Here is a 136500-nt window from a genome sequence, read left to right on the forward strand (position 1 = left end):
CTTAAGCCTTCATACAAAGTCAGGAATCGAAATGTTGAGCATAGCAGGACTGATGTTCTGAGTTGTGTATATTTCAGTGCAAGAGTATTGTAGGAAAGGTGGATCAGTTTAGGGCATGGATCAGCTCGTGGAATTATGACATTGTAGCCTTTAGTGACACTTGGTTACAGGAGGGAAAGTCCATTGCTTTAGATGTGATAGAGCAGGAGGGATTAAAGGGGAGGGGAACTAGTTAGGGAAAATGCCACGGCAAAGCTCAGACCGCACAGGCTGGAGAGTTCGTCACCTGAGGTTATATGGATGGAACTGTGGAATAAGAAATGGGATTATATTATAGATCATCCTATCGTCAGCGAGATTTAGAGGAGCAAATTTAGGGAGAGATCGCAGACTGCTGCAAGCAACGTAAGGTTGTAATAGTAGGTGATTTGACCTTTCCGCATATTGGCTGGGACTCCCATACTGTAAAAGGCCTGGATGGGAAAGAGTTTCTCAAAAGTGTTCAGGAAAGTTCCCTAAATTAATAGCTTCTGAAATCAATACACAGAGGTCACAATTAGAAAGGGTGTGATACTAGATCTCCTATTGGGGAATGAGTCAAGGCATGTAACAGAAGTTTGTGCAGGGGGATTCTTTGCATCTAGTGATCATTATGCATTACTTTCAAGGTATTTATGGAGCAGAATAGGTCTGGTCCTCAGGTTGAGGTTCTAAATTGTAGAGAGGCCAAATTTGATTACATTAGAAAGGATCTGGCAAGTGCAGATTGGGGACTGGTTGTTTTCTGGCAAAGGTGTGCTTGGTAAGCAGGAGGCCTTCAAAGGTGAAATTTTGAGATAGAGTTTGACAGAATAAAAGGCAAGGATAACAGATTTATGGAACCTTGGTTTTTGAGAGATATTGAAATGAAGTATTTGAGGAATATAGGAAATGCAAGACGGAACTCAGGAGGGCTAAAAGGAGACATGAGGTTGCTCTGGCAGACAAGGTGAAGGAGAATCCCAGGCACTTCTACATATATATTAAGAGGAAAAGAATAGCAAGGGACAAAATTGGTCCTCTTGAAAATCAGAGTGGTCGTCTATGCACAGAGCAGAAAGAGTTAGTGGGGGGGGGGGATCTTAAATGGATATTTTGCATTTGTATTTACTCAGGAGGTGAACATAGCATCTACAGAAGGGGGACAAAATAGCAGGGAGTTCATGGACCATATATAGATTCCAGAGGAGGAGATGTTTACTTGAAGAGAATTAGGGAGGGTAAATCCTCAGAGCCTGACAAGGTGTTCCCTTGGACCTTGTGGGAGGCTAGGGTAGAAATTGCAGTGGCCCTAGCAGAGTTATTTAAAATGTCCTTGTTAATAATATTGTTCTGTTATTTAAAAAGAAAGACTCTAAGAATAAGTCTGGAAATTATAGGCGGGTAAGATTTTGGAAAGTATTCTAAGAGTCTAGATAAGTACGGTAAGTATTTGGATAGACAGGGACTAATTAGGGACAATTAACATGGTTTTATGCATTGTATGTCATGTCTAAACAATCTTAGACCATAAGACCACAGGATATAGGAGCAGAATTAGGCCATTTGGCTCATTCAGTATGCTTCACCATTCCAATATGGCTGATTTATTATCCTTCTCAACTACATTCTCCTGACTTCTCCCCATAACCTTTGGTACCCTGACTAATCAAGAACCTATCAACATCTGATTTAAATATACTCCACTTCAACAATGACACGCCAGCACAGATTTACTACCCTCTGGCTAAAGGAATTCCAGCTCATGTCTGTTCTAAATGGATGACCCTCTACTCTGAGGCTGTGCTCTCTGATCTTAAACTCACCCACTGTAGGAAACATCCTCTCCACATCCACTTTAACTAGACCTTTCAATATTCGATGGGTTTCAATGAAATCCCCCCCTCATTCTTCTAAACTCCACCAAGTACAGGTGCAGAGCCATCAAATGTTCCTCATATGTTAATCCTTTTATTCCCAGACTTATTCCTATGAACCTCCTCTGGACCATCTCCAATGCCAGCACATCTTTTCTTAGATAAAAGGCCCAAAACTGCTCACAATACTCCAAGCGTGTTCTGACTAATACCTTATAAACCTTCAGCATTACATCCTTGCTCTAATATTCTAATCTTCTCAAAATGAATGCGAACATTGCATTTGCCTTCCTGATCACTGACTCAACCTGCAAGTTAATCTTTAGGGAACCCTGCACAAGGACTCCTAAGTCCCTTTGCATGTTTGATTTTTGAATTTTCTCCCTGTTTAGAAAACAGTCTGCAACTTTATTCCTTCTACCAAGATGCATGACCATACATTTCCCAACACTATATTCCATCTGCCACTTCTCCCAATCTGTCCAAATCCTTCTGCAGGCTCCCTGCTTCCTCAGCACTGCCTGCCCCTCCACTTGTCTTTGTATTGTCTGCAAACTTGGCCACAAAGCTATCAATTCCATCATCCAAATCATTGACATATAATATGAAAAGAAGTGGTCCCAACCCAGTCCCTGCAGAACACCACTAGCCAACCATAAAGGCCCTTTTATTCCCACTCTTTGCCTCCCACCATTCAACCAATCTTCTATCCATACTTTTACTGGCCCTATAATGCCATAGGCTCTTAACTTGTTAAACAGCGTCATCTGCAGCACCTTGCCAAAGACCTTCTGAAAACCCAAGTAAACATCTCTTTTGTCTGCCCTTCCCATTATTTCCTTAGAGAATTCCAGCAGATTTGTTAGGCAAGATTTCCCCTTAAGGAAACCATGTTGTCTTTGGTTTATTTTATCATCTGCCTCCAAGCATCCTGAAACCTCGTCCGTAATAATGGACTCCAATACCTTCCCAAGCACTGAAGTCAGGTGATCTAGTCTACAGTTTTCTTTCTGCCTCCTTCCCTTCTTAAAGTGTGGAGTGACACTTGCAATTTTCCAGTCCTCCAGAACCGTTCTAGAAACCAATGATTCTTGAAAGATCATTACTAATGGCCTCCACAATCTCTTCAGATACCTCTTTCAGAACTCTGGGGTGTAGTCCACCAGATCTAGGTGATTTATCTACCTTCAGACCTTTCAGCTTCCCAAACATCTTCTCCTTAATAATAGCAACTACACTAACTTCTGTCCTGACACTCTTGAATTTCTGGCATACTGTTAGTGTCTTCTACAGTGAGGGATGATGCAAAATCTTTTATATGATATGAGAAGTTTATTTTATATAAATGGCTAGCTTCTTTTCATATTTTATCTTTTCTCTCCTTATCGCTTTTTAGTTATCTTCTGTTAGTTTTTAAAAGCTTCCCAATCTACTACCCTCCCAATAATTTTCTCTTTTTTGTATGTACTGTCATTGACTTCCTGCACCTATCCAGCACTTTCTGAATTGCCCCCAGAAACTCCAGCCCCTGCTGTTCCGCTGTCATCCCTGCTTGTATCCCTTTCCAATCAACTTTGGCCAGCTCCTCTCTCAGCCCCCTGTCATTCCCTTTACTCCGCTTTAATACTGATACATCTGACTTTATCTTCTCCCTCTCAAACTGCAGAGTGAATTTTATCATATTATGATCACTGTCTCCTAAGGGTTCCCTTACCTTAAGCTCCCTAATCAAATCTGTTTCATTATGCAATGCCCAAGCCATAACTGCCTTTCCCCTAATGGGCTCAACTACATGCTGCTCTAAAAATCCGCCTAGTAGGTATTGTACAAATTCCTTCTCTTGGGAATCAGAACCAACCTCTACTGCCCTTAAGTGACTTCAATCCTGAAAAATAGTTCTTTAACCACAATTTTAGCTGTGGCTTCTAATATCTTATTCATTGACATTTTTTTTTAGTTGTTATTCAGCAGTAGATCACAGTGATTTATCATGGCCAATTGGATTTCTACTTCCTAACGGTAGAGCAAACTGAGACACATTAATGCAAAACATTTCAGTCATTAGATGTTCTGTTAATAGTATTCCTGATTAAAGTTATTACGCATAGTCATGTACCAAATCGAATTGCATCTGCCATGAGACCATAAGACCATCAGACATAGGAGCAGAATTAGGCTATTCAGCCCATCGAATCTGCCCTTCAAAGTGAGTTGGGCCCTTTGACCAGATTGATAATATCTTTCTGAAGTCTGTTACTATTCTCCATTTTTGAATATTGCTTCAACTGTATGTTTTAAAGAAAATCCCTAATACCCAAGACAAATTCATGATTATCGATTAAGGAAAGAAGTGGTCCCTATTTTTGAGTATTGGCGAATACTTCAAGAAAGTTCCATTTAATCTAGACATAATTCATCAATTTTCTCTGCTCTCAGATGCATCATGTTCACATCGTCATCATTGCTTTAGTCTTATAGATTTATTTGAGATAAATATTTTACTTTCAAATATCGAAGCACTAAATTTGAAACCAGATTTAAAATATTTTTGACCACCTTCCCAAGTTTTCTGTCATATTGTCATATCACCTGTTTATTCTTCCCTCTTGTTCATTTTGTCCACACCATTCCTGCTCCTTTGACATTGTTTATAAAGCTTGTTCATAAACAGTGTGCTTGCATGTATGACCTTCTTGTAGAGAAATGGACTGATGTCAAAGTCTAGACAGAAATATAGGTCATGGTGACATTTTGTCCTTTAACGTAACCTTCCCCAGCCATCTATATTTTACATAAAACTAATTTATTGTTAAATCAAACCTTCATTTTGTTCCTTGCTTCTCTAACACTTTTCTTGCTTCAGTATATGACATGCCTCCATTTCTTTCACCTTCTCTACAAAATCCTTGTTCTTGATTGCTCCTCTCATTGAGATATCCTTTTTATAAATCAGTCTCTGTACAGAATTACTCCTCATCTTCAGTAGTTTCAATTTCTGTGTTTGTTTACTTCATTTTCAGTGTCTCATACCCATTCCTTTGTAGCAGCCAATGCTCCTCTGACTACAACATGGTTACATTGCTTTTTGGATCAAACCATACTCTGAAAATTTGCATTAACGAAACAGTTCATCCAAACCAATGAAATCTGCAGTGTGAAGTGCCCAGCCTTCTAAGAAACAATGAACTTCAGATCTGTGAAGATAAAAAACACACAGCTCTAATTAGCAGAATTTCTAGGCAACTGAACTTGATTTTATCCTGACTTAACTAATTATAAACAACAATAAATTCCTCAACTTTAGAAAGGGTAAAATGAAACCAATATCCTTTCACTTCATTTTGCACCATAACAAATGTACCTAGTCACTGTACTACTTAGTTGTCACACACAGAGCAAACCTGCCTGTGTAACAGTAGTTAGCTAAATTCGATTTCTTGATGGTAAATAGATTTCGTCTGCAACTAAGCCCCTCAGCTCACACATATCAAGATTTCAAATAAAATGTTAATAAGTATAAAATCATAAAACAAAATTGAGAAGAAGGCCAATAATTTTGTTTAGCTGACTTATGCAATGCAACTGCTTAAGAATAACCTATGAGTTTCAATTTGTGATACGCGGCCAAGCCTAAGGCTGATATTTCTCTAACATTCACTGGTGTTTGTTGAAATTGGCAAGGCAACGAAGACTTAAGTGGATTTATTTGTTCAATATGAGATAGCTATAACCTTGAAATACTGGGAATTTTCAAATTCCATGGGACTTTGCTGCAATCCCAGTAGATTTGAAAGTGAAAGGCCTTTGGTTTATATCTCACAGCACCCTGAAATACTATGGGCTGCAGTTGAAAACATTTCTTATCAACAACAAACAGACACAGTAGTGCATAAAACTGAGATGTTCTTTCTAGATCTGAGAGTTGGTTTATGGTGTTTCCCAGTGATTGTGCATTTTGATAACAGTAGCCATTCTGATTAAATTCTTTAAATACACAATGGTTGAAATGGTTGATTGAATAAATGATAAGCAAATCAAATTAATTCATGCCAAGATTCCGATACAATTAGGTGTTGTTGGCTTATCTGGTACAAAATATGTTTTCTTTTTGGAGAGTTTTAGGAAGGGTGACAACGATTGAAATTCCAAGTTTTTTTTAATGCCACTAAAACACGGAACTGTTCTTGGAATAAATTTGCATAGTATAATTCAAAGATCTCTGTGCAGGAGAAATGGTCTAAAGACAGCAGTTATCTGTAAATGGTCTCCTTGAACTTAAAGATTAGCTTTATTGGTCACGTTGAAACATATACTGAAGTGCGTCATTTTGCATCAACGACCAACACAGTGTGTGGCTGCACTGGGCACAGCTTACAAGTGTTGCCAAGCATCCGTCCTGATGAAGTGCATTGAGAGGTTGCTCATGAAACATATCGACTCCAGCCAGAGGAGTGACTTGGATCCGCCCTAATTTACATGTTGTCACAACAGGTCGAAGGCAGATACCATTTCACTCAGCCCTGGAACATCTGGAGAATGAAGAAGAATACATCAGGATGCTCCTCATTGACTACAGCTCTGAATTCAACACGATCATCCCATCAAAACTCATTAATAGCTCCAAGGCCTTGATAGCTCCCTGTGCAATTGGATCCTCGGTTTCCTAACTTGCAGACCCCAGTCAGTTCAGATTGGCAACAACATCTCTCCGCCACCACCATCCAGGTCATGCTTTCTTCTCACTGTTGCCGTCGGGAAGGAACTGCAGGAGCCTTTGGTCTCATACTGCCAGGTTCAGAGCCCTCAGTCACCTCCACACTGAACTAATCCACAATCTATGGACTCATTTTCAGGGACTCTACAACTTCATATTCTTAAGTAAAGTAAAGGCATCCGTTAGTCTTGCGAGACCATGGATCTGCGCCTGGAAAGTCTTCACTCTCCAGGGCGCAGGCCTGGGCAAGGTTGTATGGAAGACCAGCAGCTGCCCATGCTGCAAGTCTCCCCTCTCCACCACACCGATGTTGTCCAAGGGAAGGGCATTAGGACCCATACAGCTTGGCACCGGTGTCGTTGCAGAGCAATGTGTGATTAAGTGCCTTGCTCAAGGACACAACACGTTCCCTCGGCTGGGGCTCGAACTCATGACCTTCAGGTCACTAGTCCAATGCCTTAACCACTTGGCCACATGACCACATATTCTTAATATCTCAATAAATCTATCCATTTATTTATTTATGTATGTTCTTTTTTGTAATTGCACAGCTTGTCTTACACACTTTGGCTGCTTTGCCTGTTTTTTTGTTTGTAGATTTTCATTGATTCTATTATGTTTCTTTGAATGCCTGCGAGGAAATGAATCTCAGGGTAGCATATGGTGACATATACATACCTTGATAATAAATTTACTTTGAACTTTGACTGCTTCCAGTGCCAACATAGCATGTTCACAACTTACTGACCCCATCCCATACCTCGTTTGGAATGTGCGAGGAAAACTGAGCATCCAAAGGAAAAGCACACAGTTGAGGGGAGAAAGTACAAACTCCTTACAGACAGCAATTGAACCCTGATCTTCCATTAACTGGCACTGTGAATATTGTGATAACTGCTATGCTACTGAGCACTTCACAAGGAAAACAAGGAGAGCACAAAATGATAAAATATAACGCTTTGCAACCAAGCAAATATGGGCATTACTTGTAGACTTACTTCTCACCTTTTTACCTCCATTCAATTTATAGTTATGATGAAACAGATTGGTTTAATCATGGGGATGGAAGAGATTAGGCAGATGCTAGAAGTCTTATGGAACATCCACAAAATGCTGAAGGAAATCAGCAGGCCATTTATAAGTCCATAAGACCAGAAGGTTTAGGAACAGAATTAGGCCATCTGGCCCATTGCGCTGGCTTTACATTTCATCGTGGCTGATCCAATTTTCCTCTCAGCCCCAATATCCTGCCTTCTCCCCATATCTCTTCATGCCCTGACCAAGCAAGAATTGATTAACCTTTGCCTTACATATACATAAAGATTTGGCCTCCACAGCTGACTGTGGCAAAGAATTCCACAGATTCATCACACTTTGGCTAAAGAAATTCCTCCTCCTCTTCATTCTAAAAGGTCTCCTCTCTAGTCTGAAGTGTGGCCTTTGATCTTAGACTCTCCCACCACGGGAAACATCCTCTCCAGATCCACTCTATCAAGGCCTTTCGCCAATCGATAGGTTTCATTGAGGTCAACCCTTATTCTTTTGAATTCTAGTGAATACAGGCCCAGAGCCATCAAGCAGTCTTCACACGACAAGCCATTTAATCCTGGAATCACTTTTGTGAACCTCCATTGAACCTTCTCCAGTTTCAGCAATCCTTTCTAAGAGTGTGATCTGAAATCTGCTCACAATACTCCACATGGGGCTTCATCGGTGCTTTATCAAGTCTCAACACTACATCCTTGCTTTTATATTCTAGTCCTCTTGAAATGAATGCTAACATTGCATTTGCTTTCCTTACCACAGACTCAACCTGCAAATTAACTTTTAGGGGATCTCAGATTTTTGTATTTTCTCTCCGTTTAGAGAATAGCCTATCCTTTCATTTCTTCTACCAAAGTGCATGACTATACGCTTCCCAACACTGCCATCTGCCATTTCTTTGCCCATTCCTCTAATCTGTCTACACCTTTCTGAAGCCTCTCTACTTCCTCACACCTATCTGCCCCTCCACCTATCTTTGTATCGTCTGCAAACTTTGCAACAAAGCCATCAATTCCATCATCCAAATCATTGACATATAACGTAAAAAGAATCAGTCCCAACACAGACCCCTGTGGAAAATCACTAGTTGCTGGCAGCCAACCAGAAAAGGCTCGCTTTCTTCCTAATCTTTGCCTCCTGTGAATCAGCCACTGCTTTATCCAAGCTAGAATCTTTTCTGTAATTCCATGGGTGTGTAGCTTGTTAAGCAGCCTCATGTGTGACACCTTGTCAAAGGCCTTCTGAAAATCCAAGTACACAACATCAACCAATTTTCCTCTGTCTATCTTGCTTGTTATTTCTTCAAAGAATTCCCACAGATTTGTCAGGCAAGATTTTCCCTTGAGGAAACTATGCTTATTCTATCATGTGCCTCCAAATACCCTGAGACCTCATCCTTAATAATTGACTCCAACATATTCCCAACCACTGAGGTCAGACTAAATGGCCAATAGTTTCCTTTCTTCTGCCTCTCTCCCTTCTTGCAATTTTCCATTCTTCCAAAACCGTTCCAGAATCTAGTGATTCTTGAAAGATCATTACTAATTCCTCTACAATCTCTTCAGCCACCTCTTTCAGAACCCGGGAGTGTACACCATCTGGCCCAGGTGACTTATCTACCTTCAGACCTTTCAGTTTCCCAAGAACCTTCTCTATAGTAATGGTAACTTCACACACTTCATGCCTCTGACACTTAGAGCTTCCAACATATTGCTAATGTCTTCCACTGTGAAGGCTGATGCAAAATACTTATTCAGTTTGTCTACTATTTCTTGCCTCCCATTACTACCTCTCCAGCATTGTTTTCCAGCAGTACAGTATCCACTGTCACCTCTCTTTTACACTTTATGTGTCTGAAGAAACTTTTGGTATCTTCTTTAATGTTGTTATCTAGGTTACTTTTGTATTCCATCTTTACCTTCTTAATGACTTTTTTAGCTCCCTTCTGTTTGTTTTTAAAAGTTTTCCAATCCTGTAACTTCCCAATCATTTTTGCTCTACTATATGCCCTCCCTTTGGCTTTTATGTGGGCATTGACTTCTCTTGTTAGCCACGGTTGTGTTGTCTTTCCTTGAGAATACTTCCTCTTTGGGATGTATGTATCCTGCATCTTCCATATTGCTTCCAGAAACTCCATCCATTGCTGTTTTGCCATAATCACTGCCAGTGTTCTTTTCCAATCAATTCTGGCCAAATCTTCTCTCATGCCTCTGTAATTCCCCTTACTTCACTTAATATGAATACATCTGACTTTAGCATCTCCTTCTCATATTTCAGAGTGAATTCGATCATATTATGATGACTTTCCCCAAAGGGTTCTGTTTCCTTAAGGTCTCTAATCAATTCTGGTTCATTGTACAACACCCAATCCAGAATAGCTGATCCCCTTGTGGGCTCAAGCATGAGCTGCTCTAAAAAGCCATCACATAGGCACTCTAGAAACTCCCCCTCCTGGTATCCAGCACCAGCCTGATTTTCCCAATCCACCTGCATATAGAAATCCCCCATGACTATTGTAACATTGCCCTTTAAGCATACATTTTCAATCTCCCATTGTAATTTGTAGATCACGCCCTTACTACTGTTTGGGAGTCTGTATACAACTTCCAATAGGATCTGTTTACTGTTGCAGTTCCTTAGCTCTATCCACAGTGGTTCAACACCTTCCGACTCTATGTCACCTCTTTCTAATGATTTGATTTCATTTTTTTACCAACAGAGCAACACCACACCCTCTGCCTTCCTGCCTGTCCTTTCAATACAATGTGTATCCTTGGACATTAAGCTCCCAGCTATAAATCTCCTTTCAGCCATGATTCAGCGATGCCTACAAAATCATACATGCCAATCTGTAACTATGCTGCAGGTTCATTGACCTTATTCCATATACTGCGTGCATTGTCATCTATGGAGGGAATTAACTGGTCGATATTCCAGGCCAAAACCTTGACTGGAAAGGAAGGTAACAGAAGTAGGAAAGTGAAGGTAGAAGGAAGGGAATGAGTGCAAGCTAGAAAGTGGTAGGTAAGACCCTCTACCAGTTTGTCCTTCTCCCAGCCTCTCACCTTCTTATTTTAGCTTCTCCTGCCTTCAAGGGGTCTTGGTCTGAAATCTCGATGGTATACTTTCCTCCATGAATGCTGCCAGACCTGATGAGCTCCTGCAGCATTTTGATTGGTTTAATAAGTTGTGTTTCACACCAAAATTCCACATTAGAAGAATATTATTGAAACTGTTGCCTAGGCACGTTCTGCTCCATCCTGTCTTTCTGAGATTAGTGTATATCACAGACTAATTGGCTCTTCTCGCGGCCTTGGATCACCTGGGCAATACTAATACTTATGCCAGGCTGCTGTTTATTGACTATAGCTCAACATTTAACACAATCATTCCTACCCGTTTTATCACAAAGCTCCAAAACACAGGCCTCTGTACCTCCCTCTGCAACTGGATCCTTGACTTCTTCACCGGAAGACCACAGACTGTGCGGATCCGAAGCAACATCTCCACCCCACTGACAATCAACACTGGAGCACCTCAAGGATGCGTGCTTAGCCCACTGCTCTACTCTCTCACACCCACGACTGTGTGGCTAGGCCCAGTTCAAATGCCATCTATAAATTTGCTGACAACATAACTATGGTTGGCGGAAATTCAGATGGTGACGAGAAGGCATACAGGAACGAGATATATCAGCTAGTTGAGTGGTGTCACACCGGCAACCTTGCACTCAACGTCTGTAAGATCAAAGAATTGATCTGAACTTCAGAAAGGGTAAGACAAGGGAACACACCCCAGTCCTCATAGAGGGATCAGAAGTGGAAAAGCAAGCAATTTCAAGCTCCATTTTGTCAATATCCCTTAGGATGCTGGGCTCAACATTTCAATGCAGCTACAAAGAAGGCACGACAGTGGCTATATTTCATTAGGAGTTTGAGAAGACTTGGTATGTCACCAAGGACACCTGCAAATTTCTACAGATGTACCGTGGAGAGCATTCTAACTGGCTGCACCATTGTCTGGTACGGGAGGGGGCTACTGCACAGGATTGAAGCGAGTCGTGGAAAATTGTAAACTCTTAGCTGCATCATGGGCACAAGCTGCATCAGCGCTGGACTTTGGGGCAGATGATCCTGAGTTCGAATCCAGCTGGGTCCCAACCTGGGTAGCAGCAGTATCTGTGTGGAAGAAAGGCCTGGCAATCTACTTCCGTATTGTGTCACGAAAACCCTATGGACAACGACACTACGCATAGGGTCGACATGAGTCGACAACAACTTCTCAGCACTCAGAAACAACTACAACATACATCTCTGCTTACTGTAATTCACATTTTATTTTTATGTGTTGCAATGTACTGCTGCACGTAACAAATAATATATCATATGCCGGTGATAGCTTATCTGATTCGGATTCTGACTAATATGTGGATTGCACCACGTGGCTGCTCTAGTTCAAAGAATCAACTGAATCAGAAGAAAAACAAGTCACTATAAGAAATGGATCAGTATATGAATGAGCACTTAGCATCACCATACTTAAATAAATCTGTACAGTAACTCCAAGGAAGGGAGGAATTTGCATTTCCAAAGGGCCAGTTGTATGGACAGGACATTATTAAATGCTTCATGGTCAGTAAAGTGACCTTGAAGTGTTGACATTGATACAATGCTTTCAAAAGCAGCAGCTGATTTCCTCGCAGCGTGGTCTACAGATACCGACTGAATAATGAGGTGCCTAGCTGGTAGTGTGCTCACGTGTACACATATCTGGATTCAGCATTATAGCCAGCGTATTCTAAGAATAACAGAGTACATGGCCAGTTTTATCTTGAAGCCCGAAAGCCCAATTCACTTTGACACTATAAGTGTCAATTTACCAGTGGTAACAGGTTCAATTGCTCTTTAGTTTATGTATCTAAGTGGAATTGACAAGGCTGCTGTCAGAGAACAATAAACCACTGACAGACATCACTATTATAGATCACTCTGCATGGCTGGAGTTACTCTGATACCAAATTCACATAAGGACACATATCCAAATATCTTACACATTCATTCACAAGTCAATTTCAGATTAAATTTGGCCGCTTCGTTCCCGTGTGTGATTTGCATCTAAAATTCATTACAAGAAGGTTTCTGTGTGGTTGTGGGGTGGAAAGTGAGCGTCTTATAGACAAAAATTCCTTAAAATCTGCCATGAAAATTAAGAGTTCCTGGAAGGTTTTCTATTAATTGCCTCTTATTACTCAATCCAATTCATACAGCCTTTCCAAAAAATGAAATCAACCATATCAAAAAATAGTTTTATCTATTGTACCTTCGCCCCATAACACAACTGATCATATTGGAGAGAACTGAGCGAATGTCATGACAAGTTCACATCCTGCTGAACTCCTATTGTAGCTAATTCTTTTCATATGTTAAAACATTGGGTTTCAATTTATGCAGGAAAACAAACTGAACTGAAGAATGTGATCCCAAAACTCTTATAAAATCCAATGTAATCTGAAGGAATTAAATGTATTCAGTTGTTTTGGAACAAAGCATTGGTAACAGCCATGTACTCTAATTTATTTGTGAGTTTTGAGTTGGCATCTTTTCAAGATTGTTTATTGTCATTCTTCAGTACATGAGTGCACTGAAGAATGACTGAAGTGAAGTCTCCCATCCACTACATAATGTACTGGGTGGGCACAGGAGTACATTCAGCCAGAGACTCATTCCACCGAGATGCAACACTGAGCGTCATAGGAAGTCATTCCTGCCTGTGGCCATCAAACTTTACAACTCCTCCCTTGGAGGGTCAGACACCCTGAGCCAATAGGCCGGTCCTGGACTTATTTCCATCTGGCATAATTACATATTATTATTTAATTATTTATGGTTTTCTATTGCTATATTTATACTCTATTCTTGGTTGGTGCAACTGTAACGAAACCCAGTTTCCCTCGGGATCAATAAAGTATGTCTGTCTATCTATCTATCTATCTAAATGATTGTTATTCTGGATCCGATGCAGCTTAAAAAATAACAATAAGCATAAAGTACACAACAAAAAAGCACAATAAATATAGATATGAAAGCGATTCTATAAAACACAATGTACAAGTAACTTAAATTCATAGTCTGATTGTATGTACATAAAGTGACACTAGGTGATGTGTATTTTGTAGTGTGGTGTGGTTAATGAGTGGATGTGTTGGTCAGCCCATCGGCTTGAGCAAAGTATTCTGGTTGGGTGAAGTATCGGCTTGGGGGAAGTATTGGGGGGAATTTTCTGGGTTTAAAGAGCAGACATGTACAAATTAGCAGAATTCGAAGATTTAAAAATAGGAACAGAACCACTTATCAGTTAGCATCTGAATTAAAGAGTATTTTGTCCCATTTATCAGATTGTGCTAACTACTCACAAACCAAAACACCTTTATTGTTCGTTCAGTTTCAAAATCGACTGAAGGACTGGGTTGCTTAGATTGTGGGGATGTCTATATTCAGAAATAATTATGTGTTACTGCCACAGTATTCATTGTACATGACTTTGAAACAGGAGAATGTTAAATGAAATATTGTTTCCTGAGATAACAGTTATGATTTGGTTTATTTATTCTCGAATCCAGGCAGAGCCTGGAAGACTGATATTTACTGGCTGAGTGGAAGAGGTGGTGGTGCATCTTATCCATGGTCTACTGATATATCTCCTATTACAACCTGTTGTATCAGTTTGTAAAGCAGTCTTAAGTGCAAGTGGAAGAATGTGAATGTAGGGAAGTCAGAAAACCTGAAATATTTTGGAAATTTGCCCAGTTCACTTCTAGACATGTTGGAAACTCTAAAATGGCTCTTTGAACTTAGAATGGAATTTCATATTCCTACTTTCAAAGAGGCTATTGCAAATCAAACAATTTTGTAACATCGGTTCTCATTTCTGGCCTCCTTCTTTCCAGAGAAAAAATGTTCAGTCTGCCTAATCTTTCCTGATGCACATGTCCCCTCAATTCTGGTAACAGCCTTGTAAAGTTCCATAGAATTGTCATATTTAAACATTTTCTTTCTTTCTTTATTTTTGAGATCAAGGCTTTGCTGGCAGGGCCAGAATTTATTATTAATCTCTAACTGCCCTTGAAAAGTCTCCTTTAACCACTACAGTCCTCCTGGTCTAGGTAATCCCATGGTGTTTTTGGGTAAGGAGTTCTCAGATTTGAACCCAGTGAGGATGAAGGACTGGTAAAGTATTTACAAATTAGGATAGTGCATACCTTAGTTAGACTGCACATGGAGTACTGTGTTCAGTTCTGGTCACCTCACTACAGGAAGGAAGTGGATACAATAGAGAGAGTGCAGAGGGGATTTACGAGGATGCTGCCTGGATTGGAGAGCAGGTTTTATGACAATAGGTTGAGTGAACTTGGCCTTTTCTCCTTGGATCGACAGAGGATGAGAGGTGACCTGATAGTGGTGTATAGATGATGAGAGGCATTGATCATGTAGATTGCCAGAGGCTTTTTCCCAGGGCTGAAATGGCTAACATGAGTGGGAATAGTTCTAAGGTGCTTGGAAGTAGGTGCAAAGGGGATATCAGGAGGAAGCTTTTACACAGAGAGTGGTGGGTGTGTGGAATGCACTGCCAGCAACAATGGTAGATGTAGGTGCAATAGGGTCTTTTAAGAGGCTCTTAGACGGGCACATGGAGCTTAGAAAAACAGAGGGCTCTGCGGTAGGGTAATTCTAGGCATGGTTGGAGGTTGCATGATCGGCACAACATTGTGGGCCGAAGGGCCTGTAATGTGCTGTAGATTACTATGATTCTATGATTCTATGATTTACAGGGGAAATTGGTGGTAATGTTCCCATTGGCCTGTAATCTTTGTCCTCCTTTGTGGTAAAATTTGCATGCTTGTAAGACAGTGTTGGAGTAGCCTAGGCAAGGAACCTCCATGCATTTTATAAGTGCTATACACTATAACCCCTGAAAATTTGGAAAGGTCAGGTTTGGGCTGATGGTGGGGTCCGGGGCCCGAGTGTATTGAAGCGACAGGGCCCGGTTCCAAGAACGAGGAACAACCTGATGTTTGGACGATTTAAGCACCAGGCCAGATTGATAAGGTCAGGGTGTTGGGACCGGAGGCAAGGGACAGATCGATTCAGCTTACTGTTCCGTGGAGTTTACTCGAATTTGCGCTAAATTTAGACTGTGGCCTGCTTTGGCTTCAGTGATGCCTGGCTTTGTGTCTGTGGAATCACCTTCATCAAACTTCAGTTCTAAATGCTATTTGCTTACTTTTATTGCTTGCATGATTTTTTTTCCTCTCTGCATATTTAATGTTTGATGGCCTTCTTTTTTTAGGGGGTTCTTTTGGGTTTCTTTGTTTTGTGTCTGCCTATAAGCAGACGAATCTCAAGGTTGTATAATGTATACATACATTGATAATAAATGTGCTTTGAACTTTGACCTTTACTCCAACTTCTCAATGTTTTTCTTAATGGGGAGTATTCAATGCTGGCAATAAATGCAAAAAGTGAGAAAATATTCAAGGGCCTACCATCCTTCAATGTGAATGGCAACTAAATTTGAAAAAAAGACATAATATCAGTATGAAACTTAAATATTTATGTTCTTTAAATAGAAAGAGTATTGACTTTGATGTTTTGTATTCTGTGACTTTGTTCCTTCTGACTTTGAAACCAGTTGCAAGAGATAATGGCAAAAATGTTGTTTCTGAATTATAATGAATCCTCTTCTTATCGGTTTTTTTTGTCTTGAATAAGTTTTTTGAGGCTTTGTTTACACAATTTTATATCTTCAAAGTTGCTGGGATTTGAACAGGTGCCATTAGAGCCTTAATTTTCAGAAGTTCAGTCTGATTTGACTAAGCATAAGCCCTTTGAACTGAAAGCCAGTACATTCTGTTTTTTACACTGCAAGATAATATAAGATTTGCTTTTTCACCTGTTAAGTATGAATGAACAAAACAACACACACAAAATGCTGGAGGAACTCAGCAGACCAGGCATCATCAATGGAAAAAAGTACAGTCGACGTTTCGGGCTGAAACCTTTTAGCAGGACTGGAGAAAAAGGCTGAGGAGTAGATTTGAGAGGTGGGGGGAGGGGAGAGAGAAACACCAGACAATAGGCGAAACTTGGAGGAGAAGGAGGAGGAGGAGGAGCAGTAGTAGTAATAGTAGTAGAGGGGGAGGGATGAAGCAAAGTGCTGGGAAGTTGATTGGTGAAAGAGGCAGAAGGCCTTGGAAGAAAGAAGAAAGGTGGGGGGTGGGGTGGAGAACCAGAGGAGGCGATGGGGCCTTTTCGGCCTGAAACGTCGACTGTACTTTTTTCCATAGGTGCTGCCTGGCCTGCTGAGTTCCTCCAGCATTTTGTGTGTGTTGCTCGGATTTCCAGCATCTGCAGGTTTTCTCTTGCTTATGAAAGAACAGAAAATGGTTTTGACACCTATTCAGTTATCAAATGCAAACAACAGTGTTGGTCTTAAATCCCCCCTATTTGGTCCTAATCACTATTGTCTCGCTTCCCTTTCAGTTGAGGGGTTAAAAGTCCTAATCAAGTTAGAAAGCTTCTTCTTGCTGGATGAAGAGCAAGCTCACAGGGCCACGGTAAAAATACAATTCATCTGTGTCACTGACCGTTTACGTCCAAGCTGCTTAATGACAGCCTATCAGTCAGTAGTTGGAACTAGTTACCGTGACTCACTCCTATTCAGAGGTGCCCACTCTTCCTTTTGGCAAGCTGAAATGTCTGGCAATGCATTGACATGATGGATCAGACAAATTATTGCACAGGACTAGTGGAACTGTGCTTATGGTTAAACCATTAGCTGCTTGTGGATGATTACGGAACAAACTGAAAAATGAATTGGAATATGAGGTATGACACATATGGCACAGCATGAAATAAGATAGCTTGGCACAAAGAGAAAGGATACAAATTTGAAAAGAATGGATGGAATTCACTAGGTAAATAAAACACTATCCAAAATGAAGCCTGTATTTTTACTCCCTGTGGCTGAAAGAATTCTGGCAAATCATGGCATAAGCTTCTTCTAGACCTAGAAAAAGGTTCTGAGATGATGATTTGTATATGATATTATGGCAATGGAATGCAGACAAATAAAGTTCAGCAGAAAATGACCTATAACGAGTACGCTTGCTCAAAGTAGTACCTAAGAATACTTAAACGCAGCATCTCAGCCCTGATAAAGGGTCTCAGTCCGAACCATCAACTCTTTTCCACAGATGCTGCCTGCCCTGCTGAGTTCCTCCAGTATTTTGTATCTGCTGCATCTATATATTAAACAGGAATATGTTGAAAGCATCTTCGAGTGGCTGGTCTGAATTTAATGGGGTAGGAAACAATGTTCTCAATGTTTCTAGTTCAGGAGTCATGTTGTGAACGATTGCTAATTAACCTTCCTTCTGCTGAGGTTTCCTGAATTTGGTTTCAGCTGTGCAGTGCGGAGACAGTAAACTGGCATCTCATTCTCAGAATGCAGGAAAATGTTTCTGAAGATTATAATAATTCAGCAGGGAGTGTTCAATTGTTAACTGCAATCCATAGTAAACATTGCAATAAATATCACCACAGAAGCCAATCATTTGGCCTATGAAGATTTGGCAGCATTATTCTCCACTTGAGCTACATAGTCAAACCCGGTTCCTGAACTTTGGGACAGCATGGTAGTGTAGTGGTTAGCACAATGATTTACAGTACAGGCGACCCAGGTTCAATTCCCACTCCTATCTGTAAGGAGTTTGTATTGTTCTCCCTGTGACAGTATGGGTTTCCTCCCACAGTCCAAAGATGTTAATTGGTCGTTGTAAATTTTCCCATGATTAGTCATAGTCATAATCATAGTCATACTTTATTGATCCCGAGGGAAATTGGTTTTTGTTACAGTTGCACCATAAATAATTAAATACTAATAAAACCATAAATAATTAAATAGTAAAATGTAAATTATGCCAGGAAATAGGTCCAGGACGAGCCTATTGGCTCAGGGTGTCTGACCCTCCAAGGGAGGAGTTGTGAAGTTTGATGGCCACAGGCAGGAATGACTTCCTATGACGCTCTGTGTTGCATCTCGGTGGAATGAGTCTCTGGCTGAATGTACTCCTGTGCCCACCCAGTACATTATGTAGTGGATGGGAGACATTGACCAAGATAGCATGCAACTTGGACAGCATCCTCTTTTCAGACGTCACTGTCAGAGAGTTCAGTTCCATCCCCACAATATCACTGGCCTTGCGAATGAGTTTGTTGATTCTGTTGGTGTCTGCTACCCTCAGCCTGCTGCCCCAGCACACAACAGCAAACATGATCGCACTGACCACCACAGACTCATAGAACATCCTCAGCATCATCCGACAGATGTTAAAGGACCTCAGTCTCCTCGGGAAATAGAGATGGCTCTGACCCTTCTTGTAGACAGCCTCAGTGTTCTTTGACCAGTTCAGTTTATTGTCAATTCGTATCCCCAGGTATTTGTAATCCTTCACCATGTCCACACTGACCCCCTGGATGGAAACAGGGGTCACCGGTACCTTAGCTCTCCTCAGGTCTACCACCAGCTCCTTAGTCTTTTTCACATTAAGCTGCAGATAATTCTGCTCACACCATGTGGCAAAGTTTCCTACCGTAGCCCTGTACTCAGCCTAGGCCAGGATTAAATTGGGGAATTGCTGGGTGGTGTGGCTCAAAGGGCCGGAAGGACCATCTCCACATTGTGCCTCAATAAATAAACATTTAAATAAATAAATAAACAACTTTTCATTGTTTACTTGAGCAGCATCTCATACAGGTGATGAATTTACCAACACCAACTTCACGCATTTGATTGCAGAGCATGCTGAGAGAGGCCTAACTCGGAATTAATTGCTTGCTTGGCTGGAGAATATTGAATGTTGCGTAGGTGACATAAAGAGGAGAACTGAAGAAGGAATAATATACACAGATATGAACACAAAACATGTAAAATCAGAATAGCAACAAAAAACTTCATGCTTTGTGCTCTTTTCTCTGTTTCTTGGACATCATTGGTTGTTTTAGCTTAAGCTTTTACCTTGCACACTGTTTATGTCCTAAAGAGCAGAGCACTTCTGTGCGAGATTCATATTAGTGTGCCTGACCTTTTCCTAGCAGTAAGTGTGCTCCTAATGACGCTATTTAGATCCCAATCAAAATGACAAATATAGATCCCATTGTTCCTCTTTGCAGACTATTTAAGTCTCATTATAATTGTAAAAGCTGTTTTACTTTTTTTGCAATAAATTACTTTAGGAATATTCCACTCTACTTTTCACATCAGAGAATTCAATGTTTGATTAAAAATGGTTGCTTAACAACCAGAGGCATTGAACATATCTCCGTCAAAAAAAAATTCCAGTCTGCTATATCCTGTCAATGAAGTTTCTTATTGAAAACTCTGCGAAGCACCTTCCTTCAGCATGTTTCATCGCACAATGGCATTTCCTTCCCAGCTGAAGCATTAATGATGTGGGTTGAAAGTGTCAATGAAGTCCTGAAATGTTAACTGCATGTACATGGATGGATAGACTCCCAAGACAAAAAGGTATGCAGAAAGTTAGCAAGTACTAATGAATGTCAGATCTCTGCCTCCACTAGCAGAGCTGCGAACTGCAACATCCCATTGCGCACAGGCCTTCAGTTTGAGAAGCCACATGTGGCATGAAATTAAAATGTTTCTTTGAGAAACTTTAAAAGACTCAACATGCCTACAACACATTGCCAAACAATTACATAAAGAATAATATTTCTGTATTGCTTTTTTAGATTAAAAATCATACAGTTTGAATGGGAAGATACATTTCAAGGTTATTAAGTCTGCAGATGGCACAAAAATAGGTGATGCAGCAGAGAGTGGAAAAGTTTATCAAAATCTGCCGGGTGATCTTGATCAGCTAGGTAAGTGGGTTGAAGAACGGACATGGTATTCAATCCAGATGTGTGCAAGGTGTTGCATTTTGGGAAGTCAGACCTGGGCAGGATGCAAACAGAAGAGTAATGCAGAACGGAGGGACCTAGCAGTTCAAGTACATGGTCCTCTGAAAGGGGCGCCATAGATAGACAGGGTGATAAAGAAGGTGTCTGGCCTGCTGGCCTTCATCAGGCAGGACATTGGGCACAGGAGGTAGGACATTACACTGCAGTTTCTCTATGTTGGTGATGCTCCACCTGCAATAACGTGTACAGTTTTGGTCAGCCTTTAATAGGAAAGATGTCATTAAGCTGGAAAGATTGCAAAGACGACTTAGGGAACTTTGGCAGGATTCAAGAGCTTGAGCTATCGGAGAGGTTGGGCAGGCTAGGGCTGCACTTATTGGAGCAATGGAGTACAGTGTACACTGCTTCGAGCCTCATTTAATGATCAATCTCATAGCAGAGGTTATTTTGTTCCACCCCACCTTCCCTTTTTAATCTCTTTCTATTTCATTGGAAAGCTCTGTAAACAGGAAGGTAAGCTGCAATTTCAGTATCACTTTTTAATCTATATTTCCATAGTACTTCTGAATTCCCTCCTCCAAGTGATTATTGTTGCCTTAAGCTTATCAACCCTATAGATTCTAAGTTCAAAGTTCAAACTAAATATGTTATTAAAGTACCTACACATTAGCATATACTGCACTGAGATTACTTTTCTTGCAGGCACTTACAAGGAAAAAAATACGACAGAATTTTACAAAAAATACTACACATAAACAGACAAAGACTGGCAAACATCAACTGTGGTGTGCATTAATAAGACAAACTGTGCAAGTAAAATTAATACTGAGTACATGAGATGCAAAGAATCTGTAGGCTGTAGAATCTGTTTAGAATAGTTGTGAATTAAATTATCCATACCAGTTCAAGAGCCTAATGGTTCTAGAGCGATAGTGTGGGACCGAAGTCTCTGTACCTCCTACCCCAAATTAGTAGTGATAAGAAGGATGGATAGTGGAGGTCTTCGATGATGCTAGCTGCTTTCTTGTGGCAGCACTCCATGTAAATGTACTCAGTAGTGGGGAGGGTTTCATCTGTGATGGACTGAGCTGTGTCCACCACTTTCTGTAATCTTTGCCATTCACGGGCATTAGTGCTTCCATACCAGGCCAAAATGAAATCAGTGTGCATCTTCAGAAGTCTGTCAACGTTTTTGGTGAAAAGCTAAAACTGCACAAACCTCTAACTAGTGGCGCTGTTCTGCCTTCTTTCCGATGAGACTAATGGGCAGGTCCCAGGACAGATCTTCTGCTATGTCGACGCCAAAAACCGTAAACCTACTGATCTTCTCTACCTCGAATCCCCTAATGAGGACTGACTCATGGACCTCCAGCTTCTTGTAGCTCTATCGTTCCAGGAAGAACCAGCTCTATGGTTTTGATGGCTTTGAGTGAGAGGTTGTTGTTGTGGTGCCACTCCACAAGATTTTCAATGCCCATTCATCACCAGCTTGATTTGACTACCACCAGGTTACACTTCGGTACATACAGGCAGATTTCTTCTTTGAATCCACATTTGCTCTTCTGTTCTGCATTATATTATCCACATGGTGCTCTCCTCATTATTAACTATTCTTCCTGGTATTTAATGAATGATTTATAAAAATATTCTCCACCCATGTCAACAATATACTGCCAATATTTTTCAATAACATAGACAGACATGTCCACACAGTTACATTCCTCACTGTTACCATGACACATCATTTGCATTTATGCTGATGACTTGGTCAGTGGACACTATTACAAAAGATTTAGTACCCTTAGTTATTAGAAGTTAAAAAAAGGACATCTTAATTGTTTAGATGTTATCAATACTACTTAAAACGCCCGACCTCCTTCTGTGAAACTTTCTTCTTTCCTGCTCTCTACTTTTACTTTTCAATATGTAACTATTTCATGAAAATTTTGGTAACTTGTTCCAAAAACTCTTTAGTGTCTTTTGCCTTTATTTTTTACATTTTTGTTTTTAAAGCTGTTGTAAAACAACCCACTGAGCTGAAGGTGGTTTATGTTTTTTCTCTCTTCACATGGCTGGGAAAAGTATTCTCATCAGCCTTTACCAGAAGCTATCCCTCTTTTTTTCACTCTTTAAGATGAATTGTTTTGCTTGGCTAAGTGTTTAAGAAATAAAATGTCCATTTCTAACTTGTTTCAGTTTTAGTTTTGGATTTTTTAAAAAACACTAGATGTTAATTTCTGTAGCCAAAAATTTTGTTCCAACCGCAAGATATGGTAACATATGTCAGTAAAACATTCTTTCCTGATAAGTGTGACAACAAATTGAAAGCTAAAGTTTTCATGCAGATGAAATCTAGAGATTCAATGATTGAGTAAGTTTGTATTTATCTCAACAACAGCTTCAAATAGAAGGCTCTGCACGAAACTGAATTTTTAAAAAGGAACAAGGAACCGCTAGATGGACTGACTAAATGACAATCAACAGATTCAAATATTTGGCACATACATAGCTGTCCTTGAACATCTCCCAGTTGCAGTTCTCTCTGAAGATGAAACATCTATGGATTTTTTCACTTGTCTATTTCACAATGTTAAATTCTGTTGGAATACAACCAAAACATTAGGGCACTTCAGTATTTGCATTTTAGTTCCATTGATTTTACCTATTTATTTCTCAGTTTTAATATCAAACTCTTACTTGTAGACTTTATATTGTGCAATATTTAAATAGTTGTTTGGTTTTACTTTTGCATTCTGTTTAAATATTTAAAATATAGGAACAGCACAAAGTCAATTCACATGCTTCATTATGTAGGGGATTTTAATGACCATGTTTTGAAACAGTGATTTAAATAGTATAACAATCTCTTCTTCAGGGTGTTGATACAATGTTCTGGAGTTTTCTCTGTCTTATTTTCTAGTGACAGTTTAACTTTTCAGGCTGGAAGGAAGTGTCTGGTGCTATACCCCAGGGATCAATTCTTGCTCCTCAATTGTTTGCTACTTCTATCTTGTTGCAGAAGGAAATGCAAGGTTTCCAAGCTTGTTGTTTAAACCAAAATATGCACAAGGGCACGACATGACAAGGGAACTGTGATGCCGCAATGGAATAAAGACAGACTGAATGAAAACGTGGAAAATGGAATTGGAAGTGAGCTCCTAAACTTCAGTAAAAGGAATCAGTAGTAGGGATAGAGTGAGACCGAAAATGAGTGAAATTCAGAGTGATCTGGGTGTCACAATAACTTGGCAGGCAGGTACAACCAGTAGTTAAGAAGGCAGATGGTGTTTTGGGCTTTCTTGCAATGGGATTTGGAATTTAAGAACAAGGTGTGTTTATTACAGCCCAGGGTGTTAGTCTGATGGTGGAGGAGGGGCGGGGTGCTACACCAGGAATGCAGTGCATAGTTTTGGGTCCCCTTACCCAAGAATAGACATGAAAAGATTCCTCAGTTTAATACCTGGGAAGTCTATCAAGAGAGGCTAGAGTGTTTGTTCCTGTCTTCTCTGGAGAATCAGAAGTGATCTTATTCAAGCATGTAAGATTGTAAGATTCTAAGTGGGCTTCACAGAGTAGATGTGAAGTTTTCACAACTGGGTGAGTCTGGATCTGGGGGTGGAGGACAGTTACAAAGTAAGACTGACGTCCAAATAAATTCTTTACTCATTGGGTAGTGGATCTCCGGAATTCTCTGCCCCAGGAGATGATGGAGGCCAGATCACTAATTATAATTAAGCTGGAGATAAATAAATATTTTCTCATAACCCTCTGAAATGACGGTTTCAAGGAACTGGTACAGAAGAACCCAGAACAGATCAGCCCGATCATATTGAATAGTTGGGCAGGCTAGAGTGACCTCTATGCTTATACCTGTCCCTTTTTTCTTGAGCTCTTGTGTGTTCTCTAAAGTTGCTGAAGCAGTCTGAAGTGTTTCCATGGCAATCTGTCACTCAGTTTACTCCAGGAACGTACATGCCAGTGTGTAAGTTTACTATGGGGCCACGACCATGCTGATTTGAACCTCTGTGGTTTACTGAATAACAGTCAAGAGTGAGAATCTTTCCACTCCCTAACAGTGGAATGACAAGGAAGGATATTGGCAATGCACTTAACTCACTCTTCAGGGCATATTTCTCTGGGAATTCTTCATATGCCCAAGAAACTTTAGGATGGGTGGTTTCATACATAAGTACAGAGGCAGTGCTGTTTGCGATGGTTTCTCTATCCCAAAGTTATCTGATAAAGCTAGTCCAAAGAAGCAGACGTAGCTACCGGAGATGGGAGTGTGCATTTCACTGACAGTTTCTACAGGCTGATGTCTCTCATTATTATATTGATCCTATCAAACTTATTTCTCATCAGCATGCTGCCCGTAGTAATATCATCCAAACATGCAGCATGTTTCCGAGTGTTTACCGCTGACACCAAAATCTGTCTCCTTCTCTTCCCTTCCCTCTTAATCCCTCCATTGTCTCTATATTGATTGTTTATGATGAGAGAAAATGTCCTTAAATTAAATATTAATTTCTCTGTAATTAAGTCTCTGTAGTGAGTTCCTGTCGCAAATTCCATTCTCTGGCAACCAGTTCCACCGCTAACCATGGGAGGTAATAGAAACTGAAGCCAATTAGTTTCTTGGAGCTGTATTTTGATTCACACTGAAGTTCAAAGTTCGTTCAAATCATACACACTGAGATTTATTTTCTTGTGGACATTCACAAAGAAACACAATAGAATCAATGAAAAACCGCCCACAGCAAGATGGACAAACAGCCAATGTTTCAACAAACTGTGCACATAGAAAATAGAAAAAATTGCAAAATAATAATAAGTAAACAAGCAATAAATTTTGAGAGCATGTGTTGTAAGGTTCTTGAAAGTGAGCCCATAAGTTGGGGAATCAGTTCATGTTGAAGTGAGTGAAGTTATCCTGTCTGGTTCAGGAGCCTGAAGGCTCCTGTACCTCCTTCCCGATGGCCTGGATGGTGGCGATATCTGATGATTGATGTGCTTTCCTGGGAGTGCTCCTTGTGGATGTGCTCAATGGTAGGGAGGACTTTGCCTCTGAGATCTTCAGTAAAACTGCTTAAGCTCAATTCTGCAACATCTCTATAGCACCGCTGTCTCAGCTCACCATCTGCTGAAATCCTCATCCATGCCTTAGTTGTCTGTAAACAAATATTATTTGGCTACACCATCATGCCCTCAGTAATAATCAACAGGCTCCAAAACCGGGGCCTCTGTACCTCCCTCTACAACTGGATCCTTGATTTCCTCACCAGTAGATCACAGTGAGTGTGGATTGGAAATAACTTCTCCTCCTCACTGACGATCAACACTGGTGCACCTCAGGGATCCGTGCTTAGCCCACTGCTCTACTATCCCAACACCCATGACTGTGTGACTATGCAAAGTTCAAAAGTTCAAAGTAAATTTATTGTCAAAGTACATAAATGTCAACCTGAGCTTCACTTTGACAGAATGTCAGAGCGTCATAGGAAGTCATTCCTGCCTGTGGCCATCAAACTTTACAACTCCTCCCTTGGAGGGTCAGACACCCTGAGCCAATAGACTGGTCCTGGACTTATTTCATAATTTACTGGCATAATTTACATATTACTATTTAACTATTTATTACTATTTTCTATTACTATTCTATTACTATTTATTATTTCTATTACTATTACTATTTCTATTACTATTTATTATTTATGGTGCAACTGTAACGAAAACCAATTTCCCCCCGGGATCAATAAAGTATGACTATGACTATGACTATGACTATTTTCTTGCGGGCATACTCAATAAATCCGTAATAGGATAATAATCATAATAGAATCATAATAGAATCAATGGACTGCACTAACTTGGGAATTCAACCAGTGTGTAGATAACAACAAATATGCAAATACAAAAAGAAGAAATAATAATAATAAATATTGAGAAAATAAGATGAAGAGTCCTTGAAAGTGAGTCCATAGGTTGTGGGAAATCATCTCCTTCGGTTCAAGAGCCTGATGGTTGAGGGGTAATAACTGTTCCTGAAACTGGTGGCGTGAATCCTGAGGCTCCTGTACCTTCTTCCTGAGAAGATTGAAAGAGTACAGAGAAAATTTATGAGGATGTTGCCAGGACTTGAGGACCTGAGTTATAGGGAAATGCTGAATAGGCCAAGACTTCATTTCCTGGAGAGTAGGAGAATGAGAGGAGATTTGATAGAGGTGTACAAAATTATGAGAGGTGTAGATAGGGTAAATTCAATCAAGCTTTTTCCACCGAGGTTGGGTGAGACTAGAACTAGAGATCAGGTTTAAGGGTGAAAGGTGAAATATTCAGGGGAAACCTGAGGGGAAACTTCTTTACTCAGAGGATGATGAGGGAGCGAAACAAGCTGACAGTGGAAGTAGTGGATGCGGGTTCAATGACAACATTTAATAGAAGTTTGGAGAAGTACGTGGGTGGGAGGGGAATGGAGGACTACGGTCCAGATATGGGTTGATAGGACTGGGCAGAGTAACAGTTTGACATGGTCTAGATGGGCCAAAGGGCCTGTGCCTGTGCTGTAGTGTTCTATGTCTCTGTGTAACTTCTCGTTTAGAGAACATGATCAGAATTTTCCTTGGGCCTGCTCCAATTGATTGCTGGAGCTTTCATTCACGTTTGTTAGAATCTAATCATAACACATCTAGGTTTCCACAGATTTTAATCAACACCAACTGATTGGAAGAACATCAAGGAAATTTCCACATTTAAACAAAAAATACTTCTCTGATAATTAGAGTGTAAGTAGTGATATATTACATTTATTACACAACATTAATATACACTAATATCCACTAATTGTGTATAGTAAGTTCTGCATTGGCTGTATTACTGAGACACCAATCATTCAGGGAGACTGAAACAGTAAATGTAGATGAGGGCAGCTTCCTGCAAGCAGAACGAGGAAACAGCCCATGACACAACTCTTTGGGACCTAGCTGTAGCACAACTATAATATCAATATCGTTCTTCTGTTTATTTCCCTTACCAGCCGTTGCTCACCACTGTAGCTTTTTAACCAAATTTTACTTTAAAGTTATACTGAAAAAAATGTCAATTATAGCTTTTATGGAACAACTGTAAGCTCTTGAATTACAGCAACAGAACCCAAATGTGCAGTAGTGCTCTTAAACTTCAGCTTCAGCTATTCTGGCACATTCTTTCTCCTTTCTGAAATCCTCGGGTCAACAGTTCAATATTGCAACCATCAGCTGAAGTCGGTCATGAAATGGGTGTCTGGTTTATTTATGTTTTTAACTTTATATAAACCTGACACCTCAATGATGGTGAATAAGAAATAAATCTGCATGTTGTACGCAAATGGAAACATAGTTATCTATTAATTTTAACATGAAACAGAAGATGTCTGATAATGGAAGCCAAAGAGCTGTGGGTAATTATCAGTGTGGATAATGTACTCCTCACATTAATTGTAAAGACACATTTTACGAGTAGAGTTATTTTCTGTTAAACTTTATCGTAAGTGGAATCTCACAGGGTGCTCAGGTTTACTTCTGTTCTAGAATCTTAGAGCTGGCCGATGGACTCCTAATATCTTATCTGGATCCTTTCCAAACATTCAGCGAAGCCAAAGGAGTGAAGTGAAACATTTACTTCCTGTAATTCTTAAAGAAATATCTTAACATATTGCATACGGCATATTTATTAAATGCCATTCTATGCATTCCATTTGTCGGTTTGGTATTTTTAAATCATATTTTTAATGAAGAACAAATTGGCACTTGTCCCCATGGAGGTAAATGAGATAGGAATGAACTAGTATTCTAATTCCATTCCATTTTCATCATTTTCCTGTAGGAATGGAAAAATCTTTGTAATAACTCAAGTTTCAAAGCCTAGCTTATTGAATTCTAATTTAAAATATGATTAAGTGGAGGGCTTTGGTAAGAAAAATATAAATGGAATCTGAGCTGCCTTGGGATGGATGAATGCTGACTAGCGATGGTTTGTTGTGCATTATTAAGGCAACAATGGCATTGAAGTGCGAGGATCAGAATCTGAGCAGAGCTCCCATCAATAAATAGCACATCTTACAATCGCTATAAACTAAAAACAGAAAACACAGAATGTGTATCAGCGTCTGTCGTCGTGGCTGTTGATGAAAGGTTGACATCCAAAACACTAGTTGTCATTTTACAGAGAAAATCAAGCGACAATACAAAATAGAAGTTTCACTGAAACATGCCCAATCACAATTAAATTCTAATTCTAATCAGAAATTAATATAGTGCATATCATTTGTCCATGATCAATTCTGACATTTTTTGGAATATCCGATTTGTCAATACAGTACTTTTCCCTCAAGGTCAACAAAGTGAAAGAGCTGGTCATTAATTTCAGAAAGGGTGCAGTGATGTACATGCTCCTGTCTACATCAATGGTGTTGAGGTTGTGATGGTTGAGACCTTCAAGTTCCTAGGTGTGAACATCATCAATAACCTGTTCTGCTCCAACTAGGTTGATGCCATGGCCAGGAAAGCTCCCCAATGCCTCCACTCCCTCAGACTGTTAAGGAAATTTAGTGCGTCCCTGTTGAATCTGACCAATTTTTATCAATGCACCATAGGAAACATATCACCATCACACCCCCGAAACTGGTGGGAAACCTGTCCTCGCTGGGTCTCAGCACCTCCCTCTGCAATTGGATACTGGACTTCTTAACAATAGGGCCACAGTCAGTCCGTGTGGGCAGCAACATCTTTCGTCCCATTACGCTGAGCATTGGTGCTCCCCAGGGCTGTGTGCTCAGCCCACTGCTGTTCACACTGCTGATGCATAACTGTGTTGCAGGATCCAGCTCAAAGCGTGTCATCAAATTTGTGGATAACACAGCAGCGGTTGGCCTTATCAAGAATGATGATGCGATGTAGCACAGAGAGCAAGTGGAGTGGCTGGTGGATTGGTGTGAGAAGAACCTGAGCTTGAATGTGGAGAAGATGAAGGAGATCATTGTGGACTTCAGGAAGGTGCAGACAGACCATCCCCCCCTGTGAGTACACAGCTCCTCTGTAGAGAGAGTTAAGTGCACCAAGTTCCTGGGAGTTCACATCACAATGACCTCACCTGGCACCCAACCTGAACAAGGGGATAAGGCAGGAACTGGATACTGATTGTGGATGATCAGCCATGATCACAGTGAATGGCAGTGCTGGCTCAAAGGGCCGAATGGCCTACTCCTGCACCTATTGTCTACTGTCTATTGTCTAAGAGGGCACAGCAACGCCTCCACTTCCTAAGAAGTTTGAGGTAAACAAGGCTCCCCCCTCCCCCTCTGCTTCTTAACTGTGTTTTACAGGGGCACCGTTGAGAATATTCTAAGAAGTTACATGGCCATCTGGTATGCGAGCTGTCGAGCATCGGTCCAGAAGTTCCTGCAAAGGACTGTGAGAACAACTGAAGGGATCATAGGGGTCTCCTTCCCATCTGTCGGGCACATTTATCAGGACTACTATGTGTGTAGGGCCCTTAGTATTATTAAGAATCCCGCCCATTCATCCAGCACCCTCTTTGACTTTCTACCATCAGGCAGGAGACTATGATGCATAGAAACAAGAACGGTCAGGATGAGAAACAGTTTCTTCCCCCAGGCCATTGGGATTCTGAACTCCCTGCTCCATCATATTCAGTGTCACTGGTTAATCTGTTCCATTCCTTATAATATTTAATATTACTGCACTTTAGTTTGGTATTTATGTGTGATTCATCTGTAGATTTTATCCTTACCTTCATAAGTTATTGTGTGTTACGTGCGTTATGTGTACCACTGTGCTTTACACCCTGGTTCAAAGAAACATTGCCTCATTTCTATATACATGATATGGTTATATAAGCTAATACATGCATATAGTTAAATGACATAAACTCGACTTGAATGGACCTCTTGTGCAATAAGATGGCTTCTTGGACTCACAATCTACCTCTTTGTTATGATCTTGCACTTCATGAATTACCTGCACTGCACATTTTTGGTACCTTTTACACTTTATTCTGCATTGCTATTGATGATCTTATTCTAGCTCAAGGCACTGTGTTGTGAACTGATCTGTATATTAGACAGTATGCAAGGCAAACTTTTCATTGTATCCTGGTACATGTGACAGTAATAAACCAATACTAGTACCAACAGGGACTGACCATTTTCATACTTCTGCATTGTTATAGAAATCAACAGGTCAACAGTAAGACTGAAGTTTATGGTAACCAGCTATTAAATATAACAAGGTACTGCTGAATGTTATTCCAGGTATGTTATTCCGGGGAATTATAGACCGGTTAGCCTAACGTCGGTGGTGGGGAAACTGCTGGAGTCAGTTATCAAGGATGTGATAACAGCACATTTGGAAATCGGTGAAATCATCGGACGAAGTCAGCATGGATTTGTGAAAGGAAAATCATGTCTGACGAATCTCATAGAATTTTTTGAGGATGTAACTAGTAGAGTGGATAGGGGAGAACCAGTAGATGTGGTATATTTGGATTTTCAAAAGGCTTTTGACAAGGTCCCACACAGGAGATTAGTGTGCAAACTTAAAGCACACGGTATTGGGGGTAAGGTATTGATGTGGATAGAGAATTGGTTAGCAGACAGGAAGCAAAGAGTGGGAATAAACGGGACCTTTTCAGAATGGCAGGCAGTGTCTAGTGGGGTACCGCAAGGCTCAGTGCTGGGACCCCAGTTGTTTACAATATATATTACTGACTTGGATTTGGGAATTAAATGCAGCATCTCCAAGTTTGTGGATGACACGAAGGTGGGTGGCAGTGTTAGCAGTGAGGAGGATGCTAAGAGGATGCAGGGTGACTTGGATAGGTTGGGTGAGTGGGCAAATTCATGGCAGATGCAATTTAATGTGGATAAATGTGAAGTTATCCACTTTGGTGGCAAAAATAGGAAAACAGATTATTATCTGAATGGTGGCCGATTAGGAAAAGGGGAGGTGCAACGAGACCTGGGTGTCATTATACACCAGTCATTGAAAGTGGGCATGCAGGTACAGCAGGCGGTGAAAAAGGCGAATGGTATGCTGTCATTTATAGCGAGAGGATACGAGTACAGGAGCAGGGAGGTACTACTGCAGTTGTACAAGGCCTTGGTGAGACCACACCTGGAGTATTGTGTGCAGTTTTGGTCCCCTAATCTGAGGAAAGACATCCTTGCCATAGAGGGAGTACAAAGAAGGTTCACCAGATTGATTCCTGGGATGGCAGGTCTTTCATATGAAGAAAGACTGGATGAACTGGGCTTGTACTCGTTGGAATTTAGAAGATTGAGGGGGGATCTGATTGAAACGTATAAAATCCTAAAGGGATTGGACAGGCTAGATGCAGGAAGATTGTTCCCGATGTTGGGGAAGTCCAGAACGAGGGGTCACAGTTTGAGGATAAAGGGGAAGCCTTTTAGGACCAAGATTAGGAAAAACTTCTTCACACAGAGAGTGGTGAATCTGTGGAATTCTCTGCCACAGGAAACAGTTGAGGCCAGTTCATTGGCTATATTTAAGAGGGAGTTAGATATGGCCCTTGTGGCTACGGGGATCAGGGGGTATGGAAGGAAGGCTGGTGAAGGGTTCTGAGTTGGATGATCAGCCATGATCATAATAAATGGCGGTGCAGGCTCGAAGGGCCGAATGGCCTACTCCTGCACCTATTTTCTATGTTTCTATGTTTCTATGTAATAAAATTCATATATAATATTCATACTGAAAAGGGGGGCTAATTATTGCCCTAACATCTGCAATGTTTTTATTTTGGATATAATTACATGATAAATGTCAGTTTCAAGTTTCAAATCAAAATTACAGCACTAAACACAAAGGATTACTTCCAGAACATTTGGTGTCTTAATTTGTATTTTGCAATTGCTGTGAGAAAAATATTAACTCCATTTCTGTATTATTCAGAACCTTTCAGGTCTGCACGCATAGAAAAGGAGCATTCGTGCTCATACAGCAGACAAAATGCAAAATACAGCACATGCCAACAATCCGAATTAAAGGAAAATAGAAAATATTGGAAACCCTCAGAGAGTCAGACAGTACCTTTGAAGAGTAAAACAAGAGACTTTTGATCTGAAATACTAAAGCTGCCTTCTGAGTGCCTTAACAGCTGAGTGCTTCCAGCATTTCTTGTTTTTATTCCGAAGCCTGGCCTCAACTGGGTTTCAGAATATTGTTTTCCAGCGTTCCCTGCATATTAAAGCTGTGTCCAAAGAGCCAGGCCTATTATCAGTCCATCAGAAGATTGACTCAGTCAGATTATTTAAACTGAAGACATTTCAAATGAGGTCTTTTGTTTTTACAGGTGTATTTGGTGATATGAAGTTTGATTCAAATTCTTCCTAATAAATAGGTATGGCTCTCAGAAATGCTCACTCTTGTACTGTGATTTCTACAGGGAAGAGTCAAATCAGCTTTCAATGAACATGATCTATTGGAACTCGTCAAACTAGTTTGTGAGGCCCAGCAGATGGTATGGGTCTCTGAAAATTTTAACCTTTTAGGAGTTAGGGCTAATTCTGATCACAAATTTCATTGCCATCATTGACAGAGCAATGTACTCTGTTAAGCAGACTTAGGCATGATCAGTGCTTGGGAAGGAGACCACTGTAAGTGCTGTGACGAAAAACCAAGTTATCAGAAGATTGATGCTAATGAGAGAGAGATAAGGGAGACAAATGGAGAAACGTTCAAAATGTTAGTGAGAGAGGAGAGAGATTAATGAAAAGAGACACAATTCAGAATATTGACAGACCGGTTGCTTTGAACCTGAACTGTTTGAAGTTTGATGGACAGGCGATACCCCAGCAGGGGGATAAAAAAACAGGTTCGCTAGGGCACGACACACACCACGAGATCACGAGATAACGAAACCCTGGAAGAGCAGTGTGCCCCCACAAGTTGGTGCGAGTTTGGAGGTCCGGTTTGCGGGAACTGACCATAGACTCACAGGGTGAAAAGGTACGATCGGTGGGAGCCTGGTGTGTGTGTCTGCCCTTGCCTGGGTGCTGGGTTTACTGTGGAAGAACAGTTGTATCTGGAACGGAGGGGTCACAGTCGGTGACCACAGTGGGATAGAAGACATAAAAGGGTCCACCCAAAACCAACCTCAAAGAACATCAAAGGTCTGCTTGAATCAAATTTGCATCTCTCTCTCTCCAACGGCACAACAGCGATTATTGCGAACAGTACTAAGCTGAACTGAACTCTGCGCCACTTGAGACTGATCATTTTACCCCTAGACTGCGATGGAGCTTGGTTGATTCCTATTACCATAGTTCTGTGTACATGTGCGTTTTATCATTGCTAACCTGTTGCATTTATATCCTTATGATTAGAGTACTGTGTTACTTATTTCTTTAATAAAACCTTATTAGTTTCTAGTAAACCAGACTCCAACTAGTGGTCCATTACTGCTGGTTTGGCAACCCAGTTACGGGGTACGTAACAGTGCTATCTGCAATAAACTTAGACTGAATTGATATCCAAACTGGAAGCTCAGTCACTTTGTCAATTACAGAAAACTGACATTAGCCATCAGTGGATGATTTGACGGTGATTTATGATAGAAAAAGACCACATCCTTGATTTCCTTATTGATTTTTTTCAACAATAACCTAGCCAGTGTTCTTTTCTGAGCTTGGAAGAACATCATAAAAGTTCACCTCAAAATAATAATTGCTGGAATCAGTCTGCAAGATCATTTGTTACTTGTTCGTGTTGCATGTTCTAATATATTTATTTCTGCTTTCCTTTCCTCCCCTGACTGCAGCAGACTAGATACCAGCAGCAGCCAAGAGGCAGGTGCATGGCTCACTGTAAGTCTTTCACAAACTTTGTTCTGAGCTTAGCACGTATAAGCTTCTTTTGAACAAATTCATCCAGTTTTCCTCTGACTCTAAGGACCTTGAACCTGCCCCTGTGAAATGGCTCTCACAATGGTGGACCTGCACTAGAGCTATTGTGATGAGCACAAATACTTTATTCCAATGTGTGATGAGGAGTATGAGAACGAAACGCATTGAATACGATCAGATGATATTTTCTTCTCCTCCTGATCACTCCAATGAATTCAGCACAATTTAAATTGTTGCCCAGCAGCCTAATGCACTCTACAGGGGGAATGAATAACAGTAATGACAATGCTGGGGCAGAAACTATGGAGATCAGAGAAATTTAAATAAACCTAGGCATTGAAATACATATATTTCATATGGGCCTTGACAATGCAGTGCAAGGTTTATATTTCCATTGAGTAGGGTTTCTAGAACGATTGGCTACTGTTGTAGAATGGTCTGATCATTTAGCTCGAGATGAAAAGACATTTCTTCACCTAGAAAAGAGCAAGTTTGCAGAACTCTCTACCCACAGGCTGTGGAGGCTTAGTAACTGAGTATCTCCAAAGCAGATTGATAGTTTTTTTATATTAATCTAATCGTGGGTTAAGGAGTTAGTGCAGGGAAGAGGTGCTGAGATGAAAAATCATCCGCAATCTTATTGAACGGCAGTGCAGGTGTGAGGGACTGAATTGTCAGCCTGCAGCTGCTCTCTTTTGTTCTTCTGTTGTTACTGTAATTAAATGGACAGGTAGAAGCACCAGTCAGGGGAATATACAAATGCCACCTAAATTAACTGTCAAGCAGCGCATTCATGAAGAGGTTTTAGCCATTGTGAATAATAATTTAAGAACAATAGTTTAAGAATAATATTCAGTCGGGGTTTTAATGAGGTTTGTCTAATATTCTGACAGTTTAATCTATGCACCCATAACTAATATGCACATTAATCCTGGCAACTTATTGATAGTACTTTTATGCAACGTTGCTGTGCTGTCCACAATTCAGTCACATACTTTTGAATTTCATCTTGCGAATCAGGTAGTGACTTACTTATTACAATAGTGAGTATTGGGAGAGACTGGCAGCTGAAGAAGACAACAACCTACGTGCTAGAGACTGGGCTGAGTTTCTTGCCAAAGGAGATTTGTCGTAGCAGAGGAAAGAAAGGAACTGAATTCATACCAGGGTGTTCATATCAGTAGCACCGCCAATTTTACTCATTTATATCATTGCATCAGCCACTTACAAATTAGCTTGCAATGGTTTACTTTCAGTTACAATGGTAAGACTTATGTAGCAGTGGGCTTGATAAACAGCTGAAAATCTCTGTATAAGCTATGCTTGCAGGTATCACATATTCAGAAAGGATGTCAGTTTTTGGTGAAATAGCAAGGTAGATAGGAAGAAGTTATTCACCAAAGCTGCCCGAGGTCAACAACCTCACTGGACTGCCAAGGGGCATTAGACTGGATGTGACACTAAGCTACAGCCATGTGCCGTACGTTGGAGTGGTAAAATAGCAAGGTGGCTCCCTGCTCTACATTCTTCATCTGTCTACTCCTAGGAACTAGAAGCAGGCAGAAACATATGCAAAATGTCTAGGCTCTTGTGCTCACAAGTAGTGTTTCCTTTTTTAAATTCAATTTCCAGGATGAAGGCTTCATCCAGGATGAATGCAAGACCAGCATTTCTTGCCCATCTCTTCCTGCTCTGATGAGATGCATTCTGGAACCACTGCTTTAACACAGAGCCTGTCCACAACTGAATGGTTTTCTGTGCTGTTTCAGGGTAGTGAAGAGTAACCCAGAATGATATGGGCTAGCAGCAAATTTCATAGCATCATGGTGCGACGTGGGACAAAGCAGACTTTTTGTCCCTATGTCCCACTGAGCCTATGCTGACATCACCCAGCTGTCCTTACACTTACAGCACCCAAACACATTACTGAGAATAGGTGTATGTTTTAAAACGCGGATGGCCTAATTAACTGAATTCAAATTTCATAGCTGTTGTGGGCCGACTTCAACTCATAAGAAGTCTGTAGATGCTGGAAATCCAAAGTAACACACAAAAAATGCTGGAGGAACTCAGCAAGTCAGGAGTTGAAGAGGGGTCGTGGCCCGAAACATTGACTGTTCAATAGTTCAATAGTTCCACTTAATACCAGAGAAACTAGACAATTTCCAACCTGAAATCCTTGCTCTTCACAGATCCAGGAAAACAGAAGGGTACCCCAAAGAATGAATGAAAGTAACAACGTTAAACCCCAAAGTCCCTTCTCCCTCCTCCCACGCACAAGCAGCAGCAAAGTACAAAACCCTCCCCCTCCCCCACTTACCTCAGCAAAAAAGCATCAGCACCCACAACCCACCAGCAAGCAATAACAAAGCCCCCAAGAAAGACCATGATCTGCAGTACAACAAAGACTGCAGATGCGAGAAATCTTAAGCAACAGACACAAAAAGCTGGAGGAACTCAGCAGGTCAGGATCTGATGAAGGGTCTTGGCCCAAAACGTTGACTCTATTTCCCTCCATAGATGCTGCCTGAGCTGCAGAGCCTGTACTTCCTCAGGAGTTTGCGAAGATTCAGCATGACATCTATAACTTTGACCGACTTCTATAGATTTATCATAGAGACTGCATTGACTGGCTGTATGAGAGAGGTCTGGAGTGGGATGAGGACCATCACTGGGTTCTGACAGACTAGCAACAGAGGAGCTGAAGGCAGTGTGGACAGGCCAACAAAATTAACCTGTTCTTTAACAGATTTGACATTGTGGCCCCTGCCCATCCCCCACATGAATCATCTGTTGTCGGCCCCCAACCAACACATATTCCACTCTCCCCTCCTACCCCTTCTCACAGTCCCCCACCCTGCTCTCATGACTATACCCCTTGCCCACACGAAACCACCACAGTGGGCTTCACAGCTCTACAGGTGAGAAGGCAGCTGAAATGTCTCAATCCAAGCAAGGCTGCAGGACCGGATGGTGTCAGTACCAGGGTGCTCAAAGCCTGTGCACCTCAGCTATTTGGAGTACTTCGCCATGTATTCAACCTGAGCCTGAGGCTCCGGAGGGTTCCTGTTCGGTGGAAGACGTCCTGCCTCGTCTCTGTGCCGAAGACGCCGCGCCCCAGCGGCCTCAATGACTACAGACCGGTGGCATTGACCTCCCACATCATGAAGACCCTGGAGAGACTTGTTCTGGAGCTGCTCCGGCCTATGGTCAGGTCACACTTAGATCCCCTCCAGTTCGCCTACCAGCCCCGACTAGGAGTTGAGGATGCCATTGTCTACCTGCTGAACCGTGTCTACGCCCACCTGGACAAGCCAGCGAGCACTGTGAGGGTCTTGTTTTTTGACTTCTCCAGTGCGTTCAACACCATCCACCCTGCTCTGCTGGGGGAGAAGCTGACAGCGATGCAGGTGGATGCTTTCCTGGTGTCATGGATTCTTGATTACCTGACTGGCAGACCACAGTACATGTGCTTGCAACACTGTGTGTCAGACAGAGTGATCAGCAGCACTGGGGCTCCACAGGGGACTGTCTTGTCTCCCTTTCTCTTCACCATTTACACCTCGGATTTCAACTACTGCACAGAGTCTTGTCACCTTCAGAAGTTTTCTGATAAATCTGCCATAGTTGGATGCATCAGCAAGGGAGATGAGGCTGAGTGCAGGGCTACAGTAGGAAACTTTGTTACATGGTGTGAGCAGAATTATCTGCAGCTTAATGTGAAAAAGACTAAGGAGCTGGTGGTAGACCTGAGGAGGGCTAAGGCACCGGTGACTCCTGTTTCCATCCAGGGGGTCAATGTGGACATGGTGGAGGGTTACAAATACCTGGGGATACGAATTGACAATAATCTGGACTGGTCAAAGAACACTGAGGCTGTCTACAAGAAGGGTCAGAGCCCTCTCTATTTCCTGAGGAGACTGAGGTCCTTTAACATCTGCCGGACGATGCTGAGTATGATCTACGAGTCTGTGGTGGCCAGTGCGATCATGTTTGCTGTTGTGTGCTGGGGCAGCAGGCTGAGGGTAGCAGACACCAAAAGAATCAACAAACTCTTTCGTAAGGCCAGTGATGTTGTGGGGATGGAACTGGACTCTCTGACGGTGGCGTCTGGAAAGAGGATGCTGTCCAAGTTGCATGCCATCTTGGACAATGTCTCCCATCCACTACATAATGGACTGGTTGGGCACAGGAGTACATTTAGCCAGAGACTCATTCCACCGAGATGCAACACAGAGCGTCATAGGAAGTCATTCCTGCCTGTGGCCATCAAACTTTACAACTCCTCCTTTGGAGGGTCAGACACCCTGAGCCAATAGGCTGGTACTGGACTTATTTCCTGGCATAATTTACATATTACTATTTAATTATTTATGGTTTTATTACTATGTAATTATTTATGATGCAACTGTAACAAAAACCAATTTCCCCCGGGATCAATAAAGTATGACTATGATTATGACTATGACGATGTATCACAACTGATATGGAAACAACAATACTCTCGAAAATAAACTCCTGCAAAAAGTAATGGGTATGGCCCACTCCATCAAGGGTAAAACCCTCACCACCATTGTCTACATGCAGTGCAGTCGCAGGAAAGCAGCATCCATCATCAGGGACTCACCAACCAGGTCATGCTCTCTTCTTACTGCTGCCATCAGGAAGAAAGTACAGGAGTCTCAGGATTCACACCACCAGTTTCAGGAACAACCAGCAATCTCTTGAACTGAAGGGGTTCACCACTCATCTTCACTTGCCCCATCGCTGAAATCTTCCTATCATCTATCGACTCACTTTCAAGAACTCTTCATCTCATGTTCTAGAAACTGGTTGCTTATTTCTTTCTTTTTTGTATTTGAGAGATCGTTGTCTTCTGCACTCTGGTAGTCCGCCCTGCTGGTGTGGCCTTTTATTGATTCTATTATGGTTGTTGGATTTATTGAGTGTGCCCGCAGGAAAATGATAATACATTTACTTTCAGCTGTAAACTTTTGAACTTTGATAGGGTCAGAATCATCGGTTTGCTGATGACTGCAGAATGTGCAGTTCCATTTGTATGTCCTCAGCAAATGAAATGAAGCAGCTCATGCTTGCATGCAACAAGATGTGGACAACATTCAGGCATGGTCGGATTTGAGGAAGGTTACATTTGTCCTGCAAAAGTCGCAGGCAATGACCATCTCCTACCAGACAGAGTCTACGCACCTGTCCTTGATATTCACTGGCAGTTGCATCATTGATTCAGATTCAGATTCATTTTATATGTACATTGAAGCACACAGTGAAATTCAACACAACCAACACAGCCTAAGGATGTGCTGGGACCAGCCCGCAAGTGTCGCCATACATTCTGACACCAACACATTCGCAGAGCAATGCAAGCAACAACAACAGAACCACTGCAGCAAAGTAACAGCGGCAAGACAAGCTCCTTTCCTCCCACCGCCCAACAACCAACATACACACATGCACAGACAATCTTCCAGTCCCAGGACAGGCTGTCCCTGGGCCTCCAGCCTCCTGTGGACTTCTGGACTCGCAGACCCAGGTCTTCGACCATCAGGCCAGACTTTTGGACCTCTGATCGACCTTCAGGCTTTGATCTTCAGTTTTGACCCCCGGATTTGCCAATAAAGATGAAAGAGGATCCCAAACTGCAGGCCTCGAATTCCGGTTTCATTGACCTGCGTACCTAGGAATTCAACAGTCCTCATGCCTCCTGCCTGCAAGGATCTCTGATCCCAGAATGGGCCAATGTCTCGCTGACCTGGAGGGTTAACACCCTTGTCCTCATCGGCACGCAGGTTTGGCATCTGACCACGATGTCCTTTGTCACACATCCACTTTGCTGATCTTCAAATATGGAGTGTGGAGCAGAGGCTTAGTCACATGACTGACTTCAGCTTCCACCACGGCCCTGTCTGTAAACCCTAACCTCTGCCCTGAAGTTCAAAGCAGGTTTATTATCAAAGTACATATGTGTTACCGTACACAATCCTGAGATTCATTTTCTTGTGGGCATTTGCAGTAAATACAAAAAAAGCCAAGTATAATAATAATAATAACAACAACAATAATAATAATAAAAAGATAAAAAGCAATAAACATCAAGAATATGGGATGAAAATTCTTTGAAAGTGAGTCGGTAGGTTGTGGGAACAGTTCAGTGTTGGGGTGAGTGAAGCTGAGTGAAGTTATCCTCTCTGGTTCAAAAGCCTGATGGCTGGAAGGTAATAACTGTTCCTGAACCAGGTGATGTGGATCCTGATGCTCCTGTACCTTCTTCCTGATGACAGCAGTGAGAAGCCTAGTAGGCTTTCTGTTCAACGAAACTCCACTCTCTATCCTCAAGACTATCTCTATGAACCTAAAAACAAATGCAGTCTGAGCCAGGACCTCGACAGAAACTGCAGCTCTGCACCATCTTGACCGGAAGTCCACGTCATTAATATCCCGAGGGAATCACTGATCAGAAGTACAAAATGGACAGAAATACATGAACAGGTCATGGACTAGGTGTACGGGAGTGACAATGGTGACAATGATTACACCCACTCAAATAGCTTCCTACAATATTTCTCTTTCTTTCAATGTCCTCGGTAGATTTAGCTTATGCCTCTGCTCGCAGATTCACTATGTAAGCATTTCCGTGTGTCAGTGCAACCAGAAAACACATTTTTAACAGTAGCCTGCTTTGTATCTCAGCATGTCTTGAATTCAATCAAAGTACATTTATTATCAAAGGATTTCCAAATCATACTCCTTGAGATTTGTTTACTTTCGGGCAACCAGAAAGCAAGAAACCCAAAGAACCCAATTAAAATAAAGAAAGACCGTAACCACTGTGCAGAGAAAGAGGAAAAAAAACACATCATGCAAACAATAGATGCAGACGACAGCATCCGAACCAGATTGAGTTATAGATCCACTCCCCGGAGAGCTGGAGTAGTAGGCCCAAGCCTCGATCTCAGCTCATCATTTTAGCAGAGTAAAAAATGCCATGACACTCGCAGAAATGGCAGCCATTGGGGAGAGGAATGAACATCACGGGAGAGCAGGCGAAATCAGTGCGATCCTTGCCTCTGCACTAGCCCTTTTCAGTCTATCTGGGTCATTGTCTAAATTGTCCAAGCACCGAGTAGTGCCTCCCTCTAGCACCAGGCCCTGGTGTGGTGACACACCCGGACCGCACAGCCCAAAGCCGTTCTCAATCTCACCAAATCGGCTCGGCACTTGGAGCGATTCACCCTTGCACCCGGGTTAGGAGGACGGGCATCGAAACTCTTCTGCATCGACTCCTTTCCAACAGCGACAGCGATAATAACTCCATCTGTGGCTGTGTCTTGAACACGTTATTACATTCCAGCTTTAGGATGGCCCATCCTCCGAAGCAGCTTCACCTCTACTGACTTCTTCATTGTTTGCAGTGATAACTGGCCACAATTTACTTCAGAAGTTTAGTGATCCTGGAGGTCGAGTCAGCAGACATCGAGGAAACCAACAATTCCCAGGTTGGCAAGTCCCTGACTGGAGGTCTGTATAGGTGGGAGTCACAAAGGTCAGTGACCCCACCTTCCATGTCACTGGTATTGGAGGTATGTGTGAATCTTGAAGTTCAAACCTGTGACTGGTGTGTACAATGGTTGAGGCCTGAGTGTTAAACCCATGATCAATGAGTCCTGGAGCTGTTGTCCTGGTCAAACCTGTGACTGGCAAGTCCTATGGACGAGGCCTGAGGGTTAAACCCATGATCAGTGAGTCCTGGAGCCGCTGTCCTGGGGCCAAAAGGTCAAACCTGTGACTGGCGAGTCCTATGGATGAGGCCTGAGGGTTAAACCCATGATCAGTGAGTCCTAGGGTTGAGGCTCGAAGGTCAGACCTATGACTGGCGAGTCCTATGGATGAAGCCTGAGGGTTAATCTCATGATCAATGAGTCCTGGGGTTGAGGGTCAAAGGTCAGACTGGTGATTGAAGAGTTCATCTGCCATTCCTTTTTGTTCCCCCATTACTACCACTCCAGCATCATTTCAGTGGTTCGATATTCACTCTTGTCTCTCTTTTACTCTTCATATATCTGAAAAAGCTTTTGTATCAGCTTTTATTCTATTGGCTACCTTGCTTTCATATTTCATCTTTTCTCTCTTTATGGCTTATTTTAGTTGCCTTCTATAGCTTTTAAAAAGCTTCTCAATCCTCTACCTTCCCACTAATTTTTGCTAAATTATATGCCCTCTCTTTTGCTTTTATCTCACCAGCCACAGTTGCCTCATCTTTGGGATGTATCTTTCCTGCACCTTCCAAATTGCTCCCAGAGACTCCAGACATTGTTGTTCTGCCATCATCCCTGCTAATGTCCCCTTCTAATCAACTTTGGCTAGCTCTTCTCTTGTGTCTCCGTAATTCCCTTTACTCCTTGATAATACTAATACATCCGATTTTGGCCTCTCCTTCTCAAACCGCAGGGTGAATTCTACCATATTATGATCACTGTCTCCTAAGGGTTTCTTTATCTTAAGCTCCCGAATCAAATCTGGTTTATTACACAACACCCAATTCAGAATTGCTATTCCCCTAGTGGGCTCAACCACAAAATGCTCTAAAAAGTCATGTTGTAGGCATTTTACAAATTCCCTCCCTTGGGATCCAGCTGCAACCTGATTTTTCCCATCTACCTGCATATTGAAATCCCCCATGATGATCACAACATTGCCTTACATACCTTCTCTATCTCTGTGTCCTGTTGTAATTTGTAGCCCACATCCTGGCTACATTTCAGAGGGCTGTATATAATTTTTAACACAAGTTGGTTAACACAAACAGTGTAATTTACAGTATATTTGAATGTACATAAATAAATCTGAATCTGAATCTAAAACATCATATGGGAAGGAGATTCGTTCTCCTCAACGAAAACCAATTTCCCCCAGGATTAATAAAGTATGACTATGACTATGACTATGAAGTTCTCATTTGTTTTTCTGTCCTGTGTCCTTGGTAGGATAGACCGAGCAGCAGCCCTATCTGTGGGACAGAGGGGAGGTAGCGACAAGGTTGCATGCTCTTGTGGGAGGGAAGAAAAATTAGCATCAGTTGGCACCAGATAGGTTCTCAGCCAAAAATAAACTACTTCAAAGAAAGATTGAATAATTAAATCCAAAACCATTCTTTCAGATATTGTGGGGAAAAAATAGGAAAGTGCACTGATTCAGGGCTATGGTACTGTGCATTAGGATAGATTTCATGAAGATTTACTTTATAACAAATTTGCTTTACCAGTTTTGTTGGCTAAAGATAGTTGAATAGTTTTTGATTGTTGTAATATGAGTTAATTAAGGTTTATGGGGAAAGGCAGGTAAGTGTGGCTGAATCCATGGCCGGACCAGCCATCATCTTACTGAATTGCAGAGCAGGCTCGGCAGGCCAAATGCCTGTTCTTGCTCCTATTTCGTATGCTTACTGTTGACGAGACATACGGCAGCTTGGCAAGAAGGTGGATGAAGCTGTGCAATTGATTGATTTGTTAAATAATAGCTAGACTCTGGTACAGGAAGAGATTAGGGATGATACTTTGCAAAGATTAAAGTGTGTCACATTACTTCTTGGGGAGTGTAGTTACTTTGTCTGTATAGTTAACTGAGGAGAAGATGATGATGGGTTCTAAATGCTTAATGCAGACAGTTGTTGCCTTTTGTAATCAATAATACACCAAATTCTGACTGTAACCTTAGATTTATGGAACAAATATACATTCCAGCTTGTCATTTGAGTTGGTCCGTGAGGCAAGGAGCCATGATGTAACCAGTCAGGTATGTAGTGCTGTGGAGAGAATTGCTCGCATGACAATAACAACTGAATTATGGTGACTGCTTGAGCTATTACATTACCTAAGGTAAGCTGCCAGACAGAAAGGCATGCTCGGTACAGGGACACCAGCATGTGGATCAAGGATTTAGTTAGCAAAGCAAAACTCCCATGGATATCCCCTGCAGAAGCAAGAGCCTCCACCTGACACAATATTAGCCTGCAGAGGCCTTACCTTCAGGCCTGAGGTGATCTCCCCTTCCTCTGCTGTTTTCATCCCTTTGCTTCACTCTCTACTCTTGCACCTACACTTCTTTCCAACATCTCTCCTCACAGTCTTTCACATCCCCTGTTCTTGTCTGTCAATCCTTACCACTCCTCCTTATCCCTCACCTTTATACAGCCCTGTGTTCTACCCTCTGTCATGATCTGCTTCCTCTTCCTCCTCACTGGCTTGCGTTGCTGTGTTCCTCTTGCCTACAGCCATCTGTGGACAGAAAGTGTGACAGGACAATGCAGCAACAACTTCCAATGCCTTGTTCTGGTGCTTGGACTCAGCCTAGCCTCTGATGCCTCCACCATATGCAGAGAATCTGGACTGCTCTTCTGTGGCTTGAAGCCCATTCTAGGGCAACCTTCTAACTTGCATGAGATGCTGGCCTGCTGTGCACTGTGCACACGGTGCCTACGTAGGATTCCAGAATGATAGTCACCTCTAGACCATTGTTTAGAGACGTTACAGACCTCTGTGGTAGGTATGGGAGCTGGTGACTGACATCAGCAAAGGCATATGTTGATCACTTTATCATGTAATGTGACCACGTTGCAACAAGTTGAAAAACACCTTAGTTCATTTCCTGAATGCTATATTTGTTAGGAAGTAGAGCCTTGCATGTCTTTCCTTTTCATTTGAAGCAGTGTGTGAAGGTAAACATATCTTGGTGTGGCTTTTTAATTAAATGTTCATCATTGAATTTCTAGCAGCTTTATCCACTGGACCTTTTGTTTTCTTAGTCGAATTGCAAGGTTTGATACATTCATAATGGAATTTGGTAGAATTACATTGATGCTGGGAAATTGTTTGAATGAGATTGTGAAAGATAAGATCTTTAAAAATTAGCTTTATTTATCAAATGTATATTGGAACATACCGTGAAATGAGTCATTTGTGTCAAATCAAATCAGCAAGGATCGTGTTGGACATTTCTGGCACTGACATTGCATGCCCACAGCTCACTAACCCCAACCACTTGTCTTCAGGATGTGGGAGAAATCTGGAGCACCTGGAGAAAATCTATACGGTCGCAGAGAGAATATACAACCTCCTTACAGATGGTGGGGGAATTGAACCCTGTTCTTACAGCTGTCATTGTAAAATGTTGTTCTAACCTGCGCACTACTGTGCCATCCCACTGATTATCCAAAAAAGTAGTACTCCAGTCAACATACTTGGGTTCTTCGTAAGGACGTGGTGATGCTATAAGTAAAATCTTCGTCAGTGAGTTGCAGCTGAAGTATTGGCAAAGAAATCTTTTACAGAGAGCATCTCAGTACTTGCTGTAATCGCTTGAAGCTCATTAATTATTAAGGACAGGCTGTTATGGAAGGACACCATTTGTTTACAGTAATGAACTGAGGTGGTATCTTTGGAGCAAAGGAGAGCACATTCATATCCACTTGCCCATTGTAGGGAATGTTGTTCATCCTTGCTCAGCTCTAGATGTCAGGATAATTGAGTTATGTGCTTTAACTGGATCCTTTCGCGTTCATTATACAGAAACCATAATGGGTGAGAAACTGCAAGATTTTCACCTGCAGATGAATTCCTGAGACAAGCAGCAAGACATCCTCTCCCGGTAATGCTGATGCATTCAAATATCCATTGTGTTTCGTTAGGTTAGTTTATCCTGTTATAATGGGACAGCCTGGGCAATCCCAGGTCTTATGCAATGCACTTTACTATTCAGATAATAATTGTAATATTGACTAAAATAATTTGAATGAACAAATGAAAGGTCTAAGAGAACTTGGAAACCTTCTTCTGCCCCCAATTTTAATGCCTATCAAGAAAAATTTTATTAACAGGTGTTACATGAATGTGGCTGGAGAGCCTCACCAATGGTGGCTTCAAGATTTAATCAGGCATTTGCAACCTCTGACTCAAGAGAATGTGTTACAGGGATTGCATGTTAGACTGTAACCCTCATTCACATGATTTGTTCTCTCTAGGTACCTGCTCCTTGAAGTATCAAACTTGAAAAAGATTACACAATAGCAAATAACTTGTAGAAGCACAATACTTGCAGCAGATGGAAGCTCTGCAAAAACTCAAATTCACAGAGCTATATTGGGAATCCTGATAGCCCTGATCTTCTAACCATATCCATTGCCTGGATTTGGCTCTTCCAGTAAATTATATATCATTCATCCACACCATTCACAGTGTTACATACAGCAGTCCACTTCTTCTTGGGGATGAATTAGTTGTGTTCTTAAATATTGGTAGATGTACATAATGGCTGGACAGGAATTGCAAATTTCTCCAATATCACAAGGACCAGCCACGATCCTGATTCTTCTTTGAAAACCTTTCTTGTTCAAGCAAACACACTTAGAGATGAGCGGGACAGTAGTGCAGCAGATGGCGAGGATGTTTCACTGCTTTCAATTCTCATTGCTGGTTCTGTTTGTGTAGAGGTTCCACATTCGGCCTGCGACCATGTTGATGATGTGCTGGTTGAGAAGTTAATTGGATACTATATATTACCTCCATTTCAATGAAGTGTTGAGAGAATCAGGGGGTGTTAATAAGCATTTGTGAGAGAATAGAGTACAGGGAACTGGGTGGAAGAATGGGATTCATGGGATTGCTCTGAGAGCAGACATCGTCCCACCGAGCAGGTGGCATCCTTTTATATTTTAAGGAAATATAGAAAATATATGCTACTACAACATAGAGTAGATCAAATCTATTTTAACCTCCTCATGGCACTGCATTTCTCCACAACCCCTTCCTTCACACACAAACACCAATTCCCAATTCTTTTGGTCCACTGTAGCAAGCATCAGCCAAAACATTCATCTGGATGTTCTCTTTACAGGAGGCAGCAGACAGAATCATTGAAATTTCTGTGTGGGAAACAGTCTGGTTGTGTCTCTTCTAGCCTAGAGCTACAGACTACACTTTAAAACATAGAATTATTTGGTTTTAATTATCAATTAACTCATGTCTGCCCTCTGAATGTTTTTCTGCTGTTGGTTCTTATCAGTGACGGCACAAAACACAATTGCTCAGTTTTCTCAGGGAGCTAGCCGAAATTTGTTTCATTTTCAGTCAGAACAGCAATTCTCTTGCTTTTAGCTCACTTTCTATCCGCTAATCTCCAACCCCTCCCTAACCAGACCCTCCCTATGTTTTTCCGAGTCCAGGACCCAGTCATGGAGGCACATTGGTCAACAACCCAACACATCTGGTTTAGGAGCAGCCTGGAGAGTCTCTCTCCATGTGGGAGATGTCCAGTGAGCCAAATTCCTCTGTGAAAAAAAACACAGGAAATGTCCTGTTTCCTAACAGAATATTTTTCTCCCAAACGTTGTTGATTTACATTCAGTTTGTGAGGTTTCAAAAGCAGGACATCAATCACTGAGGAGAAACAGATATTGCCTCTTGCTTTCCATGAAAGGGGTTTTCAATAGTTTGCCTGATCCCATGAAGGCCAAGATAAACCAAGGCCACACTCCTCTTTACAGTTCCTTGACTTCAAAGCACACCCCAGCACTCAGTATTTTCAATCAGGCGATGAAACCATACAATTGAACGGAGATAATTTGTAATTTGACAAGAGGCAGGGATGTGATTCTCCCCACCCTCCACTCAACGTCCATTTCTTAACCAACTACAAAATAGATGATTGGATCCAGCTGATTGCAACATTCTGCTTCTTTTGCTTTATTATAATTATTATTTCAGAAGAATGGTAGCTTAATGGTTAAATTACTGTATTGGTGTCTTGGGGCCTACACTTTTCCTCTGGAGACATGGAGTCAAATTCCGCATGAGGTAGCTGGATAACTTAAATCAAGAAATTAAATAAATCTGGAATTAATAACCAAAGCTTGTATGAATAATGGTGAGCATGAAACTACTGGACTGTAATAAAAAAGACTGTTTCACTAATGTCTCTTCAGAGAAGGAATTCTGTAGCCCTTACTTGGTTTGGTCAATGTGTGACACCAAATCCTCAACAATGTGGCCAACTCTTAACCAGCCTTTGAAACAGCTTAACAAGCGACTTAGAAGAGGGGTAATTAACAGTGGGTAATAACTACAGCCTGGCTGGTGAATAAATTAAAATGTTGTGGGTGATATACTTCAAAAGAACTTAATTTCTGAAATTCTAGAATTCTAGCCCCTGCTTTTTCAGGCTTCATAAAAGGTTTTCACAAGAAACAAGTAATTTTTTGTTTCAGTTGTTTCCAACCTCCTGACTTCTGTGAGTGCTCAGGAGGGTGGTGATGCCAGCATTACTCGAGTTGGACTACAACTAATCACCAAGCAGAAGAATGTGACGAGACCTACCTTTTCAATCAGGTCTGCGCTCAAGATTATAAGGGCAGTTTTTTGAGTTGGACTGTGACCAGTCATCGAGCGGGATTCATTAGAAAAGGTGAATAAAAATAATGCAAGTGCAAGCTGAGCGGCTATTCCTGGAGCGGGCTTTGTTGTGAGTGGGTCAGTATTTGAGTGGCTTTGGCTCATCTGGCTTGGGTGAGGTAAAGTATCTGTTAAGTTTCTCTTTTTGTTCTTAATTCTTCATTCCTCATCTATTAGGGCCGAGTAGTCTAGTGAAAATTTGTATTGCGTATGAGACGTGGGAAGTCTGGGAGACCTCCAGTCTCCTGGATAACCACATCTGCATCAGGTACACCGAGCTGCCACTCCTCAGAGAACATATTCAGGAAATGGAGCTGCAACTCGGTGACCTTTGGCTGATACAGGTGACTGAGGAGGTGATAGATAGGAGCTATAGGGTGGTAGTCACCCCTAGATTGCAGGAGACAGGTAACTGGGTGACTAGAAGGAAGGGAAATGCAGCCGGTGCAGAGTACTCCTGTGGCTGTTTCCTTCAATAATAAGTGTACCACTTTAGATACTGTTGACGGAGACAACCTACTGGTGAGAGCCGCAGTGACCAGGTCTCTGGGACTGAGTCTAGTGCTACGGCTCAGAAGAGAAGAGAGGTGAGAAGGACTTCAGTAGTGATATGAGATTCCATAGACAGAGGAACAGAGATGAGATTCTGTGGGCACAGTGGAGGCACCCAGATGGTATGTTGGCTCCCAGGTGCCAGCGTCAGGGATGTCTCGAATCCGGTCAATGACATTCTAAAGCAGGAGAGTGAACAGGCAGAAGTCTTGGTACATATTGGAACCAGTGACATAGGTAGAAAAGGTGAAGAGAGATTTTAGGGAGTTATGTAGGAAGCTGAAAACAGGATCTCCAGGGTGGTAATATCTGGATTGCTGCCTGTGCCAATTGCCAGCAAGGGTAAGAGCAGGATGATCTGGCTGAGGAACTGCTGCAGGGGACAGGTGTTCAGTCATGGATCACTGGGATCTCTTCTGGGAAAGGTAGGACCTGTACAAAAGGGACAGGTAGCACCTGGTTCAAGGGGGACCAAAATCCTTGCGGGCAGGGTTGCTGGAGTTGTTCAGGAGAGTTTAAAGTAATTTGGCAGGGGCTGTGATTTGGAGTGATAGTGCTGAGGATGGGGTAGTTGGTTTACAAACAGTGTGTAGTGAGACTGCTAGCAAGGAGAGGCTGATGACAGGGCAAAATTGCAGTCAACAGGGTGAGTTGCATTGTAAAAGGCAGACAAAATGAAAAGGGTGAATAGAGGACTGAAGGTGGTATATTTGAATGTATGCAGTATATGGAATAAGGTAGATGAATTGAACAACAGTAACAGGTTGGCATGTATGACATCACCGAATCATGGCTGAAAGAAGATTATAACTGGGAGCTTAACGTCCAAGCATACATATTGTATCGAAGGGACAGGCAGGTAGGCATGGTTCTGTTGGTAAAGTGAAAGCAAATCATTAGAAACAGTGTCAAAAGATGTTGAATCATTGTGGGTGAAGCTAAAGAACTGCAAGGGTAAAAAGACCCTGATGGGACTAATATACAGACCCCAAACAGTGGTAAGGATGTGGTCTACAAATTACAATGGGAGATAGGAAATACATGTTAAAATGGCAATGTTACAATCATCATGGGGAATTTCAATATGCAGGTAGAATGGGGAGAATGCCTATGAAATGGGCTTTTAGAGCAGCTCTTGGTTGAGTCTACTAGGGGAAATGCTATTCTGGACTGGGTGTTATGCAATGAACTGGATTTGATTAGAAAGATTAAGGTAAAGGAACCCTTAGGGGAAAGTGATCATAATATGAAAGAATTCACCCTGAAATTTGAGGAGAGCTAAAGTCAGATGTATTAGTATTACAGTGGAGTAAAGGGAATTAGAGACATGAGAGAGGAGATGGCCTAAGTTGATTGGAAAAGAACACTGGCAGGGATAATGGCAAAGCAGCAATGGCTGGAATTTCTGGAAGCAATTTGAAAGGCGCAGGATATATACGTGCCAAAGACAAATAAATATTCTGAAGGCAAGACGACATAACTATGGCTAACAAGAGAAGTCAAAACCAACATAGAAGCCAAAGAAAGGGCATATAATAAAACAAAAATTAGTAGGGGTTTAGAGGATTGGGAAGCTTACAAAAAGCAACAAAAGGGAACTAAAGAAGTCATTAAGAAGGAAAATAGAAAGTAAGCTAGCCAATAATATTAAAGAGAAATTTCTTCAGATGCATAAAGAGTAAAAGAGAGGCGAGGGTGGATATCAGATTGTTGGAAAATGACACTGGAGAGGTAGTAATGGGGGTCAAGGAAATAGCGGATGAACCAAATCAGTCCTTTGCATCGTGGAAGATGCTAGCAGTATTGTGGAAGTTCAAGAGTGTCATGGGGCAGAAGAGTGTGAAGTTGAAATTACTAGAGAGAAGATTTTTGGGAAATGGAAAGGTCTGCAGGTAGCTAGGTCACTTGGACCAGATGGTATAGACCCCAGGGTTCTGAAAGAGGTGGCTGACAAGATTATGGAGGCTTTAGTAATGATCTTTCAAGAATCAGATGGGATACAGTGTCAGGAAGTGTATGGCCATGCACTTTGCAGGAAGAAATAAAAGGGTAGACTATGTTTTAAATGGAGAGAAAATTCAAAAATCTGAGGCACAATAGGACTAGGGAGTCCTTGTGCAGGATTCCCTAATTGTTAATTTGCAGGTTGAATTGGTGGTGAGGAAGGCAAATGCATCATTTCAAAATGACAAGAATATAAAAGCAAGTTATATTACTGAGGCTTTATAAAGCACTGGTAAGACCTGACTTGGAGTACTGTGAGCAGTCTTGGGCTCCGTATCTAAGAAAGGATTAAGCTAACATTGGATAGGGTTCAAAGGAGGTTACAAAATTGCAAGGATTGAAAGGCTCATCATCTGAGGAGCATTTGATGGCTCTGGGCCTGTACTCACTGGAATGAGGGGTGACCTCATTAAAACCAATCAAATATTGAAAGGCCTCGATATGGAGAGAATGTTTCCTATGGTGGAGGAGTCTAAGACAAGAGAACACAGCCTTAGAACAAGGGGCCTTCTTTTAGAATGGAGATGTGGAAGAATTTCTTTTGCCCGAGAGTGGTGAATCTGTGGGATTTGTTACCACAGACAGCTGTAGAGGCCAAGTCATTGAGTATATTTTATGCAGAGGTTGAAAGATTCTTCATTAGTCAGGGCATGAAGGGATATGGGGAGAAGGCAGGAGTCTGGGGCTGAGAGAGAAAGTGGATCAAGCATGATGAAATGGTGGAGCAGACATGATGGGCCAGATGGCTTAATTCTGCTCCGATATCTTATGGTCTTATGAACATAGGCAGCATGTACTCCGAAAAGAGAAAAGAGAAAACTTCCAATTATTGGCTGCCTTGTTGCTGTTACAATGCCTCACTCTGATTGTATTACGTGAAAGCAATAATGTCACTTTTGTGGAGGTGGAAGGGGAGGCGGAGAGGGAAAGATCAACTGGAGGCAATGCTTTGACCTGAAACCATTGCTAATGCTGGGACAAGCTGAAACGTGGGCTTTCTCTGCTGGTGCAGGCCTAAGCTGGCACAAAGAATTTCCTGCCTGCATACTGTGCTACCTGCTGCTTTAATGTCATGCAGATGGATTCATGGAGTTCAAGCTGAGCAGTGCAGATTTCTGTAGACTGTGAGCAGCCTGATGCATCTGCGTTGGGTCAGAGCAGCTGCAACTACAGAAGCTCCAGTGAGATGAATGGAAGATATCAGCTGCCAGGAGAAATGCAAAATGTATTCAAACTCATTTAAATAGCTTAATTAGTTGACGAATAATAATCAATTATATAATTTATTCAATTACTTTTACATAATTTTTAAGTAGTAATTTTTAATAGCATGTTCATGCTTGGTCAGATCAAAGATGTTCACAAAAAAATAATAATATGAAGTTGGCCAGATGGCCTGGTGCTGGGGCTCTGCCCACTGAGAAGGCTGCACGGTTGTGCTCTACTTGCCTGCTGGCTGAGCTTGGAGCCATGCTGGAAGGTGCAGTATGCTTGAGGGCAAGTGGCTGTTGGTTTCAGATCAATGGAAGCGCTAGCCCAATCTGTTTCTGGGCAGCTTTTGCAAAGTCTTGAGAACAGACTGTCAGAGAAATATCAGGATGAAGAAAATACACAGAAAACAAATGACATGTCTGATTTTGATAAGTAAACTGGTAGTTTTTCCTATAAAAGACATGATGGTGGATTGATCTCACTCACTCCTTGCCTTTCTCTGGAAACTCAGGACAGAAAAAATCCAAATCCCAGAGTGGAGATGAAGATGTGGTACCCACATACTAATTCAGTTGGAACATTTTCAAAAGGCGGGTAACCTGAGGGAACCATTAGTTGAGGAGGTCACATGCTGAAAAATTTGGATGACAATAAAAAACCAATTTGTGCCAAACAAGCGAAAATCTGCAGAAATTCGAGCAACACACACAAAATTCTGGAGGAACTCAGCAGGCCAGGCAGCATCTCTGGAAAAAAGTACAGTCGACATTTCGGGCCAAAACCTTTTGGCAGGACTGGAGAAAAAAAGATGAGGAATAAATTTGAAAGGTGGGGGGAGGCGGACGATAGGTGAAATGGAGGGGGAGGAATGAAGCAAAGAGCTGAAGAAGTTGATAGGTGAAAGAGACAGAAGGCCATGGAGATTAAAAAAAGGGGGTTGGGGAGGGAGCACCAGAGGGAAACGATGGTGGGCATGGACATAACATGAGAGAGTGACAATCAAGAAGGAATGAATTCTAGCCTCTTTCAGAGTCTGTGAAAAGAACAAAGGTTCATCGCCTGCACTAAGAATGGGACAGCTGAAAGCCAACAATCTCATTCGGTCTCATGCTGAGTTTACAAAATGAAAAAGCACAGAAGTCAAGGACACGGCTGACAACAAACAGGGCACAAGTAGAGACTGTGGCAGACATGAAATGGAAACGCTCCATCCCAGCTTTGAAGGCTAAATGGCTGGCTGTTTCCCAGCAGTTCCCTCTCCAAATGCGTCATTGCTACAGCTGGACAGTCCATGGGCTGACAGAAAATTGGACTTTGCTTCTAAAAGCTTCACTGAAGTAGCAAAGGTGCCAGGTGTGCAGCATCCCAAGCAACTCTGTAGTTGGAGCACTCACCCGATTGAGACCTGCCGGATGTCAAAGCCCAATGTCAGACTGCTGACCCCCAGAAAATGTCAAAGACCTTAAAAGATATCGAAGAAGTGAGAAACCCCTCTTGACGGAATGAAGGTGAATGTCAAGATGTTCTTCATCCTCAATGGCGTTGTGAAAGTGAAAGTGATTCAGGTGGAAGCACGTCATACTTAAATAATGATCTGGACCTATTAAGGGTCTCAATGTGCTCTGTATATAGTATATTGTGTATGCATTCCTCACATGGAATTCAATACTGATAATTCATACCCAGGTCTGTTAACGCACAGTCGACAACAGTACCAAAATAAAAAGCCCAGTGCATCTATTATCTTGACTGAAGGATACATGAGGACCTGTATATCAAAGAAAACCCTTGAAATATTAATAGAATATAGAAAATATTGGAAAATCAACCAAAAATGTTAATTCTAATTTCTTCCCACATGTAGCTTGTTCTTTCCAGTATTTTCTATTTTCATTTTAGTTTTTCAACATTTACAGTTTATTTCAATGTTCATCTCTTTGAACCGTTGTCGATGGAATCCACACCATTCCCCAGAAAGCAGCTTGTCACATTTAATTTGATATATTCTTTCACGTGTGCTAATATAGGCGAGGCACCGACTCCTGTTTTCAAGTACATGCGGACATGAATATCCCTTTATTTTATTAAAAATTGAACAGTCCAAAGTTCAGAATCAATTTATTATCAAAGTACATAATATGTCACATACTGTACCCTGAAATTTATTTTCTTATGAGCATTCAGAGCAAAACGAAGAAATACAATAAAATCAATGAAAAACTACACCCAAAGACGGACAAATAACCAATGTGCAAAAGAGGACAAATAATTAATAAACAAATAAATAAACAAACAAAACAGGACAGCAATCTTGCAATTTAGTTATTTAATTAAATAATGTATACTTGTATAAAGAATTATCTAATTGGCTAGTTTTAATTATATAATTAAGTACTATTATGATCGAAAATTTTCCATCAAACTTAAAAATAACCACTTTCCTGTTAATTTTACTGTTTACCAGAAATTTCAAATTCATGTCGAAACTGGCAATGGTCTGGCCCATGTATTTAACACTATAAAAATGTCTTGGCATTTCTTCAGCTATATTTTGAAGTGTGCAAGATCTTCCCACTGAAAACATAATAGAATGAAACTAAACCATTTAATGTAAGTACATCTTCATGTATTTCAACAGCTCAATTGGGATTGGAGTTTTCTTCCTGTTACAGGACAATTAAGATGCAGGGAAAAGGTTCTGCATGAAACAATAAATTATAAGTTGTAATATTGAAATGTTATCTTTCTGTAGACCTTTTCATAATAATTATTTAACGATGGAGTTTCCAAAGTTCAGTTTTAATACTGTCTTTTTCTTTTTTGCGAGATCAATTGCTCAAACAAATGCAAGAAATGCAAAGATTATAGTGAAGCTTGTGAAATTTAAAGGCTTGCTCCTGCTGATGTTTGTAGTGAAGGAACTGGGTGTATATGAGTGCTGACTAGAAAGAACAGCTAAGCTGATCAATTGATGCAGTAATAAATTTGAAGAATATTCTTTCACTCAGAGAGCCGAAGACATTTTCTTTTTTCACTGATAATATCCCATTTAACTCCCAAACTACAGAAATTTAATGCACTCCAAAATTCTCAATTAGAAAAAGACATATTCTTTAGGTATGGGCTTTATGTCAGTGTAAATTCAGAGGGTGGTATGATAGTCCAACACTGTCCAAATCACTCTGAATTCTTGTGAACTATCCATGAGTGTAACGATCCTCAGATGAGTGGACCCAGGTGTGTAGCAAATTTAGGACTTGATAGTAGAAATTAATGATGAAGGTTTATTCAGAGAATAATACAGGGAATAATCAAACTAAGAGCTCACGGGACGGTAGTTCACACAGAACTTGAATGTAGAATAACCTTAAACAGAACATAAAATACAGGAAACCTATGCAGGTTGAAATCAAAAACTAATGAAGAATAGGATGCATAAGGAAACCGTATTCACATAATGAGCATCACAAAAAAGCCACAATGACAGCTTAACGATACAAGTAGTCATTAAACAACTCTAATATAAATTGTTTACCTGTGCTACCTGGCGCCCCTTGCTGGCCCGAAGGGTTCATGACAATGAACTCCAGTTAAAAAGCAGCAGAATTCACTGATGTTGATGTAACAATTCACCAGACATGACAGTAAATTTTAAAAAAACATAACATTTAATTTTTTCTCTGTTATGACATCAGAAGTATGACATAAGAGGCTCAGAAAAAAAGTGGATGTAGATTTGGCCAGTTTCAATTCAAAACTACTCATGGAATTATTGTACAGAAACTGAAGGCAGTAAGGATAAAAAATACAATATATTTACAATATATATTAATGACTTAGACGAGGGAATTAAATACAGCATCTCCAAGTTTGTGGATGACATGAAGCTGGGCGGCAGTGTTAGCTGTGAGGAGGATGCTAAGAGGATGCAGGGTGACTTGGATAGGTTGGGTGAGTGGGCAAATTCATGGCAGATGCAATTTAATGTGGATAAATATGAGGTTATCCACTTTGGTGGCAAGAACAGGAAAACAGATTATTATCTGAATGGTGGCCAATTAGGAAAAGGGGAGGTGCAACGAGACCTGGGTGTCATTATACACCAGTCATTGAAAGTGGGCATGCAGGTACAGCAGGCAGTGAAAAAGGCGAATGGTATGCTGGCATTTATAGCAAGAGGATTCGAGTACAGGAGCAGGGAGGTACTACTGCAGTTGTACAAGGCCTTGGTGAGACCACACCTGGAGTATTGTGTGCAGTTTTGGTCCCCTAATCTGAGGAAAGACATCCTTGCCATAGACGGAGTACAAAGAAGGTTCACCAGATTGATTCCTGGGATGGCAGGACTTTCATATGAGGAAAGACTGGATTGACTAGGCTTATACTCTCTGGAATTTAGAGGATTGAGGGGGATCTGATTGAAACATATAAATTTCTAAAGGGATTGGACAGGCTAGATGCAGGAAGATTGTTCCTGATGTTGGGGAAGTCCAGAACGAGGGGTCACAGTTTGAGGATAAAGGGGAAGCCTTTTAGGACCGAGATGAGGAAAAACTTCTTCACACAGAGAGTGGTGAATCTGTGGAATTCTCTGCTACAGAAAACAGTTGAGGCCAGTTTATTGGCTATATTTAAGAGGGAGTTAGATATGGCCCTTGTGACTAAAGGGATCGGGGGTATGGAGAGAAGGCAGGTACAGGGTTCTGAGTTGGATGATCAGCCATGATCGTACTGAATGGCGGTGCAGGTTCAAAGGGCTGAATGGCCTACTTCTGCACCTATTTTCTATGATTCTATGTTTCTAAATGAAAGTCTGTTGGGTCACAATATTTCCATTAAATCATGGTGAATTCAAACCCATTTAAACTCCTTAGGTAACACACATAAAAGTTGCTGGTGAACGCAGCAGGCCAGGCAGCATCTCTAAGAAGAGGTACAGTCGACGTCTCGGCCCGAAACGTCGACTGTACCTCCTCCTATAGATGCTGCCTGGCCTACTGCGTTCACCAGCAACTTTTATGTGTGTTGCTTGAAATTCCAGCATCTGCAGATTTTCTTGTGTTTGCATTTTTAAACTCCTTAGGTGATACTTTACATTTTGTAGTTAATGATTTCTGAAGATAATAAAGTAAATGATACTGTGGCTCAATAGCACTCTGGTAGATAATCCCCATAATCCTCATTTTCATGACAAAAAGATGAGAACTGTCAAAATCACTCTTTGGAAAAAAACTCATCCCTCACAATCTGGCAATAATCCAGCAGTCTCACAGTGGGACACATGATTAGAGAGTGTAGGAGATGGACGATTAAAGCTTAATATAACTTAAAATGTTGGCATTGTGGAACAGTGACCATTGCATCTATGGAGGAGATCGATGTCTAATTTGCAGTTTTTAAGGCTAAAATCATTCCTACATCTTTTTGGTGCAACAGTGATCTTTTGTCTCCCTCACCATCCATCATATGAAATCCTCCTTTTCATTCTTTCCTTCTCATCCTTCTGTCCAGGTAAAGGGTCTTGGCTCAAAACTCTGGATGTCAGTTTCCCTCCACGGATGCTGCCTGACCAGCTGAGTTCCTCCAGGAGCTTTTTGTTGTTCCACATTCCAGCGCCTGCAATCTCTTCCGACTTTGTTTTCCCATAATCATTGGAACTACCAACCCAGCAGTGTTATGGAAATATCTTCACCAGGAAGACTGTAGCTTTTCCTGAGGTGACGTGTGACTGATTCTTCATGAGCAGTGAGGGACACACAAAAAAGGCTGTCATAGCAGGGAACACATGCATTACAAAAACACTATACAAGTTAAATAGAAGGCTTCCCAGACTTTGAAGCTTAGTAGAGTATTGCAGGCATTCAACCACACTTAAAATTCAGGAAGGAAATGAGGAAAAGTGGTGAGGGTAAATTTACGGGCGAGTTTGCTCGTGTCTGTTTTCCTCACTATTGTAGCACCACAGAGGTTCAGCAGAAATGCTAACCTGGCTCATCAACATGATTTCTACTGAAGTTAAAGCATCATAGCATCAAGAAATTCTCCTCCAATACACCATCACAGCTGAGCTTATCAACCACCTCTGTGGTGGAAGTGTATCCCAGTAGATACTCAAACTAGGAACTCGATATGATCAGGAAATAACAAGTGATGAGGTATGTTGGTTTCAGGTATTTCATCACTTTAGGGATTATCTTTACAGAAAGTGAAATTGAGTTTTAAAATAGATTTATATGTGGTGAAACACACACTTATTACAGTTTCCTATCAACAGCTCCCAAATCTGAACCCAGAGGGCTGATTTATCTCGAACAAAAGTCATTGAATTTATCAAAAGTGGGAATTAGAATCAACACTGGAATAAATTGTACATCTGAAATGCTTCTGGCTTGTTTCTGTAGAGGCATAAACTGTCCTGGGATGAGACCTCCACCTGTAAGGTTTCTGGGATTAACTTGGTGTTCCTGCCTGTGTTTGCACCATCCCAGTTTTCCCTGTCAGTGCTTGCCCAGCCCCTGAGTTCAGTGATGATTTCTGTGACCTTTGCCTGCACTGGGACCAGGAACACATATGCTTCTACAGCAACTTTAAGAGTCCGCAGTGCCGAACTTCATTTTGAAAGGCAGAGAGAAATTAGTTAATGTGAAGGTATTTCTGAGGTGCCTCATTAGTCATCGTTCACCACACTGCCCCAACATGTTACGCATTCCAATGTGGAATAGGTAGACCGGTTTCCAAGCAGAACATGGGGAGGCGATCCTACTCTGCGTATGCATGCTGGAACAGGTCCTCTCCAGCTTATGAACACCTGACCTATGTACAAATTATACACACGAACAAGTGTTCAGGAGACCTGAGGGATGAGTCGCTGTTTGCTCCAGGTGACTATTTTTGACACTCGCTGGAATTTTTCCACATCAAACATCATCTGCACTGAATCAGACAATGAACTACAGAGTTAATGAGGGATTCAGAGGGCTCAACTCTTTACACAGTAAATAGTTTTAAGCTGGAATACACTGGATATTCAGTGACAAGCAATAGACCATAAAGTGATATAGCACTGGCTTTACACTCTTCCTGTACTAAGGCAACCAGGATACATCTAGTGCAGTTTAACTGAAGTTTTATGTAGTTCAAGTTCAAAAGATTCAAAGTAAATTTATTATCAAAGTACTTATATATCACCAAATACAACCCTGAGATTATTTTTCTTGCAGGCATACTCAATAAATCGAATAACCATAATAGAATCAATGAAAGACTGCACCAAAAGGGCAGATGCCCAGTGTGCAAAAGACAACAACTATGCAAATACAAACAGAAAGAGAAAAAATAATAATATGTATTTCTGATAAGAAGTATACACCACTAAATTTAAATGAGAGCACAACCCAGAAAAATGAAGACATTATCACTATTGAAGAGAAGGTTAACCAATGGAAGAGCATGATCCTCCATGCAAGATATCCCCACGATCTGAGCGCACTAGGTGTCGACAAGGAAGTGTCAAATGCCTGGCTCAGAGTTGGAGACCTCTTCCTAGAAACAGAACGGTTCCTTGTGGCAGTACAGGGTCAGGTGGTTAATACAAAAATGCTGAACACATAATCAAAAATACATAATAAAAGATAAGCAAATTCAAGATGATAAATGTAGAAAATGCCAAGGAAAACCTGAAACAATCCAGCACCTCAGTTTAGCACAATTTGATTACCTACTCAGGCACACTCAAGTGGCAAACATTATTCACCAAAATCTTGCTTTAAAATACAAACTCATAGAATAATTCAAACCTTACTGTAAATACAAGCCTGATCCAGTTTTAGAGTCAGAATATAACAAATTATATTACAACTAATTAGTTATTACAGATATGACAATCCATAATAATCATTCGGATATAATAATACAGGATAAACAAGCAAGAACAACTTACTTAATAGACACAGCCATTCCAAACACATATAGCTTACAGAACTCAATAAGTGAAAAATGCCAGAAATACGCCGAATTAAAAGAGGAAATTGAAAGACTTTGGAACAGGAACAGGATATACATTAACCCGATAGTAATATCTACAGCTGGTATTAGCTTAAAGTCACTACACACTGGCATTAAACAATTAGGGCTGCACAGTAATATCTACGTAAATCTTCAGAAAGCCACAATACTGAACACCACTAGAAAGTTTCTATCAGTTGAGAAATGAGTGTGCTTGACCATGGGCATACCTCTGGTTTTACCTGCCTGTGGAAAAAATAAATGATAGTAGTAGTAATAGTAGTAGTAATAATAATAATAATAATAAAAACAGCTAAATAATAAATATTGAGATGAAGAGTCCTTGGAAGTGAGTCTATAGGTTGTGGGAACAGTTCACTGATGGGGCGAGTGAAGTTGAGTGAAATTTTCCCCCTCTGTTTCAAGAGCCTGATGGTTGAGGGGTAATAACTGTTCCTGAACCTGGTGGTGTGAGTCCTAAGGCTCCTGTACCTTCTGCAGCAGTGAGAAGAGAGCATGACCTGGGTGGTGGGGGTCCTTGATGATGGACGCTCCTTTCCTGTGACCACTCTCTATGTGGATGTGCTCACTGGTGGAGAGCCCCTTACCCATGATGGACTGGACAATTCAAGGGCATTGGTGTTTCCATACCAGGCTGTGATGCAACCCATCAGTACACTCTACACTACACATCTATACAAGTTTGTAAAAGTTTCAGAGGTCATACTGAATCTTCACAAACTCCTAAGGAAGTAAAGGCACTGTTGTGCTTTCATCGTAATAGCATTTATGTGCTGGGCCCAGGACAGATCTTTCGAAATGATAGCACCAAGGAATTTAAAGTTGCTGACCCTCTCCAACTCCGCTCCCTCAATGAAGACTGGCTCATGGGCCTCCAGTTTCCTCCTCCTGAACTCAATAATCAGCTCCTTGGACTTGCTGACACTAAGTGAGAGGTTGCTGCTGTGACACCACTCAGCCAGGTTTTCATTCTCCCTCATATGCCAATTCATCACCAACTTTGATTCAGCCTCCAAAAGTGGTGTTGTCAACAAACAAACATGGCTTTGGAGCTGTGCTTAGCCTTGCAGTCATAAATGCAAAGCGAGTAGAACAGAGGGCTAGCACACAGCCTTGTGGTGCACCTGTGCTGATGGAGATTGTGGAGGAGATGTTGCCAATTCGAACTGACTGGAGTCTGCAAGTGAGGAAACCGAGGATCCAGTTGTACAAGGAGGTATTTGTGCTGAGATCTTGAAGCTTTTTGATTAGTCTTGAGGGGATGATAGTAGTGAATGCTGAGCTGTAGTTGATAAGAGGCATCCTGATGTAGTTCAAGTTCAAGTACACGCTTAACTGCCATTCAACCGTACACGAGTACCCACGAACTCAGCCAAACCAGACGGCATTACTCCAGGGCCGGGTGCAAAACACAGTACCTCCAGTCACACACACAGCACAAGGCACACATAGCGCATATAAGATATCAGTAAAATACAGTCACACAAAAAAAGATTGTATGTTCATGAATGTTGCAGACGTCTGCAGTCAAACACAATATCGCTTGCCTTCAGCTGCGCGAACACTGGGGCAGCATCGACTCCGGCTTAGACACCATGCTACGCCACCTCTGGTGGAGCGCGGTGACTCTGGTGCCTCTCTCCTGGGACCTGTAACAGGCGACACCACGGCTTGAAGCCAAGTCCTTGTTATGATAGAGCCCACGCAGCTTCCCTGCTGTCGGCCAATAAATCAGTGAATTGGACTTGCAACGTTCCACATTAACAAAGTCCTACAGGGTCTTGCAATCACAGGGAAAGAGACTAAGATGATGACTCACTGTTGGACCTTCACCTTCAACACTGCCTTCGTGCACAGAGTCCTCTGAGGCCTCTCTGGCGCCAGCACCAGCACGATCCTCACCACGTCCGGCTCCGTCACTTTCTTTGCCAATGAGCAACTCACTGATGGGGTAGGTCTACAGTACTTTATCGATTTCTGGTACTCCTGTGTGGTTCTTGTATATCGGTGAGACCCAATGTAGATTGGGAGACCGCTTCGCCAAGCACCTACCTCCGTCCGCCAGAAAAAGCATGATCTCCCAGTGGCCACCCATTTTAATTCCACTTTCCATTCCCATTCTGACATGTCCATCCATGGCCTCTTCTACTGTTATGATGATGCCACATTCAGGTTGGAGCAGCACCTTATACTCTGTTGTAGTGTGGATGAAATCACCAGAGAGACAGAGTCACTGGTAGATACAAAGCAGCTTCTTTATTCGACACAACAAGCAGGCATTAGGAGACTCTTTTTGTAGAAAGGTCTGCTAGCCCAATGTGGGCTCGATATTTATATGCTAAACACAAAGGCAATCGCTACTTACAAGGTTATAGACAATGCATAGACAACGCTTCGGATTGAAGCTACATACAAAATATCACACCTCCTAACTTCATCCTTTCCTTCTGACGCCAACATATCTGGGTTGGTATCCACAGCTTTAGGAATGCAATTAAATCCACAATACATTTATTTGGCATTTTACATGCTAACATAGAAGACAACTAATATTTATAATGTATAGATAATATTGTCTTCGAAACTACAGCATCTAGTCAAACTACGGCGCCAGAATCATCTCGTATTCACACCTTTTTAGGAAGTGCATTGTTGTGGACTCAATCCATGGTACTTTGTCAAATAGAAGTCTGGTGGCCAAAATCACTTATGTGTAAACAAATCATCTACCCAAAAAAATTCACTCTAACATACTCCATCTGGGTAGCCGCCAACCTAATGGCAGATACATCGATTTCTTGAATTTCTGGTAATGCCCCACCCACCCCTCCTTTCTCTATACCCTATTTCCATTTCCCTCTCACCTTATCTTCTTGCCTGTCCATCACCTCCCTCTGGTGCTCCTTCCTTTTTTACTTTCTTCCATGGCCTTCTGCCCTCTCCTATCAGATTCCCCCTTCTCCAGCCCTGTATCTCTTTCACCAATCAACTTCCCAACTCTTTACTTCCCAGTTTTACCTATCACCTTGTGTTTCTTGCTCCCCTCCCCCCACCTTTTCACTCCCACTCCTCATCTTTTTTTCTCCAGTCCTGCTGTAGGGTCTTGACCCGAAACATTGACTGTTTATCCTTTTCCATAGATGCTGCCTGGCCTCCTGAGTTCCTCTAGCGGTTTGTGTGTGTTACTTGGATTTCCAGCATCTGCAGATTTTTCCTTGTTTGTACTTCAAGTTTTTAATGTTCAGCAGGCTCTTGTGATCCTAAAAATATGTTTAACCATGATAATAACAGCTACGGTTGACCCCATAGAAGCCGCTGTGATCGAACACCCCACCATCTTAGAGGAAATGGCCTCTGCTGTGGACTTTTTTGCTGGTGGGCAAATTGGAGTGGATCCAAGTCAATTCTCAGGCAGGAGTTGATATGTTTCATCATCAACTTCTCGAAATACTTCATCACCCTGGGTTAAATCCTACTGGATGATAGTCCTTGAAGCAGGTCACCACGTACTTCTTAGGCACTGGTATAATTGAAGCTTGCTTGAAGCAGGTGCTTGAACTGTATCATGATGTCCTTACTGTAATACTCAACATCTGTACTAATGAAGGGAAGATGCCATATATCACTGGTCCCCAACCACCGGGCCGCAAGGCATGTGCTACCGGGCCGCGAGGAAACGATATGATTTGGCGATATGAGTCAGCTGCACCTTTCCTCATTCCCTGTCACGGCCACTGTTGAACTTGAACGCACGCGAGGTCATTACCCGCACGTCATCCATGTCAGCGCGGGAAGGAGATCAACTCCTCGAGCTTGCAAGTGCCGGTGGGCTGAAAAGTATGTTTGACATAACATCTCTGCTGGCATTCTGGATCAAAGTCAAGGCTGAATATCCTGAGATAGCCACGAAAGCACTGAAAACGTTGCTTCCATTTCCAACATATCTCTGCAATGAATGCAACGAAAACTAAATTGCGGAATAGACTGGACATAAGGAACCCCCTTCGAGTGTCGCTGTCTCCCATCACCCCTCGATACGACTGTCTCGTTGAAGGGAAACAAGCCCAGGGCTCCCACTGATTCAGCGATATTGGTGTGTTGCAATGATTTTATATGTTCATACGGGGAAAATATGTGCTGTGTGTTTAATATCCAAACGTTACTTAAAATGTTATGATGCTATTGACTAATAAGTGACTTATATAACCATATAACAATTACAGCATGGAAACAGGCCATCTCTGCCGTTCCAGTCCGTGCCGAACGCTACTCTCACCTCGTCCCACCGACCTGCACTCAGCCCATAACCCTCCATTCCTTTCCTGTCCATATATCAGTCCAATTTTTCGTTAAATGATAATATCGAACCTGCCTCTACCACTTCTACTGGAAGTTCGTTCAACACTTACTTATAGCTCCCCTGTCCTCCCTTGATAATTGACTTATCACTATACTCATGTGAGGAAAATATGCGCTGCGTGTTTAATATTAAATTCGTTGGATAAACCCCTTTAGAAAGGAAACTGAGTGCATTAGCCACTTATCACCTATATTCCAGTCGTGATTAACACTCCCCCCCCCGAACAGAATCGCCAAAAATGATTTGTAGGGCAAAAAAAATCGGCACGTACACGCATGCGCACTGGTGCCCGCGCAAGGCTTCATGGTCATTGTAGTCTTTCTTGGGATAGACAATGTATTTGACTGCTACTCTCGTCCATTGGCAACCCTACCCTCCCACCCCCCGGTCGGCCGGTCCGCAAGAATATTGTCAATAATAAACCGGTCCGCATTGCAAAAAAGATTGTCGACCCCTGCCATATATCTCCCTTACTACCTTATCTGCTTGCATAGACATGTAATGCTGAGCTATATCGGCTCGTATTTATCTAGGGGAAACCCCGTCCGCCAGCCAACCGTATCTCCCAGTTGCGTCAGTTGCTGTGCAATGCCACCTGATTCCACCTCAAACATCAATCGTCAGCCAGCACACAATGCACATTTTACTGATTACACTTTATAAATCTTACTAGGACTATGAGATTAATAGAGATACAATATAAAAGGAAAAGAAAAAGGCGCCAGACTTATCAAAGTTCAATTTCTTCGTGCACACAGTTGGAGCTCGGGACCTTCTTTCTTCCCCCTGCGATCCACTCTGACCTCCGCGACTCGCAGCTCGGGACCATCCAAGGTGATGGACCAGAGCGCTCCCAGCACGCCTGTCTTACTCCCGGTTTCTCCTCCAAAAGCCCACCAAAAACACTGTTTCCCAGGCATATGAGACAGAATATCACCCCAAAAAAGAATAACATGGACACCCATTGGTTCATCTTCTCTCTTATTAATAATATAACCCAAACAAGCTGCAGCGGGAGAACCTTCTCAGCATTTAACATAACAAAGAAGCCATTTTGATTAACATACACAGTAACATTAAAGAAGAAACCCCTTACAGACTCTTTCTGTGAAATATGGACCTGGACTTATATCCCAAGATCCCAATGTACCGTAATGTTATTAAGTTGTATCATTTAGTAATACAATAATATTATATGCAAGTTCTCTCTGTATCTCAATACTGTCTTCTTTCTTCTTTCATTCGTCCTCCCAAAGTGCAACACCTCACAATTGCCCAGATTAAACTCCATCTATACTTCTCTGCCCATCTGTAACTGTATTCTTTAATAATTCTTTACACTGTCCACAACTCCACTAATTCTGGTGTCATCCACCCATCTACATTTTTATCCATATCATTGATATATATCACAAACGGCGTAGGTCCCAGCAACGATGCTTGCAAAACACCGGTGGTCACAGCCAGAATAACAGCATTCCATCCCTACTGCCTGCTGTAGGCAAGCCAGTCCTGAATCCAGACTTACATTTCAGAATCAAGTTTATTATCACCGACATGAGTCTTGGAATTTGTTAACCTAGCAGCAGCAGTTAATTCTCTGCTTTATCCTCGAGTAGACCCTCACATTAGTTATCCTCTTTTTTCTTAATACAAGTATAAAGTACCTTGTGATTCTTCTTGATCTTTCTCTCTAAGGATATTTTGTGGCTTCATTGGACCTTTCTAATTGTCTACTTGAGTACTTTCCTGTTATCTTTATATCTCACAATGGATTTTGGCTTTTTAATCCTTATGTATGCTCCTTTTTACTTGTTGACTAAATTTAGGATTTCCTGAGTCATCCTATCAGATTTCCTCTTCTTCAGCCCTTTACCTCTTCCACCTATCACCTCCCAGCTTCTCACTTCATTCCCCCCATTCCCCACCCTCCCACCTTCCTCCCTCATCCGGTTTCACCTATCACCTGCCGGCTGATACTCTTTCTTCTCCCACCACCTTCTTATTCTGGCTTCTTACTCCTTCTTTTCCAGTCCTGATGAAGGATCTCAGCCTGAAACCTCGACTGCTTATTCCCCTCCATTGATGCTGCCTAATTCACTGAATTCCTCCAGCATTTTAGTGTTGCTCTGGTTTTGTAGCATTTTCAGAACCTCTTGTGTTTGTGGGTCACCTGAGATTCCCTTACTTTACCATCCTTATCCTGACTGGTTTGGAACTTGCTAATGTGAACTCTGACCAGCTGGTCTTTAATCAACTCACACATGTCAGATGTGGACTTGCCCAACCTCAGCTGCTCCCAATGCCCCTTAACCCCTGTCTTATCCTGTCCTAATTTCCACTCCCCCTATTTAGTACCTTTCCACAAGATCCAGTTTTATTCTTACACATAAATACAGTATCTTAAAACATGAGTTGTGGTCACTACTCCTAAAACGTTCACCTACTATCAGGTCTGTCACCTGGTCTGGGTCATTTCCCAAAAACGGGTCTGTATGTTTTCTCCTTCAAGTGGAGTCTCCACACACAGTTTCAAGAACCCTTCTTGGATGCACAGAAGAATTCCCTCCCCATCTAAGCCTCTTGTATTGTTTCTGGACCTTTCCACAATCTGTCTACATATCTATCTCTCCACCTCTTGGTGATTAATTTGAAGGCCTATAGTATAACTCCCTCAGCATAATTGCACCTCTCCTGTTTCTGAGCTCGACCCAAATTGCCTTTTTTGGATGAAATCTCCAAGTGTGTCCTGTCTGACCACTGCTGTGACATTCTCCCTCATCAGTGGTGCAACCCTCCATTTCTTTTACAACTCTCCCCCTTCCCTATCATGGCAAAAACAACAAACCTGAGGAAGATTGGCCTGCTTGGGGACAGTTAGCATGAGGATTGTGCTGGGCAGATCATGCCTCATAAACCTGATCGAGCTTTTTGAAGAGATAATAGAGGAGCTCGATGAGGGTGAGGAAATGAATGCTATCTAAGTGGATCAAGTTTACATTCTTTCATTGCTGTGCAGGTGCAAGAGTTCCAAAGATTCATAACTTAATCAAAATTCACATTACAGCAAATCACATTAGAGAAATAAGGTTGTTTAGATTTATGAAAATACTTTTCCTAGGCAAATACAAATAACATAGCAATAATTCATTCGAATATACAGAAAATCCCTCTCAGTTATCTTAATGAAGGGGAGCTTGTGTACATTACAATATGTAAATATAAGGATTTCTTGTAGACCATTTGACACGGAAGCCTGTGACTAGTGGTGTGCCATAGGGATCGGTGCTGGGTCCGTTGTTGTTTGTTATGAATATCAATTCTCTGGATGATAATGTGGATAACAGGATCAGCAAATTTGTGGATGACACCGAGATTGGGGGTGTAGTGGACAGTGAAGAAGGCTATCACAGCTTGCAGAGGGATCTACATCAGCTGGAAAAATGGGCCGAAAAATGGCAGATGGAGTTTAATGCAGACAAGTGTGAGGTTTTGCACTTTGGTAGGACTAACCAGGGTAGGTCTTACACAGTGAATGGTGAGGCACTGAATAGTGTGGTAGAACAAAAGGATCTGGGAACACTGGAACATAATTCATTGAAAGTGGCGTCACAGGTAGATAGGGTTGTAAAGAAAGTTTTTGGCAGATTGGCCTTCATAAATCAATATATTGAGTTTAGAAGATGGGATGTTATGTCGAAGTTGTATAAGACGTTAGTGAGGCTTAATTTGGAGTATTATGTGAAGTTTTGGTCACCAACCTACAGGAAATAAGTAAACAATATTGAAAGAATGCAAAGAAAATTTACAAGGATGTGGCCGGGTCTGGAGGGCCTGAGTTATAAGGGAAGGTTGAATAGGTCAGAACTGTATTCTTTAGAGTGTAAAAGATTAAGGAGAGATTTGATAGAGGTATACAAAATTATGATAGGTGTAGATAGGGTAAATGCAAGCAGGCTTTTTCCACTGAGGTTGGGTAGGGTTACAAGAGGTCATAGGTTTTAGATTTAGATTATGAGGACACTCAGTCCTCGTTTATTGTCATTTAGTAATGCATGCATTAAGAAATGATACAATGTTCCTCCAGTATGATATCATAGAAACACAAGACAGACCAAGACTAAAACTGACAAAAACCACATAATTATAACATATAGTTACAACAGTGCAAAGCAATACCGTAATTTGATGAAGAGCAGACCATGGGCACGGTAAAAAAATGTCTCAAAGTCCCGATAGCCCCATCATCTCAAGCAGATGGTAGAAGGAAGAAAAACTCTCCCTGCCATGAACTTCCAGCACCGCAAACTTGCCGCTGCAGCACCCTGGAAGCACCCGACCACAGCTGACTCTGAGTCCGTCCGAAAACTTTGAGTCTCCGACCAGCCCTCCGACGCTGAGTACCGAACACCATCTCTGCTGAGCGCTTTGACCCCGGCCCCGGCTGCCAAGCAACAGGCAAAGCCGAGGATTCAGGGCCTTCCCCTCCAGAGATTCTGGATCGCACATTAGCAGCGGCAGCGAACAGGGATTTCAGAAGTTTCACCAGATGTTCCTCTGTGCTCTCACGTCTGCCCCCATCAAATCAGGATTGTGCACGGCATCCTGCTTGACATATAACAGATATTCATTCTGGAGTGGCAGCTGCGCGCTGTGTCGTGCCGCCATCTTCTCTTCTTAAGGGTGGAAATTGAGGTTTAAGAGGAACATGAGGGGTAACTTCTCCACTCAGAGGGTGGTTAGAATGTGGAACGAGCTACCAGCACAAGTGGTGCATGCGAACTTGATTTCAACATTTAAATGAAGTTTGGACAGGTGCAAGGATAGTAAGGATATGGAGGGCTATGGTCCCGATGCAGGTCGATGGGAGTGGGCAGTTTAACTGATTTCAGCATGAACTAGATGTGTTGAAGGGCCTGTTTCTGTGCTGGACTTTTCTATGACTCTGTGACTCCATGACTCTACAACTTGAGATTAGAAACAGACTTCTAGAAGCCTGCTTCTTGTAGGAATGCTGTGCAACTTTTTCCTGAAAAAAAAAGGAATTAATATAATTTTGGCTGACCATTGTATCCATGTATCTTTGGAGTGCTGAGAAACCTGGTTAGAATGGTAAAAAAAACAGTTTTTGAATTTATACTTAATGAATACATTTTGTTGAGATTCAACACCTCACAAGCATATCTAAGGCTGGTCACTCTTTTTGGATTGGGCTTGTACACAAGAAAGAAAAGGCAAGGGTGAATCATGCAATGATGTGTGTGGCTATTTCAGTTTATTACGTGTTTTGTACTTTTCTGTGAATGAGAGTTGTTACCTCCTTCCATTTGGTCAGGTTTTCTAACATAGTTATCCAGTAGCCTGTGTCCCCGAGCTTTAATTATTTGATTATTGCATATTGACTCTGAAAACATCGGAGGCTTCTTCCCTGTGCTGTTCTTTGGTCCTGCCTATGACAGCTGCCCTTGTGGCCTGAAGTAACCTGGCCCAAAAGCATTCATGGAATTATCCAGTCAGATTAATTGACAATGCAGTAAGTGATCTGAGCTTTTGTCCTCACGTAACTGCTGTTCCTCAAACCTGTGCTGCCATCATTGCACTTGACTTTTGAAAGGCTGCACTCCAATAACCTTGCAAGGTTGCAGACAACTACTGCTGCATTGCACAGGCTCTATTGTCATTATTAAAATGAAAGTTTATCAAATCAGTCACTCTAGAAAACTCTTAGTTGAACATGAGGGGGCACAAATTATTTTCTTTTGTTGCACCACCTAGTTATTTGGAAAACTAATGTCTGTCAATACTTAATGCTCTCTCCATGTTACCCCATTTAAAATCTTTGCCTTACCAAAGTCTGCAGTACACAATTGCCCTGAGTCTAGTGGGTTACTACCTCCTCCCCACCAACCATCCAACAGACCAGGAAATAGGAAGAGCCAAACTGAGGTTCCTTCCTCAAACAAGAGAAAATCCAAGCAGCGCACACAAATGCTAGAAGAACTCAGCAGGCCTGGCAGCATCTATGGAAAAAAAAGTACAGTCGACATTTTGGGCTGAGACCCTTTGGCAGGACTGGAGGAAAAGAACTGAGGAGTAGATTTAAAAGGTGTGGGGAGGGGAGAGAAACACAAGGTGATAGGGGTGAAACCTGAAGGGGGAGGGATGAAGTAAAGAGTTGGGAAGTTGACTGGTGAAAGAGATAGAGGGCTGGAGAAGGGGGAGGCTGATAGAAGAGGACTGAAGGCCATGGAAGAAAGAAACAGGGGCGGGAAGGAGGAGCTCCAGAGGGAGGTGATGTGTGGGCAAGGAGCATAGGTACTTGATGAAGCGGTCTCCCAATCTACATTGGATCTCACCAATATACAAGAGGCCACACTGGGAGCACCGGACATGGTATATGACCCCAACAGGCTCATTGGTGAAGTGTTGCCTCACCTTGAAGGACTGTTTGGGACCCTGACTGTTAGCGAGAGAGGAGGTGTAGGATCAGCTATGCTCCATCCAGCAGAAAAAGCGGGATCTCCCAGTGGCCATCCATTTTAATTCCACTTCCCATTCCCATTCAGATATGTCTATGCATGGCCTCGTTCACTGTCATGATGAAGCCCCAGTTAGATTGGAGGAGCAACACCTTATATTCTGTTTGGGTAGCCTCCAACCTGATGGCATGAACATCGACTTCTCGAACATCTGGTAAAGCCCTCCCCCACTTCACCTTTCCCCATCCCCTTTTCCCTCTCTCACCTTATCTCCTTGCTCGCCCATCGCCCCATCGCCTCCCTCTAGTGCTCCTTCCCACCCCCCCATGAAAGACTTCTCTTTCTTCCATGGCCTTCAGTCCTCTTCTATCAGACTCTTCCTTCTCCAGCCCTCTATCTCTTTCATCAATCAACTTCCCAACTCTTTACTTCATCCTTTCCCCTTCAGATTTCACCTGTCACCTTGTGTTTCTCTCTCCCTTCCCCCATCTTTAAAATCTGCTCCTCAGCTTTTTCCTCACCAGTCCTGTTGAAGGGTTTCAGCTGGATACATCAACTATACGGTTTTTCCATAGCTGCTGCCTAGCCTGCTGAGTTCCTCCAGCAATTTTGTGTATTTTGCTTGAGGTTCCTTCCTGTTGCTGGGGACTAAATCCTGTAAGTATTCACTGTCTTGAAGGATCAAGAATCAGAATTTGAAGAATAGAGGTTGCTGAAGTTTTAAAAACTTGATCATGAACATCTTGTCTGATGGTGAGACAGTATTTGGTCCTCTGTTTGTTGTTGACATTGATGTTCCCACATGAGGTATTTCTCCTTGCCAAACTATGAACATTTCTTTCAGCTAGCTCTTCCCCATTACTGAAAGATGACTGAGTAAATAATCGGATGAGGTTTTCATTTGTTATTTAATCTGACTACTCACATACCACAGATGACGTTCCCATGGTGTTGAGAAATCTGGACTGAAGTCCTCCACAATGTTTGATTATTCAGGCAGCTTATACCTTACATTGTTTTTTTTTGCTGTTTATGGATTTGCTTCATGAGCACGAAGAATAATAATTCCGATTCAGATTCAGATTTATTTGTTGCATTGAACTGTACGGTGAAATTCATCATTTCCATTAACGGGTCAACACAACCTAACGATGTACTGGGGGAAGTCTTCAGGTGTTGTCACACATTCCAATGCCAACGTACCATGGCCACCATGTTCAACAGAACAGCCCAAACAACAACAACAACAACAACACAATAACAAAACAAAACAATGGCAAAACAAGCCCCTTTTCCACCCTCCTGCCCACCCACGCACACGCAGAGCCAGGACTCCAACCACAAACCTGACTGCCTCTGGACCTTTGGCCCTGGACTGTCAGACTTGGAGATACTGAGTCTTCAACTTCCAGTCCATGGCCTGCACTTGCAGACCTGCAGCCTCAGGCACACAGACCCAGGAACTTCAAGCTTGGGGCCTCAGCCTCTGGAGTTGCTAATTTCAGTCTTGAACCTTCAGGCTTCGACATTCAGAATCACCAGTCCATGGACATCAGCCACCCGCTTTGACCTTGGGAGTTTGCTGACCTATGGGTATTTACCCCTGGATGATGATCATAGGACTTTGACAGCAGGCCTCAACCTCCAGACTTGCAAGTGTTACATACTTCAAGGAGATCTTGTGAGAATGATGTAATGGTCTTTTGGAGGTCACCTGATGTAATTTTCCCGCTGATGTGAGGTCACGTGATGACATGTGCACCATGGGTATATGAGGGAAGACCTCAGATGATGCAGTTAGTTTTTAGTTTTTAGTTTTCCAGCTAGAACGTTAGTCTGTCTGCGTTTCTGTTGCATATTTATCTTATGACGCAGTTTCATTTTTAAAACGGAGTGTTAGGTTCTGTTGCAAGGTACAATAGTGCTGGACTGGCAACTTTTGCTAGATGTGTTGATGTACCTTTTTCCAGCAGTATTGGAGAGTGAAGACTTTATCGAAGTACAGGATACGAAGGATTAAGAGAAGTTGGTATCGTTCGGCAGTTTAACAAAGGATGGACCTTATTGAGTCTTCACTGAAGAAGTAGCGACCTGCATCGAAGATAACTCTTGCCAAAAGAGCAAGGAATTTCATGCAGGATTTGCTCTTTAGAAACTAAGGTCAGTTGTTTTAAGCCGTTTATTTCCTGCATCGTGAACCCTTTGGACAGAACCAGCAGGAAAGTCGCGTCTATGAAGAAATCCTTCTCCAGAGAAGTCTCTCCCAATTGAAAGTATAAATCTGTTGGACTTTCCAATTTACCATTTTAAGAACTGTATCTGACTTTACTGCTTTAAGAACTGTTTTCGCATTTAACGCTTTAAGAACCATTGGCGAGTGATGGTTTGTTGAACGGCCGCATAGTGGTTAACTTCCGGTTAAGGTTTTTGTTTGTTTTTATTGTTTATCCGTGTTTAATAAATGTTTGGTTGTTTTTATATAACCTGTCTTGATTGATATTCATTGTTGCCGATTACGTAACACAAGGAACCTCAACCCCAGGACTCAGCAACCTGGGAGCCATTGGCCCTTGTGTCTCTTGCCAGCATGGTCCTCCGATCATGGGACTAACTGACCTGGGGGGACTCACTGCCCTGGGAGAGTCATCAGCCCTTATCCACGGGGCCCACCAACCTTGGTCATTGACCACAGGAATTGTTGGTCTTCATTCTCAGTGCCTGCTGATACAACTCAGGTGCTTGGCCATGCAGTGTGTGAATAGGTTGTGCAGCCATTGGCCCAGCACATAGCCTTGAGGGTCATCCATGATTAGGATGATGGGAAGGGAAGAGTGGTTGGGCATCGTGACTATCTAAGGTCTGTTAGTTCGGAAGTCCAACGCCCAGTTATACAGTGATGTATTTAGACTGAGGAGTAAGGTCTGTGGGACAATAATGTTGAATGCTGAAGTGAATCCAGAAATTTCACTCTGGCATAAGTGTTCTTGTTTTCTAGGTATGTCAGGACCAGGTGCATGACAGATGCAGTGGCATCTGTTGTAGAGCGGTTCTGTCAGTGAGCATATTGATGAGTGTCTAGTGTAGCAGGAATGAAGTATTGAAATGTGCTATTACAAGCACTTCATTGACGATTGGCATCAGTACCTCTGGGTTGTAGACATCGTTTAGCTCTGCAGTGATGATGGTGGCTGACTTGAAGCCTGTGGGGACAGCAGCTTAGATGAGCAAATTGTTGACAATGTCCTTGAAGATGTCAATGAGCTAGTGTGCACACTCCCTGAGTACTTGGCCTGCGATGTTATCTGGCCTGACTCCCTTACGGGGGCTGAATCTCTGCTGTCCTTCTCATGTCCACTGGTGTTGCAGACAGTGGCTGCTCGCCTGAAAGTGGGATAGCTTTTGTGGTTGGTGTTGTGTTGTATGCCTCGAACCAAGCATAAAAGTAGTTCAGAGGAGGGCTGTTGCCCAGGAAAAGAAAATCCAAAGATTCCTGTTGTGGGTGTACAGCCTCGCGTTTGTGAAAGTGGAATCCCACTGTCTGGGCAATGCCGTGAAGCTGCAGTGTTTTCATGGTGAACACAGACTGAATTCACCACAGAAAGTGAAGGTTTATTCATTTCAGTACGTTAGCTGGACATTATGGTTATGTTAACCTCTTCCGCTATGGAAGTTCATAGTAACATGAGTGAAAACTCATTTATTTACATTTTAATTGAGATTATTTAAAAAATGTAAAATTTAAATATAACATTTTTTTCTTTTATCTCTTAATGCATTCTTTCTTCCCCTCTCATTCTGTATGTGATTGACCATTGAGAGTACCCAGTCCGGCAAAGCCCATTCTCAGTCCTTGCGGATTTTACTTCAGGATACTTCAATTTAACTGGGTGAGGAGACCCACAGATGTTTGTCTTAATCATCAGTTGGACAGTTCCCCATGACATTATCTGCTCACAGCATTACAGTAAATATTTGAAAATCCAGGTGTGCCTGGACAAGTCTAATCTGCCAGAGGTCTTGTAGATGTTCTGCTGCAGCAATCTTCCGTTTTATTTTGTAGTTTGTGTTTTGTGATCTGGGCTCTGCTGCTAAGTTACTGCTAATATCTAGTTTCCCTTGAACTGAGTGACTCGCCTATTAGGCCACTTAAGAGTTAACACAGAGGATGGGCTTGAAGTCATATATGGCACTTTCTACTACCCCACTCCCACCCAGAGGTCATTAAAGGGTTTATATCACATTCCCACAGAGTTTGAGGCTATTATTTCTAAACCTAGTTGATTTTTTCCATCAAATTTCAGGTCCTCCTCATCTATCCCACTAACCCCAGACAAAATTAAAATTTAATAACTGTCATAATGGAATTTGAACTTATTCTTTTGGATTGTTAGTCCAGTTTTCCAGATTATTATTCAGTTAATTTAGCTACTGAGTCACCACCATTCCCTGTCATAATTGCCTGATGAAACTTAACAACAGATTAACGAATCTAAGCTAAAGGAGGAATCAAGTAACTGTCCACTCTTACAAATTGTGGGGAGGGGAAGGTGTGGAATTTCCAGTGGTGGAATCTCTTTGAAGGTGCTGGAAACTACAGAGAAGGATCTGTTGTTTGCAGTGTTTGATGGGGTGGAAGGTAAGGACCAATCTTCCCCCTAGTTTGTAAAGCCCAGTGTGTGCAAAAATCTTAAGCTGTGCATTTTTTTTTTGCCCAGTGACAGGAACATATGCACATTGAATTCTTAAGTGGAAGTAAGCCTGAAGCTATTCTACAGGTAATAAAATATCATCCAGTTTATTGTTCATTGTTCAAAAGGAATAAAATAGCTGTCAATAAAAACTGTGATCTCCTCTGGGTTTGATTGTTTTTGCTCTCATTCACTTGCATTTTCACAAACATATGTAGCAGGCCTGTAGTGAGCAATGAAGGATTTTCTTGGCAGAGCTTTTGCACACTGTCTATATGTGATTTACTTGCTAAATGATGCTTTAAAAAGTCAAGTTTTCAAATATCACCACTTCTTCCCACTTGCAAATTTTCCAGCAACTTTTGCATCACGACAATACACGTAGATAACAGTAGTTTCCGTACTGTACATAAATATTTCTTGTGGCTGCATATTCCTGACCTCATGGGCTTTCAGTGGAGCGGTTTCCACGGTTTCATTCAGCCATTCTGCTTTAAGTGAACTAACAGTTGTTTTGTGCTTCACTCCCTTTGCTTCTTTGGAATTTGACATAGTGAATCAAAAAATTCTTCAATAAAAACAGTATAAGTAAGCCAGTTCTAAGACCTGCAGACTAATCATCACAAAGTGCATGTTGTCAACATCGTCTGCATCAGAAACCAGAAAAGGAAATGTGACTGTGTACAATTCTGAAGAGCCAATGAGGGTGACAACACACATCAAAGTTGCTGGTGAACGTAGCAGGCCAGGCAGCATCTCTAGGAAGAGGTACAGTTGATGTTTCGGGCCAAGCCCCTTCGTCGGGACTAACTGAAAGAAGAGCTAGTAAGAGATTTGAAAGTGGGAGGGGGAGGGGGAGATCCAAAATGATAGGAGAAGACAGGAGGGGGAGGGATGGAGCCAAGAGCTGGGAAGTTGATTGGCAAAAGGAATATGAGAGGATCATGGGACAGGAAGCCTAGGGAGAAAGAAAAGGGGGGGGGGAACCCAGAGGATGGGCAAGGGGTATAGTGAGAGGGACAGAGGGAGAAAAAGGAGAGAAAGAAAAAGAATGTGTGTATATAAATAAATAACGGATGGGGTACAAGGAGGAGGTGGGGCATTAGCGGAAGTTTGAGAAGTCAATGTTTGTGCCATCAAGTTGGAGGCTACCCAGACGGAATATAAGGTGTTGTTCCTCCAACCTGAGTGTGGCTTCATCTTTACAGCAGAGGAGGCCGTGGATAGACATATCAGAATGGGAATGGGACGTGGAATTAAAATGTGTGGCCACTGGGAGATCCTGCCTTCTCTGGCGGACAGAGCGTAGGTGTTCAGCGAAACGGTCTCCCAGTCTGCGTCGGGTCTCGCCAATATATAGAAGGCCACATCGGAAGCACCGGACGCAGTATATCACCCCAGCCGACTCACAGTTGACAACATTTGTGCGGAGTTTATATTCCTTTGTGCTCTAGTAGCAAAGGATATGTGCACACACATGCACAGTCCTTGGAGGGAACAGTGGCGAGGACCAGGGATTCTCTATCCTTGTTCTGTCCCAGAGGAGAGGGAATAAGAGCAGAGGAGTGGAATGGATGAGATCTGGCCAAGTGCTTTACTAATAATGGTAAAGTTCAGAAAGGATGGGGTCCTTGACCTGAACCGTTCCTGTTTCTCCTCCTAAAGATGTTCTGTGACCTGCTGAATATTTCCAGCATTTTTGTTTTGCTTTACATTTCTAACATCTGCAGTTTTAAAAATTTTCATCATCTGCTTTTATTGGACAACCTTAAAAATAAAAAAAGGCTTAGTCTGCAGGCAAAATTGCTGCAGAGGATATCAGGTTAGAGAAAAGAACTTGGACTTGTCTTCAAGCTGTTTGCTGCTTGACTTGGAGCCTCATCCTGGCATGAAACCAACGGGAGATAGTGGAAGTTAATGAGATCTGAGTGCACATTTCACCAGGGCATATACCACTGAGTCATTGCTGCAGCACAAACCTGGCAGTGACATACAGAATAAAGCTCACTTGGGTTTACTCCAGCTGAAAACTTCATGTTAAATAAATAAGTACATCTGCTTTAGTTAATGAATTATCTTTGTTGCATTGATACCAAATAGAAACGTTTCAAATGCTGCTTCTTAGCAATGTCTAATTTATTAAGTAAAAGAAAATTCTGGAAACATTCAGCGAGTCTGGAAGCATCACTGCAGAGGAAAGGGTAACATTTCAAGTCAGGGGTGGACAGGTAGTTGTGCTGGAGAGGCTGCAGAGTGTATTCACCCGGATCTCAACTGTAATGGAGCATTTCAATAAGGAGAGATTGGATAGCCTGGGAACAGATGGAGCTGACGGGTGACCTGACAGATATCAGAATCAGGCTTATTATAACTGACATACAGTATGTCATGAAATTTGTTTATTAGCAGCAACAGTACAGTGCAATATATAAAATTTACAACAATATAATATATATACAAAATAAATAATTAGTGCAAGAAGAAAGCAAAATAGAGAGAGGCTGTTCGTGGGTTCACTGACCATTCAGAAATCTGATGGCCGAGGGAAAGAATCTGATCCTAAAATATTGATTCTGGGTCTTCAGGCTCCTGTGCCTCCTCATTGGTGGCAGTAATGAGAAGAGGGCATGTGGTGGTTGGTGAGGCTCCTTCATGATGGACGCTGCCTTCCTGAGGTCGTCTTCAGTATTTGTCCGTGACTGTGGGGAGCCTCATGGCTGTGATGGAGCTGCCTGAGTTTACATTCTGTGGATAGGAATTTTCATATCAGACGGTGATGCAACCAAGTCGGAATGCTCTCCATAGTCCAGTAGTAGAAATTTGCTAGTGAAACCTTCCCCCACCGGTTTCCTCGGCTGTGTAAGTCTCGGGAAGACACTCTCCGTTCCCACCAAACTCGTGAAACCGGGATGGCTTTCCCATCCCAAACCCTGGTGTGTGTGGATGCTGTGTAATTTGCTACCCTGTTACAAATTAATGTCACAAAATAACTGCATACGATTAAAGGAATTATATTTATGAATCTTAACTTAAGGGTTATTAAAGAATAAAAAGAAAAGGGCCCATTCTAATTAAACAGTCAAATGTGCACAAGTCGCAGCTTAACGTTTCACCATATTCACCGATCCTCAATCCAACATCGCCCCTGGCTTCACCGAGTCACGGTCCCACTCCAGGTCGAATCCTACAACCTGTTCTCTCCAGCATCTTCTCTCTTCATCTCCAGCCAAACATAAGCCCCAAGCCTAACCTCAGTGTCCCTCACCAGAGAAACCTCCCCTCAGTTCTACCTTCCTAATTGGATGGCACACAGCATAAAATACAGACAGCATAACAGTAAAAATATGAACCAGGGCCTTACTCTAGAGTTTAGAAAATTATTAAGGAAATAGTTAGGATAGACAATAAGAATGAACTGATGGCGAGCTCAGTGGGTTAGGTAGCAGTTCAGTTGAAGAAGCTTCGGCCATCCATGGTCCTGCACAGACCATCTGTCTGACCCTTTGAGTTCTTCCAGCTGCTCATTTTTTCCTGCATATTTCATCATCTGCAACCTCTTGTGTTTCAAGAAAATAAGAATCTTTTATTCCATAGTAAGAATCTCTAAAGGAGAGGGCATATATATAAGGTGAAGGGTGGGAGATTTAGAGGGGATCTCTGGGGATTTTTTTCCAAGAGGTTGGAGATGGTAGAGGCTGATACTGTCACAACATTCCAAAGGAATCCAGACAAGTTCTTTAATCAGTAGCCCACAGAAGGCTATGAACCAAATGAGCATTAATGGGTTGGGTATAGTATAAGTAGACAATGACTGCACTATCCAAACTCAAGTCAATATGGAGGAACAGCAGCATCATCATGAAGTACAAGATCAGACTCCTGCGTGCGTTGGTATTCTCCACTTTCCTGTACGCATGTGAGACATGGACCCTCACAGCAGAGCTACAGAGGAAGATACAGGCATTGGAAATGACATGCTATCACAACATCTTGGGCATCTCATACTTGGACCACATCACAAACCAGCAGGTCCACAAGACCATCCAGCACCACATTGGCCACCATGAAGACCTTCTCACAACGGTGAAGCTGAGATGGTACGGCCACATAAGAAGATCCAGTGGTCTTGCAAAGACTGTTCTACAAGGAACTGTGGAGGGGGAAAGAAGAGGTAGACAGAGGAAAAGATGGATGGACAACATTAAAGAATGGACAGGGAAAACATTTGCGGTGACTCAGGCTCTGGGACACAACCGCGACAGATGGAACAGACTGGTGCAAAGCTTGTCATGATGGTGCCCTGACGACTCCAGCAGGAGTTAGATTAGATTATGAGGACACGCAGTCCTCTTTTATTGTCATTTAGTAATGCATGCATTAAGAAATGATACAATGTTCCTTCAGTATGATATCACAGAAACACAAGACAAACCAAGACTAAAAAAAACTGACAAAAACCACATAATTATAACATATAGTTACAACAGTGCAAAGCAATACTGTAATTTGATAAAGAGCAGACCATGGGCACGGTAAAAAAAAAGGTCTCAAAGTCTCTCGAAAGTCCTATCATCTCACGCAGACGGTAGAAGGAAGAAAAACTCTCCCTGCCATGAACCTCCAGCGCCGCAAGCTTGCCGATGCAGCACCCTGGAAGCACCCGACCACAGCCGACTATTGAGTCCGTCTGAAAACTTTGAGCCTCCGATCAGCCCTCCGACACCGAGTACCGAGCACCATCTCTGCCGAGCGCTTCGACCCCGACCCCGGCAACAGGCAATAGGCAAAGCCGAGGATCTGGGGCCTTCCCGTCCGGAGATTCTCGATCGCACAGTAGCAGTGGCAGCAAAGCAGGCATTTCAGAAGTTTCTCCAGATGTTCCTCCGTGCTTCTCACATCTGTCTCCATCAAATCAGGATTGTGCACGGCCCCTATTTAACAAATACAATATCATTTCGGAGCGGCCGCGCGCGCTGCATCGTGCCGCCGTCTTCTCCTCCCTTCACAATGGTCTTTAATGTTGTCAATCCATATTTTCCTCTGCCTACCTCTCCTTCTTTTCTCCTCCACAGTTCCTTGTAGAACGGCCTTTGCAAGACCACTGGATCTTGTTACGTGGCCGTACCATCTCAGCTTTCTTATCTTCACCGTTGTGAGTGAAGGGTGCAAGGAAGGATAAGTAGGTATAGTGGTCAGCATGTTCATGGTGTTTCTATGCTCTATGACTCTTACATCAAAACAGAAGATGCCACACCTTACAGTAAACATGTGTAGAGACGGTGAAAAATATGATAGGGGGAGAAAAAAATCAGGAGAGAAAGTAAAAGATGGGAAAATCGAGGAGATGAATTGTTAAAAAGACAATCACTTCAGACTCAAGGGGATGATAATAGAACATAGAACAACACAACACATGAACAGGTCCTTCAACCCATTACTTCAGCATCGACCATGCACAATGGAATGTAATCCTTTACTAGCAGATGGCATCTTTTTAATCTCTATATCTAATTGCTTATAGTCATAGTCATACTTTATTGATCCGGGGGGAAAATTGATTTTCGTTACAGTTGCACCATAAATAATAAGTAGTAATAGAACCATAAATAGTTAAATAGTAATATGTAAATTATTCCAGTAAATTATGAAATAAGTCCAGGACCAGCCTATTGGCTCGGGGTGTCTGACCCCCAAAGGGAGGAGTTGTAAAGTTTGACGGCCACAGGCAGGAATGACTTCCTATGATGCTCTGTGCTGCATCTCGGTGGAATGAGTCTCTGGTTGAATGTACTCCTGTGCCCAACCAGTACGTTATGTAGTGGATGGGAGACATTGACCAAGATGGCATGCAACTTAGACAGCATCCTCTTTTCAGACACCACCGTGAGAGAGTCCAGTTCCATCCCCACAACATTACTGGCCTTACGAATGAGTTTGTTGATTCTGTTGGTGTCTGCTACCCTCAGCCTGCTGCTCCAGCACACAACAGCAAACATGATAGTACTGGCCACCACAGACTCGTAGAACATCCTCAGCATCGTCCGGCAGATGTTAAAGGACCTCAGTCTCCTCAGGAAATAGAGACGGCTCTGTCCCTTCTTGTAGACAACCTCAGTGTTCTTTGACCAGTCCAGTTTCTTCTCAATTCATATCCCCAGGTATTTGTAATCATCCACCACGTCCACACTGACCCCCTGGATGGAAACAGGGGTCACCGGTACCTTAGCTCTCCTCAGGTCTACCACCAGCTCCTTAGTCTTTTTCACATTAAGCTGCAGATAATTCTGCTCACACCATGTGACAAAGTTTCCTACCGTAGCCCTGTACTCAGCCTCACCTCCCTTGCTGATGCATCCAACTATGGCAGTCATCCGAAAACTTCTGAAGATGACAAGACTCTGTGCAGTAGTTGAAGTCCGAGGTGTAAATGGTGAAGAGAAAGGGAGACAAGACAGTCCCCTGTGGAGCCCCAGTGCTGCTGACCACTCTGTCGGACACACAGTGTTGCAAGCACACGTACTGTGGTCTGCCAGTCAGGTAATCAAGAATCCATGATACCAGGGAAGCATCCACCTGCATCGCTGTCAGCTTCTCCCCCAGCAGAGCAGGGCAGAGCAGAGATGGTGTTGAACACACTGGAGAAGTCAAAAAACATGACCTTCCAATGTAGGCATTGGAAAAAATGGTTTGATTTAACCTTTAATGGTCATATAGACAGTCTACATCCTTATTCTACATCCAAATTATGGTTTTTATAATAAGCCAGAAACTAATGAAAAATTAATATCACATTTATTTTAAATCTCCTTGGTTAATGTCTCAACATAGTTAAAATACATATAGTTGTCTATTGACTAAACAGTCACATTGCCCATTTGCAGCACCTTATTTACTCAAAACAAAACATGATGACACCAGATGCTTCATTGACTAATTAGCTTAAAAATATCTTGAGAACTAAAGCAAAGCACAAAATTCTTTTCGAATGGAGCTCCATGCAATCGTATTTCTTGAGTTTCCCAAACTGAATTGGTAGGCATCCCTTCAATGTAATTCCACCAGAAACCAGAAAATCCATTTGGTAGTTCTAGTGGAGTGACAGTGGGAGACTCCTTTGAAATTTTCAACCAGAGTTTTCAACTTTGTGCTCCTAAAGCAGCTGTATTCACATAAAAATCCTGTGATGCTGCTCCATTCCTCCAAACAAAGGAAAGATGCCTTCCGGGAACAGATGTGTTTTTAAAGCAAAATCTGTGTGCAGTCCTCAACATTTTCAGAAGATCATCAAGGCTAAAGACATGAGTCAAGAGTAATGATTACCCTATACGAAATAGTTTTATAAATGCAAGTAGATAGTAGGTGGAAGTGAACACCAGCAGGTCAGGAAGGCAAAGGCATTGGTGGGAGAAAGGTGAGGTTGATCAGGAACTGAACGAAGGAGATGCAGTGTCTCCACATTGCAAACAAATTTGCTTTTTTTTTTACCAAAAGTGGACAAAACATGGTGTAGTCTGGAGCTCTTGAGAAACAAAACAAGAAAGTTCAGAGGATCTTTAATTTTGGTAAAATTACCTCGATAATGACCAACATTGACAAAATGATTAAAAAAATTGTAGTAAGATCATACCTTACATGCCTTCCTAATCCCACTAAGCAGCATCACTGATTCTACTTTTGGACACCACAAATATAAACATAACATTAACGACTCAGTACTCCCATTAGAAAAGAACTATGGACTGTTGTAACAATACTCTATGTATTTTTTTTTAAGGATGAGAACAAAGGGCTGGTGAATTTATACTGTAGAATGCTGTAGTATTTGATCACACAAATACTCTGCTCCCTAAATTCTTGGACATCATTCACAGAAACTAGACATGCTTTATTCATGTTCTGACTGCTGAAGAATAGGAGGCAAACAGCACTCTGAGACAAGGGCTTTTTAAAACTAGCTCCAGGTCTTTGTATAGAAATAGTGAAAGCATTATTTAACCATCCATCTCAACTACATGTATGGATTAAAAACAACGTGCTGTTGGACTACTCATCCAGCTGATGAAATTATAACATAGTGCTAATGGGATAACTCTCTTTGTTTTGAAGTTCAATACTTCACTGGCTTCCAATTGAACTATGCTGATAATAATCTGAACTGCCATCTAATTCACCCATGAGTATCATTCATAGATAGAGCATTATCGATTGTGTAGAGCTTCTGGTGCTCAGTGATAACTTCAGCTGGTCCAATGGTTTTCCATTCAATCATTTACATAGGCTCACATCAAACCAGTTCAATACAAGACCTAAGGGTTCAATTGTGCTACAATAAGAGCACAGGGAATTGAGCACAATGTAATTACACTGAAATCACTGTACAAAGACACAGGGATAGTTTGACCATAAGAGCATAACACATAGGAGCAGAATTAAGTCATTTGGCCCAATGAGTCTGCTCCGCCATTCCATCATGGCTGATTTATTATCCCTCCAATGCCATTTTCTACCTTCTCCCCATAACCTTTGATGCCCTGATTAATCAAGAAACTATCAATCTTTGCCTTAAGTATGCTCAATGAACTGGCTTGCACAGCTCTCTGTGGCAATAAATTCCACAGATTCACCACCCTCTGGTTAAAGAAAACTTCCCTTATCTCTGTTCTAAATGGATGTCTCTCTATTCTGAGAGTGTACCTTCTGGTCCTAGACTCTCCACTGTAGGAGACATCCTTTCCACATCCACTCTATCTAGGCCTTTCAATATTCAATAGGTTTCAATGAGAACCTTCTCTTATTTTTCTAAACTCTAGAGAGTACAGACCCAGAGTCATCAAACGCTCCTCATCTGTTAGCCCCTCCATTCCTAGAATAATTTTTGTGAATCCCCTCTGAACCCTCTCCATTATCTCCACATCTTTTCTTAGATAAGGGGCCCAAGACTGCTTACAATACTCCAAGTGCAGTCAGACATTGCCTTATAAAGCCTTAGCATTACATCCCTGCTTTTATATTCTAGTCCTCTTGAAATGAACGTTAACATTACATTTGTTTTTCTTACCACCGACTAAATCTGCAAGTTAAGTGCTAGGGAATCCTGCATGAAGACATTCAAGACCCTTTGCACCTCTGTCTTTTCAATTTTCTCCCCATTTGGAAAATAGACCATGGCTTTATTCCTTCTGCAAGGAATACATGACCATGCCCTTCCCTGCACTAAATTCCATCTGCCATCTAATTGCCCATTCCCCCAATCTGCCTAAGACCCTGCTTCCTCAACACTACCTATCTCTTCATCTAGCTTCATAACACCCACAAACCTGGCCACAAAGCTATCAATTCCTTCATCCAAATCATTGACCTATAACGTGAAAAAAGCACTCCCAATACTGACCCCTGCAGAGCATCACTAGTCACAGGCAGCCAACCAGAAAAGGCCTCCTTTACTCCTACTCTTTGTCTCCTGCTCGTCAGCCAAACTACTATCCACGCTAGTACATTTTCTGTAATACTATGGGCTCTTATCTTGTTGAGCAGGCTCATGTATGGCACCTTGCCAAAGGCCTTCAGAAAATGCCAATAAACAATATTGGCTGACTCTCCTATGTCTATCCTGCCTGTTAATTCCTCAAAGAATTCCAACAGATTTGTCAAGCAAGATTTCCCCTTGAGAAAACCATGCTGACTTTGACCTATATGATCATGTGCCTCCAAGTACCCCAAAAGCTCATACTTAATAATAGACTCTAACACCTTTCCAACCACTGAAGTCAGGCTAACTGGCCTATAATTTCTTTTCTTCTGCCTCTCTCACTTCTTAAAGAGTGGTGTGACACTTGCAATTTTCCACTTCTCTGGAACCAATCTAGAATCTAGTGATTCTTGAATGATTATCACTAAAGCCTCCATAACCTCTTTAGCTACTCCTTTCAGACCCCTGGGGTGTAGTCCATCTGGTCCAGGTGACTCATCTCCCTTCAGACTTTTCATCTTCCAAGCACTCCCGCCTTAGTAATAGCAATGACAATCACTTCTGCCCCCAGTCACTCTTGCACTTCTGGCATTCTGCTAGTGTCTTCCGTACTGAAGTCTGATGGAAAATACTTATTAAGTTATTCCTCCATTTCTTTGTCCCCATTACTACCTCTCCAGCATTTTTTTCTAGCTGTCCAATATCCACTTTTGTTTACTTTTTATATATCCGAAAAAAACTTTCTGAATAATCTTTTATTGTATGTTATTGGATAGCTTACCCACATATTTCATTTTTTCTCTGTGGCTTTTTTAACTGCCTTCTGTTGGCTTTTCAATGCTTCCCAGTCCTCTATCTTCCCATTAATTTTTTGCTGTATTATATGCCCTCTCTTTTGCTTTTTATGTTGTCTTTGATCGCCCTTGTCAGCCACCATTGCCTCATTCTTCCTTTAGAATACTTCTTCATCTTTGGGATGTATCTTTCCTGTGCCTTCTAAATTTCCCGCAGAAATACCAGCCGTCACTATTCTGGCATCATCCCTTCTTGTGTCCTCTTCCAATCAACTTTGGCCAGCTCCTCTCTCATGCCTCTGTAATTCTCTTTAGTCCGCTGTAATACTAAAACATCCAACTTTAGCTTCTCCTTCTCAAACTGCAGGGTGAATTCTCTCATATAGAGATCACTGTCTCCTAAGGGTTCTTTTACCTTAAGCTCACTAATCAAATCTGGTCATTACATAACACCCAGTCCAGAACTGCCATTCTCCTTGTGGAGTTAACCATAAACTGCTCCAAAAAGCCATCTCATAGGCATTCTACAAATTCCCTCCCTTGGGATCCAGCCTCAAGCCGATTTTCCCAGACTACCTACATATTGAAATCCCTTATGATTATCGCAACTTTACCCTTTTTACATGCCTTTTTTAAAAATCTCCCATTGTAATCTATAGCCTGGCTACTATTTGGAGGCCTGTATATAACTCCCATCAGGTTCTTTTTACACTTGTAGTTTCTTAAATCTACCTATAAGGATTCTACATCATCCAATCCTATGCCATCTCCTTCTAAGGATTTGATTTCATTTTTTACTAACAGAGTCACCCTACCATCTCTGCCTACCTGCCTGTCCTTTTGATACAATGTGTAACCTTGGATCTTAAACTCCCAACTGTGATCTTCTTTCAGCCACCACTCAGAAATGCCCATGACATCATCCATGCCAATCTCTACCTGCCCCTGTTATAATTTAACTTAGCCCACTCACTGTAATTTTGCCCTAATATCTGCCTGTCCTTCCTCACAGTTAATCTATTTGTTTACCAACTGCCCCACGCTCAGCTCTAACACTTCAGTTCCTATCCCCTTGCCAAATAGGTTCAAGCCCTCCACTACATCTCTATCAAACCTGCCCACAAAGATATTGGTTCCCCCTCAGGTTCAGGTGTAACCTGTCCTTTTTTGTACAGGTTACACCTTCCCCAAAAGAGATCCCAATGATCCACAAATCTGAAACCCTGCCCCTGCTCTAATTCTTCAGCTTTACATTCATCTGCCAAATCATCCTATTCTTACCCTCACTGGTGCATGGGACAGGCAAAAATTAGATTAGATTCAACTCTTACTGTCATTGTGCCGAGTACAGATACAAAGCCAATGAAATGCAGTTAGCATCTGACCAGAAATGCAAAGAATAGTGTTATTTACAAAATAACTGCAAATAAAAAGTAAGTGCTACAGCACACAAATATAAAAGTACTGAGACAGTACAATATGGGTGTAATGCTGCTTAGCGCTGTGATGTGAGGTTCAGCAGGGTCACAGCCTCAGGGAAGAAGCTCTTCCTGAGCCTGCTGGTGTGGGAGCGGAGGCTCCTGTAGCGCCTACTGGATGGGAGGAGAGTAAAAAGTCCATGGTTAGGGTGAGATGCATCCTTGATAATGCTTTTCGCCCTGCCCAGGCAGCGTTTATGGTAGATGTTCTCAATAGTGGGCAATTGGGTGCCGATAATCCGCTGGGCAGTTTTCACCACACGCTGGAGTGCTTTGCGGTCCGATACGGGACAATTGCCATACCACACTGAGATACAGTTGGTGAGTATGCTCTCAATGGTACAGCGGTAAAAGTCCGTCAGTATCCTGGGACAGAGCTGAGCTTTCTTGATGCTATGCAGGAAATAAAGGCACTGTTGCGCCTTTTTGATCCAGAGATTACTACCCTAGAGGTCCTGTTTTTCAGCTTTCGACCTGACTCGCTATATTCTCTATTCAGGACCTTCACCCTTTTCCTACCCATGCCATTGGTACCAGTATGTACCACGACTTCTGGGTGTTCACCCTCCCACTTAAGAATGCCGTGGACCCAATCCAAGACAGCCCTGACCCTGGCATCTGGGAGGGAACGTACCAGCAGGATGTCTCATTTACACCCACAGAATCTGCTTTCCATTCCTCTAACTATGGAAACCCCTCTCACTACTGCACTCCTCTTCTTCCTCCTTCCCTCCTGAGCCACAGGGCCAGAGACCTGATTGCTAAGGTTTCCCTCTAGTAGATCTTCACCCACAGACCACAGGGCTGCCTATTCCCCTTCCCTTTCATGACAGTCACCCTGAAACCTGCCTTCTGCAACTTAGAGGTGACAACCTCCCTGTAGCTCTTATCTATCACCTCCACATTTTTCCTCATGAGCCGAACGTCGCCCAGCTGCAGCTCCGTTTCCTTAACACGGTCTCTAAGGAGCTGTGGCTTGGTGCACTTCACACAGATGTTATCAGGGAGACTGGAAGCCTCCTAGAGTTCCCACATCTCACACAAAGATCATACCACTGCTTCTAAACACATTCTCAGTGCACCAGCTTGGTATTAACAAAAAAAAACTTACTAGAAACTTACTTAATATACTTACTTACTTACAACCTCCACCTGTGCTTTCTCAAACCTGTTCTTGCCTGTTGAGCCAAAGCCTGACTACTTTAACACCGGCCCACTCTCACAATGGCCATTCCCACAATGGCCACTCCGCTTACACCTCACTTCTTTTTACTGTCTTTGTGCTGATTGCAGCCCGCCAAAAAGAGCCAAAACCACCGGAATTCTTTTTAGACCTCGCACTGCGTCCCAATGAATAACTCCTCGTGCCGATGGCAGCCCACTGAAAAGAGCCGGAAGCACAGGTGTTCTTTTTAAACCTCGTGGTGCGTCACCAGCAATCGACCTCTTGCACTGATTTCAGCCCATCAAAAAGAGCCGAAAGCAATGGATCTCTTTTTAAACCTCATGATGGATCACCAACGAATGACCTTTGGCGCTGATTGTAGCTTGCCAAGGTCAATAGATGCAAGGATAGCATTTGAAAATGGTGCTTGTGGAAGGGCGGTAAGGAAGGGATGGACTGCCTGACTGTGGTTAAAAATACTTTTTCATTCAACACAATTGCTTCTTCTCAATGGCAGATTTGATTTCTGATGTAGGCATTATCAACAGAGTAATGATGTCTGAGCATTCTGATAATGCTGTGAACCAGAAGAGCAATTGTTTCTTTTTCCAGTAAGACATGGGGCACAAAAAAAAATAGGAGCAGGAGTAGCCACATGGTCCTTCAAGCCTGCTCTGCCATTAAATCAATTTATGCTGACTTCAGCTCCATGTTCCTTCCTGATCCCCACAACATTGCTTCTCCTATAGGCCCCAAACCTATCTATCCACAGCATTCAAGGATTCACATGTCTCTGGGTGAGAGAACTGTGGTCTTCTGGCTGAGGTTCCAGGCATTTCCTCTCATAGTACTCCGGTCAGCCTCTAATGCCACTCCTCATGGGGAGTCAAGACGTATTGCAGTCTTCAGGTGGAAAAAAACATCAGAAAGTGAAGATAACTAATAAAACATAAAGTCTGCATTCATTTCAAAATCTCAGGAAAAGCCCAGGTACTTTACAGTTAAATACACTACATATATAATTCAATATGTGATCAACATGCATGGTGTAATCATTATTGAATGTACTGAGGTACAGTGAAAATCCTGTCTTGCATACTGTTTGTTGTGGTGTGAATGAAATCACCAGAGAGAGAAAGTTACTGGTAGATACAAAGCAGCTTCTTTATTCGACAAAACAAGGTTCAGCAGGCATCATACGGACGGAGAGGCTTTTGATGGAAAGGTCTGCTAGCCCAATGCGGGGTCGATATTTATTTGCTAAACACAAAGGACAATTCCATATCTACAAATTATAGACAATGCTTTCGTTTGAAGCTAAATACAAAACTTAACACCTGATTACACTCATCCGACAGACACCAGAAGGTCTGGGCTGGTATTCACAGTTTTTAGGAAATGCATTGTTACAAATGGACTCGGATTCTGATATTCACAGCTTTTAGGAAATGCATTGTTGCAGAAGGATGGTGGCCAAAGCCATTTGCTAAGTGTGAATGACCTAAACCCAAAAATTACTCTAACACTGTTCATACAGAATGTTGAGGTAATACAACGAAAAAAGTGTAGAATAACGTGTTTCAGTTACAGAGAGAGTGCAGTTCAAGTAGACAATAATGTACAAGGTTATAACGAGATAGACTGAGATCAAGAGTCCGTCTTGTCGTACCAGGGTATCGTTCTATAGTTCTACAACAGCGGAATAGAAGCTGTTTGTGAGCCTGGTGTGATGTGCTCCCCAATGGAAAAGGGGAGAAGAGAAAATGTCAAGGGTTGTTGGGCCTTTGATCATGTTGGCTTCTTTACTGAGATAGCAAAAACAGTAGATAAACTCGAAGGAAGGGAGACCTTTTTTGTGATGGATTGAGATGATTCCATGAACCTTTTCAATTTCTTGCAGTCTTGAGCAGGGCATTTGCCATACTAATCTGTGGTGCATCGGGATAGGATATTTTCTACAGCACATTGATAAAAATTGGTGAGATACAAAGGCAACATGCAAAATTTTTATAGCCGCCTGAGGAAGTAGAGGTGCTGGTGAGCTTTCTTGGCCGTGACATTAGCATGGTTGGACTGGGACAGACAACTGGTGATGTTTACTCCTGGAAACATGAAGCTCTCTATCATCATCTGTACTCCGAGTCTTTGATGTTTGGAATACAGCCTACGATAGTGGTTTCATCTGGAAACGTGTAGATGGAGATAATGTAGAATCTGGCCATGCACTCCTGAGAGTACAGAGGTCTGATGATGCTGCATTATGGGGCATGAGTGTTATGCATGATCATGATGACAGTGTTGCTGTTTATCCTTACTGATGGCAGTGTGTTGGTCAAGGAGTCAAGTTGCAAGGGGAGGGTCTAGGAGTTTGGAGATGAACTTGCTTGATGTTATAGTACTGATTCTATAACTCCAGTATAATTCAGTATTCTAGTATAATTCTTCAGTTTAGCTAACCCCCTGCTGGATGTTGAGAACCTGATTGCTTGCCAGCATCTGGCCTTGGTTTCATATGGCACTATGGAGCTAGTTGTAAGGAGGGACAGTTCAATTGTACTTAAAATTGAATGCCTCATATGAACGATGGGACTTGTGAGAGTGCAGCACACATATAGTACGGGGCTATAGTGAGGGTCCAGATATTATATTCCGGTCATTTCCTATCACTTAAGCAATGGTTAACAACCTTACTGAAGATCATAACTACATTATTCAAGTCATAATTCTTAAATTAATAAATTCTAATGTCTACATTTATTATGGTAAACTTCTTTTATAAATTCAACAGGCTATAAATGCAGCTCCTCATTCCCCAGAAGCTAGTTTCTCATCCACTTCTGGGGATAACAAACTACCATGAAATAATGGATCCATATTTCTTTTTAAACAAAACTTATGGCATTTTTAAGCTGCATCCAAGGAATGATGACCTAGTATATTTAGACAGTCACTTATTTAGATTGATGGAATATAAAGAACAAAATCCACTCAGAACCGTATTATTATTCAATCAGCATGAATAAAATGTTGGAGACAATGCTGGGATTCGGCCATAGACGGTTCTGCAGCCTGCTTGAAATTTGAGAAGTAATGCAAATGTCGGAGCCCTGAAGGCTGCAAACGAGGAGAGGCATCAGATTCTTCAGTAATTTTACTTACTGACAAACTCATCCCGGAGCCAGAGATAGTTCAGCATGATACTGGGATCAGGCTCAAGTTTTCCTGAGGGGAGATTTGACAGGGGCATACAAAATGATGAGGGGTATAGATAGGGTTAATGCAAACGAGCTATTTCCGTTGAGGTTGGGTGAGACCAGAACTAGAGGTCATGGGCTAAAGGTAAAAGGTGAAATGTTTATGGGGAACATGAGGGAGAACATCTTCACTCAGATGGTGGTAAGTCTGTGGAACAAGCTCTCAACAGAAGTGGTGGCAGGTACGATTACAATATGAAAGAGAAATTTGAATAAGTATATGGAGGGGTGGGGTATGGACAGCCTCTAGTCTGGGTCTGTGACTGGGCAGAATAATAGTTTAACATGGACTAGATGGGTCGAAGGGCGGGTTTCTCTACCATAGTATTCCATGACTCCATTGACCAGGGTTGTAATCAGGCATGTTGCGGACCTCGGACGTTAGCTCAGTTTTCCTTTTCACAGATGCTGCCTGACCTGTTGAATGTTTCCAAGATTCAAGATTCAAGTTTATTTATCAGCTGCACATCAAAGCATACAGTGAAATGCGTCATTTGCATCAACAACCAACACATCTGAGGGTGGGATGCGGTCAGCCTGCTTGTATTGCCAAGGCATTCCGGTGCCAGGATAATGTGCCCACGATATCAGGCAGAACAAGGCAAAACAGAACAAGCAACAAAACAACAACAGCAAATCTCCCTCCCGTTCTTGCTTATACACCGTTCCCGAACATTAAAACAGGCCATCATCTTTGGCTCCAACCTTGAGAGTACTCAGAGTCTGACCCAGACACTCAGACATTGGGCCTTCAACTATCCTAGTGCACTTGCAAAGATTCAGCCCTGGCAGGTTTGTTGGTCATTATATTGTTGTTGAAATCTCATCTTTAGATATTTCTGGTGTTCCTATATTTACGAATTAGAAGAATATGATACCACCAAGCAGAATCAACTTGGTTTTATGAACGGGAAATCTTGTTTGATAGGTTTGAAGATTCTGATGAAGTTTGAGGATGTAACAAGTAAAGTGAATAAAGGTGAACAAATGGATGTATTGTTCAGTATCTGGATTTCTGGAAGACATTCAATCCAGAAGGCATTCAATGCACAAAAGATTCTGAAGTGAGGGAAACATATTGGCATGGATTTAGGATGGGCTGTGGGAAAATAGAGAGTTGTGATAAATGGTTCACTTCTGATTAGCAAACTGTAACTATCATTGCCAGTGTCTAAGATAAAGGAATCAAGTGGGTTTTGGCCAGATTTGCTGATAATACAAAGAAAAACGAGAAAGGAAATACCGACGAGGAATCTGTAAAGGGTTAATCGTAGGATAAGTGAAAGGGCAGATGCTTATCATGCGGTGGAGTGAGAGGTTATCATATTGGTAGAAAGAATATAAAAACAGAAAATGACTAATGCCGAGCAAGACTGCAGAAGGCAGCAGTACAGGGTGATCTGGATGTCCTTATCTGTAAAACTCAAGGAGATGCAGAAACACAAGCAACAGAGCCTGGACTATACAACCCCAAAACTGCATATCCACCAGTGTACAGCTAATACTGAGCGACCCAGGCTACACACCTAACATTGCCCATCTACTGTTGTATGTATGATACCATACAGCCAAAACTGAACGTCCAATACTTCACGTCAAAAAAGCAGGCTCTGCCGTCCAACCATTCTGTATTTCCCACGTTAAATATACAATACAAAGCAGCCTATTGCTAAACAGGCTACACAGCACAGACTGCGCTGTTGTGCAATCCAGCAAAGAACGACATATACTGCACAGTCTACACTGCACAGATTACACTGTTGCACAAGCCATAGTTCAGAGATGACACTGAGCACCGAGAGCTGTGCACCCAACACCACACAGAACGTGCTGCAAATCCGGGATTCACAACCTACACTAAACATCCAGACATTATAAATCTGACACTGCACTGCCGACACCGCACGTGTGTTACTCCCGAGGCAATGTGACACAGCCAAACTTCAAAGCAATACCTTGGTCAAGCTCAAAACCTCTGAAAAAATAGCAAAAGGGAATTTGTTAATGGCAAAATAGAAGGAGATTTTTTGCAATCTTTGAAGGAGAGCCCAATAATGTTTGTTTAGCAATGTAACCTTCTCACTCATCTTTTGAGAATAGGAGAACGTGATAGAAAATGTGACAGGGCACCGTCAGTGAGGGTGGCAGCCAGTTTAATTATCAAGCAGATAACAACCTGGAAGCTGTCTGACCTGCTGAGTTCCTCTATTTTTCTGTGTGTTACAAAAAACTTGGGGGGGGGGGGTTCCACCTGAATTGACAAGTTAAATACAAGGATTTTCTTTCCCTTTATTTTACTTAATGATAAATTCATTATAATTCTTGAAATGAATTTATCTCAGTTAAACATGGATCCTTCCACCTTGTAAGATGGTGTTGTTGGTGAGAACTGGCTGCTGATGTAAACTATGTAGTTGTAAAAGGTCAGTGCAGCTGTAGAGAGCAGGATGCAAGGGGTCGAAGCAATGGACCATTATTATCAGCATTCGGTGGTAATCACACAATGCTGTGTGATAGTGATACTCTCATTTTATTTTCAATCAAAGAATAATATGGTGAAGTCAACCTCAGTTCTGTAGAGAGTAATGTAAATCATTGCGACAGCACACTCTGAACCCCAGGCACTGTCAGGAGGAGTTGCCACGGTGAGATTCACTACCATGGAATGTGGCTGTCTTAAATTGGGTGGAGGCCTCTAGGGAAGATACTGCTCATCTTAAGTTTACTTTTAAGAAAATTACATTGACTTGACATGTTAATAGTTCCAGAGAATGAAGGATGTCAAAGAAATTCAATAGCATGCAGTATATGGGAAATAAGAGAATGCTGAGCTGTTATTGTAATAGAAGATTTTCAAAGGTACATTTAATGTCGGAGAAATGTATACAATATACATCCTGAAATATCTTTTCCTCACAATCATCCACAAAAACAGAGGAGTGTCCCCAAAGAATGAATGACAGGTAAACGTAAATGTTAGAACCCCAAAGCCCCCCCCCCACCACGTGTAAGCAGCAGCAAAACAACGATCCCCCCACCCCCCCACCAGCAAAAAAAGCGTTAGCGCCCCCCGCACCAAACACTCAAGCATGCAGCAAAGCAACAGCAAAGACACAGACCTGCAGTACCCCAAAAACTACTTGTTCACCCGGTATTTGACATATCACAGACTCTCTCTCTCCCTAAGATGGGAGAAAGAGATGTCTCCGTTTCACAGTGAGAGGAGAGACATAACAAACAACTCTGATTTACAATGTTAAAAGTCTGTTGTGTCGTTTTTTCCAAGCTCTGTGCCCGAAGATCTCGGGTCTCTGGGCACACAGCCAGAGATCTTCCGTCTCCAATGACACACTGACTTCCTGCTGGGATACCGACCTTCAGTCCGCTGTCTCCAGAGTCACGAGATCCTGGAACTCTGAAGGTGAGCTAATCTCTTAGACCACATCCTTGGCATGTCAAATAACGGCCAGTCATGAAACCCCACAAACTGGTCCCATTCCTGCAAAGAACTGAAGTCAGCATGTAACTCCAGATCAGAGTCTTCAAAAGAACCCTAAAAGGGAAAAACAGAGATATTAAAGATGGAAATAGAGCTGTTTCCAAAGACGCAAGCTATTTTGTCACTATGTTTGTCTTATACACTTCTTTTTTAAGTGCACAATCTTCCATAATAGTTCTGAAGATCTCTGGTATCATTGGTGTGGCAGTGAAGAAAGCAGCAATTGTGTATATTATCTGTATTATTATATATGGTACAAGTACCAAATCATCGCATTTCTCTGATTTTGTGTGGTTGTGTTCATTGATTATTGGAAGAGGGATTTGCAACAGCGTTATAAGACTCATTGGTGTTTCACAGAATAGGCTGAGAGTGGGAAATCTGCTCCGTCATGTGGAGGCCTAGTGTGATATCCCATTGCTTTAATGAGGAAATTATGCCACAATATTTGCAATCATGGTTCTGATTCTCATCTAGTTGTAACCTAAATGAAGACCGTGTTGAGTGAGTACACCTGCTGTGCCTCCCGCCTCAGATGGATGGAATCATTGATGGTTCTTGGCCTAATTAACGCGGTCTTTATTTTCTTTTGTTGCTTTTTTACCTATTTATGGTCAATCTTTTATCCTCTGCATTACTTTCTTTAACTAAAAATGAGTCAAAAATTAGTATTCTTGGATGCTTTGAGGTCTTTAGATGAACCACATAGAGTGCTGAAGGGAGTCATCACAGAGGCCAACCACTCATCAAGTTCGCTGATGACACAACAGAGGTGGTAGAGTGGCTTGTAGAATGATGCGAGCACAACAAGTTGAGTCTCAATGTGGACAAGACTAAAGAGAAGATTGTGAATTTTAAGAAGGTGCAGGCTGAGCACTTCTTCCTGCACTTAAACGGCTCTTCCGTGGAGTTTCTGGGGGTACATATAATGGATGATTTCATCTGGTCCCTCAACACCACCTCTTGAGACAAGAAAGCACAGGAGTGTCTCCACTTCCTGAGAAGACTGAGGCAAGTGAGGCTTCCCCCCCCAACCATCTTCTACAGAAACACCATCAACTGTGTTCAGACCAATGCATCTCCATCTGATACGGTAATTGCAAGGCATCTGACTGCAAAGGATTGTGAGGTCTGCTGAGAGGATCATTGGGGTCTCTCTTCCACTTATCTGAGATATTTATCAGGAATGCTGCACATGCAGGGCCCTTAGCATTGTCAAGGATCTCTCCCATCCATCCCACAATCTCCTACTTTCAGGCAGGAGGAACTGTAGCATAGGACAAGGAAGTTAGTAGGGGAAGCAGCTCCTTCTCTCAAGCTAGTTGCACAAAGGCATGTTGTTTTGTTTAGCGGTATACATAGCAATGCTGGTGCCAAACTGTATTGGTCTCTGCTGTTCCTTTGGGCTCATTGGATGTGTGGACAGGGGCAGTTTTCTAAATGGGCATCAACTTGCCCTCCATATTATACTGCCCTGGCTTGCATATCTAGACAGCTGGGATGCAACCTTCATGTTCGGCCCTGACTGACGGAGTTCTCACTTATACATGTATATGGCAGACTGATAGTAAATTCAAACTTGATGGTGATGGTGAATAATACTGAGTGTACTATCACCATTTGGAATCTATGTTTATCAATCCATTTTACAGATAGTTAGACAAACTGGAACAGACCTGCCTCCAGTTCAGAAGGGTGATGCCAAGTAGTTGGAAATACAGTTAAAGGACTTCTGTTATATCAGATAGACTGCTATAGTGATATACGATTTCAAAATGGCATCACCCTTCCTTTACCCTGAAACCTATCAGGGCTCTACAACCCTCTGAAAGGGTTGCTGTTTTAATTCTTGCAGTTTGCTTACGCCCTATTTTAAATGCCCTGTTCTCAGCTGAAGAAGTCGTAAATGCTGGAATTTAATCCTCTGTCATTCTTCATTTAAGACCCACCTTAAACTCACATCCTGACTAAAGTTTTGGTTAAGATTAAAGTATTACATGATGTGTCTCGGTATCCATTTCTGCTAGATGATATTTCTATGAAGCAAGTGTGAAGTGAAGTAAGGTGGAAGAGAGATCACATGTAGCGCAAGCACACTCGTTAATTCAGACCAGTATCCCAGCCTTTACAATGCAGCTTCCTGTCTAGAAGCAGAAAATGGAACATTGTCCTTCTTATATAACATCATACTGGCATTCCCTTTAACACAACTGAGTTTAAATCTTCAACCTCTAAAACGTGACTCAGAATCATAAAGGAAGAACAAGCAAGTAGTTCTGAAGTTGGAGAAAATTACTGAGAGAAATTGAATTCAATTGACTTTATTTCCTAAATCCTTCACATACACGAGGAATAAAAATCTTTACATGATGTCTCCATCTAAATGTTCAATGTGCAATTTATATTAATTTGTAATAAATAGTATGTACAACAGGACAGTCAGTATTACATAGAAATACAATTGTATCAGCATGAATTAAGCAGTCTAATGGCCTGGTGGAAGAAGCTGTCCTGGAGTCTGTGGGTCCAGGCTTTTATGCTGCATTACCATTTCCAGGATGGTAGCAGATGGAACAGTTTGTGGTTGGGGTGACTTTGGTCCCCAATGATCCTTTGGGCCCTTTTTACGCATCTGTCTCCGTAAATGTCCTGAATAGTGGGAAATTCACATCTACAGAGGTACTGGGCTGTCCGCACCACTCTCTGCAGAGTCCTGCAATTGAGGGAAGTACAGTTCCCATACCAGCCAGTGATGCATCCAGTCAGGATGCTCTCAATTGTGCCCCTGTAGAAAGTCCTTAGGATTTGGGGAAATATGCCAAACTTCTTCAACCTTCTGAGGTGAAAGAACCTCATAAAGCAAAGTTGTCAATTATATAAGCAATGTTTGAATGCTTGCTTGAAGCTGTAAGAATCTCAAGATTTGAGTGACTGTATACTCTACACTGGAAGTATCCTCTCCATCTTCACATATTCTTTTTATTCATAATAATTGAGGTTGAATTTAAAAGCAAAACAATATTACTTAAACCTTGTTGCACTACTCATAGCAGGTAGATATTTGTATGTGGACATCATGCAAGCTGGTCCAGTTGTGATTACCTTTTCTGTTCTATTCTGGTGTTACGTTCAAATGCTAACCATTCATTTTTGGCACTGAAATGTTAGGAATGCATGCCAGATCTGTCTTTAAGACATCTGGATCCTATCTAAGGAGCAATTACAATTATTAGTCTTTCAGGATATGAGCAACGAACGTCAATCATTTCATTATTAAATAATAAACAAATGTGGACTGACTTCTCTGCATCATGATAGCCTTTTTGCTATTTTAAGCATGGTTGAAGAACAATATTTTAAATATTTTTCAGATACTGAGCTGATGTGAGTGTCACCAACAATAAGACATTTCAAGAAGAGCTTTCACAAAACGTTATTCATAAGTTGCTCTAGATTTCAAAGCATATATGTAATTTATGACTTTTAATTTTTCATACTTGGAACTTTCTGTCAGGGTGATAATTTATCTAAAATTCTGCACAATGTTAAGGGCAAAAGAAAGTGGAATATGTCCATGACTGATTTTGTATTTCACTTATCAGTCAGTAATGTTGCACTAGTAAGGGCTGAACATATTTTACCGAGGTAAGGAGGAGCCAGATACATTGACCCAGACGGGCTGAGCCGAAAGTTTAATGGATCAGTCTGAGCCCAAGGCATATGCAGCTTCCTTTAGCAGGCTGAGGTGTGTCAGCTGCAAACGATATAAAACATTCCTCTGCACACATGCCTGTCCATGGTTAGCCTGCCACTATTATTTTTAAATAAACCGTTCTTGCCAGTTGTGATTACATGCTTTTTTGACACTACTCCTTGCCAAACCTGCTGATCTGCCCTGTTCCTTCTCTCATCAAGAGAAAGCCATTCTCCTCTGTCCACTGCCAAAGTCCCATGACCTCCTCGGTCTCCTTTATTTTGATTTTCCCCTCAGCCCGCTCTGTTTCAGTGACTGTGATCTTGACCAGAGTCCACTTCTTACAGACATTGTATGTTAGAAATTACTGCTGGCAAACACAATGAGCAATGTTTCATCATAATATTATAATATCCCTGTCATATTATTGAAGCAATTATCCTATCTGAGGTTTAAAAACACACCTGCTACCAAAGCATTTGGTTTTCTCCCCATTATTGGAATTGTTGAAAAGTTTATATGCTACACACACTTCAAGAACTTGAGCAAAGGATGGTTTGGTGCCTCATGCAGGATTTCTGTTTACATCCTTTACACTGGATCACTTTCATTCATCTGTGTTTCTCATCATCTTTGCACAGGTACCAAGTAAGCCCCACCCTCAAAGACAACTTCAATAACTCTCTCCAGCTTCAACACACTTTTGGACTAGGCACGTTGCATTAAATACAGGGAATAAATAAAAATCAGGTAATGATTTGATTAATGCTATTTGCCATTATCTGGACTCACAGAGTGGGAATTGTGTTGAAGTGATTAAGTTATGGGCTAGTAATGTGAAGGCCTATAATGGTGATTTCAACTACAACTATGAATTGGGGATGGGCTTCATGTGATGGCCTTTCTGATAATGTCTAGTCATGAATATAAAACATTACAGCACAGTACATGCCCTCCAGCCTACAATATTCTGCTGATCATGCTGAACTGAAAAATTTAGCTTGCATCTTAAGCTCTTTTGCCATTTCATGTCTCCCTCCAATTGTTCTGTCATTGATCACACATTGTGTTCACTCCTCCCCTCTGCATGTTCTCTGCACATTATTGTCACAGAGTCATAAAGTACAGAAACAGGCCCTTCGGTCCATTTTGTCTGTGCTGAGCAAGTTACCTACTCCCATTTGCTTACATTTGCCTCACATCCCTCTGAACCAGGGGACCCAACATGAGGTCCACTGACTCCTTGCTTAATGGTGTTGGTCCATGGCATGAAAAAGGTTGGGAACCCCTGCTCTAACACTTTTCTATCCATGAGTAAATGTCTTTTAAACCTTGTGCAGGTTTCCCCCGCCATCCGAAGGTAGAGCATTCCTATGAAACGGTTCGTAAGCTGGAATGTCGTAAAGCAAAGAAGCAATTACCATATATTTATATGGGAAAATTTTGTGAGCGTTCGCAGACCCAAAAATAACCTACCAAATCATGCCAAATAACACATAAAACCTAAAGTAACAGTAATATATAGTAAAAGCAGGAATGATGTGATAAATACACAGCCTATATAAAGTAGAAATACTCCTCTTCAACGACTGTCTGCACAGATCTCCGTAGCGAAAATCTCACACAAGCGCTTTCGGCAGAAAATCTCACGCAAGCACTGTTGGGATAAACGCGCTCTCCAGTAACCTTTAAACTATGAAGCTGCCAAATCTACCAAATAACACGTAAAAATACACAGCCTATATAAAGTAGAAATAATGTATGTACAGTGTAGTATCACTTACCCGGAATTGGGAAAACAGCGCCGAGCACACTGATGATGGTGTTTTAGACTGAGTCGTCGCAGGTTGGGGTGGTGCACTGGCCCCCACCCTCCGGGCCGCCGACCCGATACATTGCCGCGAAGAACGCAGCGGTAGCCGGGAGGCACACAGCACATCTTTAAGAAAAAAGCCGAAATAAACATGCTAATTAATTAGGTGCTGCCCGGCACGTAAATGTCGGCCCAGATCAGTGCCGATTGTCGATTGCATCGCCTCTGATCTGGGATGACATTTATGTGCTAGGCGGCACCTAATTAATTAGCATGTTTATTTCGGCTTTTTTCTTAAAGATGTGCTGTGTGCCTCCCAGCTACCGTTGCATTCTCCGCGAATCAGTACAGTATCTGTCCGGGGCCCAGGTGTTGGGGTGGTGGGACACGGGGGTGTCATCTCATCATTGATCAGGGCAGCCAGCTCATCTTCTCCTATGACTGCCCGCCTCGATGTCAAAGGTCGAGGTTCATCATCTGCTGTGGCTGATATGGAAGGCTTGCTTGACTGCTGAGCCTCGTGCATTTTTCTATCACACAGTTCTTTGTAAGCACTCAAACCATCCTGCAAATATCCCCTAAACCTATGTACCTTTTCAAAATTAAAGTCGTACTTTATCATTGCAGTGAAAATCTCATACAGTTGCTTCACTTTCACTACTGCATTTGGTTTCGATTGTTATCCTTTCCTCTTCCAATTGCACCAGCTCTTCATCTATCAGATCTTGGTCATGGGATGCCAAAACCTCTTCAACATCATCTTCGTCAGCTTCCACAAGCCAAACTCACTTTTTCCTTGCTTCGTTCACCACGATCGAAATGCTTAATTATGTCTAGTTTTACGCTAAGTGTAACACCCTTACAAGCTCTTTCAGGCTTTTTCGACACCATAGAACTCATCTTGCAAACAGCTGCTCACACGCCGTGTTAAAGCAATGCCATTCCGAATCTGGGGGAGAGCGGCTGCTCGGGGCGCGCACTGCCTTTTATCGTGCGCTGCCTTTTATCGCGCGCTGCCTTTTATCGCGCACTGCCTTTCTTCGTAACAGTGAAAACACCTTCTGAAAGCAAAAACAGGGTACTAATGTAGGTCTTTCGTAACAGTGAGATTTCGTAAAGCGAACGTTCAAAAAGTGGGGGACACCTGTAATTGTATCTGCATCCACTACTTGTTCTGTCAGCTCATTCCATATACCCACCATCCTACATGTGGAAAGATTGCCCTTCAAGTTCCCTTTCAAAGTTTCTCCTCTCGTAATTAATGTATGGCTTCTGAGTTTTAGATTTTGCTTCCCTGGGGTAAAAGACTATGATAATTCACCTTACTTATGCTCCTCGTGATTTTATACACTTCTGTAAGGTCACCCCTCTTCCTTCTCAGCCTTCTATGCTTCAAGGAATAGATATTCTCTCCTTATAACTGAAATCCTCCAGTTCCAGAAGAGAAGAACAATTTCTATTTTCTCATAAGTAACTTTCCAAAACTGTTAGGGAGCCAAGAACCTAATGAAGGTGAGGAAGGAAAGGTAATTATTATGAGTAAGAAAATAGTGCAGAGGAAATTATTTAGAAGGAAAGCTGATAAATCTTCAGGCACTGATAATTTGTATTCCAGACTATTAAAGGAAGTAGCTGTGGAAATTGTGGATATATTGGTTATTGTTTTCCAGAATTTTTTAAGGCAAGGCAAGGCAAGTTTATTTGTATAGCACTTTTCAAACTCAAGGCAGTTCAAAGTGCTTTACACAAAACAAGGTATAAAAGTCAAACATCAAATTTCAGACAACATAAAGTGAATAAAATCATACATAAAAATAAAAAAAAATAGAAGTTACAGTGCGGGAGATTCTAATCAAAGGCTACAGCAAAAAGAAAAGTTTTAAGCCTCAATTTAAAAGAGCTAAAAGTTGAAGGGGACTTCAGATCTGTGGAGCGTAGTAACTAAAAGCTGCTTCACCACATTTAGTTTGGACCCTGAGGACGGTAAGCAGACCTGCCCCAGGTGACCTGAGAACTCAGGAAGATTCATATTGAAGCAAGAGATCGGAGATGTATTTTGGCCCCGGACCACTCAATGCTTTATAAACCAGTAGTAATATTTTAAAGTCAGTCCTCTGATGGACAGGAAGCCAGTGTCGTGATCTGAGAACTGGAGTGATGTGTTCTACTTTCTTGATCTCAGTGAGAACTTCAGCAACAGATTTCTGAATGAGCTGCAGCTGTCTGAGGGATATTTTACAGAGACCTGGGAAAACGCTATTACAGTCGTCAAGCCTACCAAAAATAAATACATGGACGAGTTTTTCCAGATCTCACTGAGACATAAACCCTTTAAAACCTCAATATATTTTTAAGATGGTGGTAGGCTGACTTTGTTGTCTTAATGTGGCAGTTAAAATTTAAGTCAAAGTCCATCACAACACCAAGGTCTGGCTTGGTTTGTGGTCTATAACGACAGGGATCCTAAGTGAGCACTGACTTTTAATTGTTCTGTTTTGGCACCAAAATCAACTATTTCAGTTTTCTCTTTGTTTAACTAGAGGAAATTTTTGTCACATCCAATCAGTGATTAGTTCACACAGTTTGTTTAGTGATTGTATGGGACCATAGTCACTTGATGACACTGTTATATAAATCTGAATATCATCTGCATAATTAAGATATTTTGTTGCTTACCATGATTTGAGTGAGAGGGAGCAGAAGAGGGCCTGGTATGGACTTTTGAAACACTCTGCATGTCATTTTTATTCGGTCAGATACACAGCTACCAATTGATACACAATTGTCCCTGTCCTGTAAATATGATTTAAACCACTTTAGGACTGTACCGGAAAGTCCCCCCCAGTTTTCCATTCTGTGCAGTAATATGCTAAGATCATCTGTATCAAAAGCAGCACTAAGAACCAGTAAAACCAAAACTGAAATTTTACCATCATCATGGTTTAAGCAGATGTCATTTAAAACCTTGACCAGAGCAGCCTCAGTGCTGTGGTGTTGTCGAAATCCGGACTGGGAAACATCCATTTCATTAAGTAATGAAATAGATACTTGAGAAGAGTAAATGTAAACACGCAACTTGGCAGATTGAATATAATGTGGTTATTCACTTTGATAGGGAAAGAAGAAAAACAGATTATTATTCAAGATTCAAGACTGTTTATTGTCATGCTTCAGTGCACGCTGTAAAAGAGAATGAAATTATTGTTACTCGGAATATGATGCAGCACAAAAAACACTATAAGCATAAAAACCACAATAAATATAAATACGAAAGCATTCAAATAATACCCGATGTACAAGTAACTGTTAAGTGTGGTCATGTATGCATAAGACTAGCTTATATACAGCACATAGACTGATTGAATGTACATAAGTTGACACTAGGTGGTGAAAGCATACTTCGTGTATTGTGTGCTCTTTAGGACTCCCTGTCCAAACTGATCAATTTGCTATGAAGGGAATGATGTGGAGGTTTATCAGGCAGATTCCAAGGATGATAAGACTGACATTTGAGGAGAGGTTAGGTTGAATAGGTTTGTGAACTTAGAAGGAGAGGACATCTAATTAAGCTTACAGAATTCTTTGAGGGCAAGACAGAATGGATGTTGGCAGGATATTTCCTGTGGCATGGATGTAGGGAAAGACACCTTGGGCTGAAATGAGGAGAAGTGCTTTCACTTAGAATGTAGTGAATCTGACGAATTGACTACCACAGAAGACGGTCGAGGCTAAGTCACTGAAAATATTTAAGAATATTTAAAGGGTATGGGAAGAGAATGGAAAATTACATTGAGACAGAGGATCAGTCGTGATCATATTGAACCAAGGAGCAGGCTGGATGGGCTAAATGGCCTTTTCTTGTTCTTGTTTCACTATGAATTTATACTTTAATCTGTATTCTCCTTTCTCTATCTCTATCAAATGAGATAACATAAAGACAATAGGGGAATCCACTTGGATTTAATTGAAGGCATGAATCTTTTTGTACTTCCTACCCTGTATGGAAAGCATCACTTTCCTAAAGGCCAGAGCCATTCTCTTTCCAACTCCACAGAGCGTTGATAAAATGAGGTTGGTTCCAGAAAAGCTCGGAGTCACAAGCCACTCTTTCCCCTGAGGGTCCATGAATACCTCAATATAGATGCAGTGGAATCCTTTGTGATCTGCTTGTACCACAGCAGTCGTACTTTCACAAGAGTAGCTGGCAAGGGATATGACAATGACTAAATCACAAGAGAACGTTGGGAAATAAGAGCGGGAGATGGCCACTAGGTCTCTCAAGCTTACCCTGCCATTTAATATGATCATGGCTGATCTACCCCAGGCCTCAGCTCCTCCTCTGTGCCAATCCCGATGACCCTCAAATCCTTGATCTTTCAATCATTTACTTACCTTTAAAAAGTTCTAATGACCAGGATTCTATAACCCTGCACACGGAGAATCACTACCCTTTGTGAGAAGAAAGTTCTATGTACCTCGGTTTTAAGTTATTGCCACCTTATCTTGTAACCATACCCCCCCATGTGCTCTCATTTGAGGCCCCCTCTCATCCGAAGATCTGTGCTGTTATGTTCCCTTAGGATCTTAAACATTTCAAAAAGATCATCACCCATTCTTCTAATTTCTGAAGAATACAGATCCATCTTCTTTAGCCACCTGGTAACAGGACAGGACTGCCTCCAATATCCTTTCTCAGCTAAAGGGACTGAAACTGAGCACCAGGTGTGACCTCACCAACACCCTGTACAATTCCAACAAAACTGTCCTCTTTCTAAATTCCAACTCCTTTGCAACAAAATCCTAGTGGGACTCTCACTGTTACATTCTCTGCTGTGGTTTTGTCACGATTGTTGAGTTGAATTGGAAGTGTTAAATTAGAACATTCCAGAACTAAGCACACTGTAGTAGCAATATTAAAAATAACTGATAGAATGCAATTGCAATATTAAGGTAACATGAACTAAAATGAATTCAACTTAGAACTATTCAAAATTAAATTTTGTTTGAGAATTGGATGTCAATATAAGCATTTTGGTGTAATTTACAGAATCACGTGACCATTTAAAAGATGAACATGGTTCAATGAACATATATTCCAAATATCATTTCAGATGTTTGTTGTCCTGAGTGATTTAAATAATTAGCCAGAAGCATTCTACATAGGAAAGGAAAAATCAGTCAAGTTACCCAGACCTGGACTCTGTGTAGCAACCTGCATTTCAATGGAAATAATGGCATTGTAAAATATTTCAAGGATTTTTATTGGGGCGTTGTCAAACAAAATTTGACGTCAAGCCACAAGGAGATATTACAGCATGAAATATTATCAAATAGGGAGCCAGCATGAGTAAGCAAATATATGTCTCTTGTACCCTGTCATTAACATTTCCAATGAATTGAAACTAGATCTAAAAATACATTAACAGCAGGTGCACATATGGACACGCTCCATCTGCTGAGGTGCAGTGATCGTTCACAAGTCCTCCCAACAGCTGTGGCACTGTTGATGCTGATAATTTCCACTTTCTATTAATCACATCCTATTTCCATTTCCTGACTCTCTTCACCCATGAATAATATGGGGTGAAGAGAACTAAGGCTTTATTCGACATTGATTAGACCACAATTTGAGTATTGTGAGCTGTTTTGGGCCCCTTATCTTAGAAAAGACATGTTGGCATTGAAGGGGGTCCACAGGAGGTTCATGAGAATAATTCCGTGAATGAAAGGGTTAACGTATGAGGAGCATTTGATGGCTCTGGGCCTGTACACACTGCAGTTTAGAAGACTGAAGGGGAATCTCATTGAAACATATTGAATGTTGAAAGACCTAGATAGAGTGGGTGTGGAGAGGGTATTTCCCATAGTGGAGAAATCTAGGACCAGAGGGCACAGCCTCAGAATAGAGGGACGTCCATTTAGAGTGCAGATGAGAAGGAATTTCTTTATTGAGTGGGTGGTGAACCTATGGAATTCATTCCACAAATGGAGTGGAGGCCAAGTCATTGGGTATATATTTAAAGTGGAGTTGGATAGTCTTTTGGTAAGTAAGGGCATCAAAGGTTATGGGGCGAAGGCAGGAGAATGGGGTGAAGAGGGATAATAAATCAGCCATGATGGAATGGTGGAGCAGATTCAATGGACCAAATGGCCTAATTTTGTCCTATGTCTATGGTCTTAATACCTAGAGAGCAGGATGCCTGACTACTGGTCTTCCCTTCACGAGTGCACTTCAAAAAGTGACTTGGAAGGGTACACATGATAAACCAGAGTAATAATCTACCCAACTTTATTTCCACTCCTTTGGAGTGAATTCCATTCTCTTGATCCCTGTATCTCCTCAAACACTGAACCTGACATTGGTTTCATGTATACCCATAAACTTTCATATAAAACAGTGCTGGAAGACATCATACAATCAGATATATAGTGATTAAAAGGATTATATAGAAAGAAGCAAACAATTTTCTTAACTTGCAGTACACATACAATACACAGTCACCTTGTTAGACTTTTCTCAATGATCATTACATTTTTAAAAGTATTGACGTTTTACTCCTAAAATCCCAAAGCTTCTGCTCCCAGTTGGATCAGCTAAAAAGATGGACAATGATTGATATGGCTTTTGGAATTAATTCATGTCTGAAGGTCAAACTCTTAATCAGGATAAGTAGGGTACTTCTCACAGACTGTCTATCCAATTATACATCATTTCACTTAATGCAAGTTGTCAGCAAAGCTGATTACTTAACTTCCATCCACCATGCTTTATTGAATGTGGTAAAAGACTAAAAAGCAAGTGATTCATTATAAATACCTTTTAAAGAAAGATGGAGTGGATAGCAAATCGTTGAGTTAGTATTTCAAATCCTTACGGGGTGTTAAAGCCTTTGTCTTTTGTTACTTTTGCCCTTGACCTTGTGACAAAACCACTTCTACTCTAGAAATCAAGTTGAATTAAGGTTTTTGTCAATGATATTTGAAACGTTTAATAGGATTTGCACCATGAGAAATACAGTAACTTGTTCCATTGTGCTTCCTCTTTCTTGATGGGCAAGTGCTTAGTGTCTTAGATCATGAATAGCTAAAGGCATAATTAATGCCTGGAATTTACCACAGAGATGTGTATAGGCTTAGAATCTGGTTCTGTTAATCCTGTGGCATACGTTGGTATGCCATGGGGAACATAGGGTCTTTGTCCTTGTCACACTCACTGTGAGCTCCAGCTAAGCAGATTCAGGCCTGGTTAAGACACAAACGGGAAATAGGGCATTTGACCAGCAGACTGAATTTGCATCCGAACAATCCTCACATATTAAAAATCTGCACCCATGTTGGCTTTTTATCTAGAATATTGCCACTTATATTGCGTTTAGCCATAGTTAATATGTTTATTGGTTGGTGAGTATGAACAGCTCACAGTTGGCAACAAATTATGTTTTGCACATGTTGATTATACTTCCGCTAATTCTGAGTTCATTAACCTGTTTCCAGAGCCCGTGGATTGTCTTTTACTAAAGTTATTTTCTTTTGGCATCAGTTTAGCACACACACCTTAACAGTGATTGGGTGGTGGGGAAGGCCACTTGGCCCACAATCCCCCTCTACCATATAATAAAATATGACTGCAGCCTGAACTCCGCATTCCTGTCTGTGCATGATAACCCTTGCCCTTTGTTTATCAAGTGTTCATCCACCCCTGCCCTGAACATATTCAGAGACTCAGTTCCTATGGCTCTTTGAGGAAAACAGTTTGAAACACTTACTGACAATCTGAGAGAAAGCATTTTGTATCAACTCTGTCTTAAACAACCAATCATATATTTTTAAACCATGACCCTTAATTATAGATTGTTTCACAAGAGTAAACATCCTTTCCACATTCTGTCAAAACCCCTTCGGATGTTATACAGTATGTTTCAGTCAAGCCCTTCTCATTCTTCTAAATTGCACTGGATATAAGCCTAGCCTGTCCAAATTTTCCGCATTCCAAACTTACAATTTCCTTGCATTCATTACTGATTTCCCACCCTCATTTTCTAGGGGAGCAAAACTCCATCTGTTTTCTTCTATAACAAACACCATGAATCTTACTATATGTTTCATATTTCTGGCTATTTTTCTCTTGCATCTATACTTTTTCTTCTTTGCTAAACACGTTGTCATTCTTTACTGTCCTTAATATTCCATCCAATCATCTGGCCTGCTGTCTTGGCACAATTATATGCTTCTGCTGATATTATCTTTAACTATTTTAATTAATCACAGATGTAGGTCTCCTCCTTGGAATTTTTCATTCTTGCTGGAATTCTGTGTATTTGTAAAGTTCCTCTTGAATGTCTACAACTGTATATCACCAGACTTCTCCCTCAACTTAATTTGCCACTTCACATTAGCTTGTTCTACTCTTAAGTCTCAGAGTTGCCCATGGTTAGTTTTGGGCCTGTTGTTCTCCCTCTCAAACAGAATATAAAATTCAATCAGGTTGATTGTTGTGACCTTTACAACATGAGCATAAATTAATTGTCTCAATGCATAGTACCAAGTCTAAAGTAGCCTGTGTTGTTGCTGGCAACCGAACATCTACTCCAAGAAACTCTCCTTAGAAAGATTTACAAATTCTCATCTGAATTAACTTTGCCTGTTTTTCCATCCCAATGTGAATTTAAATCGCCACAAGCACCCAAAGTTTCTTTCTTTATGTATGTATCCTACTGTGCAGTTACAGCAAGAATACTTGTAACTATTACCAAAAGTGACTTGCTGTCTTTATTACATCTCATCTCTCCCCACAGTTTACTGAACTTCCATCAACATCAGGATAAAGGGAGGAACATTTGCTTGGAGCAGAGATTGTGCGTGAGGTCCTTGATGAGTACTCTACGGTATTTACCAAGGAGAAGTATGTAGAGGATAGGGAGATCAGTGCTGAGCATATTGATATTCTATGGCATTTTGAGGTAAAGGAGGAGGAAGTGTTGGTTCTCTTAAATAGCTTTAAGGTGAATAAGTCACCAGGACCTGATGGAATATACCCCAGGTTATTGAGGAATGCAAGAGAAGAGATTGCTGGGGCTTTAGCCATTACCTTTCTGTCCTCTCTAGCCACAGGAGAGTTGGGGAGGTCTGGCGAGTAGCTTATGTCATTCTATTATTCTAGAAGGGAACCAGGGATAATTCTGGATTCTATAGACTGGTGAGTCTTATGTCAGTGGTAGGGACATTGTTTTCTCAGAGTGGTGCAGACACCGAGCAATCTGTGGATGTGAACTTTCCACTATTTAGGACACTTACAGCAGCAGGTGCGTAAAGTGGGCCTGGAGGATCATCAGGGACTCCAGCCACCAAATAGTACCGCAGCATTAAGGCCATGACCAACAGGCTCCAGGACAGCTTCTTTAACACGTTATCTCCTGGCTCCCTTGTTTTCCTTTCAATTAGTTTTCATGCTTTAGATTTACAAAACATAATGGTGATGATGAGGAAGTTTTAAACAAACCTGAGACGTCTACCTGTTGAAGCGCAGTAAGATGTTTGAGTTTTAAAAAAGCAGCGAGGAACAGTTGAGTTAAAAAAAAGCAGTGCAGCATGTATCTCTGGAGGGGAGAAAGGGAATGCGTTTGAGTTTAATAAAAGACAGGAAATGGACAAAATTCAAGGGTTCATAAATAGTGAGTACTAGGTGATAATAATTATAAAAAAGAGTAGAAATGGCTGGCTACATCGGAAATATTGACGTGTTTGATTACATAACAGAAAACTGGATATTGTATATTGAGTGAATCAGGCAGTAATTTAAAGCAAATGCAATAACCAATGGGAAGTGAGTGCCTAGTTTGCTGGGTGTATCTGACTTAAAGGAATGAAGTTTTTCAGAAGTTTGTCTGCTCTAACCAATCCAGCTGGAATGAATTTTGCTGATTTTGTGAAAATAATGCAGGAACATTTAGAATCAAAGTCATTGTTGGACTGCAGAACACTTTAGGATTCATAGGATCCTAACCTGAGATTTATGGCTAACACAAGAAGGCACAGTTTTAAGGTGCCTGGAAGTAGGTATAGAGGAGATGTTTGGGGTAAGTTTTTTACGCAGAGAGTGGTGAGTGTGTGGAATGGGCTGCTGGAAACAGTGGTGGAGGTGGATACAATAGGGTCTTTTAAGACTTGCCTGGATAGGTACATGGAGCTTAGAAGATTAGAGGGCTATGGGTGACCCTAGGTGATTTCTAAAGTAAGCACATGTTCGGCACAGCTTTGTGGGCTGAAGGGCCTGTATTGTGCAGTAGGCTTTCTATGTTCTATGCTCTAAGCAAAAGGAAGGAGAGTCCATTTCAGTATATGTGGCTGAATTGAAGAAATTGTCTGAGCATTGTCAGTTCAGTAATGGGCTTATTGATGCTCTGAGAGATTGTTTAGTTTGTGGAATCTTGCAAGAAAGCATTCAAAAACAGCTCCTAACTGAAGCACAGCTTGCATTTAAAAGAGTAGCTAAAATTGCTATATCAGTGAAAGCAGCAGACAGGGGCGCAATTCATTTGCAGTCAGGAGTGAAGGAGAGAGTGAACAAGATTGCAATGTCTAAACAGGAACCTGCCTGGCTGATAAATTGTGTTACCATCGTGGTAAGGGCCCACATACACCAGTCCAATGCAGACTTAAAGGTGAATCTTGCAACAAAGTAAGGCATATACAAAGAGCATGTCAGGCAGACAATAATAAACGGATTACACAGGAAAGAGAAAAAGATAAAAAAAAACAAGTTGCAGTTTCAAAATAAGCATTAAACTGCATGCTGCTGATGAAAAATCTGATAGCGAGAGTGACTGGGGACTGGGCAGCATTAGGATTTACAATGTGAAAATGAGCAACAGGCAAGCAATATGGCTTACACCAGAAGTGAAAGGCAAATTAATTAAAATTGAATTGGATATTGGCTCAGCAGTTTCAGTCATTCCACAAAACAAGTTTGAACCACATTTCAAAGAGCCTGCAGATATCCAATTAAGAACATGTTAGAGAAAAGATAATACTGTGCAAATAACATTTGTAACAGTAAATACAACAACCAACAAGCCACATTGTATGTAATAAAAACAGGAAGTCCAGCATTGTGGGGCCATGCGTGGCAGAGACAACTACAACTTGGTTGAAAATCCATCCACCATGTGCATGCCACATCCCCTGTAATAGAGTCAATTGACAGCGAATTAAGAAAGGTATTGGATAATGCCAAAACTATCTCCACAATGTACAACATGAATCGTGACCCAACAGAGGGTAAACGGGTGCTGGTGCCAATCAACCCTTGTGCCTCTGGTTGGAAATCATATTGGTCTGAGGATGGACCATGCTACTCAGAAGGATCAAGAAAGTGGCAAAAGTAGTGTTGTGACTAAAACAGGTTTTGAAGGTAACATAACTGAGAAGGTTCCTAAGATTGTCATAGCCAGGAGTGGTAGCGGGAAGCTCCCACTACCTATAAGGTGTTCCAAATGGTGTGCGTCTCTGACAACCAATTCCAACTCTTGGCCTTCACGTGTGGCCTAGCTACTAGGCCCGGCGGAACTGTCTCTACTGAAAAGAGAAGGGGCAAAGGCGGACCACTGGCGCCTCAAAATCAGTTGCTTCGGCAGGTTGGGCTTGTCAGCCTTTGACAGCAGCCCGGCTAGGAAAAGGAAAACTCTGATTTTAAACCTCCACTGGCTTGCGGCCATACCCACCCACGGGAAAGGCTTTGGGAGTAAACCTTGAGGATGAAATCCAGAGCTGTGGTCCCTAAGGTGGTTTGATGTTGTTTACAACTTCACTCTGGCAACCCCTGTGACTGACACTGCTGCCAAGCTGTATCGGTGCTTTCCCTTCCCTTGGACTACATCAGTGATGTGGAGAGGGGGAACAGCCAGTTCTTCAAATCTTCCTGCCCAGGCTTGCAACCTGGAGAGGACACAGTCCACCAGAGGCGCAAATTCATGATCCCCTGGGATCGATGCCTCCCTGCTACCATCTGAGAAAGCTTCTAATACGTTAATGAGGCAGTTTCTGTGAAATGTGGCTTGGTTTTAAGCTAGAAGTGAGTTTAAGGAGGTTCAGAAATGTTTCAAGAGTTTGGCTTCTGTGAGTATAAAGAACCAGAATCTACTCTGTATGCATTAAGGTTATTGCATGAACTTCAGGTGGGAGACAAAAAGCTGCTTGTAAAAGTGGATGCAAAGTCCAAAGCCCAGCTGGATGAATGGAAGGCCAAAAAAAAGGAGTCAACGAAAACAGAGGATTCGTCAGATGATGTGCGATGAAGAAATGAAGAGGAGAGATCAGATCGTAAGGAAGGATTAATAAGAGACTACTCCAGTGAACTAAATGCACTTTCCCAAGATCAGGGTGCACGTCCTAGAAAGAAGAAAAAGGAGAAGAAAGAGGAGGATGACATAAGTGCTGTGGAAATGAAAGAGGACAAGCAAAACTAATTTCTCAAGAAATTAGCAAATTCAGAGATACTCACAAAAAACTAGAAAGAGAAAATGGAAGGAGAGAAAAAGAAATTCAAGAATTTAAAAAGGAGATAAGAGATAGAGAGAAAGAATGTGAATGAGAAGGCATGAAAGAAAAATAATGAGAGTGAGAACATGAGCTAGATTGAGGCCATGATAGGGATCGATGAGAGAACCATGGATAAGGAATGGGAGTGGGACTGAGAAAGGGGTCGAGATCAGGATAAAGAGAAAGAAAGAATCTGGGACCGGGAGAGAAGCTCTTGAACTCAGTGCCCTGACTAATGAAGGCCAACACACTAAACACCTTCTTAACAACCTTATCAACTTGTGTGACAGCCTTGAAGGATCAATGGATTTGCACTCTAGCTAACTTATCTAAGTTTTTGATCTTTGTGATGCAACTCCTTATTTAGCACAGTTTTTTAAAAAAAAGTTCAATGTTATATGGCATTCTACATGCTCTAAGATGACTATTTTTCATACATGGCTAAGTCAAACAAATAAGGGTTTTATATACAATTACTAAGGTAGAAATGAATCTTAAATATAGTTATCCACACATATATTTCTGACAAATGCTTGAATTTTCCTAACTGGCTGTGGTATAAATCTTAAATGTAAAAGATGAGCAATAATGGCAATTATATCACCTTTAATATCTAGTCACATTATCCTAGTTTCACTATTTTGGCGAACTGTCCATTTACCTTTTGTGGTGATCTGCCCAAATCATTTCAATTACAGGTACCTGTATTATAGAATCATATAGTTATGTACTGTTGAAACTGACCCTTTGGCCCAACTTACCCACGATGAAGAAAATGTCCATCTGAGCTAGTCCCACTTGCCTGCATTTGGCCCATATGCATCTAATCCTCTTTTACACATGAACCTGTCCAAATATTCTAAATATGTTGAAAATGTACCTGCTTTTGCAGTTTCCTTGCACAGTTCATATCACCTTCTGTGTAAAAAAAAAGTTGTCCTTCAGATCCATTTTAAACCTTTCCCTCTCACCTTAATCCCATCAAGGTTCAAATTAAATTCATTATCAAAGCATGTATATGTCATCATATACAACCTTGGGATTCATTTTCTTGTAAGTATTTACAGGAAAAATGAAATATAATTGAATTTTATCAAAAGCTATGCATAGACAAAGACTGACACGTAACCATTGTGCAAAAGAAGGCACAACACAAATAAAAAATAATACCGACAACATGAGTTTGTAAAGAGAGTCAGTAGGTTGGAGAAGCAGTTCAGAGTGGTGGTGAATGAAATCATCTGTGCTGATTCAGAAGCCTGATATTTGTAATGTAATAACTGTTCCTGAACTTGGTGGTGTGGGACTAAGGCTTCCGTACGTTGTGTCCAGTTGTAGTACCAAGAAGAGCGTATGGCCTGGATAGAGGAGGTCTTGGATGATGCATGCCACAGTGCTCCATTTTATTGCACTCAATGGTGGAGTGGGCTTTACCTGTGATGGACTGGGCTGCATCCACCACTTTCTGTATCCTGTTCCATTCCTGGGTGTTGGTGTTTCCATACCAGGCCATGATGCGGACAACCAGGATATTCTCTACTATGTATCAATGGAAGTTTGTCAAAATTTTTGGTGAGGTAGGAGAAGAGAAGCCTGAAGGCACACACTCAGCAATTCAGGTGCAGCTTTGCCATCCATTTCCTAAATGGACATTGAACCTGTGAACACTACCTCACTTTATTAATGTACATTATTTCTGATCTTTGCACAATTTTAATCTATTCAATATACGTAATACTGTAAATTGGTTTATTTATTATTATTTATTATTTATTTATTATTATTTTTTTTTCTTCTTCTTCTATGTTATGTATTGCATTGAACTGCTGCTGCTAAGTTAACAAATTTCACGACACATGCAGTGATAATAAACCTGATTCTGACATGCCAAATCTAAGCAAACTTCTAAGAAAGTAGAAGTGTTGTTGTGCTTTCTTTGTGATGACTCTTAAGTGCTGATCCCAGAATGGATTCTCTTACGCATTAATGCCAAGGAATGTCCTCCGTGTCTTCTAATTTTAGACTCCCCTACCTAGCATCTCACACAACAAAACAGCCGAAAGCTCCTTCCAGGGAAATTATCAGATAGAGATTTGACCAGGCCACATAACAAAATGTTAGAGTATAAATTCCAAAGTGTGATCATGGGAGGGGGTTTTAATGAGGATCTTAAGGAAGGAAAGAGGAAAGCACGATGAAGATTTATAGAGGAAGTTCTAAACCCTGGAATCTTGGCAACAGAAGGCCTGACCACAAATGTTGGAGTGATTGTAGTTGATATCGTTAAATAGTTGATTGGTTTTGTTGTCCTATCCTATCCAGGTGAATCTAAATAAAGAATGATAAACACATAGTCATAGTCATAGTCATAGTCATACTTTATTGATCCCGGGGGAAATTGGTTTTCGTTACAGTTGCACCATAAATAATAAATAGTAATAGAACCATAAATAATTAAATAGTAATTTGTAAATTATGCCAGGAAATGTCCAGGTCCAGCCTATTGGCTCAGGGTGTCTGACCCTCCAAGGGAGGAATTGTAGAGTTTGATGGCGACAGGCAGGAATGACTTCCTATGACGCTCAGTGTTGCATCTCGGTGGAATGAGTCTCTGGCTGAATGTACTCCTGTGCCCACCCAGTACATTATGTAGTGGATGGGAGACATTGTCCAAGATGGCATGCAACTTAGACAGCATCCCCTTTTCGGACACCACCATGAGAGAGTCCTTTTATATCTTGCCTGTAAAGCAAGTTCTAACTTGTGTTACAGGTATGTGGTGGATTAGGTTCATTTAGATTTAACAAAAGAACATGCTGTGCAGCTAAATACTGCCCTTTCTATCATGTTTTACTGATCTGTTATAGGCACAGGATGAGGTAAATAACACATTTGCCATTATTTTGTAGGTCCATAAAGAAATATTCACAAAAAGGTTCATTGTTGGGTCTAGGTTGGGCAATGCATCAGATTAGGATGTTATATTATTTCATCGTTGGTCCCATGGTTTGTATGGTGACAGACAACTTCAGGCAAATTCTCATTCAGTAAGAGAGTACAGTTTAATCATGAACAATATGAAAGATTTTGTCCTCAAAGAGCACTTTAAGGGAACTAGAACTGGAGCTGAAAAAAATTCTACCAAATAAATGTTACAGCATGTAATATTATAACTTTAAAACTCAGTTGACAGTTATAAAACTAAAAAAGAACATATTTTCTTTGCACTGTTGTTTATCTTATTCAAATTACCTAACATTTTTTTGTGACTGTGCATTCAATATCTGTGTGGATAAGGGGAGGGTGATGCCTGACTGTAGATAATTCCCTCTCATGCTGTTTCTGAATATCTTTATACTTATCTCTCTGTAATTTATCTCCCTACATTTCATTTCTGGCACCTACATACACAACCTCTTTTGTGTCCCTGCATTATTTTTAAAGATCTTCTTACTCTGAAAATAATGGATTAAAATTTACCAAGATATATTGGGAAACCAACTGTTGCACAATGTAACAGGCTTTGTCATGTTCCAACCTGTAAAAGCTGCAAGGTTATCAGTTCACGATTATGAGTACATCTATTTCATGAAAAGGTTTTAATGTAATGGATTAACTTGAACATTTAAATTGAGTACATGTGGTTTGTAAACATATCTCCAAAACAAGAATACCTTAGGAATTTGTACAGGAGAGTTCCTTTAAACACATTCAGATTAATACGCAGATTAAAACAATCTCTGCTGCTATTGTTACTGTTCCATTAACAGCTATGGTTAAGTATACTCTTGCATGTTTCTCCATCAGCCTACCCAAACAAAATATTCCAGGTATTGAATATTAATTATAAAAATAAATTCTTCAAAATCTCTCATTTTATTGGTTTTGTTCATGTGTAGAATTGCACAAACTTTAATAACATTGGCTTCCTAATACTGAAGAATCAGGCGGAATAGGATTGGCACCAAAAGTTAGCCACAGACAGAAATGCAGAGCTGAACCCCTCACATCTCTTTGCTTACCCATGTGGGTGGCCACTGGGAGATCCATCTTAATTCCACTTACACCACTCTGAGATCAATCTAACCCTTCCCTCCCACATAGCCCTACATTTTCCTATCATCCACGTGCCTATCTCAGAGTCCCTTAAATGTCCCTAATGTATCTGCCTCTGCCACCACCAAGCACCCTCCACTGTATGAAAAATTTACCTCTGACATCTCCATATACTTTCCTCCAATCACCTTAAAATTATACCCCTCTTTATTCTTTGACTGACTGTAGGTTTCTACTGTTAGTAGTCCTGAATGGGATTGTTTGACTATTTCCTTGGGAGCTGCATGCAAAGAGCCTCTAGTCTCCCGTGGCATCAGCCATTTCTGCCTTGAGAAAAAGTCTCTGGTTGTCCACTGGATCGCTGCCTCTTATCATCTTGTACCTCTCTATCAAGTCATCTCTCAACCTTGTCTCTGTCAAAAATGGTGCACTCATTATGTGAAATACATTATGTTAATTTTTTTGCTGATAAAAATTTAGCGCTGCATATAAGAACCAATGTAGTAATCTTGAGACTAAGGCACACGCCAGCAAGATTACTGAATTGTAAGGGAACCAAAGGGATGATTGAAAGAGCTTTATCAGCAAGTTGCAAAAAATTGAGCTAATAAAATGAATTTATTGGCGCAAAAACCATGAGAATGGGACATAGAGAAGTAAGTGATGGCAAGAAATTACAGTTTACTGTATTAGGAGTGCTTGAACTATTTTATATGTTGTTGAAAAACAATGAACCCAATGGTTTATGCTGCACAACAAGTCAAGAAATGATTTCACATCAGTCAGATAAAACTAAAAATCTGAGGAGGGCAGCACACAAAACGCTGAAGGAACTTGGCAGGTTCTCACATCTGCAGTCTCTCTTTTATCTCCAAACCTGAAAAGAAGAAATGAAAGCAAAAACGTCTGGTGGTATGATCACACGGTGGGCCTTAGCAGATGATGATTTGCCTTTGATAATATTGGCTTCTATATTATTTCATGCCTGTCAAGGAGCAGGCAAGAGGTATGATTTCGGGAATCACACATGCCAAGAACTAATATGCAATTCTTGAAAGTACATAAATAGCCTATTGAAACAACTGGCCTTGCGTAGCTCAAATCATACTGATGGAACATCCGGGAAGAACATTGTCAATGTGGTGAATTGTTGGCATTGAATTTTGTGTGCAGTTCTCAAATATTGTCATTTAGCACTACTACATCTGTAATCTACAGTCAATCACAGGTACTTCAGTAAACAATATTGTTTGGAGACATCTAAAAAATTCATTGATCTTTCAAATTGGCATACTCCGGACTGCAGCCCACTCATGTAGTGAGTGCAGTTTCCATTGCTTGAGGAAGTATGGCAGCCAGAGTGGGGTGCAGGTAAAACTGAGGCCCCCTCCTCCTTACCATCCTCCAGCCTAATGTACGTTCTGTAGAAAATAAAACTGAAGACCTCAGAGCGAAGATTGCAGTACCAGAGTTGACCAGAGTCACAAGGTATGCCCTTCCATTCGTTGTAGGGGACTTCAGTCAAGCCACCTTGAAGAAGTCTCTGACAAACTGCGACCAGCATGTCACCCGAAGCCCACACTTTAGCAAGTCTGATCACTTAGCTGTACTTCTACTCTGGGCCTACAGGCAGATACTGAGGACCACAGCACCATCGGGAAGGATCATGAAGGAATGATCAAGGCAGGTGGAGGAGCACTTTGAATCAGTGAACTGGACAATACTTAGGGATTCATCTTCGGATTTAATAAATATACCGCAGTCATCACCGACTTCATCAAGGCCTGTGTTGGTGACTGTGTGCTTTTCAGTTCAGCTCTCTCTTATTGGCATTTAGAAATGCAGGCATTAAAAAATGATACAACGTTCCTCCAGAAAGATATCACAAGAAAACACAGGACAAACCAAGACTAAAACTGACAAAACCACATAATTATAACATATAGTTACAACAGTGTAAAGCAATACCATAATTTGATAAAGAGCAGACCATGGGCATGGTAAAAAAAAGTCTCAAAGTCCCGATAGACTCATCATCCCACGCAGGCGGTAGAAAGGAGAAACTGTCCCCGCCATGAACCTCCAAGCGCCGCCAACTCGCTGATGCAGCACCATTGGAAGCACCCGACCACAATGGACTCTGAGTCCGTCCGAAAACTTCGAGCCTCCGACCAGCCCCTCCGACACAGCCTCTCCGAGCGCTTCGACCCCGCCCCGGCCGCCGAGCAACAAACAAAGCCAAGGACTCGGGGCCTTCTCCTCCGGAGATTCAGGACCACACAGTTGCAGCAGCAGTGAAGCAGGCATTTCAGAAGTATCACCAGATGTTCCTCCGTGCTTTCACGTCTGTCTCCATCAAATCAGGATTATGCACGGCACCCTACTTGGCAAATAACAGATATCACCTCTGCAGTGGCCGCTGCGAGCTGCGTCGTGCCGCCATTTCCTGTCCTCCTTTTGAGAATATACTCGGCATTCCCAAACCTGAGGTCATGGATGAACTAGAAGATTTGCAGTCTTCTGAGGGCTGGATCTATGACATTCAAGCCAGTGATCCAGCACACTGCAAGAAGTCCTGGTACGACCCATAGAAGGCTATCATAAGAGCAAAAAGCAGCTCCAAGTGAAGATGGAGATATAATTGGATGCATGTCAACTGTGGTAGGGTTTGCCTGCTATTACTTCCTACAAAGTGAAATCTAACGTCATAAATGTCTGTGATACTTCACTCCCAGATGGACTCAGTGCTTTTTATGCACACTTGGATTATACCTGTGTAAATGCCTGCAGCATCTGGAAACTCTGTGATATCTGTCTCAGAGGCCAACAGCAGAACATCTTTCAAGAGACTGCGAGGAGTCAGGCCAGAAACAACAATAATCCTTCTGGATTTTGAGCTTTGCTGTAATATATTCCAGTGGCTTTGCTGCATATGTGAAAGATTTGATATTACATTTTGCTGTAACCCAACCTCCTTTATCCTAATATTGACATTTGTGCTTGAAGAAGTCTGGGCTTTGAGCTCTAGAATTTCTTCCTGTGATCTCCATTTCTTCATTCTCCCCTTTCCTTTAAGACACTCTTTGAAGCTGATTTCTTTAACTAACTTTTGTCGAATTCCTTAATGTTGCCTTTGTTGCTCAGAGCAAACTTTCAGTTGAGACCATAAGAACATGAGTCATAGGAGCAGAATTAGGCCATTCAGCCCATCATATCTAGTCCAACATTTCATCATGGCTGATTTGTTTTCCTTTCCATCCCATTCTCCAATGACAATGAACTCCACAGATTCACCATCCACGGGCTAAAGAAATTCCTCCTTGTCTCTGTTTTAAATGGACATCCCTCTATTCTGAGGCTGGTACTAGACTCCTCCACTATAGGAAACGTCCTCTCCACATCCACTCTATTTAGGACTTTCAACTTCCAATAGGTTTCAATGAGATTTCCTCCCCCCATCCATTCTTCTAAATTCTATTGGGTACAGGACTCAGAGCTATCAATTGCTCCTCATATGACAAACTTTTCATTCTGGGAATCGTTCTCATGAATGTCCTCTGAACCCTTTCCAATGTCAGCACATCCTTTCTTATTTAAGGAGCCCAAAACTGCTCACAGTACTCCAAGTGAGGCTTCACCCGTGCCTTATAAAGCCTCAGTGTTACCTCCTTGCCTTTATATTCAAGTCCTCTCGAAATGAATGCGAGCGTTGTATCTGCCTTTATCACCACCGATCCCACTAGCAAGTTACCCTTTAGGGAATCTTGCAGAAGGACTTCCCAGGTCCCTTTGCACCTCAGATTTTTGAACTTTCTCCCTGCTTAGAAAATGCTTACTTACTGCTCGTTGTGCCGCTGGTGCTTAGGGCAGCAATGAAGGTCCTCCACCGCTGTCTGTATAGAAGGATAGTTCATTGCTGTTTCCATCACAATTGTTCTTTGACCAGTCTAGGTTGTTAGTCCTGAGCTGAACCCCCAAACCTGGAGGACCAGTGGACCACTCTTAGTCTGGCCTCTATCCTTCGACCTGTTTTTCAGGGATGTCCACCAAGAGCCAAAGCACAAGGCCCTGTCTCCAGTCAAATAGCTCTCCTGGTCATTGAGGCATCAAGACTCCAAAACCTACGACAAAGTTGTGGTCCCCTTGGAGGGTTTAGAAAATAGTCAATGCTTTTACTCCTTCTACCAAAGTGTGTGATAATATATTTCCCGATACGGTGTCCATCTGCCACTTCTTTACCCATTCTCCTGATCTGTCTAAATCCTATTGAAGCCTCCCTGCTTCCTCAATACTACCTGCTCATTAACATATTTTCCTACCATCCGCAAACTTGGCCACAAAACCATCACTTCTGTCACCCATTGACACACAACATAAAAAGAAGCAGTCCCAACTCTGACCCTTCAGCACAGCACTAATCACAGGCAGTTAATCAGGAAAGGCTCCCTTTATTCATACTATTTGCCTTCTGCCAATCAGCTAATGCTCTATCTATGTTAGTATCTTTCCTGTAATACCATGGACTCTTATCTTGTTAAACAGCCTCATATGTGGTATCTTGTGAAAGGCCTTCTGAGAATCCAAGTACACAACATCCACAGATTCTCCTTTGTCTATTCTGTTTGTTATTTCCGCAAAGAATTCCAGCAAATTAGTCAGGCAAGATTTTCCCTGATGGAAACCATGCTGACTTTGGTGTGCCTTCAAGTACCCTGAAACCATATTCTTAACAATCAACTCCAACGTCTTCCCAAGCACTGAGGCCAGGCTAACCGGCCTATAATTTCATTTCCTTCTCCCTCACCCCATGAAGAGTGGAGTGACATTTGCAATTTTCCAATCCTCTGGAATGATGCCGGAATCTATTGATTTTTGAAAGATCATTACTAATATCTCCACATTTTTTCAGCTACCTTTTTCAGAACCCTGGGTTGGAGTCTATCTGGTCCAGGTGACCTATCTCTCTACTGACCTTTCAGTTTCCGAAGCACTTTCTCCCTATCTAATAGCAACTGCACTTCTGCTGCCTGGCACTCCCAAACTTTCAGCATAATGCTAATTTCTTCCACAGTTAATATTGATGCAAAATACTTAATCAGTTCATCCGCCATTTCATTGTCCCCCATTACTACCCCTCTCTCCAGCGTCATTTCCAGTGGTCAAATATCTATACTCACCATTATATATTTCCGCCGCTCCGAAATGATATCGTATTTGTGAAGTAGGATGCCGTGCACAATCCTGATCTGATGGAGACAGCCGTGAGAAGCACGGAGGAACATCTGGAGAAACTTCTGAAATGCCTGCTTTGCTGCCGCTGCTATTGTGCAATCGAGAATCTCCGGAAGGGAAGGCCCCAAATCCTCGGCTTTGCCTGTTGCCGGAGCCGGGGCCGGGGTCGAAGCGCTCGGCAGAGGTGATGCTCGGTGCTCGGTGTTGGAGGGCTGGTCGGAGGCTCAAAGTTTTCGGACGGACTCAAGAGTTGGCTGTGGTCAGGTGCTTCCAGGGTGCTGCATCGGCAAGTTTGCAGCGCTGGAAGCTCATGGCAGGGAGAGTTTTTCTTCCTTCTACTGTCTGCGTGAGATGATGGGACTTTCGAGAGACTTTGAGACTTTTTTTTACCGTGCCCATGGTCTGTTCTTTATCAAATTATGGTATTGCTTTGCACTGTTGTAACTATACGTTATAATTATGTGTTTTTTTTTCAGTTTTTCAGTCTTGGTTTGTCTCGTGTTTCTGTGATATCATTCTGGAGGAACATTGTATCATTTCTTAATGCATACATTACTAAATGACAATAAAAGAGGACTGCGTGTCCTCATAATCTAATCTAATCTATATCTGAGAAAAAAACTTTTGGTATCCTATTTGATATTAATGGCTAGCTTACCATCATATTTCATCTTTTTTTCCCCTATGGCTTTTTTAGTTTCCTTCTGTTGGGTTTAAAAAGTTCCTCAATCCTCTAACTTCCCACTAACTTTTGTTCTATGACATACTCGCGCTTTTGCTTCTATGTTGCTTTGAATTTCCCTGTCAGCAATGGTTGCATCATTCTGCTTTTAGAGTACTTCTTCTTCTTTGGGATGTATCTATCCTGCACCTTTTGAATTGCTCACAGAATCTCCAGCCATTGCTGCACTGCTGTCATCCCTGCTGGTGTTTCCTTCCAATCAACTTTGGCCAAGTCCTCTCTCATGGCTTTGTATTCCCTTTACTCCACAATAATACTGAAACATTTGACTTTAGCTTGTTCTTCTCAATTTGCAGAGTGAATTCTATCATATTATAGAAACATAGAAAACCTACAGCACAATACAGGCCCTTCGGCCCACAAAGCTGTGCCGAACATGTCCTTACCTTAGAACTACCTAGGCTTTACCCATAGCCCTCTATTTTTCTAAGCTCCATGTATCCATCCAAGAGTCTCTTAAAAGACCCTATCATTTCCGCCTCCACCACTGCCGCCAGCAGCCTATTCCATGCACTCACAAATCTCTGCGTTAAAAAACTTATCCCTGACGTCGATCACTGTCTCCTAAGGGTTCCTTTACCTTAAGCTCCCTAATCAAATCTGGTTCATCATAAAACACACAATCCAGAATTGCCTTTCCCCTAATGGGTTCAACCACAAACTGGTCTAGAAAACATCTTGTGGGTATTCTAAAAATTCTCTCTCTTGGGATCCAGCACCAACCTAATTTTCCCAATCTACCTGTATATTGAAGCTCCCATGACTAACATAACATTGCCTTTTTGACATGCTTTTTCTATCTCCCATTGTAATTTGTGGCCCACATCCTGGCTGCTACATTTTCCGATCCCTTGTCTTGTCTTTCTACGGATTTGATTTCATTTTTTTACCAACAAAAATATTTCATTCCTCTGCCTGTCCTATTAATACAATTTGTAACCTTGTACATTAAGCTCCCAACTATAATCTTCTGTCAGCCACAACTCAACTCAATGTTGTCTACAACATTATACCTGTCAATTTCTAACTACAAGATCATCTACCTTATTTTATATACTGTATGCATCCCATTATACCACATTCACTCCTGTATTCATCACCCTTTTTGATTGTGTCCCCCTTTTATACTGCAACTCATCCCACTGACTGCAATTTGCCCTTTCATTTGCCTGTCCTTCCTGACCATCTCAGTATACACTGCCTCTACTTGTAAACCAACACCCCTATCCTCAGTGCTACCACTCCAGTTCCCAAATTAATTTAAACCCTCCCCAGTAGTTGTATCATACCTACCCACAAGAAGGTTGGTCCCCTTGGGTTCAGGTGTAACCTGTCCCTTTTGTACAGATCATACCTTCCCTAGAAGTGATCCTAATGGTCCAGAAATCTAAAGCCCTGCCCCCTGCACCAGTACCTCGGCCATGCATTCATCTGACAAATCATCCTATTCTGGAGGTCCTGCATTTCAGCTTTCTACCTAACTCCCTATATTCTTCTATCAGGACCTCCTCGCTTTTCCTACCTATGTCACTGGTGCCAATATGAAGCAAGACTTTTGACTGCTCCCCCTCCCCCGTGAGAATGTTGTGGACCCAATCTGAGATGAACATGACCCTGGCACCTGGGAGGCAGCACTCTGTCCAGGTGTCACTATCACATCCACAGAATCTTGTGCCTGCTCCTCTGACTATGGAATCCCCTATCACTACTGCAGTGCTCGCCTCACCCCTTCCTATCTGACCCACAGTGCCAGAGAGCTGGTTGCTGCAGTTCCCGCCTGCTAGGTCACTCCCCTCAACAGTATCCAAAATGGTACTGTATACTAATACTTGATATTAGGTGGAACGGGCACAGGGCTACTCTGTACTGGCTACCCATTTCCATTCCCTCTATTTATCTGCCTCCTGAAACCTAGGGGTGATCCTGTAGATCCTCTCTATCATCTCCTCAGTCTCCTATATGAGCTGAAGGTCATCGAGCTGTAGCTCCATTTCCTAAATATGTTCTCTGAGAAGCTGCAGCATGGCGCACCTTGGGCAGAGTGGGTATTCAGGAGGCTTGAGGTCTCCCACATTTCCCACATCTCACTGAAAGAACACAACATAACCCCTGGAGCCATTCTCACTGCTCTAACTATGCACTAACAGATAAAGAATGAAGAACAAAGAAGAAGAAGAAGAAGAAGAAGAAGAAGAAGAAGAAGAAAGAAGAAGAAGAAGAAGAAGAAGAAGAAGAAGAAGAAGAAGAAGAAGAAGAAGAAGAAGAAGAAGGAGAAGGAGAAGAAACTTATCAGATGTACCTCACCCAAGCCTGTTCTTGCCAAACCTGATGAGCCAAAGCCTCCCCATTCCAACAGTGGCCACTCTTCTTGTCCCTGCCTTAATTTTATTTGCCCTTCTCAATGAATCATGACTGCACTGTTGAAATCCTGCAAAAGCACTTTTTAAAATCTCTCTCTCTCCCCGCCCTGCGTGAGGCCTCCTCCACTAATTTGACCATGACTGTGCTGTTGAAAAAACTGAAATCCCTTGAAAGCTCCTTTTTTAAATCTCTCCCCACAATCTGTGTGAGGCCTCCTCTGCTGATTTGACGGCGACTGCTGTCGATGATTTTGTTTCCTTGAGGAACTTTGGGACACTCCAAGTTTTTGTGTACATTCTATTTTTTCTAATGCTTTTGAAGGTTTGGGGCAAATTTCCAACTGTACCAGTTGATTTGCCATTGTCCTGTGCCTGGGGATTCATGACAATGCAGTGTTGAAAGTTACACTGAATTGGTCCCAGATGAGCTGCGTGAGGGGAGAGCTTTGAAATAGGGGAAGGGGAAGAGAGAAAAGACAAAAGACAATAGTGTGGGGAGATAGGATGGGATCAGTTAGTACACTGTCTGTTTACTTTATAGTTTAAAACTATGCAGAATTTGAAACCCCACTTTGAGTTTTAACCTGGATTTTACTCCCTCAGTGAGTGGCCTACTCTTCTTATGGTCACCATTCTTTTTTCAATTAACATCTCAAAACAAAAAGTTCCTGCTGTCATTTATTTGTTGCTTCTGAACATTATTTGGCTCTTAGATTTACCAACATAACAATGCCCTGGAGGAAGGATAAGCTTCAATTTAAAACTCATTTTCTGCCTTCCGCTAACTTACGGATTTTGCTATGATTGACAGCTACAGCTATGTATAGTGAGACAAAATTACACCCCTGAGTCCTTTTTTAGCATGTTACCATCTTGACTGAGAAAAACATTTGGCCAATTTTAATTCTAAGTGATTCAGTAGTACCTGTGATCTCACTTGGACTACATACTGTTTGTGTTTAAATTTGCCGTAATGGCCATTTTCAGAGAGACGAACTCTTGCTTGCTTAATGATGGGGAATGTACATTTAGAGAGTGATAGCCTCTCCTTTTGTTGCTTCTGGTGGTAGAATTGATCTGTTATGATTGAGAAGGGGTAGTTATGACCCCCACACATGTAACCTATGAATCCTTGGAGCTTGGGGAATTCTGTCACTTTATAAAATTGCATACCTGCTTATGTTACCACATGCCCTTTGGAGTGGGGAAGATAAATTGCTAGCTCTGGAGAAAAATATGCTTTTGTGACTTTCTTAATGCATCCGTGCACAGCTGCTTATCTAATGTTGCAGATGTTCCCAGTGAGAACCTGGACTGACCCCGTAAAGAGTAGTCATGTACTTAACAGGCCCAAGTGGTGGTGGGCTGTAAATCAAATTGCAGCATGTGTTATTACTTAGTGACAGTTTCCAGTGGAAATCATAGCCCTTCTAGACAGTGCTTTCAATTTAATGCAAGGAGGAAAACCCCTGCCCGAATATTCTGGTTGGACAAATTGCATTCTCACCAGCTTGGCTTCTGTCTATACTATAACCCTTGTTTCATCTTGCAGGAGATATGGGAAGAACAGAATATGCAAAGAGAGAGGAATTCTAACCATATTAAAGATGGAAATACATGTGCTCATCAGATGATGTGTTGAAGTGATGTCATTTGCAAAGTTAAACAGTAAAATGCAACGAGGAATCAGTTATGACTACGCTTGTAAATCACAAACATGAAAAAATCTGCAGATGCCAGAATTCCGAGGCAACACTCACAGAACGTTGGAGGAACTCAGCAGGCCAGGCAGCATCTATGGAAAGGAACAGTCGACACTTCAGGCCTAGAGACTTCATCAGGACTGGAAGAAAGATGATAAGTCAGAATAAGAAGGTGGTGGGAGTGAGGAAGAAGTACAAGGTGGTAGGTGAAACCAGAAGAGTGGGAGAGGGCATGAAGTAAAGAGCTGGGAAGTTGATTGGTGAAAAAGATAAAGGGCTGAAGAAGGGGAATCTGGAAGGAGAAGGTAAAAGACCAAAGGGAAGGGGGAGGAGCACCGGGGGGGGGCAGGTAAAGAGAAAGGTGAGAGAGGGAAACAGGAATGGGGAATGGTGAAGGTGCGGAGGTGGTAGAATTACCAGAAGTTTGAGAAATCGATATTCATGCCATCAGGTTGAATGATACCTGGACAGAATATAAGGTGTTTCTCCTCCAACCTGAGTGTGGCCTCATCGCAGCAGTAAAGGAGGCCATGGACTGACATGTCAGAATGGGAAGTAGAATTGAAATAGGTAGCTACTGGGAGATCCTGCTTTTTCTGGCTGACTGAGCGTAGGTGCTTGTTGAAGAGGTCTCCCAATCTATGCTGGGTCTCACCGATGTACAGGAGGCCACACCGGGAGCACCGGGTACAGTAGAAGATCCCAACAGACATACAGGTGAAGTGTCGCCTCACCTGGAAGGACTGTTTGGGGCCCTGAATGGTAGTGAGGGACGAGGTGCAGGGGCAGGTATAGCACTTGTTCCGCTTGCAAGGGGAAGTACCAGAAGGGTGATCAATGAACATATAGAACATAGAACATAGAATAGTACAGCACAGTACAGGGCCTTCGGCCCACAATGTTGTGCCGACCCTCAAACCTTGCCTCCCATATAACCCCCCAATCTCAAATTCCTCCATATACCTGTCTAGCAGTCTCTTAAATTTCACAAGTGTATCTGCCTCCACCACTGACTCAGGCAGTGCATTCCACGCACCAACCATTCTCTGAGTGAAAAACCTTCCTCTAATATCCCCCTTGAACTTCCCACCCCTTACCTTAAAGCCATGTCCTCTTGTATTGAGCAATGGTGCCCTAGGGAAGAGGCGCTGGCTATCCACTCTATCTATTCCTCTTAATATCTTGTACACCTCTATCATGTCTCCTCTCATCCTCCTTCTCTCCAAAGAGTAAAACCCTAGCTCCCTTAATCTCTGATCATAATGCATACTCTCTAAACCAGGCAGCATCCTGGTAAATCTCCTCTGTACCCTTTCCAATGCTTCCACATCCTTCCTATAGTGAGGCAACCAGAACTGGACACAGTACTCCAAGTGTGGCCTAACCAGAGTTTTATAGAGCTGCATCATTACATCGCGACTCTTAAACTCTATCCCTCGACTTATGAAAGCTAACACCCCATAAGCTTTCTTAACTACCCTATCCACCTGTGAGGCAACTTTCAGGGATCTGTGGACATGTACCCCCAGATCCCTCTGCTCAATGAGGAGGGATGAATGGACAATAGAGTCATGTTGGGAGCAATTCCTGTGGAAAGTGCAAAGTGGGGAAGAGGGAAAGATGTGTTTGCTGGTGGGATCCTGTTCGAAATAGTGGAAGTTACAGAGAATTATATACTGGACATGGAGGCAAGTGGAGTGGTAGGTGAGGACAAGAAAAACCCTATACCTGGTATTGCAGTGGATGATGGGGTAGGAGCAGATGTGTGTGAAATGGAAGAAATGCGGATGAGGGCAGTGTTGATGGCGGAGGAAGAAAAGCCTCTTTCTTTGAAGAAGGAGGACATCTCATTAACTCTGGAAGCAGATGAGGCAGAGATGGAGGAACTGAGAGTAAGTGATGGTACCTTTACAAGTGAGAGGCTGGGAGGAGGTATAGTCCAGTTAGCTGTGAGAATCAGTACGCGTATAAAAGATATTGGTGGATAGACTGTCTCCAGAGATAGAGACAGAGGGATCAAGAAATGGGAGGGAGATGTCGAAAATGAACCAGGTAAATTTGAGGGCAGGGTGGAAGTCGGAGGAAAAGCTGATGAAGTCGACGAGCACAGCTTGGGTGCAGGAAGCAACACCAATGCAGTTGTCAATGTAGCAGAGGAAGAGTTGGGGAGCGGTACCAGTGTAGGCTTGGAACATGGACTGTTCTTTTAACCAACAAAAAGGCAGGCGGAGCTGGGACTTGTATGAGTGCTCTTGACTATACCTTTGGTTTAAAGAAGTGGAAGGAGCCAAAAGAGAGATTACTGAAAGTAAGGACTAGTTCTGCCAGATGGAGGAGACTGGTTGTGGAGGTGAACTGGTTGGGTCTGTTGTCGAAAAAGAAGGGTAGAGCTTTGAGGCCTTCCGGATAGAAATGGGAGTATATAAGGACTGGACATCCATAGTGAAAATGAGACGATCAGGGCCAGGGAACTTGAAATCATTGAAAAGATCAAGAGCATGTGAAGTGTCAGAGATGTGGGTAGGAAGGGACTGAACCAGGGGGGATAAGGAAGAGTTGAGGTATGCAGATGTATGTTTGGTGGGGCAGGAACAAGCAGAAACAATGGGTCTACTTGGACAGTCAGGTTTATGGATCTCGGGTAGGAGGTAGCAATGGAAGGTGTTGGGTAGGGGAACTATGAGTTTGGTGGCAGAGGATGGGAGATCCCCAGACTTAATAAGGTTAGTGATGGTGTCAGAGACAATGGCGTAATGCTCCTTTGTGGGGTCCTGTTTGAAGGGTAGGTAAGAGGAGGTGTTTGAGAGTTGTTAACTGGCCTCAGAGAGTTAGAGATCGTCCGCCAGACTACTACAGCACCCCCCTTATCTGTGGGTTTGATGTTGAGGTGAGGATTAGTGAGCAGAGGGTGGAGAGCAGCACATTCGGAAGAGGTGAGGTTTGAATTGGAGAGAAGAGTGGTAACGTTGAGATGGTTGAAGTCTCATGGCAGGAATAAAAAGATCTGGAGTAAGTAGAAGATCTGAGCAGGGTTTCATTTTCGCTTCCCCATTCTGGCTCCATTCTTATCCCTTCTCTTCTCCTCACCTGACTATCACCTCCCTCTGGTGGCCCCCCTCCCCTTTCTCTCATAGTCCACTCTCTTCTCCTATCAGATTCCTCTTCCTTCAGCTCTTTTCCATCTGTACCCTCCCAACTTCTCACTTCATCCCCCCTCCCCACCCACCTGGCTTCACCTATTACCTTTCAGCTTGTACTTCTTCCCCTCCCCCCACCTTCTGGATTTTTCCCCTTTCTTTCTAGTCTTGATGAAGGGTCTTGGCCTGCAAAGTCGACTGTTCATTCCTCTTCATCGATGCTGCATGAACTGCTGAGTTCCTCCAGCATTTTGTGTGTGTTACATTGTAAATGTTGTCATTGGCACATTCTATTCCCTTCAGAGCAATTAATAAGCCTGGATATTTGCTTTACATGAAGGGAATGCAATATGGATATAAGCTCCCATGCTATTGTTTGCAACATGCCAAGTCTCAAGTCCAGTTGCAGAACCCTGCCTTCCTGAAAAAGCACCAGCTCCTCATGCATGCTACACACACACACACACACACACACACACACACACACACACACAAATGCAGGCATGTTGATGTAGGCTTATATTCCTGCAGGAAGTATAAGGAATTCAATCCATTCTAGGTACTCCGCAAACACGAGGAAATCTGCAGATGCTGGAAATTCAAGCAACACACAAAAAATGCCTTATCGGCCTGAAACATCGACTGTACCTCTTTCTATAAATGCTGCCTGGCCTGCTGCATTCACCAGCATTTTTTGTGTGTATTCTAGGTACTATCTACCGTAACATAGTTTTCTCTGGCAGCTGCTCCTCTTTCCTTTGTGAACATTACAACGAACCTCATAAACAAGAGGGTATGTTGTGGGAAGACCCCACTCAAAAAAAAGCTCAAAATGTATTGAAAATTTTGTCAAGCAGATGCAGCTTTGTGCTATTGCAAGTTATTTAAATATAAAAATGTTTAAACACAAAAGAGACTGAAAAAATAAAAGAATTAAAACTTGTGAGCAAGTAGATCTTTTACTGAAATTTTACAAAAGAAAGATAATCTAGTGTAGATCCAACTAAGCCAAATATTTTTAGAAATGCCAAAAGCTAAATGACCAATGTGTATTCCAACAATTGCTTGTATGTGATTAAACTTCTGCCATGTGTCAAGCACTTCAAACCACTCAGAGATATAATGCAGAAGGACTTAAAATATTCTGAGGGGATTTTTGTGAACTGATACTGGCCAAAGATTTAAAATAGAAGCAACCAGCATTCTTGTTCTCAAATAGTATAATCTCAAAGAAGAGGCTACTCTTCGATGTAGTCCATTCCTCACTGGATTGAAGCAGCAATGATGTCGACTCAGCAGACTCAAACATGTCTTCAAAATCAGCTCTGACAAACTCACCTACAATGACCCCTGTCCCATGAAACATCTTGCACTGATTGCACATTACACACACCTCTGACAATACTGTTCCAAACTATGAGTAATATTATAAAATATGACAATTACTCATTGAACCTCTCAGGCCAAACCTGGTGCAGATGTTCAGAATGGTGAAGACTGTAGCACCATGTAAACCTGTAGATTCATAAGTGATACAGGGTAATTCTGTTACCCTATAGCTTTATTACAGGAAACAGGAAAGATAACATATAGCATCCTTCTTTGGGACAACTAAAATCAAGCTGATCGATGAGGTTGTCATTGTAACTGAAGTTATTGTGTTCTGTTTATATCTTTTAATTTTCCTTCAAAGCATGCCCTTCAAGCCAACATTTCAAGATTCGCAACATTTTGAATCCCAGCTTTCAACTTGCGAGGCTTAATGCAGTATCTCTTTTAACATGGTCTATCCTACCATTAGCCAGGTTTAAGGTATCTTTTTTGGCCTTATTGGCATTGAACTTGCATGCTTTGTTGTGTTTTAATGTTTTGCAAAAGAGTGCATTCTTCTGTTGAATTTATTGCTCTGAAAACCAATATCTTGGAAAGTTGGCAGAGCTCAGGAAAATTTGTCGGCACCACTGATACTTGATCATGTCTTATCTACAGATAGTTCTACCAAAGTTAATTTAAAATGCTCTAGCACTATGCTCATTTAGACTTGTAGACAAGATTGAACATAGGGGTGTATTGTTCTTATGCTTGCCTGATTCATATTCATTCCCCTAAAACAATCACATTATTGATTGTGAAAGCTTGCAATATTGTTGGGAATCATTTAACACCAATATTTTCCCATTATATTTAAACTTTCCCAACCAGAAAGAGGTTCACCAAGATTGTGAAATTCACTGTCTTTCTGGTGTGAGCTGCATGATAAAGGATTAACATTTTCTTTTGACACAGATAATAATAAATGGATCCAGAACAGTTTTAGAAGCTTAAGAATTATTCTACATTCTTGCACAACACAGTGAGGAGAGGGAATCCGGAAATCCATTGATTCAACCAATCAACTGACTAATCACCTGCAGAAAAAAAATCTAGACCAATCATCTGGTTAACCAAAATCAAAAATACATATACTAGAAATCTGAAATGAAAGCAGAAAATGTTGGGACCATTCTTCAGGTCAGACAGCATCTGTGGAAACAGGTTTCAAACAGCAGGTTCAAGACCCTTCACCAGAACTGACAAAGATTTTTCCATCAGAAAAAATAAATCTTATTTCTTTTTCTACAAATACTGCTTGACTTGCCTTGTGAATATTCTGACCAATCACTTGGCTAATCATTTGACGAGTATCATGTTCAGCTGTTAAACATATAGAACATAGAACATAGAATAGTACAGCACATTACAGGCCCTTCGGCCCACCATGTTGTGCCAACCCTCAAACCCTGCCTCCCATATAAGCCCCCACCTCAAATTCCTCCATATACCTGTCCAGCAGTCTCTTAAATTTCACAAGTGTATCTGCCTCCACCACTGACTCAGGCAGTGAATTCCATGCACCAACCACTCTCTGAGTAAAAAACCTTCCTCTAATATCCCCCTTGAACTTCCCACCCCTTACCTTAAAGCCATGTCCTCTTGTATTGAGCAGCGGTGCCCTGGGGAAGAGGCGCTGGCTATCCATTCTATCTATTCCTCTTAATATCTTGTACACCTCTATCATGTCTCCTCTCATCCTCCTTCTCTCCAAAGAGTAAAGCCCTAGCTCCCTTACTCTCTGATCATAATCCATACTCTCTAAACCATACTCTCTTTTATCACGCAGAAAATGTTACAGCCGATTCAATCATATTGAAATGGTCTAATCTGAGAAGAAAACAACAAATGCCTCCTGAAAACTTCCATCGTATTTCTAAGAACAGGTTAATGATAAGCTTAATGATTCCAGTTAACCTCAATTTGCAATATTTGCTCTGTCCCTTTCTAGATAGGGTATACGCTTTTATGAGTTTTGTTCAATCATCACAATCTGGTTTACTGTCACTGACATATGCCATGCAATTTGTTGTGTGGTGGCAGCACAGTGCAGCCTGACAAAGTACTATAACTTACAATAGAATAAATAAATGTCAAATGTTGTACGTTCTATAGTTTAAATAAATATTGCAAAAGGATGATGATGTGTTCATGGGTTCATGGACTGTTCAGAAATCTGATAGCAAAGGGGAAGAAGCTATTCCTAAAATATGTGTAGGTCTTTGGGCTCCCGTACCTCCTCCCTGATGGCACTACTGAGAAAAGGTCATGTCCCAAGTGATAAGATGGATGCCGGAGTCTTGAGGCACCACCTCTGAAAGATGTCTTCGACGGTAGAGGGGCTTGTGCCCATGATGGAGCTGACTGAGTCTACAGCCCTCTGAAGCTGCTTACAATCCAGTGCAACTGCACCTCCATATCAGACATGACACAACCAGTCAGAATTGTCTCCACACCACATCTGTAGAAATTTGTTAGAATGTCCTCAAAGTCCTAATGAAGTATAGCCACTGGCGTGCCTTGGTCATGATTCCATCAATATGGTGGGCCCTGGATCGATCCTCTGAGATGTTGATACCCAGGATCTTGAAAGTGCTCACCCTTTTCACCACTGACCCCTCAATGAAGATGGGCATATGTTCTCCTGACATCTCCTTCTTGAAATATACCATTATCTCTTGACTCTGAAAGGAATGGAAGCAATAGTAAAATGTAGACTGCCTCCATATCAAAATGCTGCAGTTCCTGGAGGTGTAGATGGATGACAGTTCAGGCCTGAGCTATGTCCTGTTTTAGAGATTTTACTGCTTTTTAGTTTAAATCAGCACAATGCAGATCAGGAATGGAACCAGGATCTTCCCATTGCTAACTCAACATACAGTGCAAACCTTGCAAATTGGGAGCGGGAGGTGGGGCTCACGAACTGTATTTGCATCAGAAGATAAAAGGAATGTAATTTTTTTAACAAAATATGTTCTTGTGGTGCATAATCATGGGGTGCATCCAGCTGGCCTGATCACTGTCTGTTTGAAGAGTTCAGAGTTCAAAGTAAATTTATTATTGAAGTACTTACATGTCACCTATACTACCATGAGATTCCTGTGTGTAAATACAGAGAAGCACAATATAATCAATGAAAAACTGCACACATCAACACAGGCAAACAACCTATATGTAAAATACAACAAGCTGTGCAAGTACAAAAAGACGAAAAAAATAAACAAGCAATAAGTATCAAGAACATGAGATGAAGAGACTTTGAAAGTGATTGGGTGAGTGGAGTGAAGTTATCCCCTCTGATACAAGAGCCTGATGGTTGAGGGATAACAACTGTCAGAATGGGTCCTGAGTCTCTTGTACCTCCTTCCGGAATGCAGCAGCAAGCAGAGAGCATGGTCTGGATAGCAGATGCCTTGATGGTGGACGCTGCTTTCCTGCAACAACACTCCTTGTAGGTGTGTTCAATGGTGGGAAGTGCTTTACCATGATGAACTGGGCTGTATCCACTATTTTTTGTAGGCTTTTCCGTTCAAGGGCATTAATGTTCAATGTCATGTTCAGGCCATGATGCCATCAGTCAGTATAATCTCTGCTATGCATATATAGAAGTTAGTCAAAGTTTGAGATGACAAGTCAAATCTTCACAAACTTCTATGAAAGTAGAGGCACTACTGTGCTAACTTCATAATGGCACTACCCAGGACAGATCCTCCGAAAAGAAAAACGTTGAAGAATTTAAAGTTGCTGACCCTCTCCACCTCTGATCCCCTGACGAGGACTGGTTTGTGAACCTCCGGTTTCCTCCTCCTGCAGTCAATAGTCAACTCTTTGATTTTGCTGACTTTGAGTGAGAGGCTGTTCTTATGTCACCA

The 136500-nt window shown here is 41.8% G+C and overlaps 1 long non-coding RNA gene across 1 annotated transcript; it reads right to left on the minus strand.

The window, feature by feature from the left end:
- Positions 1–5047: 5047 nt before the first annotated feature.
- On the minus strand, positions 5048–60771 carry LOC134355201 (uncharacterized). The gene is made up of 3 exons (XR_010019978.1): positions 60712–60771; positions 23136–23227; positions 5048–5089 (listed from the first exon to the last, which is right to left on the minus strand). It is a non-coding gene; the product is annotated as an uncharacterized LOC134355201 (long non-coding RNA).
- Between the last annotated feature and the right edge of the window lie 75729 nt (positions 60772–136500).

The sequence above is a fragment of the Mobula hypostoma genome, chromosome 12 (assembly GCF_963921235.1).
Source record: "Mobula hypostoma chromosome 12, sMobHyp1.1, whole genome shotgun sequence".
NCBI lineage: Eukaryota > Metazoa > Chordata > Chondrichthyes > Myliobatiformes > Myliobatidae > Mobula > Mobula hypostoma.